The following is a 122,684-nucleotide window of genomic DNA, read 5'->3' as shown; positions in this document are numbered from 1 at the left end:
GGATGCCAGCAGGAGACAAAAATCCTGGGTCACAGACAAAGGACTTTATTACTCATGGCAATATCAGCATTTGTGCCAGTTCCCTGAGCCCTATTTTCCACAAAGAGGGCCAGGTGACACCTGCATTATCCTGATCGTAGGGAACCTGAAACCTTTTATGATTTCTATTCTTTTAAATTTGTTAGGTTTTTTAATCACCCCAAATGTGGTCTATCTTCACGAAAATTCCATGATAGCTTGAGAAGAATGTGTATTCTACTGTTGTTGGATAAAGTGTCCCATAAATGTCAATTAGATCAAGTCGATTGATGGTGCTGTTTGGGTCAACTATATTCTTACTGATTTTCTGCCTGCTTGACCTATAAATTACTGAAAGAAGAGTGTTGAAGTCTCCACCCAGACAGTGGATTGTCTGTTTCTCCTGGCAGTTCTATCAGTTTGTGCCTCGTGTATTGTGACACACTCTTGTCAAGCACGTACATATTAAGAATTGTTATCTCTTCTCTGAGAATTAAATCCTGTGTTGTCACATAATGCCCCTCTTTATCCTTGATAATTTTTGTTTTTCTAAAGTTTGCTTTGTCTGAAATTAAGATATGACTACAATTTTCTTTTGATTCATTAGTATGGAATAGCTTTCTCCATCCCTTCACTTTTAACGTATCTGAATCTTTATGTTTAAAGTGAGTTTCTCGTAGATAACTTAATAGTTGGATCTTGTTTCTTTATCCAGTCTGACCATCTCTGTCTTTTAATTAGTGTATTTAGACCATTCACATTTAAGTGTGTCACTGATATAGTTGGAGTAATAGTTACCATGTTTGTAACTGTTTTCTACTTATTACACTTGTTCTTTGTTTCTTTTGTTCCTCTCTTTTCCCGCCTTCTCTGGTTTTAATTGAGCATTTTGTGTGATTCCATTTGATCTTCTCTCTCGGCGTATCAAGTATACTTATTATCATTATTTTAGCAATTGATCTAGAGTTTGCAATGTACACTTTAATCTATATCTGCCTTCAAATAACACTACACTACTTCACATGTAGAGCATGCACCTCAAAACAGAGCTTTCCCAATTCCTTCCTCCTATCCCTTGAGACACTGCTGAAATAAATTTCACTATCCATAAGCCATAATCACACAATACAACTTTAAACAGCTATCTTTTAGACTAGCTAAGAATAAGAAAATTAAAATATTTTATTTGGGCCAGCCCGGTGGTTAAGTTCGCACATGCCGCTTCTCGGCGGCCCGGGGTTCGACAGTTCGGATCCCAGATGTGGACATGGCACCGCTTGGCAAGCCATGCTGTGGTAGGCGTCCCACATATAAAAAAGTAGAGGAAGATGGGCATGGATGTTAGCTCAGGGCCAGTCTTCCTCAGCAAAAAGAGGAGGATTAGCAGTAGTTAGCTCAGGGCTAATCTTCCTCAAAAAAAAAAAATTAAAAAATTTATTTTACCTTTATTTATTCCTTCTCCTTCCCTTTCTTTATGTAGATATGAATTTCTGATCTATATCATTTTCCTACTTCCTGAAGAACTTCTTTTAATGATTCTTGCAGAGCGTGTCTGCTGGTGACAAATTCCCTCAGTTTTTGTTTGTCTGAGAAAGTATTTCTCCTTCACCCAAATAATCTCACTGCATAGGAATTCTAGGTTGGTGGGTTTTTCTTTTAATCCTTTAAATATTTCACTCCACTCTCCTCTTCTGATAAGAAGTTCACTGTAATTTCTTATTTCTCTATTGGGAAGGTGGCTTTTTTGCCTCTGGCTTCTTTCAAGATTTTCTCTTTGTCTTTATTTTTCTGCAGTTTGAATATGATGATTATTTCTATTATACTGGACCATAAACAAATCTGCCCTTCACCACAGAGGGAAACATTATTTCTGTCTTCCAAGGTTGTTTATTATTCTAACATCCTTGAAAAGATAATCTGGAATAATCTGGATGTGCAGAAATATAAGAAATCCATGGAGGCCTGTCTCCCAACTGATGTATATCAAACACTGGAGGGGGCTGGCCCCGTGGCCGAGTGGTTAAGTTCACGCGCTCCGCTGCAGGCAGCCCAGTGTTTCGTTGGTTCGAATCCTGGGCGCAGACATGGCACTGCTCATCAAACCACGCTGAGGCAGCGTCCCCCATGCCGCAACTAGAAGGACCCACAACGAAGAATATACAACTATGTACTGGGGGGCTTTGGGGAGAAAAAGGAAAAAGTAAAATCTTAAAAAAAAAACATTGGAAAAATGGTGCTGGAAATTGGGTTTAAGACAATGGTCCTCAGCCTTGGCTGTCTATTAGCATCACCTGGGCAGGTTTTTATAAAACCCATGTCCAGAGATTCTGTTTTAATTGGTCTGGGATGGAACCCAAGCATCTGTATTTCGCAAAAGCCCCAGGTGATTCTAACCTATAGCCAGAATGGAGACCACCTGTCTAAGAGATGATGAGGAAAGGTATAATATAGATTTTTAGCTCAGTGCTTCCCAAACTCTGCTGGGCACATGAACTTCCTGAGAATCAGATTTAGTAGATCTGGAGTGATGCTAGAGATTCTGTTTCTGACAAGCTTCCTGGTACAGCCTGATGCTGTCATTTGACTTTGAGCGGAAAGTTTTTGCCTCACCGGGAATAAACTTCTCGTTATAATCTGTGCTTACTGCTAGACTTTCATACTTGAGGCTTTATATACATACATGTTCAGGAATTTATCATGTATGAAAGGAGAAGGCAGGCTGACTCTGGAAGATGGTTCTGGCAATAAGAGTGAGGTCTATCCCTTCCTAGGGCCACAGAAATACCCTGGGTGCTGACGTCATGAGAAATTTGAGAGACACTTCAGGGTGTTGAAAAAACAGAGATTTAGAGCACAGAGCCGTTAAATCCTAAGCAACAACTTTCCTCTAAACCTTACATTGCTCAAATATTGATAATGGTAGCAGTTGGGGAAGGGTCCACAAATTTGGATCTAAGGGTCAGAGAAATAAAAAATAAAATCCTGATATTGCTGGAGCAAGAGCTCCAACAGGTTTGAGCAACTCAGATAAAACATTGATCAACTTGTTATTATTTCTCCTTCTATTGAGAGTAACGGAAATCATCTCTGGCCCACCTCCTTCCAATCTCCTGGTTTAACTTCCAAAGGTCATGATATCATTGGCCTCTGAGATGACAGAGAGGGCCCCTGCACCCTTCCACTACCCCGCAGCACTGGTAAGGAGTGGGAGGGAAATAGTCTCTTCCAGGGCCAGTGCTACTCATTATCAGGCCTTCGCCAGTCTAGCAATTTGTCCACTTTCCAGCTTGAATGAATATCTTTCTGACTATACAAGTCTTTCACTTGTTTTCCAGAGTAAACAGAAGGCTCCTAGATGTTCTGCCAGGCACCAGGGAGCCCCGAGGACATAGAGAGACACGCCTGTTAAATATTGATCCTACTCACGGCCCTGGGGCAGGAGGGAGAGAATGAGGAAGATCTAGTGCCTTGTTCTTTGACCTGCCTCCTTAACAAGTTAAAACCTGCCCACCACCAAGCTGCCTCTGGAAGCAGTTTAGAAATACCACTTCACAATGATGCGATAGGCCAGCGTTCCTTTCCCACCAGGATTGGCCTTGTTGAGCTTTCCAGTACAGATTTGCTGAAATTGGAGCAGAAGGTCTTTGCTTTCCCTGACCTCTGCGTTTCTTACATCGATCAGAAAAGAACGTTGCCAGGGCAAGGTACTCAGAGCCAAGGAAGGGAAACTGCCTCAGCCAGTTAGCTAAGTGGAAGAAAGACAATGGGCTTCTCTTGGATCAGATGTGAAACTGACATGGCTGCAAGTATTCATTCAATGTCTTCCTGATGCACCATGACCATCCACCATTAGGTGCTGGGGATCCAAAATAAATCAAACCCTGGCTCTGCCCTTGAGGGAATTATAAGCCCAAAACCTGGGTTAAAGGTTTTCTAAGTTTAGGCCAAGTTGTTTAAACACTCCAACAGAATATATCTAGTTGCTTGTTGAGAGAAGAGGACATTTTGTTACACTAGGTTTCAAAAGGCTAATAGTGAAAGATGGGGGTAGGTGGTTCCATGGGTTGTCCAATCCCTATGAAAGGCATAAAGTCCTTAAAGGACAGAAACGGTGTCTTGGGTCCATTCTGGATGTTTTATAATAATTAAAACACTACTCCTGTATGACAGTCTCTGGCGCAGGCACAAGGTGGGCAGACCCATAGGAACTATGACACAATGCCCTCAATTGTGGTCATCATCAGCCAGCAACGGAAGCCAGAGAGGGAGACCTGGCTTCTGTTTCCCCCCTAAATTCCCTGTCATCAGTGCAAAACTGGAAGCTCAAAGGCTTCAGGACGAGGCACGTAATACAGGGCTGTGAGACCAGAGGGACTGAAGGAACTCTACGCATTTTAAAGGTGTCTAAATTCAAAAACAAAGTCAACAGAACAGTGTCCTCTTTGCTTTTGCAGCAACAATCTGTAGAGCTGGCCTTGAGGATCTGCTTCACCGTTTCCAACTGTGTGTGTTTGGACATGTTACTTCACTTCCTTAAGACTTCGATTCTTCATCAGTTTAACAGAGATAATAATCCCCAGTCCACATATATTACCAGGTGGTTGTAGTAACAATTATCCAATATCTATAAAAGCATTTTAAAACTATAAATCATTACAAAAATGCAAGTAATTTAACTAATATCAAGTCTTCCTTAGCTCTGAAGGTTTAATTTATACTCTGTCCCTCTTAGAACTTCGGGAAATACATTCCAATCTATTTTCCAGAATTCCACAGATAATATTGGTTGGAAAAAGTGCTCTTTTCCAGCTGCCCTAACTTGTTGAGAGTATGGCTTATGGATTTTTAACTTGCTGCCCTGCAGCAAATCAAATCAACAAATATTTACTGGCTGCTGAGCCTGGCCTTGTAGGAGATACAAAAAACTATGAGATTCACTTTCTGAATTAAAGGGACAAATTGCCCAGCTGCGCCACAGTCCCCATATATTCTCGAGGAGGAAAAAACTGCCTGTGCTCTCTGGATGCCCCAATACACCTGGAGCTTTACTTCAAATACAAGAAACAGCTGGTGTTCATGATTCAAGGCTCACTACAAATAGTAGAGAGAAGTTATTTTACAAGCTGTCCGGTTTGGCAAAATTCCAGAATTCATCAAACAGAAAGATAAGGATGATGATGATAATGATTAAAAAATGATTCTGCAGAGCTGGTCCTAACATAGTGATATAAAAGAAGTGCAGTCTACATAGGACATTCCATAGCTAGAACATCACTTCAACTTCACCCAAAATAGACATCTAGCAGGGCCTTCCCACACCTGTAGAAATCAAAGGTGACCCCATATACTTGACACAGTTGTGCTTGGAAGCTGGACCTGTGAAGGTTTCAGGCAATGATCCTTTGTATGCATCCAGTGAAAGGGCATCAGAGTATCTACTTAACACGGGAAAGCTCCCAGGGCAAGAATCCCAATACTAAATACCAAATACTAAAATAGCAAATACCAAAAATGACTTAACATCCAACTAGTGATTTTCTGTGAACTGCTGAGATCTTTTTCATTAACTCTCAAGAAAAGTCTAAAGAAAATAAGGCTCCCAATTAGGGAAAATGCCAATAACCTGATTTATAAATGAATTTCCACCACTTGTTGAGAATAATAATTCAAGCTAACACACTGTGTCTTTCTACTGCCAGGTAAGGTACAAAGTACTTTAATAAGTACTCTTGATAAGCCATTGTAAATACTATCATCATTCTCATTTTAAAGATGAGGAAACTAGGGCTCCCAGAGGTTACATCATGGCCCAAGGTCACATGGCTAAGTGAAGGAGTTGGCTATTCCACTGTTCCTCCCCATCCGTAACCCAGGAGACAGAGTGGCTATGGTCTGCTCTTCAGTCCCAGGTGGATGCAGTTCAATGAGAGGCTCTGGTTTCAAGTAGGCAGCACATAGGACAGTTAATCCCATCCACAGCATGGACTGTATCCCTCACCGTGTCAGCTACTTCACAAAGGTCTTCTTTCGGTCCCCAACAGGACTGGGTGTAAGACCTGGAGGTGGCTCAGCAAATCCCCTCCCCAATACTGCAAAAAAGAGAACTCAAAATACTTTTTTCCATTATCAATGGATCACCCCTTTGTCATCCTCACTGGTGTCCTTAATAGTGAAAAATGCCATGGAGATTGATTTGATGAGGTACAAAAGCCTTTTGAACTTAAATGTGTTTCAGAGATTTAAATCACATCCATGAATGTTTATGGCTCAGGTTTTCTCTTTTTCAGTGGGACCTTCACTTAGAGAACAAAACACCTTAATTATTTGTCTCAGGTGAGAAACATACTAATCTGAAGATTTTCAAGCCATAAAATGTGGATAATAACATCTAGTCCACCTTTTTCATGTGGATTGGGGGAGTATAAAAAGAATACAAAGAAGAAAGTTAAGAATAACAGAATATGAGCCCATATGCCATCTTCCCTAACTTTCTCAACCTAGAGGCCCTACCACCACCTATTGCTCTCCTTATAGCAGCCAATTTTCTTTTATTTATGGCAGCTCTCATCACCCAAATTAAATTTAATCTGTTTACTTGAGTACTTTCTGTCTCTCCAGCTACAATGAAACCCCATGCAGGAAGGGCTTTTGTCTTCTCATCTGCCATTGTATTGCCAGCATCTAAAACTGTTCCTGGCACACACAAGACAACCAATAAACGCACGTTGAACAGGAAAACCTTTTTGTGTTAAAGTCTGCATCTTTGTAAACATTTTTAAAATTGGATTTCAGGTCCACAGAAATAGATTAATCATAATCCTTGGCTAATGGCATGCTCATCGTTGATTCATGCATGGCCCACTTTTATTATTTACTTAGCTATTTAATTACGTTTTTTTAAAAATCATGTAATGAACACCTGAAAAAATAGAACCTAAAACAAAAGCTAGGGTCCTTCATCCAACCGCAGGGCCCTGGCATCCATCCAACCCGCTGCCTCTCCCCATCGGAAGTAATCATCATTCAGAATCCCAGGTTCTTCACTTCCTCTCGTCTTACGTCCATTTCCCTGGAAGCAGAGACTGAGACAGGATTCTTGTTTAAGGTGGTTTATTGAGGGAGTTCTCAGAAGGAGAGTTTGGGGAGCAGGGTCGGGCAGGGAAAAAAGCTAAGCAAGGACGTAGAATCAGCCGAAAACTGGACTCAGAGCTCTGGAACACACATTGCACCAAGTGTTGACCCCACCTTGAGGAAAAAGACTAGCTGTTTGTACCCCCAAGTCAGTCATCATTGGCTCACATTTGGGGAGGTGATATAGGAAAAGCAGGTGCATAGACTCCTGGGTGAGGCAGCACCCATTTGGCTAAGGGCAATTCTCCAGAGAGGGATGGAGCCTTGAGCTGTTGGCAGCCAACACTCATAGCAGCTAGGGATCAGTGCACTTAACCAGGAGAAGGGGATCTGGGCTTGTCTGCTGTATCTTGCTTCCATTTTTATACAGTTTTATCAAAGTTTGTATGTCTTCCTTAAATGTGTGTGTATATATATATATATATATATACACACATATATAAATGTGTATATACACACACACATATGTATATATGTATTTTCAGGTTATCTGGAACTTTCTAGAAATGAAATCATACTAAATTTTGTCTTGACAGTTGTATAATATTACAATGTGTGAAAATATCATACTTTATTTACCCATTCTCCCACTGGTGGACTTATGAATTGTTTTGAGGTTTTTGCTCTTATGAACAGTATTGCTGTGAACATTCTCATACACGTGTGCCGTTGTATAGGTATAAAAATTTCTTGGATTTATGCCTGAGGTGGAATAGCTGGATCATAAGGTGTGAACTTTAGAATATAATGCCAAATCATTTTCCAAAGCGGTTTTACTAATTCACACACCCACCAATAACGTATGAGATCCTATCACCCACCTCCTCTCCAGCTTTCTGATTTTTGTAAATTGAATGAGTATAAAATGGCATCTCACTGCACTCTTGATTTGGATGTCCGAGATCAGTAACCATCTCTTCATATGTTTATCAGATATACCTGTTTCCTCTTATGTGAAATGCTTGCTCATATCTTTTGTCCATTTTTCTATGTGGTTATTTGTCCTTTACTTATTTATCTGTAGGAGTTCTTTACATCTCCTTTGTCTGTTGTATTATGAATATTGTGAATATCTTCTCCTAGGTTGTAACTTGTTTTCTCATTTCCTTAGGGAGTCTTAAACTGAGTTCTTAATATTGTTATAGTCACAAGTATTCTTTTTATGGCTTTTTATGTCTCATTTAAGAAATCTTTCCCCTAAGGAATCTAAAGGACTATCTCAATCTTGGGTGGGGGTGGGGGAAGTCCACAAATAGAGCCAGGTTACAGGCGAGTCACAGAGGCAAGCACTGGCATGCCTACGGAGGCATTGTTTGGTCAAGGCAGCCCTGACTAGCCAGCACAAGTGACCAGCTGGCTGGCTGGTAGGTGTGTTCTGGTTATAGAATTGGATATATCATGCTATTAGAGCTGTATACCATTAAAAATTCTAATCATAGACTGTAATTAACTTTCCTTGCTCTGATGCCCCTCTCACTAAACAACCTTCTGATTATAATTTGGCTTCCCATGTTCCTTGCCTACAGGGAGAAAATGTACTGTTAGGGCCGACGTGAGGATCCAATCCACTAAACAGTTACATGCCATGATGTAAATTAATAAATTCGTATTCTGATTTTATCATCTGCCTCATCTGAGCTCTGTAGGCGTGAGTCAGCATCCCTGAGTCTAATCAACACGGACACTGAGAATATCAAGCTTCTGAAAAACTAAGCTGAAAAATGAAGAACTAGACCCAGGACCAGAGCACAGTCACCAAGGTAACACTGCCCTGGAGACCCCTGGGCCTGACGGAGAAGACCTTTCTACATGTCATGCAAAACAGACGGGGATTAAAATTGACTTTTGACATTACAAAGAGCTGCATATTCAAAACCATGGCTTGGTTCCCTTCAGGTGAAGAATAGAGATGATCATGAGACTCATATTGAATATTTATTGACTTATGAGCACACACCAGATGCTGCACAAATCCTAGGCAGAAGGATAAGATTTACAGACATGTTTGAAAAAAGAAAAAAAGAAAGGCAGATGGTGCATGCTGAGGAGGAATGAAACAAGAGGAGCCTGACTGATGAATCCTTGGTCCACCTTGGTACTCATGGTCCAAGTTGCAAAATAAAAGAAGGTGACTTTAAAGACCAAAAAAAAAACCAACCCAGGAGAATGAAACACAGGGTACAGCAGAGCACAGACAGGAATGTGCCTGGGCAGTGAGATTATCCAGGCTGGAGGAGTGATTTAGGACCTACAGGGCGAGGGCGAGATCTTTGAAGTAAGTTCAAAAGGCAAAGTGGAGGCGAGCCCATTAGGACAGATGGGGATAATTTAGCCATCCTGCTATTAGATCACCTCGTCATCCAGGGTTTCTGGGTGAGCAGTACCTACAGCGACACAGATGTCCTCTGGGATCCCAGTTACACTGAACAATACCGAGAAGAACGTGATCACAACTGTCGTATCTGGGAATTTTTGGCCCAGTGATGGGAGGTGATCCTCTACTGTGCATTCAGACCCAAAACAAACAGGAACGGAAAAAAAGGGGATGACCTATACTGATGACTCTACAGGATTTAAAAAACATATTTAAGAAGGAATGAGATCAATTAAAGGAAGTTCTGTGTTATCTTTGAGACCAATCTAAAAGATAAGCCTTGTCTCCCAGAGTGCCTCCCTCTGGACTCCACCAGAGCAAGGTCACTGGCTGGCTAGATTGGATGCAGCTAGAGAGCCATCTTAGGTGTCCTTTAGCTCTAAAAATGAGGTAGACACATGCTACCCAGTAAGGGTGATCCCAAATGTGGCCTGCCCAACCAGCTGTGCAAAAGGAAAGTATATAAAAGGCTTAGTGAAACAGCAGGACCAGAATGAAGCAGGGTGACAGAAGCGCTTCTCTCAGGTGCACCACACGAATGCATGAACTTCAGGGAGGGTGGCTGGAGAGGGGCTGCCCTGTGTTGGCTATAAAGCCAGAGGGCTCTAACTTACATGGGAAGGAACGAGCTCCCTTAATATGGCCTCAGTGTGTGTGCACAGACGGGATAAATAAATGTAGACAGAGTGGGTTTCCACCCCTAGTAGAGGTGGTCCCGCACATGCTCCATGATGGTCTTCAGCCCCAGCCAAGTCTCCTCTGCAGTAGGGATGATCTGGTTGGCTGGCAGGAGGAAGCCATAGTGCCCAGTATCTCTCAACTCAAAAGTGAATGCATACTTGATGCCATTATCATACGCCCAGTCAGTACTGCTCCCGCTAGCTGGATCTGTAAGTCAGAAGAGAAAACACCTTTGAAGCCCAGTTCCTTTCAGGATTAGATGGGAAAGAGCCAGAGCTCTGCCTGCCTGTGGGTTCCTTAGGGATCCAGAATTCTTTCTGAAAGTCATCAGGCCTACAATACACAAACATTGGCCTGATCCATATGTCTCAGGCTCTCCTGCACCATGAGGGTCTTCACTGGTCTCAAATCAAGAGATTTTAAATCCTCATTCCCACCTTGTCACTAACTCACTGTTTAGACTCCTGCAAGTCACTCAAGACCAATCTTTACAGAGATAGAGTGTAGGCAGCCTCTGAGACATCCCAATGATCTTTGTCTCCTGGGATTCATGTCCTTGTGTGGTGCCCCCCTACAGGAATAGGGCTGACCTGACCTGTGTAATAGAAGACTACAGAAATAAAGGTGTGTGACCTTCAAGGATAAGTCATAAAAGATACTGTGGCTTCTGCCTTTCTCTCTCTTGGATCACTTGCTCTGGGGAAAGACAGTTGTCATGACTTAAGGACACTCAAGTAGCCCTACAAAGAGGTCCACATGGTGAAGAACTGAGGCCTCCTGCCAATAAGCACTTGCCAAGCACCTGAGTGAGCCACCTTAAAAGCAGATCCCCCAGCCCAGTCCAGCCGTTAGATGACTGTAGCCCTGGAAGATATCCTGACTGCAACCTCATGAGAGACCCTGAGCCAGAGCCACCCAGCTAAGATGCTCCTAGATTCCTGACCCACAGAAACAGTGTAAGAAAATGAATGTTTCTTGTTTTAAGCTGCTAAATTTTAGGATAACATTTTACACAGCAAGAGATAACTGATACGCAGAGAGAAACAGTTTCAGCTTTTGGGACCGTGCTTTGCCAAAAGGCTGGGAAAAGGCAAGAAGCCTGTTTTCCTGCTTCTTCCAAGTCAAACTCTACTAGAGTAGAAATTGGCTTAAAGTGCAAAGTGTACATAATATTGAATAACAAAGTGATGTCAATAGCAGCTATCATTTATTGAACATCTACCCTGAGCCAGTCATTATACTAGAAACTTTACATTTATGATCTCAGTTAGTCTTTAAAAACCCAAGTAGGTATTATCGTTTTACAGATGAGGAAATCCAGGCTCAGAATGGGTCATTTATCTAAGGAACTATAAAATGGCAGAGCTAGAATTTAAACTTAGGTTCATCTAATGAGAAAGCCCATGCTTTCTTCAACCTACTTCCAGTCCATTTGGTATACGACATGTCTGTTAAATGAAAATATGGGTCGTTTTGTTTTTCCATTGTTCCTGAAGGTTGTTTCTCATGACACCACATGTGGTTTTTCTAGATATGCTGCTTCCACTGAGATTACACGCTCCCTGGGCATATGGAATAGTCTCTCCTATAGTCTCTGAAATCTTTGTGTGGTTCCCATAGCCTTTCTCCACCCTGAGAAAATGCTGACTGAAAAACAGACAACGCTACCAGAAGTTTCTCGAGGTTATTTATGTGGCCAGCTCAAGTATTTCAGAACATATTTAAAATTCAGGAAGGAGGCAAGAAGGCCTCTGCTGAGCAGTCAAAGTGGTCAAGTTCAAGGACCTCACTTTATCTGGGTCCCTGCTCAAAAAGCCTACCTACTTTTATTTATTTATTTATTTTTCAAACACAAATGGGAACATACTATTATGTTCTGCACCCTGTATTTTTCAATTAACATTTGAAGCTTATTGCCTATTAGCACATATAGATCCATCTCATTCATTTAAGTGCTGCAAACTGTTTCATTGTATGAATGTACCAAATGTGTTTTTATCCAGCACTCTCCTGGCGGACATTTAGGTGCTTACCAGTCTTTTGTGACTGTAAACAATACTGTCATGAACACTCTTCATACTCAGGAGCTATCCCTGAGCCAAACGAGCCCAAAGAACTTGTTTCAAGCCCTTAGTAGATCAGAATCAGTGAGGAGGAGGGGAAAGGCTGCTAGAGGCAGCCAGCCTGCAAGCTGTACTGACCCAGGGAAGGAGACATGAGAACTCTAAAAAGCAGATACAAGAAGTAAAGAAGCCAAACAGGCCGGGGCTGTTGAGCACAGGGATCAAAGAGTCCAATGTGGCACAGTAGACTTTCAGGGTATAACTACTGACATTCCGAAGGCCACTCAGTCATGAAGAAAGGAGCTTAAATCTCTTCTACATGCTCCGTTTAAGAAGGCAGGAAAGTGTGAAATCCATTTTAGAATGATTGTCATCTAAAATGGTCATCTAAGAAGGTCCAGCACTTGAAGGGATAAACGTTAACTATGACGTAGCACATGTCATAACCCACAGAGTTAGAGTGTTATTATACAAAAATCGATGATATTTTTGGAAAGCAAGGAGGGCAGTGAAGCCTATTAAAAACACAGAAGATGGGCTCGTGAAAGAGGTAGGAAATTTTATGTCTCCTGGACAACCCTCCAGAGAGCCTTCCTCCGCTCCTGTTGGAGGAATCTGATGAGTATCCCTTGCTTTTGGCACTGCTTATGCTGGGGAGAAAAATGTGTTTTATGTGGGAAGACAAGGCCATCCTTTAAACTGGTGTTTGACCCAAAATCCAGGACCCTGGTGATGCACAAAGATCTTCTGCGAGGTCCTCCTCAGAGGGCTCCTACCAAGCCTCTTTAACTCTCCTTGGCCCCAGACTCAGTTCTGACTAATGAAGCAGAGGGTGGAGAAACTCTCCTGATGTGTTTGTTCTCTGAGGAGTTCCCATTTAACCACACTACTAATAATAAACCATGAATAATTAATGGATTCTTGCTGCAATTAGCAACACAAACAGCAACATCCTGCTAACTACTTTATGCAGCACATGGCATATGAAACACAGACAAGGGTACTGAGATCAGGGTACAAAGGAGGATGCAAGATGTGGGATGGAGACTCTTCCCAGAAGAGGAAGGCTGAAGGGAACAGCTAGCTGAGGGCAAAGCAGGTGAGATGGGAAAGTCAGTTGCAGGGTGGAAGAGGAAGAAATATCAGAGGTTCGCAGGGGCTCTGAGGGTGGACCAACTGTTGGAAAACTATCTACAGAGGAGGCCCTAGAAGAGAAAAGAAGGGTACGAGACATGAAGAGGTCAGGACTGTGCTTCCCACGTTTGTATTGACATTTATTTCCCATCTGCACCGAGGGTCGTAGAGAATGATCATATTCTTCGGTATGATCTTTAAATTTAAAGATGAGACTCACAGAATAAGGGAACTAGAAAGATCTCAGCAGGAATAGAGTGAATTGCTTAGGTGAAACACTTCAGTGAGAAACCAAAACAAAAGTAGTTCCTCAAAATGAGGTTGAGGTTGTGGTAATGAGCCTCAAGATTATCTCCAGGTTTGGGGTTTTGGTTTGTTTTTGGTTTTTTTGGCTTGATGCTTACCACTGTTGGGAGGATCCCCTAACCCAGCTCCTGGCCTTGCTCCAACACTTGTTCATTTCTGATAAGGACTCTCCTCCACCCCCACTACCACCACTTCAATCTACCAATCCAAAGGTGGATTTCCTTTGAAAACGGAATGACAGACTGGAGGAATTTTTGATAGACTATATCAAGAGCATTAATGGAAGATAAGGATCACAGACTCCACCACACCAACAGGACTTAACTCATCATGGGCACATGATAGATAGCATGATAGTGGTGATGATGTTGATGAAGATGACTGCCTGAAACAACTACTATCACACAAAGCTTGACATAAACTCAGTCTATTACTAACAACAAAAACAATCAGACTACAGCATAGGAAGCCCAACATGCAGCTCTTCTCCTGCTCCGCTCCAAGTTCCCTCTCAAAGCACTCTCTAAATAACCAATAAACACAGCGAGTACTTACAGACAGTGGTGCAGATAGGACCCACTTGGTACTTAGTGCCCGACAGGGAGGCCAGAGCTTTGGCTGCACACCTTGCCACCTCGTCCTAGGAGGGGGAATCAGCGGAGTGAGAAAAAAACGGATGCTGCAGCCTGACCTTCCTCAGCTGTTTTGTACTGCAATGATTTGGAAGATTCTCCACCCCTCCTTCAATTTTCTCTTCCGGTCTCTTCTTCTTTCCCATCCAACCAGATCCAAGGCCTGACTATAATCTAAGAGAAATGTCATGGTTCCTCCAATTCCTTCCCCCACGACGTCCCTACTTCTTTACTTCCAGTCTGGGGAAGTGGGTAAAGAAAGAGTAGAAGAAGATGGAGAAGCACTCTGAAAGTGTGTGTATTATATACTCAGATTGGAGGAGCTGTATTCAAGCTCTCCAAAGATCCGAGGGCTGCTCACCAACTCATCAGGAATCTGATAAAGGCACCATCATCTTCACCTCTCCTGAAGAAAGGATATGTCATGTTCATAAACATGAGGGAAGGTCAAGTACATTCAAGAGAAAACCTTCTAAGAGTTGGGTGTTCCCAGAGTGGAGCTGGAGACAGGTCCACTATGTATGAATGTGCCCTGTGCAGAGTGCCTGCTTGAGACCAGAATCCAGTCCACACCTAGCCATGAGCCCTGCATCTGCTGGGAGGTTTATGGGCTAGCTGTGGCCCTGGGCAGAGGGGCACATTCAGGCCGACCAGCACAGAGGGAGAGGCCTATAGCCCCCCTGTAGATGCCAGCCCTGCTCCAATCTGTCCACCCTCAGTGCCTGTTCACGTCCTGGGGTGAGTCACTGTATGTGACACAGAGCACCCCTAGGCTATGCCCTACACCCTACTTAACCTCTACCTTAACCAGAGTGAGGAGCACCTCCCCCTTGCCCACCACCATGGCACCCACAGTTGTTGGCAAGGAGTGGGTCTGCAGTACGTTTTGGTCAGAAAAACAAGTGAGAAGGAAAGGCAAGGGTCAGGTGAGGTTCTTGGAACTCACCGTAAACAAAGAAATAAGGGGCACCACTTCTTCCTGTCCCCAGGAGGCCTGGTGGCACTTCCCAAAGGGCAGGGAGAAAAGCCTGGGCCCTTAATGAAACAAGCCCAGGCTCCTGGACTTTCCCTACAAAGCTATAGAACAACCGCCATGCCAGCACCTGAGGGTAAAGCAGGCCCAGGGCTGGGTGGAAGACAGCCCACACTCACCAGCTCCTCAGCATCTGGGGCCTTGTTGACTGTGTACCCATACGGATACATCAGCAGCTGTGAGTAGCTGTGCAGGTCGATGAAGCACTTGAAATTCCCGTGTTGTTGGATGAAATCTACCACAGATTTCACCTCCACTTCCGAATTGGCATGGGGTCCATGGTACACTTCAGAGCAAGGATTGTTACTGGTTCCCGCTCCTGTAGGGGGCGGCCCAAGCAGAAACATTAACCCATAGGCCAAGAAAACAGAAATGCAGGACACTCGACCCTGAGGAGGGGCAGAAGGTACTGACAATGGGCAGGCCACTGCTAGATGTCCCCCAGAACCTGGTCCTCGGGTGTATATATTGCAGGGAGGGCGTGGAAGTGGGAGGTCAGGCTGTTGGCTCTGCCACAGCTGAGGAGGAAAACTGGTAGGACTCCTTTAAACAGATAGAGTTGACCTTCTATTGTATCACCAACTGTTGTCATAAATAATTAATACCATACTTGACAATGAGTTGTAATTAATAAGTATTCTAGATAATTACGATGAGTACCAATTAATAATGAAAATGACTCCATTTATTCTGGTGTCAACTCATGCTCTTGGTTCAGATCTTAATGGCCAAGCACTGCCAGAAATAATCTATTGTTGTGACTAAAATCTCTTGATTATTTGACAGGTATTTAGAAATATTGCCTTCTGTATTACTTCACAATATAGCTCCCTGAGGTATCTGGTGTGTGTGTGAAACCACCCCAGTTGTGGAAATACCTGACTTAATTTTGATGCCCTCAGTTCCATGTTTGTATCAGCTCCTTTCCCACAGTCACATTATTTTTCCCCCAACGGTTTGTGGGGTAGTTCTATGCAAGTAAAAGAAGTACGTCAAAAATGAAATGTCAGTACAGCTGTGGAATAATGACAGAGAACTATTCAGATTTGGATTGGCAAGGTGAGTTTAGACCCTAACTCTGCTTTTTCTCCCCAAAGCCCCCCAGTACATAGTTGTATATTTTAGTCGTGGGTCCTTCTAGTTGTGGCATGTGGGACGCTGCCTCAGCATGGCCTGATGAGCGGTGCCATGTCCGCACCCAGGATTCAAACCAGCAAAACCCTGGGCTGCCAAAACAGAGCACAGGAACTTAACCTCTCGGCCACGGGGCCAGCCCCAGATCCTAACGCTTAACCATATGCTCTTGAGATTGTGTCTGAGCTTCAGTTGTCTCATTTCAGTTAACAAAATTCACTCACTAGGCCAGAAGAATAAATAAGATAATATATGGGAAAGTACCCGGCACACGGCTGGCACTATTGTGGGGATGACTTTTATGTAGCTAGAACTCAGCTTTAAATAGCTGGAACTCAGAACCCAGTGCTCCTGCTTCTCATTCTCCTTCCATGATATCAAAGGGCTGAGGTTCATATTCACACATCTCAGGGTAAACTGCTGGAGTTTGATCCTCACAACACGATCTCGTCTGGCAGGGTAACAGGGCGGATAGCTCTCTTCTGAGTTGCCACCAGGGGCCCTTTCACCCACCCAGTCACTCGCCCCAGAGACACTGGAGTAGCCAGGGTGTAAAGAAAAGCTGTGGATTTGTATACCTGAGACTAGAATGGTTTTTAAAATATTAGTGATCTCTCAGGAAGACAGGAACTGCAGAGTCATTCTCTTCCAAAATTTAAAAAAAAAAAATTTTTTTAATGAGACACAGAGAGTGTAAAGGATTCACCCAGGTCTTTCAGGGAATTAGCAATGGAGCCAGCCTGGAGAGCAGCTCCCTCGCTGCCAGCTCTGAGCCCTACGGACCAGGTTACCCAGGGGTAGCAGGATTTGAAAACCATCTTCCCCAACCTACCTGCAAAACTAGAGTTCCAATTTCTATTTGGATCAGCACCAATGCAGGGGCTTCTAGAATTTAGGGATCGTGTCTTCCTCCAAAGTCGGTTCTGAAAAATCCACCAAGGAAGGAACAAGCATCCAGAGATGCGTCATGGCACAGGAGAAGCGAAGGTTTTCTTTGGGGGCCCAAAAGGGAGATGGGCACCAGGGATGGGGCAAGCTGCTTGCGACTCTGCCTGGAGGATCATCGGGGCTCCAGTCCTCACTGACTGAGCAGCCTCCTCTCATCCCCCAGAGAGAGGAGGCTTAGCCCTTCTGGCTCTGAGAGAGGGACTCCTCAAAATGCCCAGATGAGAACTTTATAATGCAAGAACCAGACTGATGTCACCTGAACCCACTGAATAATTTTTGGCTCTGGTCTAAAGTGGGACAAACAAGCATTATGCGGCTGCATGTTCACTGATGTGATAGGAAGCGCACAGCAATGATTTTATTCTCGCCTAAAAAATTAACCTGAATCCAATCAAACCTCTAGATCTTACCACCAGTGAATAGGAAATACGAAGGATGAGGGAACAAATTAAATGGCACACAACCAAGAAGCCATCATCCAAATTCAGAATGTGAGACATTCTGTAGGACAATTACTTGGTTTCTCCAACAAACGTACGACATTTTAAAAAGAGATGGGGGTAGGGGGAGCAAATGTTGTAGAATAAAAAAGCCTGCAGAGCAAGAACAACCAAGTGTAAGTGCAGAATTTAAGTGGATCCTGATTTCGACAAATTGACGCAAATGACGTTTTAAAGATAACTGGCGGGGGGGCTGGCTCCGTGGCCGAGTGGTTAAGTTCGCGCGCTCCGCTGCAGGCGGCCCAGTGTTTCGTCGGTTCGAATCTTGGGCGCAGACATGGCACTGCTCGTCAGACCACGCTGAGGCAGCGTCCCACATGCCACAACTAGAGGAACCCACAACGAAGAATATACAACTATGTACCGGGGGGCTTTGGGGAGAAAAAGGAAAAAATAAAATCTTTAAAAAAAAAAAAAAAGATAACTGGGGGTATTAGACAATACTAAAGAACTTCCATTAATTATTTAAAGGTGATAGCGGTGTATTGTTTTTTTCTTTAATTATCATCAGGTAGAGATGCATACTAAAGAAGTTTGGGATGAAATAATTTGATGTCTGGGATTTGCTTTAATATATGTCAGGAAAAAATGTGTGGGAGGAAAAGAAATAAAAAGAAGATTGGTAAAGTGTTGATAATTGTTCAAGATCCATGATCGGGAGTTCATTAGACTATTCTCTCTAAGAAAAAATATTCCCTGGTGATTCTCAGCTCAGAGAATGACTGGAAAATGAGACCCCAAGGAAACTTATAACATGCACATTTGGGGAAGTTTTCTCCAAGGTCATACAACTATTTAGTGGCCAAGCGAGGAATTCAACAAACAAGTCTTAACTCCAAGCCCCACCCACTTGGTATTACTCACTTTAGTTTGTGTGTACACATATCCATCAGGATTGGCCACAGGCAACAAGAAAATATCCATTTTCTCCAAGATGGAGGTGATGGCTGGATCCTTCCCGTAATCGGATACAATCTAAGCAGAGACAACGAGTTTATCAACTCTGCCATCGCAGGCCGGGTTGCTAGGTCTAAGCCCATGTCTCTTCCCCAGAGGCCCAGCTCCTAGAACAGCAGCCACCGTCTACAGCCTCCCTGCCAGCCTCATAGACACTGCTCTCTGCAACCTCTCAGAGCACTTCCAAACCTGGGGGAACATGGCTGCATGATGTCAGCAACTGCAATGAGTCCTGGGCTGCCTGGTTTATTCATTCCTTCCAGGAGTGGAGCAGGGGAGGCAGACCCACACATCATGACAGTTATTAGGAATCTGAGCCCCCATGCTAAGGGTGAAAAAGATGGATCCTCCACACACACCACCCCTCCTCTCCCAGGGCTGGCTTAAAGCAGGCTTTCCAGAGGGACATGGAGACACCATGAGGTCCCTGAGGGCCTGGGGGGCTTGGAAGGGGCTGAAGGTAAACTCATCTGAGTTTTGCTGATGAGAAGGCTCTGCTCCCTCTCTGTGAGGCTAACTATGGGTCAGTGTTTCAGGGCCACCTCTGCAGCTCGTTAGTTTGCTCACTGCCATGAATGCACTTTGTCATTTAGCCACAGTGGCTTGACCAAGAGGCTCAGACCTTTTGCTTCTCTGATCTGAAAAGGACCCCAGCCTCCTATGTCCACACAGAGCACCTTCCCACCTCATCCCACGGCCTCATGGGACGCAGCAGGGGCACCTCAGGCCCACTAGAATTCTCAGTTAATACCAGGCGACATGACCTTCCTTGCGGTCCAGATCGCTGTAGCCTGTGAGATCCACTCCCGGGAATGGATGCCTGCATTCAGCCAAACGGCTGGCCGCCGCTTGCCTTCTGCAGTGCTGAACTGTGGAAGGAAAAAGAGGCCAGAATGTGACCCTACTGCCCATGTCTCTGCTCCCCTCGCGTCTCCCCAGCTCACCCCTATTCATTTAATCCATTTAAGATAATTCAGAGACCAAATGTTCCTGAGGGCACCATCTATTTATCTGGTTTATCCGTAACCAGGGAGCTTAATTGGTTGGCTGGCGGGGCCCAGCGGCAGCCTGGGCAGCTACAGCCGCTCCAGGGTTGGAAGTAAATGGGAAGGGGAAACAATTGCTATTGGGAATTATAATGCCAGCGTGATTAGAGATAATATTATGTCTCTTGAAAGACCTCAAATAGTATCCCAATAGAGAGACACAAGAGTGCACGAACCCAGTCTGTTCTAGTTGATGCAATAAATGAATCCAGTTTTAAAATGAGGAATGGGGCTCACTAGAGCCCTTTATAATTGGCATTAAACGAATTCTGGCTCCTGCCTTTTAGTGTGGGGCCTCCTTGGGTCAGAGCTTGGTGCTAAGAAGCCAGGGTCGCCATCAGATTGGCAAATAATCTAAATTTATGTAGATTATTCTAGAACAGCCAGCTCAGGGCAGTTTAACCGCTGGCAATTTAACCAGTGCTGTAAGTCTGGGCTCTGCAGGGCTTAGAGGAGGCTGAGGGCTTGACAAGTTCCTAGCACCATCAGTTGTTCCATGGCTCATATCTCCACATTCTTTTTTATTCATTCGGCTGGATTACTTATGTAATTTATGTCACTGCCGCGAATTCCCTACCGCCTTTGCCAATACAGACCTGAATCTGTTAGAAATATCTGGAAATTAGACTTTCTGCAGCCAAGGATTACAGGCTGGGCTTAAAATTACATCAGCCCTAAAATTAGCTTCTTAGATTGCTTTTCCAATAAGTACCCCTAGAAGCAGAATAGAATTCGTAGGCCTATCCTAGTTTGTCTTGCTTTTTACAGGAGGTGGGAATGAAGGCAAAAGACTGTGCCCCACTTAAGAGTTTTCTGGAATACTAACCACCTCCTCACCATCCTGCCTTTCAGTCAAAACTTGGAATGGAATGTGCTCCTTCTAACTCTCCCCATCTTAGGCAAAAGAGGGGGACTCTCCGTCAGACCAAATTCAAACCCGGGAGGATGTCTCCCCACCTCACTCTCCTCGCTGAAGTCAAGGACGTCCTAAAAAGCTGCCTCCTTGAGAGGTGTGAGGGCGGGGTCCTGGACACGAGGAACCAGGAGTCTGAGTCCAGGCAGGCCCTTTGAATAGCATGGGGCCTCACCTTCAGCACATACAGGGACCGGTTTTCAAACGAATGCCCGATCTTCAGCCTGCGTGCCAAGTCAGGAAACTCTCCGGCAATGTTGTCCATCTCATGGTAAATCTGAAGAGTGAAAAAGCGAACCCAGGGGCATTTTTTAAATTTGTTCACCTCTGGATGGGTATCTGTGAACTTTATCTTGTTGATCTTAATGATTTCTTCCAGCTCCCTAACCTTGGGATTGACAATATTATCGGCATGGAATGCTTATGCTGGAGGAACTAAGAGTGTGTTTCTAAAAATTTCATGTTTTATTTGTCCACAAAACTAGAGTCCATTAAACTAAAGTAGTTTAATGCTCCAACAGTGTGGCCCTGTGCACCATATCCCATTCAACCACCATTCTTGAAAGCATTGCTCCCCAAACTTTTTTGATCACTTTCTCCATGAGTAGAAAAAAGAAAAAAAATTTAGCAGGCATCATGTATATATACACTATCACACAAATATATTATGTACATTATTAAACAAAATATAGAAATAAAAATGATTACGTTAATGATAAATATTAAACATATGTAGAAATATAAACAGAAGTCGTAAGAGTGTCTTCCTCCATCCCAGGGGACCATCTTGCTTACACCCTGCACTGTAGGCGCCCCACTTGGGAGATGATTCCTCTAAAGGCTTTTAGAGAACAAGTGAAGAGCTGTAAAATCGTGCCTACAAAAGCTTCCATTTGCTTTCAGTTAAAAAAAAAAAAAAGTTTGACTTAAATAGATTTCATCCATCTTAGTTCCTCAAACTTTATGAGGGTCAAAAGAAGGAAATAAATTTATATTTAGACCTTAAAATTGAAAGGAGGAGCTTTACGGAGGAGGAAAATGTGCAATCAATATAGAATAAAATCAAGCTTAAAGGGTTTATCAGACTTGGAGTCAATACGGCCGATTGAGCAGAAGCAAGAAACCACCCCCAGACATACAGGCAAGCCAGATAAAATACAATGAAGATGATTCACAACCAAGTTTAAAAGCCAAAAAAGGGGAAATTGCAGGTGTCAGAAATAAAGAGGGAACTAGCTGGCAGAGTGGAGGGCAGAAGATAAAGCCCCAGGACCGGATACCGGCTGCCTGAGGTGCTGAGGATCTACAGCAAACCAGGAGTAGGAGTAGAGAGCACAGGACCCAGGGGAGGGCAAGAATCCAGAACCTGAGAGACGGGAATCAGCAATTCCAGCCACATAAAGGGGCCTGGAAACTCTACCCTCAGACCCTAGAAAGTGGAGCAAAAGCTGGAAGCCTGCCCTGAGCCATGAGGAAAAAGAGAGTCACCTAGGAAAAGTTCAAACACCAAGCTGTGTCCAGATGGGGGTGGGAGGGTCCAGATTCACACTGCTTATCAGGACAACACTCACCAGAGAAACTAACAGAAATAACAGCAACCACAACAACACACACAAAGGTCTGAAACTAGAAGTCCTAACAGAGACAAACAGGAAATTCCCACTAGAGACCTAAGAAGGCCTCAGTGGTTGTAGGATATGAGCTCTTAAAAGCCGTTTTTAGAAAGAACTGAATGTGATCAAGCCAGGAAGGAACACTAATTCACAGCAAAGTCCACGCAGGGGACAAGAGATAGCTGTAAACCACATGACAGTGGCACCTAGAGCCGGAGAACAGAAGCGAGTCGATGAGGAAGTGAGGCTCCTACAGCACGCAGGTGAGGGGATGGAGTTTCCGTGGGGGCTTCGGTGACATTTGCAACTGGTTAGCTCAGCTACAGAGTGCCCCGTGTTAGTGAGGCTAACGTCATGGGTTTGATCCCTGTGGGGGCCCTGAGCTCTGCTTTCGTCCACGGCCCTGAACTGAAATCCTAACAATCCAGCTGTTTTGCAGATGTATTCATTGGTCACAAGAGGGATCAAGGGGCAGTGTGGTTGGAAGTGTACACAATAAAGCTACTGACAATCACGGGAGAGAAGTGGAAATAGCTGGTCAACCTTTGAAATAATCCCTCATCCAGAAGAAAAACAACTCAAAGTATATGCCTCGTGAAAAGCATGTCAGGAACACCATCTCTGGATCTAAAGAACAACATGTACTCAGGTGTAGGAAAGAGAATACCAATTTAGATTTGGGGTGTGTGCCTGAGCTAGCAGAGAGTTTCCAGACTAATGAAGAAGACATTGTGGGACATATGAGACCTGCGTGGCACATGATGTTGTTCCATTCTATAGTTCCTCTTGATTCCTCAAGTTCCAATATCATATGAAATTATTCTGCTCCAAGTTTTTCATTTGCAGCGTTGGCTTACTTTGAAAGTCAGTCATCTGTATAATGTGGTTTCTAACTAAATACAGCACCAAAATGCATTATGGAAAAAATATACTTTATAAGTAGTCATGATAAATGAGTGGAAATACTTAGTTAACCTTGGAAATAACCACTGTTTACTTGCCTGGAATACGTAACATTTTAATCTGGGTGAATAAAATACAGGGATTATGGTGGGGTATAAGAAGGTTGAATTACAAGGACTGGAAATGATTGCAATTATTTCACGGTTTCCTTTAAGGGACTGCTTAAGAAAAGAAGGATCACGTGAGACAAAACGTTTAGTTTGCATTTCACTATGCTCTAGGGGCTGGTGGGAGTTAAACAACCCAAGAATTAGAAGTGTGCACACACATTTTACCCCTCAGTGAAGGGATATTGTGCCAAGGACTAACACCTCCTGGAAGTAAGGAAAGCAGTTACCAAACCCAGGAGGCCGACAACCTTGACCTTGACATGCTCTGAAACACTTACAGCTTCCAGGGAGTGGTATGCTCCATAGTTGAAGTTATTATTGCTCCGTTCTTGCCCTTCATTGTGTTGCATTTCTTCATCTTCCTTATCTAAAAGGGCCTAAAACAGACGTGACAACATTGTGAAGTGATCCACTGGAGATAGAGGGCATGCTATTTCCACCATATCTTGACACGGGCTGGCCAAGATGGCAGCAGGATGGGCACACTTATCAAGCAGCACAAATGGCAAGGTGTAAAAGGGGATAAGATTTCTTCCCCATATCTATAAAATCTTATTTCTTGGCACCCAGCATACATCACCCCATTCAAAACCTACTTACTCCCTGGAAAAAACATATGTGCTATTTGGTTATTCTATACTATGAATTCTCTAGACATCAGCCCGCATCTGGTATCCAGTGCCTCTGAAATACACAGCTTGGGAAACCATTCAGAAACAAAGAAATTCTTATAACCACTCATACTTTGAAGGTTCCTGGCAGATGTCTGTGACATGTGAGGATGATTAATAAGCTCACAGCTGCTCACGCCATCAGGAAACTCCCGGGCCAAATCACCAATTAGTCCATAACCCACCTCGGTAAAGGAGAGAACACGAGCCAGACACTGTCCTGCTGTTCAGATACAGGACGTGAGGCTGGTGTTTGGCTTGGGTGATGATGTTCCCTCTGCTGGGGGCTGTTGGTGACATTCTCCCGTTCTCAAAGGATGCTTTTTATGACTGGTCCCCAGCACCCTCCACCTCCCTGCCCAGTCCGTTCTTCCCTCCAGACTTCAAATAAGAAAAAGGAAAGAGACTTAATATTTGTGGGGCATCTATGACGTACCAAGCAGTTAGACATTTTACATACAGTTAGTCATTTACCCTTCTCAATAAATCTTATGAAACAGGTACCACTATTACATTTTACCAATGAAGAAACAGAGGTTCAAGAGGTTAATAGCTTCTCCAAAGTCACAGAGCTAGTAGTTAGCAAAATCAGGATTTGGATCCAGATCTGTCTGGTTCCCTAATCTATGGATGCCCTTTCCGCTACAACATGTTCCTCTAACAGGTCACTGCTCTTCACTTCCATATACCTCAGTGTCTTCATCTGTAAAATGGAGAAGGATAAGACCAGAACTTGCAAATGTCTCAGGTCCCCTCTGGCTACTTGGTCCTATGCAAGACCAGTGAGGGGCCTTGGCCTACCCACCTGCAGATCTTCAATTGTCACTGAGTACTGTAAGGCCTGGGACTTCAGGAAGGATTTGACTGGCTGCAAACTGACAGATGGGACCAGGACATCCACGGGATGACTGAAGGTAGAGGGAGATTTCCAGACATCGAGCTGAAGAGAACAGAAATAAAACCAGGTTAAAGGACAGCTCAGGTAAAAGGCACAAAGAGCTCATTCTTCAGAACCACTGCCAAAAGCCAGGGTGATCCCTAGGGGCTGGGATCTGCTCAAGGGCAAACTTTGCCCATTTAACAACTGTACCTGAAAAAAAAAAAAAAAAAAACAATTGTATCTGGTGAGGCTGGCCCAGCAGGCAATACCTCGCAAAGTCCAAGAAGTATTAAGTCAATGGCAGACAGAAACACGGAGTCCAGGGCTGAGGCCTGCCATCTCCCAGGACAGTGCTGCTGTTATCCACAGCACTTCTCCCCCATCAACCCTCCCAATCATATAAAGGCATGTGGACTGATACATGGTTAGACACAGAAACTCTTCAGGAATAATAATGCTGGTGGTGTAAGAATCTTCTCCCACCAAAGTTAGAGATACCCAAGGGGACAAAGAAGGACCAGGTACCTTAAAGTTGTCTGAATTCAATAGCTGACTTAATTTGCTGATCTCATCTCCACCTCTGACGTTAATCCTAAAAACCTGGTCCCTAGAGAAAAAAAATTCAAAGGATAATGGTGAGCTTTCAGCTGGCAAATAAACCCTCAGCCTACTATCCCAGACATAACTGGGCTGAATGAGAGGAAATGGTCTAGTCTTTGGTTATAATGTATAGCCATTAAAAATAAGGCTACATGGCAACTATGAAAAAGTGCTTATGGTATAACTTTAAGGGAAATATTAAGTGAAAGAGCAGGACACAAAATTGTATGTATGCCATGATTACAAGTATGGAAAAAGCAGATGCATTGGAAGAAAAACAGACAACGGAAATACAGCAAATGCTGACAATGCTTATGTTCGGGTCGTGGGATTATGGATGACTTACTTTTTTTTCCTCTTGTATCTGTTTTCTGTAATGTGGTCATATTACTTTATAATGAAAAACATATATATTTTGCAGAAAGGAATGTTCCTTAGTTACACGCAAAGCTAACTCATGACATAAAGGAGCACTTCTTCACTGTCAGGGGCTAGGACTAAAACTCTGGCCGAATATGCTGGAAAGAGTTGGAAAATAGAACAGACCTTCCATCCTTGGAGGGTTAGCTATTTTCCTCTTAGCAAAAAAGGGAGGGTCTGGGTGCCCTGTCAATCCTTTCCGGTTCCAGAACCCTGTACAAATGCAAACTGCAATCCAGACCAGGGTGCTGGGGCTGCACTTGGGATTCAGTCCTCCCAGGGGGCCCCGAGAGGGCCCAGAAGGGAGCCGGCCATCCTGAGCCCCCTTTGTTGTTTGTTCTGCATTTGTTTCATATACACCATTTAGTTGGAAGCGGCTGCGGCAGGGGTAGAGGCCCCCGAAGTCCTGTGTGTGGGTGGGAGAAGGCTGAGCCTGAAAAGCTGCCTTTGTGCTCTCAGCCGGCTCAGGGAGCCAGGGGAGCCATTAGGCCGTTGCTAGGTGACGGCCCAAATGAATCTGCACTCGACGCTGTCACATGCGTCATCCCTTTGACACAATGAATGTGAGAAGAGCTGCTGGAGAGGGCTGTGGGCTGAAGGACCTGTTGACAGAGAAAATGGTTCTGTCACAGGGAGCTAAACGTGCAGCCTCACGTGGCAGATCAGCATCTCATCAGAAAACCGGCTCAATCCGGATGGACGCTCAGGGTTTAACTTTGTTCTGGGAGCTTCTGGAGGATCTGTGGAGGTCTAGCCTGGCCCCAAGGAGGCCAGGGTCACCGCAGAGTTGCTTCCATTGCAGGTGGCAGCTCTGAAGGAAATGCCAGTGACCAAGGCTCCCTTTCTCCCAACTCTTCCGTCTCCGCGGCGTTGGGGAAGGTGGGCTGCTAACTGCATCCCACGGGAGCTGCTGAGGCCGTAGTGGAGAAGCCGCCAACTGGGCAGGTCTCAGTCTGAATCCAACGGGCTTGCTAGGAGTTAGACTGCAGCCCTGGGAAGACGGACAGTCAAATCACCATTTCCCTGACCCTGGGCAGGGAGCCTCACAAAAAAGGGGCAGGTTAAAAACAGAAGAGAAATCCTTACTCCTGGCTGATGACCAGGGCCCATCTGCCAAACTCATGCTCTGTCACAACCCATCCTCAACACTCCAGAACAAGGGATGTCTTAAAAATGGGTGTTCTAGAAAGCACGGACATCTCTATTGGCAAAATTAGGTATTTGTAAAATACAGTACTGATTAGGGCAATCACAAAAAAGGAGGGGAGGGAGAAGGAACAGGAAGAGAAAAAAGCGGAACATAGGAATAAGGAGCTCTTAAGAGTCTGAAAATCATGTTACACATTCACCCAGAGCATGTGTTTTACTTTTCCCAAAGTGGTAACTTCACAACCAAACTTCCATACTCCTGGGCACAGTGCACAATAATGGAACACAGTGAATCTAACTGGCCCTGATGATGATTAAACCCACAGCCCACCTCATCACGCCTTAACAAGCCCAGCTACAGAGGTTAAAGACACATCTGTAGTGTGCAGAGAGACAGGGTGGAAGGGCTGGTAAAGAGCGGGGCCCTTCCCCATCTCTCTCTCCTACACCTTCTTGGCTCCAGCCTCACTGAAATCCTAAATTCACCATGTACTTTGCCCGTCTGTGCCTTTGCACATGCTGTTCCTTCTACCTGGACATCCAGCCCTTTTCCTTATCTGCCTGGCAATCTCCCACCCAGGCTTTAGGACCAACTCCCAGCACCCACAAGGTTTTCCCTAACCAGAGGAGGCAAAGTTAGAAACAGTCTTCAGATGGTGCTAAAAATTAGGGGTGAGGGGGCTGTCTAACATTATTGTCATGAACATAAGTCCATCAATACCTGGAAGCAGAGAGAACGTAAGTGGGTGCCAGGTGAAGGGCAGCCTTCTTCTTGCCCTTGTTGTCCTTGTTTCTACTTGGAAAATGCCTTCTGCAGGCCCTGAGAGTGTGAGTGGCTGAACACAACCTATCTCCACCATCCGGAAATCTGTTCAAAGGCTTTAAGCTCTTCCTGAAGATGGAAGATTGGCCTGGGAGGGGGGATATGGTGGGATTTGCAGGCTGCCATGTTCACCCTCCTACTCAGCACAGTTGTTCTTACAGCTCTTCCTAAGTCTGGCCCTCTCCAATACCCAGGGCTGTCCAGCTGCTGTGAACGCAACGATTGTGATCCTCTCTCACTCACTCCCACGTTTGTCCCACGTTCTAGACAGTCAATAGTCACCTTGGTGCTGAGCTTCTATCCCTCCCACTTTGGCCATGTGGGCAGCCAGGTGGCCTGTTCTTTGTGCCTATCTCACCTGCCTTTCCACTCAGGCTTAGCAACTACCATGAGTACTGGGAGATGGTTTCACAGACTCTTAAATGCCTGCCAGCTACTGCTGAGGCTACAACCAGTTCTGCAACTACTTCCTGTCCTCTGCCTGCCCCACACCTCTAGGCATCCTGGCCACTGTCCCATCCTTAAGATGACTAAAGACCAGAGCAGAAGACACCAGCAGAGTGAGACAGGGGAAGTAGATGACTTGGGTGGGAGGAACGGAGACTGAGGTGGGGAGGGGAGGGACGATCATCACCTTCATCTCCATCAGCCCTGTATCGCCTCCAAGCCAACTTGTCTCCTAGCTTCCTGGCCATTTGAATGCTCAAAGGCCAGCTTCCCCTTACTCTACCTGTTCACCAAGATGGATGTTTGGGACGTGTCTATGTACCCCAGAAAGGAGTCCACCACCTTTGCTGGGTTCCCTACTACGGGGTAAGAACAAATTTGGTGATGAGGATGACACTACTGGTTAAAACCATCTGCAGTTAGCTCAGGCACACACCCCTTTCTGTGCCAGCCCCTGAGACAAGCACTCCAGGGTCCATCCCAGCTGTCTCAACCCAGGTGTCCACTGCGTTGTAAGAGAAGTCTGTACTCCGAGAAATAAAGATTTTTCAGCCATGTGAATAGCTGCAGTGGGAGCCTGACAGCTCCATGTGTCAGCCCACACGGCAGTGAGCATAGTTATTACACACCTACTGCTGAGCTGCCTGTGGCAACATCTCCTTCCCAGGCCACCTGCTACACCGAACCCCCCTGAGCTATTTGGCAGTAGAGACCAGGTGTGAACAGAAGCCATCACCATAAAAATTACTCAATCTCATATAAGTAATTACCTCAATAAACAACTCCAAAGTCCCTTTAGCCAGGTAGTATAAGAGAGAGTAAACTAACAGATATAGATAGATCAGGGAGATACAGGATTCTATCTGGAGATTAACTTGTGTTATAGCAAAAGGGATGGGTGTTGTAGCCAGAGTTCCAGCTCCCCTGCTTACCAGCTAAGTGGCCTTGAGCAGCTTCTTTAACCTTTCCAAGGCTGAGTTTCTTCATGTTTAAATTGAGGAAAATAACACCCCTGCCTGGCAGAATTGTTGTGTGCTCCAAAAGATAATGCACATGAAAGCGCTTTGCAAATAGCAAAGTATTATGCAATAATGAGTTATTAGAATTCAACCTTCTAGCAGGGTACCATGGCATCCTTTCATCTCTCCCACCTCCCAAATGTCCTTTCCTTTGCAAACCTCAAAGCATTCAGTGTGGAGGGGGTTGAGCATGCGCGCACGCAAGCACGCACGCGCGCGCACACACACACACACACACACACAGAGTTTACAGGTGTGTCCTTGCATGTCAATTTTCATAGCTGTAGCTAGGCAAGACCTATCAAATCTCCATGTCCTAGACGGTGACGAGAAAGCACCAGCTCAACTAAGCCTTCACCGTTAACAGAGAGGTGAAACCAGAAAGCCTAAGACTCAGGTTTTCCCTTAAGCATGGCAGAAATTAGAAAGAATTTCTGGTCATTCTTGGTAATTCACAATATAGGAATAAGAAAGTAGGCAGTGCCTGGAACTGACCCTACAAATAAGAACTAGGAAGAAAAAGTATTGGCAGGAGATTAGGGAGCTGGGGAGGGACTGTGGAGACCATTTAGTCCTGATTCCACAGGTAAAACTAGCCCAAGAAAGAAGTAACTGATCCAGGGGCCGGGCAGGTGGTGCAGCAGTTAAGTTCGCACGTTTCACTTCTCCGCAGCCTGCGGTTCACCGGTTCGGATCCCCGGTGTGGACATGGGACCGCTTGGTAAAAGCCATGCTGCGGTAGGGGTCCTACGTATAAAGTAGAGGAAGATGGGCATGGATGTTAGCTCAGGGCCAGGCTTCCTCAGCAAAAAGAGGAGGACTGGCAGTAGTTAGCTCAGGGCTAATCTTCCTTGAGGGGAAAAAAAAAAAAACAGAAGTAACTGGTCCAAGATGACATGGGCAGAGCTGGCACAGGAGCTGGGTATTCTTTCCCAGGGCCATATGGGTTGAGGTATAATCAGTCACTCATTTCCAGATTCATTTGGAGCCCATATCTCTGAACTAACCAAGTAAAAATAATAATAAGTCCAAAAGGAACTTACCCAAAAAACTTTTCTCGGCCACAGATGCTGGGCCCAATCAGGGCCCCAAAGAACAGTATCCACTTCATGTCCCAAGGGTCTCAGCCACAGAGCAGCTGAGTCAAGCTGTATTTATAAGGACTCTGAGGTAGACTCATGTCCTGAAAAATGCTAATGTGATTCCCAAGCACCCTTGCAACTCTGACGCTACGTCAGGCGTGCGCCTACCCATGCCTCTTCCATTCCTTTTGAGTGATAAAGGCCAAGCCTCTTGACTTACAAGATCAGAACTTGCTCCTCAGGCTGGAAAAGGCTGTGCCAAGGGTGCCACATTGCTCATCGCTTGGTATTTAAATAGTGTTTTTTGAGTAAATAGGAAAGTCCCAGGACAGGAGAAGCCAGATTAGAAACATGGGATGGAGTTAGCTGTAGATTAAAGAAAAGTGAAGACCATCAAAGGAACCACAAGCCAGCTCCAAGACCACACGCTTAACAAGCCTCATCAGAGAATTTCACCAGAGCAGGTCACCATGATGAAAGTTTGTGGCCTCTGTTTTGAATTTGACACCCAATTCCTATGATCCCACTAAGAAAGTAGACATATATGAGGTAAATGGTATAGGAAGATTGTGTTGGTCTGAATAAATTACCAGTTTTCCTTGGGGTCTGAGCTAAAGGGAAGGCTTAATGATATTATTAGTAATAATACTTTCTTATATTTGCTAGACTCTGAGTCTGGTATCTTTTCCACTAAGTCACAGCAGAGTAAATGGAAGACACTCATGACCTCCACAACTTCTTCAGGGACTTTGAGGCCTTGAGTCTGTCTTGGGAGCCCCATATCCACAAGCCTCCCGCATCCCGCTGTCCTATGGTCTACCTTCTTTCTGCACTTGCTCAAGGGAAGTGGATACAACCAAGAGGCATGGTTGGGTGTGTCAAAGAAAAATTATCCTGACACTTGTTAAAACCATAAGGAAGACTTTATTCAAAATTATTGCAATAGGGGTCATGCAACAGGAGAGAGTACATAATTGTGTTCAACTCTGACTACAGTAAAGACAGAAGAGTGAGGGGTCAGTAGATGGAAAATTGCTAAGAGGAGACATCAAGAGTAGGGGGACAGCCAGCCCATGGCACAGCAGTTAAGTTCACACGTTCTGATTTGGCAGCCCAGGGTTCACCGGCTCACATCCCAGGTGTGGACCTAGTACTGCTTGTCAGGCCATGCTGTGGTAGGTGTCCCACATACAAAGTAGAAGAAAACGGGCACAGATGTGAGCTCAGGGCCAGTCTTCCTCAGCAAAAAGAGGAGGATTGGTGGCAGATGTTAGCTCAGGGCTAATCTTCCTCAAGAAAAAAAAAGAGTAGGGGGATTCTTGCTTAACTAGCCTAACAGGATTCTTGCTAAAGGCAGGCCAAAGATGTACACATAAAAAGTGGAGGATGAGGAACTTGATCAGATGTCAAGAATTGGGGGATGACTTAGCAGAATTCTCTGCTAAGACTGATTTAGGGCCAAAAGACAAGGCCTAGTCAAAAAGAAGACTCAGAGAGCCTGTCTAAGTTTTGGTCAAGGAAAGTCTTTGTCAGGAGTTGTGGAGCCAGTGGACTCTATCAGAGCTCTTTCGTCCTTCCAACACTGAAACTGAACTCCTGTGCCCACTCCGGTCCATCACAAAGGTTGGGCTCTACTTCACCAAAATAGATTTCAGCTCTGAAATTAGTAACAAGAGAAGCTGAGACTGGAATCTGCAAGCAATGTGAACTAAAGAATCAAATACCCAGAATTCTAGACAAGCTGGAATTCACTTCCCATCTTTTTCTCCCAGGGAAATCCATCAACAAAATCTAAGTCCTTCTTGGAAGTGAATGTCTAAAGAGAAATTATATGGAATCTGAGACCCAGACTGGATGGGGCAGCCAGCAGGAAGGCATGTCGCTGGTTTGGGTCCCCACCAATGTTTATAATGCAGCATACCAGAAATGGAAAAGCAGAAGCCAACAATGGAGCCAAAGGGCACAGCACCTAGCACAATGCTTGGCACAACGCAGTGGCTTAATCAGTATTTACTGAATAAGCTAACTCAGAAGTCCACTACCATCTCTAAATGCTATTCTACTAAGGTGAAGGAGCTGACACATGCCACAACACGGATGAACCTTGAAAACATCATGCTAAATAAAATAAGTCAGTCACAAAAGGACAAGTACTATTTGATTCCATTTGTACGTGGCACCTAGAACAGGCAAATGCATAGAGGCAGAAAGCAGCATAGAGGCTACCAGGGGCTGGATTGAAGGAGTATGGGGAGTTATTGCTTAATGGGTACAGAGCTTCAGTTTGGGATGAAGAAAAAGTTCTGGAGATGGATGGTGGTGATGATTGCACAGCACTGTGAAAGTACTTAAAGCCACTGAATTATACACTTAAAAATAGTTAAAATGGGGGCCTGCCCTGTGGCCGAGTGGTTAAGTTTGCGCACTCTGCTTTGGCGGCCCAGGATTTCACCAGTTCAGATCCTAGGCAAGGACATGGCACTGCTCACCAGGCCACGCTGAGGCAGCATCCCACACAGCGGAGCCAGAAGGATCTATGACTAGAAGACACACCTATGTATTGGGGGGCTTTGGAGAGAAGAAGGAAAAAAAGAAAAAAGAAGATTGGCAACAGATGTTAGCTCAGGTACCCATCTTTAAAAAAAAAAAAAGTTAAGGGGCCAGCCCAGTGGCCCAGCAGTTAAGTTTGCACGTTCCGCTTCGGCAGCCCGGGGTTTGCCAGTTCGGATCCCGGGTGCGGACATGGCACCACTCAGAAGGCCATGCTGTGGTAGGCATCCCACATATAAAGTAGAGGAAGATGATCACGGATGTTAGCTCTGGGCCAGTCTTCCTCAGCAAAAAGAGGAGGATTGGCAGCAGATGTTAGCTCAGGGCTAATCTTCCTCCAAAAACATAAAATAAAATAAAAAATAAATAAAATTTTTAAAAAGTTAAAACATTAAATTCTATGATATGTGTATTTTACTATAATTTTAAAAAATAAATTTTAAAGACTGTTGGGAGCATTTTGCTCAGGATGGATTTAAAAAACGATGAAGGGGTACACCTCAGTGGCTTGCCGTTTTTAGGGCAGCATAAATTGAAGACATAATGCTCCTAGATCAAAATTCGAAAAAGTAATAATCACAACCCAACTTTGCTTCAAACAAAATAGCTTTTAATGGTATTTCTTTCTCAGAGCCCTAATAGGGGTGGTCTCGCACATGCTCCAGGATTGTCTTCAAACCAAGCCAGGTTTCTTTGGCTGTGGGCAAGATCTGATCGGCAGGCAGGAGGAAGCCATAGCAACCCGTGTCTCTCAGTTCAAAGGCAAATGAGTATTTGATGCCAAAGTCACAGGCCCAGTCGATGCTTCCTCCACTGGCTTGGTCTGAAGGATAAAAGTGAAAAAAGTCTGGTTATGCTATTCCCACTGGCCCCTCACAGCTATAGGACCTCTAGATTAAGTTCCACCATTATCAAAGGTAAGTCAGGCCCATATCTGCATGGACCTTGAGAGCAGGGACAGCTTAGTAGGGCGTTGTGCGTATGAAAAAATGCAGATTAATGTGAAAAGCAAAAGGTGTTATTCAAATGGACACTAAGCTTGCCTTCCTTTGGCGTCCTTAGGAGCCTCTGGCTTCACTCATCCATTTGGAATCCTGCCTGATCTCCTAATTGCCATCTTCTACACCTTAGGGAGGCCACATCACTTCCTTCTTTAGACAAGGGCTAGACGTAGACATTGTTTTCTCTAGTGGGAGAGGAAGGATTACAAACAGAGTAAAAGATTTGGTCCCTGCCCTCAGGGAACTTTCAGCTAAGTGTGGAGCAGGCTTTGTTCTGATGTCAAATAACATGCCCAGCACCTGTATGTGTTGGGTTAAACCAACAGAGTAATGTGCACCTGTATAACGTGTGGCCACTGACGTGACAGATGATGAAAGAAAGAAGCATTAGCCTACAAAGACTTGCAGGCAATCATGACTCAGAAGAGCTGAGCAATGGACCAGCTCTGAGGCCCCTCCCAGGGAGGTCAGGTAGTGGTCAGATGGGCAGAGATGGATGTCACCTAGTTCCTAAGAACGGAGTTGTGCAAAGGGGAAGACCAGGGAAGCCGTACCAGGGAGGAATCAGACTAGTGGTTAATACTGTGAGTTAACACCACGAACTCCTGTGACTTGTGTCTTTGCCTTCGCCCACAGCACTAGGGCAGTGCCCAGTAAATAACAAACACCAAACGGTTGCTGACTTAAACTGAATCTTCCCGAGTACCAAAATTACTAAGTTATACCTTTGGTGTGGCTACGCAACACAGCCGATCCACTAAGAGGTCCATAGTAGACAGAATACTTCAGATTGAATCCTGGTTCTGCAGATCATTAGCTAGGTGACCTAAGGCAGGTCGCTTACCTCTCTGAGTCCAAATGCTTCATCCACCTAATAGGGATAATACTACTACTTATTTCATAGAGTACTGAGAATTAAATAGGATAATATAATGTTTATGATTCCAATATTTGTTGAGTGCTTACTAAATGTATTAGGCTGTATGCTAAATTGGTTCATTTAATCCCCACCTGGGTCATGAGGTAGATACTAGTATTATTCCCATTTTACAGATGAGAAAACTGAGGTTCAGAGAGGTTAAGCGAAGGAACTGGGATAATGAATGTAGAACAGACATTCAAAATGTGTCAGTTGTGATTATACCTATCATTATCAACACATGATAGGATCCTATCAAAGAGCTGGACCACATTAAGGATCAGAGGCATCTGGAGGAGAGTAGTTCACTAGGAAACTAATGAGCAACATTTACAAGTGCCTTAGAGTTACTAACACTTTCATTCTACATTTTATCTTCTGAGCCTCTGGACAACCCAATTCACAGACGAAGAAATCAAGGGAGGATGAGTGACCTGCCCAAGGTTACTTGGTTCCAAAGTGGCAGAGCTGTAACTCAAACCCAGGCCTCTGTCCCCAAGGTCTGTGTTTTTCCCCCTACACCTCTCTGAGAACTCACGTAACAACTTCTCCTGGACCAACCACCTATTGTAGTGCAGCTCCTCATAGCCCTTTCCAGATGAGAAACTGCCCAGGAAATGTCTCACCCAGCACAGAAGTCCAGCCACCTCTCGGGTGGAGTGAAGCAGGTGTTCAGCCCACAGCTGCATACCAATCTCGGGCAGGAGACAAAAAGTACTTAATTGTGACTAGCTTTTAGAGGCAGTGCTTGTCCATGCTGGAATGAGGCCAGGATCAAGGATAACAGAGTCAGCTCTGGGCAGAGATGCAGCCAGAACTTGCTTGACCATTAATGGTCAGGTTCCAAAATATTAGACAGCAAACGCTATACTTGCCTGATATTAGCTTATTAGAAATATCTTCAATATCTGTGATCTTATCAAGAAAAGCATACTAAACCTTAGCCTTCCAAGGTCTCCTCAGATAAAGAGAGTGAAAAACTAGATTCCTCTAATAAAATGGTTGAGACCCCATGTAGGGGTCTCAGGAGCAAATGATGCCATTCTGTTGACAATCTGAACTCCAGCCTCCATGCAGAGGCTGCCAACCAGAGGACATAGGCATTCCTCAGCCTTAAGTGGCCATTATGGCTTTCCTCCCCATCACCACCACTCAAAGGGCCCTCTGCCCTGGACGTTCCCCCAACAAAGCGGGGGACGATCCTGTGAAACCATAAGCAGATCAGTCTTCCCTGAGACTAGCCTAAAAGATACGTAACAAAAGCTCCAAAGCTGTTGATTCCATTTTACTTAGTAATCTGGACTTGGGAACATCCACCAAAGAGATCATCTAAAAGAAAAAGGAGTTTGTACCAACATGTTCATAGCAGCACTATTTAGCAAAAAGCTGAACTAATCCAAAGGCCCAATAACTGGGATATAGCAATATAATGGAACAACAAACACCAAGAGTGGAAACACGTAAAACTACACATGAAATGATGTTAACTGAAAAAAGCTGGACACAAGAAAGAACAAAGACATTGATTATAACTAGGTAAATATATTTGTGTTCATTAACAAAATCATGAATGAACTTGAAACTGATAATAAAATATGATTATTGAATTCTTTTTTCTATAAAGTTTTTAAAATGCATCGTAATAGGAAAAGAGAAAAGAAAAAAAATCCCATAATCTGGAAAAAAAGAAACTTTCGTGATTTGAAATATTACCAGATCAGAGTTTCTGGATTTCCATTGTGTTCTAGACATGGTGAGTAAACTATTACTCCTTTCCTCTCCAAAGAAAAACATGGCTGACATGTTTTTATCTGTGTGCACTCCCTCAGATTCCCGCCACCACCCTCCTACAGATGCACCCACATCAGTGCCTGCAGCATGTGTGCAGACTCACTCCTCTCGGCCAGGCCTAATCTGCCCACCTCTGCTTGTCCCCTTTTTGCCACTCTTCTCCCCTACTCTGGATCAGTACTGCCTTGCTCATTTCTTCTCTCTCCTGCACCTTCCACCTCTCCCTCTCTATTGGTCCTTTTCCTACAATCAGTAAATAAGTCCATTATCTCAAAAACAAAACCCTCCCTTCCTCTCTCTCCTTCCTTCTCATCCAGGCTCCTACAAAGAGCAGTCCACTCACCCAACTTCCCCTCTCCTTCGTTCCATATACTCCCCAGTTACTCTTACCGCTCTTCGGAAACTGCTCTGGTTAAGGTCACCAGTAAGCTAGTGATGAAAATCCAATGCTAAATGTCATATTTGACCTCTTTGTGGCCTTCTTGTGATTGTCAACCACTGCCTCCTTTTCAACAATTGCTCCTTCCCTGGTTTCTGAAATGTAGGGTTCTCGGCCTCTCTGCCTAGGCCTGCTGTGTGTCCCTCCCTCACTGCTAACCCCTTCTGTTGTCTAACATCTTGCTCCCCTCCTCCACCAGGGCTCTTCCCACTCCAAATGCTCTTTTTGATCTCCTGTTTCAACCACCCTCTCTGTGTCAACTACCCCTAATACCTCTCTCCACAGAACCCCAGGGCCATGTAGCCCAAAGCCTGTAGGACATCTCCACTTGAACACACACCAATTATCTCAACCTCACTATGTCCAGAACTGAACTGATTATTTTTCAGCCCCACCCCTCTTTCACCTTCCTGGATTGCTCCCTCAGTTAATGGCACCATTCAATGACCCACAGGAAGAAACTCTTTACATCCAATAAATGACAAAAGGCTTTTGGTTTTACCTCTGAGATGCCTCACTTCCATCCTCATTGGCACTGCTCTAGTTTGGGCCATCATCTCTCACCTGAACTCTTCCTTCTCTTCCTGTGGGATGTTCCTACTTCCAGTCCATCATCACTCCATCCTGCTAATGCGTTTTATCTAAAATACCGTATGCCTCGATGTACTCACTGCTCTGCCGAACACTCTCCAGTGGCTTCCAGAATCCTTTGGGTTAAAATCCAAACTCCCTAACGTGGCACATAAAAACCTGAACTCCCCCACTCCCCTTCTTACCGTTTTCATTCCAGTAGTCCAAAACCTCCTTGAAGTTCCCAGAGCCCATCATGTAGTTTCATATTCCTAGGTCTTTGCATGTGCTGTTAACTAACCAGAATGCCCTATTTTCCCCTTCTCTAGCTTTCTGGTGGTCAGCCTTCAAAATCTCACCCTTCTCCTATATGAAGCTTTTCCTGACTCTGCCACTGTCAAATCCCCCCAACTTTCTAATACTTCTATACCACTGCACATATCATACCAGCATTCATTTGTCTTTCTCTTCTTCTTCCATATTAAACTGTGAGTTCTCTGTGGAATTCATTATGTCTCCAGTACTTGGCATAATGATCAGCACATAGTAGATGCTTAATAAAAGTGTGCTGGACAGAGTGGCTGCCTATAAGAGGCATTTGTTTCCAAAGGATCGTCAGGCATGGAACACTAGGGATCCTGGGCAGTTTCTGGCTTTGTCCATAAAGTGAGGGGATTCCTCTGAGGGACTCAGAATCTGCATGAAGGTGCACCAGGATTTCCCACAGCACTGAAGTCATTTCTTCTTTTCATCCCTATCCACTGTGGGAGAGGGGAGTCTCAGAAAGTCTGACAGCAGACTACCCAGACTTATTCCTGACACTGTCAGTATTCCTGATCTGTCTTCCTCTTTGTCTCCCCCAAACTCTGCACGGAGAAGTGACTGCAAAAGAGTCTATCCACTGAGTCATCTGGGTCCTCTTAAAGAGTCGCATCCATTCTGTCCCCATGCACAGTCCATGGGATTACTCAGAGTGAGAGCCATCCTTAGCTAGGAAAGGGGAAATTAATAAAAGTGCCTGACTGAGGACCAGATCTTGATAAAGGCCCATTCTCAGGCAAAGAAATTCCACATAATGAAAGTGACCATAAGGATCCGGACAAGCAGGGGGAGAGAACACAATACAAATCTTTAGGAAATTCTTTGCTCTAGATATCACATGGTAGGTATCTCATGGAGGATACTCAGCCTTACTGAGGGGATCTGGTTATGGCTGGGTTCCCTGTGTGAAGGTTCCATGCCTTTCACATCAGGGCACTTAAAGGCTTTGGCCCAAAGTCACATGGTGCCTGTCATCTTAGTGGGTCATTTGTAAAAACACATCGGATACTTACAGACAATTGAGCACATAGGTCCCACTTTATACGGTGCCATTCAGGCTTCTCAAAGATGGGCAGCCTTTGGGGCCACTTCATTCTAGAATGAGAGAACCAACGAAAGGTGGATGGATAACATTTGTCTCTTAGGAGAACAGGTATAGAATGACACAGTCTGATTAACCGGACTCTCTGGTTAGTTGAGGCTTGAGCACAACACCCTTCTTGTTTTAACCATTTTCACTGAGAAGTAAGCACAAGTTCACTTCTGTTGGCTTTGAAAATACAACAGGAAGACCCTTACTGTTTATTTGACCATGCAGGTATTTGCAATAAATACACCAGGGTCATTATTTTGCCACCAGCTCTCCTTGTTCAGGGGTGTGGATGGAAATAAGGTAGGAGTAAGGGGCTAAAGAGAATGTGTACTGACCCCAGGATGTACCCGGGAAATTGATTTTTTTTTTACTGGATCCCTACATTGGCTTATTTCCCTATGATTGTCTCTTTTTCCAAGAAGTAGAGCTCAGCAAAATATTTTCCATTATTTGAGGGTTCCAATTTTGACTGATTGAGGCTTTACTGTCCTTGCTAGGGATAAATGTAAGGTCTTGAACTTGGGTCCAGGAAAACAACTGTACAATTACCAGATGGGGGAAACCTGGCTCGCTGGAATCCTCAGAGAGCCTGGGGGTTTCAGTTGTCAATGAGCCCAACATGAGTCAACGGCACGGTGCGACTGCCAAAAAACTAATGTGACCCTCAACTGCATAAGCAGAAGTGCACAGTCTGGATGAGGGCAGTTATGGTCACGCTCTGCTCTGGGCTGGTTAACCCGCCAACACAAGTTTTACATTCATTCTGGGAGCTCCCCTTGAAGAACATGGACAAACCAAAGCGTGTTCAGAAAAGAGCAACAACCAGAATGGTAAGGGAACTTGGGACCATATTACGAGTGCTTGAAGGAACTGGGGGCGTTTAGTGGGGACAAGGAAAAACCTAGGAGAAGCAGGGTACTGGTCTTCAAGTAATTAATGGATTTTCCCTCTCAAAGGGAAATAAACTTGCTCTATGAAGTAAGACAATAAACCGGAACTGGTCGGTAAAAACCATAGGAGAAAGTTCTCACTCTCTATAAGGAAGAACTCAAACAAGTCAAATCTGCCCCAACATGGAATAGGCTCCCTTGGAGGCAAGAAGCTGTCCCATCATAGGTTGGATGACTACCTGGCAGAGATCTGAGCACCAGAGTACATAATTGAAGGTTAGCTAGCCTTCTAAAAGTACCTGTTAGGTTCTTTCAACCCTGCCATTCTTTCTCCCCCAATTCGACCTTGAGAGGTAAGACTCACCAACAAAACCCTGGAAACTGCCTTACAGGGCTAAAATCCGACTGCTAAGGTGCAAGATACACCTGCATTGGAATAATCTATTCCATTTCTGCTAGGGGCTGCTGAAAACCATCTATTTGAAAGTAAACTGACTGAAAGGTCCCATCTCAAGGCTTATCTCTAACATATGGGTCTTAAAAACAAAGCCTAAAAGCCAAGTTGGAAATAAATGCACATTCCTTTCAGCTGGGATAGCTCTTGTTCAATTGTAAGCAGCCCCCTGAGATGTCACCGTCTGACTTAAGGCTGCCACCAGTTTGCTTAGTCCTAAAACAGGAAAGATGATGGAAGGTATCAAGTCAAGGAAGTGAGTGTTTCACACCCAACATCGTACACGAGTGCATCGTGACAGAAGCTCGTAGAGCTGAAGGCACCAGGAGGGTATCAGGTAAGGAGCTGGGAGACAGCATTGCTTAGCATAGAGCATCTGACTACAGAACCAAGAGCCTCAGGTCCAAATCCAAGTGGTTATTTCCTAAGCAACAGAAAGCAGAGCCAGGGAATTTATGGTCGAATCAAGGTCCTGCTCATGTAGATTAGGGCAATAATAATTTCATGAATTCTGTTTCCGAAGGAAACAATTTAGGAAAGTCCATAACCCGTCTTTCAAACATTTGCCTGAATCACAGTCTTTCCCGTGGATGGACGTACTATGTCTCATTCATCTTTGTAAACTGTCACTAGTACATAACATCTCAGTACCTAACTTTATGACTGAAACTTTCTTGTCCACACAATGGATGCTGTGGCTGAGCTAAAACGAAGTTTCAGAAACTCACCAGCTCATTAAAGTTATCTGGCCTGCTACATGTATACCCATAGGGGAACACCAGCAGCTGGGAATAGCTGTGGAGGGTAATGAAGGCCTTGAAGTTTCCATGCCTCTTGATGAGATCCACTATGGATTTCACTTCAACTTCAGAGTTGGCACTGGGTCCGTGGTATCCATGAGAGCAGGGGTCATTGCTGGCTCCAGGTCCTGATGGGAGGCAGAAGAACCCCAGAGAGAACAGGGAGCTTTAAGAAGACACTGTATGGGGGCGGTTACAGTACATCACTAAGTTCCCCCTCTGGAAATCAGAGCAAGATTGTCACTGTGTTAGATGGAGTCATTATTTAAGGGCATAGTTGGAAAGCCCAACTGCAGTGATTCTGGTCACATCTCTCTTCTTTAAAAATATGGTTCCTCGGGGGACCAGTCTGGTGGTATAGTGGTTAAGTTCATGCACTCTGCTTCAGCAGCCCTGGGTTCACAGGTTCAGATCCCAGGTGTGGACCTACATACGGCTCATCAAGCCATGCTGCAGTGGCACCCCACATACAAAGTAGAGGAAGACTGGCACAGATGTTAGCTCAGTGGCTATCTTCTTCACCAAAAAAATAAATAACTAAGTATGGTTCCTCTATATGGCAGAAAGAGCTATCAAATTAGATCATCTCCTCTCTGTGGGAGATATTGGAAGAAAAGCTAGATTTAATATTATAGATGGAATTCCTGCATTGGGTGGGAGTTGAGCAAGCTTATTTTCTGGGATCTCTTCCAATTCTTAGAGCCCAAGAGTAGAAGACTCTATGCATCTGTACTTCTAAGCCACAAAGCTACAAATGCAAGGAACCTCTGACACCCTTTCTGCAGTGAGAAAATCACAACTACGTTTGACAATAAGGACATCTTTGGCCTTTATTTTCATAGCAACTAGAATTACTCATGACCACTGAGTTGGTTCTTCAGTGGCCTGACCAGGGATGTGAATGCTGAAGGAACTCTGAGGGGACAGCTGGGACATTGGACCCTCCCCCCAGGGTCTCTAAATGATATATACAAAGTCTAAATACAACCTGTCACCTTATTTTAAGATTATTTAATAAGAACAATATTTCAGGAAAAAAACTGACGTAGAATTGCTGGGCATTGTTCAATATTTTGGATCTGATACTTTAATTTTTTTTCCCTACACTAAAAAAAAAAATTATTGTAAAAGGGATGAATGAAGTTGCCACTCATCCATATCTTATCACAATTCCCAAGTGTGTCCTTTCTTGACTCAATAACTCTCATTAATTCATTTGTCTTACAAATATTTAGTGATTACCTTCTACGTTCCAGATACTGTGCGGGGTGTTAGGAATACTACAGTGAAAAAGACAGCTTCTAACCTCACTGTTATCACACCTAATGAGGAAAAAAACAAACAAATTCCAATTCTGTGATTAGAGAAACATACGAGGTTTTAACTGGTGCCTGAAAGTATTAAGGAGCCCCCCCAACCAGCCTGCTACTGACTCTGAAAAATTAGAGCTCTAAGTCAACAAAGCCAGAGTAGCAAGCTAATATTTTCTCTTTGACTCTATTTTGAAAATCAGTTTCTTAATCCTATTTGTACTTCTTTTTAGTTTTCTTTCTCGAAGCATCCATAGATGATGTAATGCTTCTTCTCTGAATAGATCCTAACCCCCTCTAGTGGTTAGTTCAGGGCTTCCTGAGGCCTCCCTCCATTGCAGGCAATCTTGCTCTGGAAGCTCAGAAGCCGAGCTGGGTTACAGCCTGTGGGAAAACCAAGATGTGAGACAAAATATATTAAATGCTGTTCAGAGCTCTGTGACAGCACTGCGCGCCTGTGAAGGGAATTTAGTTAAGTGTTTTTCAAATGGGTTTTTAAATGGCTTCAATCCTGAATGGGCTTAGCAGGCTGACAGCACCGCAGCAGAGCCATGCAAAATAGCTAGTTGGCCAGACAACATCTGAGCATCTCAGGGGCAAGTGTCCGCAGTCACCTCCAAAATGTGCGTCCCAGTTCCGGTTAAGATCGACACCAACACAGTCTCTGTCAGGTATCTAGGACCAGGTCTTCTACCACATACGATTCTTTAAAATTCAAATAAGAGAGAACATAGAAAAAAGAAAGATGGTTATTCAGGCTGATGAGAGGGTCCCTTTAGAATTCTGTTAATTTCCCTTGCTCTCTCCCAGGAAGGCCCCTTCGGAATTGCACTAATTTCCCTTGCCCGCAGAGGTGTCGAAGAGTCCTTATGTGGGGTTCTGTTTGGAGCTTTATGGTTGTCTCACCGGGGCCAGAGGTAGATATTCAACCCTCTCCTCATATGAATACCTGCCAAACTGTGTTCCTTAGAACACCAGTTCTGTTAAACGTTGACAACAAAAAAAACAAAAACAACAATAAAAAACAAAAACAAAAGAAAAGTGGGGAGAGAGCAACGGTTCTGTGATAGAAAATTTGGGGAAAATATAGGGCTAAATTGGCTAATTTACTTCAGAACTTCTAAGAGTTTTTTAACGCTTTAATGTTTTTTTATGAACCTCCAAGAAAGGAATGCAGTGATTTGTATTCCTTTTTATTGTATGGTTTGATATTTCCCAAACTTGATCACGGAACCCTTTATTCATAGGGTACCTCACAAGATGAGTACTAGTATTTGTACGAGTTCCTTTTGAACACACGTTGAAAAACACTATCATAGTCAGCTGTCTCCAAAAATAAACTTGATGCTCTGATTCATTTTGAATCTACATGGGGTCACAGTTGCCACAATAGTGTTTCGTGGTGAAATTTTAAAGAAAAAACCCGACATCGCTCCTTTTAGTAATATGACAGAGGATTTCTTCTACAGGTTGTAAGTAAAATGCTAGATGCAATGTACTGCCTACCTAAATCCTACCACAATCTAATTGCCAGCAGGTAACATCCACCTCCTCTTTTCTATCAATCCTACCACATAAACACGGAGATAATTGGAACAAATCTCCTAGGTAACTGATGGCGAACATTGAGCTCTAATAGCCCAGCCTAACAGCGGAAATGGGCTCTGACCGAGGCAATAGATACAGACATCTTGTGTTGGAACAAGAAGTGATTATAAACTCCACTATATGCCTCAATTCAGGGCTGCTACTGAGAGATTAGGCATTCTGTATAGGGTGAATCAAGAACAGAAAGATCTATTTTATTTTGTTTTTGAAGTTCCCACACATCTTCTTAGATTCTTGTTGAAGAAAAGAAAAAGTCCAGGCTTACTTTGGTTTGAGAGAACACATATCCATCAGGGTTTGCGACCGGCAGCAGGAAGATATCCACTGCGTCCAAAATGGAAGTAAGAGATGGATCATTTCCATAATCAGAGGCAATCTGAGCAGAGACAACAACATATATGTCAAGTTCACAGTCCCCTTTCACTGGGGAACAGGGGATAGAATCTTAAGGCAATATGTTTTTTCTAAACATGAACCAGGTATCCCTGGGGGTCAGTGAGAGTCTCCGAGGACTACTGTCCCATCTCCCGCAGTGTTAATGGGTTGAAGATGCCAGGGTCTACACCTTATTTCCAGTCAGAATAATTTACTTATATCTTTTTAAAAAACAGATATCACTTATCCCTTCCCTCTAAAAAGGAGAAATCTTTTTATTAATTCTGGTCAGGCATTTTGCAATGGTGGGCAATGACATATGTGGCTTACACGCATCTATGAACCAAAGAAATTTTTTCAGTTTTCCTTAATCACCACACAGGCTAGCTCTCCAAAAGTAGTCATGACCAACATCCGATTACTTAAATACTCAGAGACTTTTCTAAAGATACAGAGAACCAGTTAAACTCCATTTGGGAAATTAAATTTCTACTTGTGATCAATTGCAGTAGAGTTGAAGTTTCTGGTGGATTAAAATTTATTCATTTCCTGTGCTCAGCCATCCTAAGGCATTATTATTCAACTGTTAAATATCCATTTCATAATACCCTAAAGGTAACCGCATTTTAATTGAACGGAAAAATGTATCAGTTGGTATGCACGTGGCTGCATATGCTTGAATGATCTGATGTGGATTGATTTCCTTTGCTCATGAATTAACATTCTGATTTATAGCGTGTCATTTTTGAATTACTTAAGAAATACCACACTAGGTCACACCCAGCCCAGTGTCCTGACTTTAATTCCAACAAACATGTGGAAGAGAGGTATTGCTTCACCCCGACTTGCAAATCAGATTTGGAAAATTTTCAGAACAACCCAAAACCCTTAACTAATTCCACTTTGGATCTGTAGGTTAAAGTAAGCTCTTCTAGCACCTGTTTATATTTTCCATCTGAGCCTCCTTCAAGATTTTACAGATTTTTATAGATTTCTAGCCCTCAGAGTTTCAGGCTCCAAAGCAATTTTTCTCTAGTCTGTTCTTATGTTGAAATCTGTCTCCCAGGGTCCAAACTTGCCACCCGCTCAATTTCTTCTAGCTCACTGTGTCTTTTAACAGAGCACACAGTGGCTGGCCTGGGGGAGAGTGCCAGGATGCTGGGTGGGGCAATACCAGAAAAAGGTTGAATGGGTCCGTTTCCTGCCTGTGTGCCAAGAGAAGGTCTCGGGCTGACAGTGTCAGTCGTTAGGACCACGTGGACTGTTCTTAGGTGTGACCTGACCCCAGAAAGACAAAATAATTGAGGAATTTTAGCCAAAATGACCTGATTTGCTGTCCACAATGCAGTAGCTTGAGTAATCCACTCTCGACCATGGATTCTGGCATTTATCCAGAAGGCCCGCTTGTGTCCTCCGGTGCTGAACTGCAAAACAAGCATGGAAATGGGATTGGCTCCACTGCTGCGGGACCCTCCTCCCCTCTCTTTAGTGGGGGAGTCTTATCTGTCCCTTTTTCTGTACTTGATGTGATTGAGAGAGAAGGAGGAGGTATAGACAGTGATGCCGTTGATTAACTCTTCTCATTTAATGTGACGTTTTTCGTCCCTTCTTTTAATGTAAGCTTAAATGCAGGCTACCAAGAGGGATATAGACTTTTTCTCCTTTGAAGTTGGTAAAAACTTGTTGTGGATAATGTAAAAAAGTGAAAATAAGTTTATCATATGCTGTAAATTTCTAAAAACAGGTTACAGAATAGTATGATGCCATTTTAATTTTTTAAAAAGGCTAGTCGGGGGGCCAGCCCAGTGGCGCATCGGTTAAGTGAGCACGTTCCACTTCAGCAGCCTGGGGTTCGAGGTTTGGATCCCGGGTGGAGATATGGCACCACTTGGCACGCCATGCTATGGCAGGCGTCCCACATATAAACTAGAGGAAGATGGGCACAGATGTTAGCTGAGGGCCAGTCTTCCTCAGCAAAAAGAGGAGGATTGGCGGCAGATGTTAGCTCAGGGCTAATCTTCCTCAAATAAATAAATAAAAAGGCTAGTCCGTGTGTGTGTGTATATATATGTACATACACACAAACATACGAAAAAAAGGTAGAGGGGGAGGAAGAGAGAAAAGAAGAGAGAAAGAAATAGATATACAACAAATTGTGGAATTAGAATTACAGAGATGTTTTTCCTTTTTCTTTCTTTTTCAGTTTCTTTTTCCAATTTTGTGCAATGATTGTCTTATTTTTGCAATAAAAAATGCTTGTGATAACATTTTGAGTCCTTCATAAAAAAGGATGAGGCTCTGGAAGTGCTCTCCAGAGTTTAAATTTTATGATCTGGGGCCAGCCCCCTGGCCAAGTGATTAACTTAGTGTGCTCTGCTTCGGTGGCCCAGGTTTGGATGGTTCAGATTCTGGGTGCAGACCTACACACAGCTCATCAAGCCATGCTGTGGCAGTGTCCCACATAGAAGAGCCAGAATGACCTACAACTAGGATAGACAACTGTGTACTAAGGCTTTGGGGAGGAAAGGGGAAAGAAAAAAAAAAAGGAAGATTGGCAACAGATGTTAGCTGAGGGCCAAATTTTCTCATCAAAAAAAAAAAAAAAAGCATACCTAAAAAAAAATTTATGATCTAAGTGACTCAGTTTTATTTGGAACATTGGCTTTGCCAATTGGATCAGTAAATGGGGAGGAAAGGATTATTTTTGCACCATCAACTTCTATCTCTGTGCAGCATTCTAAACATAGCGGATAAGGTAAATGAGAAATGCAACTCCTTGCTCAAAACTACATTTCACAGGATTTTGAAAGTTTTAGTTGAAAACGTTTCATGCCTTTTCCTCCAAAAAGCTCAAATGTAAAAAGCAGGGATCTTTCAAAAACACATAACATTCTCAACCACAGAACCACCCTAGAGGAGGGAAGGCCAGGAAAATCCAAGGGGGAGGAGAATCTGGGGTTTCCTGACCCAGTTGTAGGAGAAACAGGGAAGAGGAAATTTTTTTAAAAAACAAAAAAAGAAAGACAAGGTAGTAAATATTAGCAAATGTACCCTAGTGTCATAAAGCAGGCAAACCACTCCTCTCAGGCCTGCTTTGGGAAAAACGCTCTGGAGAACTCCATCTGTCCCAGTGAGTCTGCTGGTTCTCAGCCATAACGTTTCCAAATTTAGCAGGGAGTTGTGACATTATCGCTCCTTCTTTTTTTTTTTTTTCTTAAACTCTTTCTAGGAAATCTGAGGAAATAATTTTCACTCTTTTTTTTTCAGAGCAAGGTGAAAAAGCTTGAAATTATCAGCACTACGACTGTTAGACATTACCGGTTGAAATAAAACCCTAACCTTTTTCAGCGAGCACCTAAAAACTGCCTGCCTTTCTGGGCATTTGCCTTTGCGGTTTAATTTAGTTGCCCGGCTTCCTCCTTCACACTGCGGGAACTCTTCTTTTTTTAAGTGAAGCTCAGGCAAGTACTTGGAGCTTTTATTATTATTATTATTATTCTCTTGTTTAAAAAAAAAAGAGGAAGAAAAAGAGAACTTCTACCTTGATTAATTACAGAACACCTCCCCCCTCGTCCCCCAACTCTGGGGTCGGCACCACCTCCCCCTTCCTCTGTTCCCATTGGCGCGTTCGCATCCGGTTCCCTGAGAGCGAATCTATCAAGATGAGAGTATTAATTCACTTCTGCAGACCTGCGTCAGATTGCGCAGGAAAGAGAAAAAGAACAAGAAAGGGGCGGGGGGGCTGTGGGGAGGTGGATGGTGAAAACCAGCAAAGACCGGTTAGGAAGGGGGAAAAAAGGACTCGCTCTTCACGCAGAGCCGGGACTGACGGCCCGCCTGGGAGGCGCGGGATTCTAGAAGCATCGGGAGGAAAAACAACAGCTGCACCTGTGTATCTTGAGCACGCTCAGGGGCCGCTTTTCGAAAGAATAGCCAATATTCACTTTGCTCAGTAGACCAGGGTGCTCAGCAACGAGGTTATCCAATTCTTCGGAAATCTGAAATGTTTACAAAGAATAAATAGACATCTGCAAATGAATAATCTGATGCATCCATTAGTGACTTTCTTTCTCCTCCATTTCCATTCCCTCAGGACAAAGTGGAGAGGCCCGTGTGGCAGATGCTGCACGATTGGGGACGTTTGAATGAAAGCTGAGAGACGATGAGTCACTGGGCATCTGCAGGGGCTGGAAAAGGGGAAGCCATTTTGCATCAGTGCAGCCTGCTCTTTCCAGTTTTGTGCTTAAAACAAAATGGCACTTCTCTGGCTTGCCTGTGGCTTCCCTCAGTGCTGCTCTAAGGTGGAACTTCCCCAGCTAGAAAGCTGCTCGCCCTCACTAGCAAAGGAATACAAGGGGTAGTGACACCAAAAAAAAAAAAAAAAAGTGGATTTAGAGGCAGACGCTACAAAACGCAGCAGGGCTAGTTCAGGCCGGGGGCTGCCTCAGATGCACTTCCATCGGCAGCTACTCCGGTTCTTTTTTGCAAGGCTGATCGAAATTCTGTGCAGCTGGGGCACCCAAGCTGTGTCCATTGCTGGGATTGAGGCATGTCTGGGCGTGTCTTGGAGAGTGAACGGCATGAAACAGCCTCTCCAGCCGTTGCCAACGTTTGCTCTCCCTAGGACGCAGACACCAATTTGTGAGGCCCAGCAAAGGAGAGAGCGCGCATCTTATTTTCTTTGCTCCCTTTTCTCCCTCATCCTCTATACTGGTCTACAGTCCCTTATCTGAAACCCTTAGGGGCCATACATATTTAAAATTAAGGGTTTTTTGTGTGTGTAATTTTAGAAAGGCAGGAAGCATTTATTGTATATTACACATGTGGCATTGCTCCATATTCGAATACATTAATAATTCTGGCAGTGAGACAAATGAGTAGCAACTCGGTTCAGGTCAGATTTTTGCCCCTAAATGAGTTTAGGTCAGGTCAGGTTTTGCCACCAAATAAATTGGGGGGTGGGGGAGGGATCGTTTTCAGAGTTCTTTGCATTTTAGGATTGCTGATAAGGGGAATCAGTTCCTACCAGATACCTCTTTTCTGGCCTTTTCCTTCTCTTCCACCTCTCACCTTAACACCCCAAACCCCAAATCCTCTCCAGTCCAGCCTCCACCCCCGAATCAGTTAGTGCAGATGGACCCCTGTGGGCCCCAAGAAAAGCTCTCTGTCAGGAAGACGCAAATGCAGCACTGCCCAGGTGCCCAGATGGCAGCGTGCGACCCAGCTGGAGGAAGGGGGCATTCTTCACACCAACAGAACCCAGGAAAGAGAGCAAAGACTTCACTACCATGAGGTCTGAGAGCACTCAGCAGGTTGGGAGACCCCACCCTTGGCTAGAAGTCAGAGGTGTCAAGGTGTCCCCTGGTTTCATTATCAGTGGCTTCCATGAAGCACGGCTCACAAATGGCTCTGTGGGCAGCACAGGTCAGAAATCAGCAAGGGGGCCTTGAGCAGAGATCATGAGTGTGGCAGGCTGCTTGTGTGCTCACTTAAGACACACCTGGACACTTCCAAATAACATGATGGCTGCTGGGATGAGCAGGTGGGAGGTCCTGCCTCGAGGCAGTGACACTGATACTGGTTGTGAAATCCTGGGGAAACTTGGAGAAGTTAGGAAATAATATGAGAATAATTTCCATTAAATCACCAAGTGGAAGTATAGGCCTTGTCATCAGAGGAGAGAATGGCCCATTTCTCTAATGTTCATTTTGAAACACCTACCTCTTTGAAGGTATGATAAGCCTCAAAGTTGAAGTTACCATTCCGTTCTCTTGTCTTAAGATTAAATAACATTTCTTCATTCTCTTTGACCAAGAGAGCCTCAGATAAAACCAGTTATATCTATGATTAGTTTACAATGCATTTGAATCTACAATTGTGAAGGAAATGATAGGTCCCCAGTCCCCAGTGGTCCTCTTGCAGTCCCATAGGCTTTGGGGTCATCCCTTTCCCTAATTCTGGCAGCACTGTGAAAGGGGATGGGACATTAACGGGACTTCCGGCCAGGCAGATGCTGCAAAAAGAGCATGACAGTCAGTCCTCTGATTGTCTTATGGCTCATCCTTTCTTTCTGGGAGCCCAGGGCCTGAGGTAACTGCTAATAAAAAACTAAATAATAACATCTTACTTTTACCTACTTTGACTAACACCCTTTGGTTTGTACGTTATATTTCATGCCAGAGACTCTCTTTTTGCCATTTCCCTTAAATTTTTTATTACCGTATCCCACTTGTGCCAAATGCAAAAGGGAGAGGGACAGCGCCTCCCTACCCTCTCTGCAGAGATGGCAGGAAGATTCTAGTGACGCCCACAGGTCCCTTCGCTGGTAGAGGGTCCCCAAAGGTAAAAGAGGATGGACCTTCAGTTCATGTTGACCAGCAAGCCTCTGGAAGGACGGGTCTGTGGGAAAATTACCTGAACATCTTCAATCGTGACAGAATAAGGCATTTCTTGGGACTCCAAGAAACTTTTGACTGCCTGGATGCTGGAAAAGGGAACTCGGACATGGGCTATCTCCCCTGGGATGGTGGGTGACTTTCAGAAGTCAAGCTGAAAGGGATAAAAGGTCAAAGCAATGAGTGGGTCATTCCAGGGAAACGGACAGCTCAGCGCAGACAGATTTCCAGAAATCAATTCATATCTATTGTACCTCAAGCCCATCAGACTGGAACCATTGTGGAGTCCCTATGATATTGCAAGAAGAATTTTTAAATATCCGAGCATTGGTATGTCTTATTTGTTTTCCCTCCCTATGGTTAGATATTAAAACTGGCAGAAGGTAAAGATTATTTTAAATTATGGCAGTTTGTTTTTAACAGTTGGCATTCAAGTGATCCAATTCATTTCATAACAGACTATTAATATTATAAATTATTTTAGGAGGAAAATAATGCATTAAAGGTGTTCAGTGATTTCTCAAAGTAACTTTCACATTCAATCTCTCTTTTCATTCTTACAATAAACCCGTGAGATAGAAGAATGGTATATTTATCCTTATTATACTAAATGGGAAAATGAGACACAGGGAAGGTAGGTGACTGGCCCAATGTCACATCGTTGGTACTAGAGCACAAGTTTTCTGCATTCCAGCTCCATGAATTAGCATTCCACACTATGTCAGGGAGATGAGATACAGTCCAAAATAAGAGATCTCAATCATTGTGTGTAACAGTGGAGAAGTCACTCTGGGAGACAGAAACCCTCCCTGGGACAGATCCCTGAAGATGTTCTTCAGCCTCCAGTTCCGTCAGATTTTTTATTTGTTCTTCATTCCTTGGTATCATCTCAAGAATTTGGTGTCTAGAGAATATTAACCACATACGTGACCTTAAAAGCAAAACCTGGACAGTGTTTCCTGTTGCTTCCTGCTCGTTAGTCTTTGCATGTAAGAGGTTAATGCGGCAGTCAATAATCTCTTTGACAATGGAGAAACTAATAAATAATATACTGACCCACATCCCCAGACAGAGCAGTTGATAGAATGGCTTTACTTCCCCCAAGGCAGTGTTATCTCCATAATTAAGAGGTGTACCTGCTCCTAGCAGGAAGCTTGACATTAGAGTTACCTTTTCTTTAGTTAATGATTATCAAATAACATCTGCTGCTCATAAAGCATTGGCTTTTAAAACTTGTCTGTTCCTGTTTTTCAGAAATAAGTAAAAAAAAAAAAAAGGAATAATTAGTTTGGTGCTTGTAAGTACTTGTAAGAGAAATCGAATCCACATCTGGGTAGACCTAGGATGTTTTTCTATGGTTGTTAACTGAAATATATCAGAGTTCCATCTCCAAACCCCATTCATAGGGCCCAAACCTGGCATACAGCTAGGGAATTGAGGCCCAGAAAAATCATGGTGTGCCTTTCTCTCTCCACACACACACACACACACACACACACACACACACACACACACTGAGAAATAAAGGGTATCGAGGGGCCGGCCCGGTCGCACAGCGGTTAAGGGCGCACGTTCCTCTTCGGCAGCCCGGGGTTCGCCGGTTTGGATCCCAGGTACGGACATGGCACCATTGGCAAGCCATGCTGTGGAAGGCATCCCACATACAAAGTAGAGGAAGATGGGCATGAATGTTAGGTCAGGGCGAGTCTTCCTCAGAAAAAAGAGGAGGATTGGCAGCAGTTAGCTCAGGGCTAATCCTCCTCAAAAAAAAAAAAAAAATAGGGTATCAAGGACACCTGGGCAGGAAAGAGAAGTCACAAAACAAGCAAACACATATCCTTAGAAAAAAGTTGGGTAGTACACCTGGGTTCTTATAGCCTTTCCTTGGTGACAGAGGATCCTGCTCTATCCCTTTTCTCCAGGTAGGCTCACTTCCCAAGTCACTGTCCTGCCCGTGTGTGCAGTGAGGAAGGGATTGGTATAAAGACCCAAACCCGGGTCTTCTGAAACCAGCTGTGCAATTTCCAGTGATCTCTAGTGGAAAACATAAGTGAAAGTATGTGAGATCTTCAAGGCTCTCCTGCTTCCACCTGCCACAGAAGATCTGAAAAATCTTCCATTTGAGTCTCATGCCTTTTGGTTAATGCGTGAACTCCCAGGAGTCCTCCTTTAAAACGGGAAGCCGTGGATAAGAATAATATGTGACACTAATATTTCCTAGTGTGTGTTCTTGGGAATAGTAGCCCTTTGAGTTGCTTAGCAAAAAGTAAAGAAGGAAAGAAAGATGAGAGGAGTTTGATGGTCAAAAAATTGGGTAGGTGCAGCCATCTTGATCCCCTCTTGTAGATTTACAGTGCACACTAATTTAGTAAAAGCACCTAGAAATCCTATAGTTGTTTAGCCCTCTGATTCCCAAAATTTTTGAACCACAGTAAATAAATTTGACCACCCATTTTTTGGGGGACAAATTTGTTTGACCACTTTGTAGTTCCCTGGAACACTGTTCAAGAAATGCTGCCTAATGCCCTTCATAGAATCTTGGAACCAAACTGCTTTGGAGCAACGATGAATCCTACAAAACCGTGAGAGTTAAAGTTGGGCTGAAATCTGCAGCCCTGGTCCACCCACTTCATGAGGCTCCACTGCATGGCACTAGATCTAAAGATGGGGAGGACAAGAGCTGACAGGGAGGATGGAGCCCAGAAAGGTAGGGAGGAGGTGGTGGGAGGGTAACTGAGACGCTTACTGAGATGGACTGAGACAAATAGCCACACAGCTTTATTTTCACTGATGTCTACCATCCCTACATTCTGATCGTCGGAAGGGAAGATGGCTAAGGACAGAGAGAAATAGAGTATATGTGTTCAGTTTTCATTTTTTCCTTCGTGGCATTGATCTCTCTTTTTGATCACTTCTTCCTATGATTCCCACTATCCCCTCTCCAAATCTAAGAGAACTTCTCTGAAAATGCTGAACAGTTACATCCCTTACCCTGCAACGGTCCAGTGAGAGACTCTGTAAATCAGATAAGCAAAATTCAAACAGGAACCAGAACACGGAACTTACCCCACAAATGTCTGTCGACAGTAGGTATACCCAAAAAGGGCACCAAAAAACAGGATCAACCTCATGGTCAAGGGTCTTCCCAGAGTCCAGAATTCAGTGTCACTCCTGAACTTTATTTGTAGGAACCACGGCTGAGGCTGATCCATTTAAGAACTCAAGTGAGGGGCTGGCCCCGTGGCCGAGTGGTTAAGTTCGCGCGCGCTCCGCTGCAGGCGGCCCAGTGTTTCGTTGGTTCGAGTCCTGGGCGCGGACATGGCACTGCTCATCAGACCACGCTGAGGAGGCATCCCACATGCCACAACTAGAAGGACCCACAACGAAATATACAACTATGTACCGGGGGGCTTTGGGGAGAAAAAGGAGAAAAATAAAATCTTAAAAAAAAAAAAAAAAAAAGAACTCAAGTGAATTCCCACATGGAAAATTCCTACCTGCATGTCACATTCTTCAGGTTGTAGACACCCACCTGTGTGATATCACCAGCCCGTACATTTTCCATTCCTACAATGAGATAACAAACTTTGATGGAAAGAAAACAAAATTGCTAGCGCATACCAAGGGCAAATCATGTATTTATGATTTGGAACATAAAGTGCCACTAACTCTGATCAGTGATAGAAGCCAAATTAATAGACCTAGAGGTTAAAGTCCTTTCTGGGTCTCTGACGAAAAAAAGGACACAGCATTTATAGTAATTACTCAGGCATCCTGTCTATCACATTCCATTAGTTTGCCCATTTGTTTATTTTTATAATGTTTACCCTGAAATACTGCAATCACTTCATCCACATCTGCTGAATCTCCCTGTAGATATGGCCCATTCCAGTCCTCACTCTATATTAAACAAAACAGAAGGCCTTTTAATAGTCAATTTTGGACTGTTTCTGAAGTGATCCATCTGCATTTATATCAAATTGATGTCCCTGTTTCTGTGCTGTTTCCCAAAATGAAAACGTCTTTCTGATTATGACAATGAAATTACTTGTTATAGAAAGTTCAGATAAAAAGGAAGTGTTTTATTTAATCAGCAATAATTCCTCCACCCAAAGAAAACTATTTGGTGTGTATCTTTCCAAACTTCTATATTTTAGAGATTTTTCTTAAACAAAGATTAGACCATATCCTATATTCTGTTTTTTAAACAAAGATTTTCCTAAACAAAGGTGATCTTTCCTTGTCTGTCAACATAGATCTACATTAATCTTTGTTCTTCATTGCATAAAAAGAAAATACACTGGGACTGGCCCCGTGGCAGAGTGGTTAAGTTTGCATGCTCCACTCCGGTGGCCCAGGGTTTCGCTGGTTCGGATCCTGGGTGCGGACATGGCGCCACTCAACAGGCCACAGTGAGGCGGCGTCCCACATGCCACAACTAGAAGGACCCACAACTGAAATATACAACTATGTACTGAGGGGACTTGGGGAGAAAAAGTAGAAAAAAAAAAAAAGAAGATTGGCAACAGTTGTTAGCTCAGGTGCCAATCTTTAAAAAAAAGAAAAAGAAAACACACCTACCTATTTTCAGGAATCATACTTTATTGCATTTTAGTCATTCACACACATTATTTTCAGCCTAGCAAGAATCAACCACAAACAGACACAAGGAAATTTTCATCTGTCCCCTGTGTGTCAAATTCTTCATCTGTGCACGCTTTAAATCCCTGGGTTAGAATTCTCAAGTACCTACTTGAAGGGGAAAGGTGTGTGTACGTACATATGTGTGTGTGTGCAGATCTATGTTGACAGACAAGGAAAGATCACCTTTGTTTAAAAAAACCTTTGTTTAGAAAATATATATGGTGTTTAAGAAACTCCCAGATTAACTTGGTTTTTCATTCTCTTGGGCATCAGGGAGAAGACAGAAACCAAGGGCCAGAGGCCATAATTCATCCTCACATCCTCAGCACCTATCGAGTAAATGGCCATCATATAAATTGAAATGAATGTTCTTGGATGATCAGTCAAAGCTTCTTGGAAAAGATGGGGCCTGAGCTGAGTCTCAGAACACATAGGAATGCTGAGGAGGGCCTGCATTTCTGGTTGTTGGGAAACATGAGAAAGGTAGAGAACTGGGAAAACGCATGGTTGGATTGGGGAGGAAAGGGGCCCCACTCGGGCGGACTGGACCCTGGACGTAGTAGGAAAGATAAAATATGAGAAGGTGGGGCAAGATGGTAGAGGCCCTCACAGTCCAAGCAGAGGAGTTTTTGCTGGTGAAAGGGAGCCATGGAGAGCCCTGGAAGTTCCTGAGCTGGTGAGTGGTTGAAGAAGGCAGCATTGAGAATGAGGAATCTTGCAGGATGGGCGGCAGGGCAGAGAGACTCTAAGCAGGGAGCCAAGTAAGGAGCTTCCTGAAGAAAGCCAGGTTTAAAATGATGCGTCTGGACTAGGTGGTGGGAGAGGGAATGCATGAGATGGGCTCACAGAGCTATTTCAGTGGAATAATCATGAGTCCGTAGTGATGATGGTGCCTGAGATGGTGTAGAAGGAGGAGCCGGAGAAAGGGTACTTTCCAGTGGGTGTTAAAGGAGGGTAGACAGCCATCCCCATGGCAGCATCCCAACGTTTCCTCACTCAATTGTCACACTGTGTGAAGATCCACTGTGAGAATTTGTTTCATGTCCCATACAGTATGCTTTCAAAAAGGAATTTTTGCTGAGAAATACTACCCAGTGAACTGAATTCACTCTCAGTGTTAGGGACATGATGACTCTTTTTTTCTTCCTGAAGAGAACAGTGAGGATGAGCCTAGAGATGAAACAGGGATCCAAGAGAAGCTTGGACCCCTCACTCCTAAGCCTAGGGCAGTCCAAAGAATAGGGAGGACTTGAGGATGATGCCTGAGATGAAGGAAAAGAACATTCTCTGGAGTGGATGAAAATAATTTTAAAAAATAGATAGAAGAAGTTGAAGGAGGAGAAAGCACAAGCCTTAGTAGGAGGTTGCAAAGAGAACTCCAGAAAGCACTGTTGTTTCTCCGTCACCGACAATACAGTAGTACCCCCTCGACTTTGGGGGGTATTTTCCAAGAGCCTCAGTGGATGCCTGAAACCACAGATAGTACCAAACCCTATATATACTATGTTTTTTCTTATACGTATATACCCATGATAAAGTTTAGTTTATAAATTAGGCACAGTAAGAGATTAACAGCAACAAGAAATAATAGGCCACTTATAACAATATACTGTAATAAAAGTTATGGTAGATCCTAGCCATCTTTTTGTATTAAGTCAAAAACTTTTACCTTTTCACATGAAGGAAGCACTTTATGGCTTCTCTTTGGCATGTCCGAATTGCCAGCATCACTGCTCTTGCACTTTGGGCCGTTATTAAGTAAAATAAGAGTTACTTGAACACAAGCACTGCGATACCACCGCAGTTGACTGGATAACCAAGATGGCTACTAGGTGACTAACAGGTGGGTAGCGTATACAGTGTGGATACACTGGATAAAGGGATGATTCATGTCCTGGGCAGGATGAAGCACAGGGGTGCAGAGATTTCATCAAGCTACTCAGAATGGCGGCACACAACTTAAACCTATGAATTATTTCTGGGATTTTCGATTTAATATTTTTGGACCTCCATTGACCACAGGTAACCAAAACCATGGGAAGCAAAACCGTGGATAAAGGGGGACAACGGTATAAACAGATCCTCATTAGAATGGAGCTTCGTCCTTCTCCCACCTCATCGTTCTGGATAAATCTGGTTTTTTTAGATAGCAGTGTTGGGTATACACGACATACAATAAACTGCATATATTTAAAAGATGCTGGGCCAGCCTGGTGGTGCAGTGGTTAAGTTTGCACATAATGCTCTGGTGGCCTGAGGTTCACCGGTTCAGATCCCGGGTATGGACCTACACACCACATGTCAAGCCATGCCGTGGCAAGCATCCCACATAAAATAGAGGAAGATGGGCACGGATGTTCGCTCAGGGTCAGTCTTCCTCAGCAGAAAAGAGGAGGATTGGTGGCAGATGCTAGCTCAGGGCTAATCTTCCTAAAAAGAAAATATGCCATTTGATAAATTTTGACATACACCCAAGAAACCATCACAACAGTCAACATCGTGAACATATCCATCATCTCCAATAAAACTTGTTTTTGAGAATCATGGAGGAAATCCCAGCCAGAAAGAGATCATTGAAGCCCCCCTGCTTTGCAGATGAGGAAATGAGGCCTCGAGGGGAGAAGGGACTCCCACAAAGCTCCAGGACTGATGAGGGGTGGAGCAGAGACAAAGAGCTCCATCCTCAGATCCTGGCCACTGCCCTGACACTCTGGACTGTCCAGTTATCCAAGGTAATTCTACTCAGCTCTAGGAAAAGACCGTTTCAAACCAAACACTTCTATAGCAACCTATCCCTCAGGCAGCTGTAATTCAGAAGAGAAAGATGATAGCTCTCTTTAGAAAAGTGCTCAAATGGCAAGTTACTTCCTATTAAGGATGATGTTAGGCACACGTCTCACTTTTGCCCTTTAACCCAAGAAAGTGAGTAGCCTAATCACAGGGAAGGAAGCCACTGAAGGGAACCGTAGGAGACACGACTTCAAATTAAACAGTTCAGCAGAGTTACCAGGCTCCAAAGCACTTCAGAATCAAACTCTGAACGCCTTTGCGTGTAGAATTATTATTATTCATAGTAAAACGAGTTCTGCAGCTGTTAGTGAACCATTAATGATATATTTCAGAATATTATGGATTCAATAGACTTCTGTGCTCTCATTGGAAAATAAATACAGTCGTAGCATCTGTGAAAAAAAAGTGCTCCAAATTTCAATCCACCAAACTTTAAACCAAATTTCCCATGACAGGAAGGTGAAGATTGTATCAGAGTTGCTTGGTTCTCTGCCACACATGAACAAGGCAACTTCAAAATCTTATGGGGTTGCTTTGTTTTGACGGATATACCATGGTCATGTAAGACGTTAACATTAGGACAAGCTGGGTGACAGGTATGCAGAACTCTCCATGCTATCTTGGCAACTATTCTGTAAATCAAAATGACTTCAAAAACTACTCCAAAATAGAAAGTTTATTAAAAAATAAAACCTTCTGGGAAGCCACATGCAAAAACAATAAAAAGGCAAATGATGTACAGTGGGAAATATTTGCAGCTTACAAAGGGTTAATATCCTTACGATGTACACAGCACTCACAAATCCCTACAAGGAAATATCTTGTAGAAAATGGACAATAACAAAAATAGACAGCTCAAACAAACACACAAAATATGGCCAAATAAAAAATGTTCAACATCTCTATCAAAGAAATGTTATTTTTGAAAATGAGATGCCACTCTTTTCACCAATCAGGTTAGTAAAGTTGTTGGGTTTCTTGGTTGTGGTGGATGTTTGTGTATTTGTTTGTGTGCTTAATATTACCCAGAATTGGTGAAGGTTTGGGAATATGGGCACTCATGGAAGAATATACACTGTTACAGCCTTCCAAGGTAGGGAATTGGCAAAACTTACAGATATGGACCTCCACACCTACCATTCTACTTTGAGGAATTTATTCTGAGGAGATCATCATGGATACACACAAAAATTTACCCAGTACTTGTATTGTTTAAAATGGTGAAAAATTAGAAAAATTCTAGTGTCTTCTAATTGGCAGTTGGTTAAACCAAGCAGAGCAAATCCACACCAACCAAAGATGAGATGACTGTTAAAAGCGATGCTGTATAAGAATGCTAAGAATATTTCAAAACATAGGAAGATGTTTACAGAATGTTAAGTTTAAAAAAAAAAAAATACAGCTTACCAAACAGAACGTGCATTCAAAATAATGATTATTTAGGAAGGAAACACACCAAAAATTTAACCAGTGATTTGGCTACACAAATTGCCAAAACTTCTGTGTGGTTATGAGTACCTTTAATTTTCTTCATTTTGCTTATAATTTAAATAGAAAGAAAGAAAGAAGAGACCAAATCTCCCTCTGAGATGGGAGGGGAAACCACAGATTCTGGCATCTTTCCGTATACCTTGGTCCCAACCTGGCTTGGCATCCCTCTTGATACTGTGCTTTCTGGCCTGGCTTTCTTTTTGGTCTGTGAGTTCCTGATTTGGGTTCACCCTAATACTCCATTTTCCCACCTACCCATCCTTTGGGGCTCCCCAGAGCTCACCACCCTGGCAGCCCTCTGCTGCCCCCTCCTGCCACCAGCAGACAACCACTGTGTCAATCCAGGGGGACCCAGTTTACACTGAACCCCCGCCTTCTCTTCCCAAAGATAGCCTTCGCAATTGCTTGAGTCTAAAAGTCCATTGCACAAACCCTTTTTATATTAAGTCAACTGGGAAGAACAAACAGACTCTGTAGATCGTTTGCTGTTTGCAACACCAAGCTCAAAAGACCTCTAAGTACAATAACTGGCCACCCAACACCATATTGTGAGGATCTATCTTCTCATCCTTCTCTTCCTGGATCAGTTTCCCATTCATGATCCCTCCAGTTCAGGATCCGTGCACGGATTCCTCATTTGTGGAAACCTACTACATGACAGACACTGTTAAGTTGTAGGGCTCCAAAGATGAATAAGACAGATTTTATCTGCCAAGAGCTCAATGTCTAGACCAGTACTGTCCAATAGAACTTTCTGTGATGATGGAAATGTTCTATATCTGCACTGTCCAACATAGGAGCCACCAACCACATGTGGCTATTAACCATTTGAAATGTGGCTAGTGTGACTGGGGAACTGAATTTTTTATTTATTTTTTTATTTTTATTTTTATTTTTTAAGATTTTATTTTTCTCCCCAAAGCCCCCTGGTACATAGTTGTATATTTTTAGTTGCAGGTCCTTCTAGTCGTGGCATGTGGGACGCCGCCTCACCGTGGCCTGATGAGTGGTGCCATCTCTTCGCCCAGGATCCTAACCGGCGAAACCCTGGGCCACCAGAGTGGAGCGCGCAAACTTATCCACTTGGCCACAGGGTCGGCCCCTGAATTTTTTATTTTATTTATTTAATTTTAACTTAAATTTAAAAACTGAAGCAGTATAAAATATTTTTCTTTTGAACAAATTTTATTGTTTTTGTAGGACATTTTAACTGTTGAAAATTTAACAGCCAAATTGAGATGTACAGTAAGTGTAAAATACACACCAGATTTCAAAGACTTTGAATGACAATTAGAATGTAAAATATCTCATTAATAATTTTTATATTTATGACATGTCAAAATGGTAGTATTTTGGATACATTGGGTTAATAAAATATATTATTAAAATTAATTACACCTATTTCCTTTTACCTTTTTTCGAGATAGTTACTGGAAAATTTTAAATTACCTATGTGTTTTGCATTAAATTTCTATTGGATAGCACTGGTCTAGGAAAAAAAGAAGTGATGTCTAAACAAACAATTTCCTACTAAAGTACCTTATAGGTTCCTGGAAATGTATACAAGTTTGATGCATAACAGTTAAGCTATAGGAGCCAGCCCCATGGCATAGTGGTTAAGTTTGATGTGCTCTGCTTTGGCAGCCTGGGTTCACAGGTTTGGATCCCGAGCGCAGACCTACACCACTCATCAGCCATGCTGTGGTGGCAACTCACATATAAAGTGGAGGAAGATGGGCACAGATTTTAGCTCAGAGCTAATCTTCCTCAAGCAAAAACTAAACTAAAATAAATAAAATAAACTATAGACTTACCTGATATAACAAGGTAGGATAGTTAATTCTCAAGAGCTAAAAAACATCATAAAGTCCCTAATTTCAACCTGCATTAAATAATAGCCTTTTATCCTAATTTCAAATGTAATTCATGCTGCTTATTAAGAATTGAAGCATTAGAGAAATAACTCAGTGGGCCAGCCTGGTGAACAGGGATTAAGTGCACATGTTCCGCTTCGGCAGCCCGGAGTTCGCCAGTTCGGATCCTGGGTGCAGATATGGCACTGCTTGGCAAGCCATGCTGTGGTTGGCGTCCCATATATAAGTAGAGAAAGATGGGCACAGATGTTAGCTCAGGGCCAGTCTTCCTCAGCAAAAAGAGGAGGATTGGCAGCAGGCGTTAGCTCAGGGCTAATCTTGCTCAAAAAAATTAATTAATTAATTTAATTTAAAAAATTTTAAAAAAAGAAATAACTCAGAAAGTTAAGCTATTACTAGAGATAATTAACAGTTTGAGCTACATAAAAACATACTGTTGTTATTAGTTATTTTTATAAGTGTGAGGTTATACTGTATTTGGGGGAGAGGTAAATTGTATTTCACTATGTGGATATACTATAATTTATTTAACCAATCTTATTTATGGCATCCAATTTTTCACTATTTCCAAGCATATTACAAAGAACATTTGTAATTTTCATAGTAAAAAATTCAATTACTGAAAACTATAACACAGAAAAGTTACTACCTCTCATGTTGCCCCCCAACCATTGTCCCAATCTGTACCTCTGATGATTGTTACCAGTTAGGTGTATATTCCATCAGAATTTTTTTTCTGTGTCTATGTTAACCAGCTTATTTTCTCCTTTTACAAAATTTTAGACAGACTGTACATATTCTCCAACTTACTTTTTTTTTGAAGAAGAAGATTGTCCCTGAGCTAACATCTGTCACCAATCCTCCTCTTTTTGCTTGAACAAGATTGTCCCTGAGCTAACATCTATGCCAATCTTCCTGTATTTTGTATGTGGGATGCCACCACAGCATGGCTTGATGAGCAGTGTGTAGGTCTGTGCCTGGGATCTGAACCCACAAACCTGGGCTGCCAAAGCAGAGTGAACTTAACCACTACACCACTGAACCGACCCCTCCAACTTACTTTTGAACTTAAAAAATATTATTTGGACACCTTTATATATCAGTAAATATGCTTAGTTTACAGAGAAATGCTCATCAATAAGAAACTTGTTTAATAAATTATGATATAGCTATAGAATGGAATATTATACAGCCATTAAAACAAAATGAGGTAGATCTTTATGAGCTAACATGGAATGATGTCAAAAATATATCTATAAGCAAAAAAGGCAAGTTGTTGAATAGTGTATATTACAATTCAACTTTTGTAAGAGAAAAAATACTTGTACAACTATCGCTGGCTGTCCAAATTTATTTGCTTCCAAATTCAAACAGCAAGAGTTAAAGTTTGAGCAGTAAATTCAGATAGTGAAGGATATTAAGTTTTCCAAATGTATTCAGCTGCTAAGTTTTGGATAGCGACTAGCAAGAATTGAGACGAGGAGAAATATACCGCAAAATATTTATCTGAATCTATTCAGTTCCTAGGTTTGGAAAGCAGCAGTTTAGCTTATTACATGTGTTTTTGCACAAAAATGGTCTGGAAATAATATGCATTGAACCGTTAGCAGTAATCATCTTTGGGGTAGAATTTTTCTTCTATTTTAACATAACTGTGTTATTTGAATTTCTTACAAAGCACATAAGTACTTCTAATCAGAAAACAACACAATAAAAATGTCATTTTTAAAAAGCAGATTCTGGGAACCTGGCAACCTAAGCAGATACAATACTTCGGTGATTATCCTTAAGTGTGTATCTATAATTTCTTTGTACATCTGAAAGAACATTTCTGTTGAACCAATTCTGAATAATGGAATTGCTAAGTCACAGAGTGCGAGCATTTTTCATATTTCCAGGTTGGCCTCCAAGAAAATTATAGCAATTTTCTTTCCCACCCACATTGCCTTGAGAGCGCCTGCTCCCCACAGCTTCTCAATACTCGTATCTTCAAACATTGGGCCTATACCAATCTAAAATAAGGAAAACTATTTCATTGTTTTATTTTGTATTGCTTCAACGATTTGTGAAGTTGAGCATCTTTTTATGTGTTTATTGGTCATTTGTAACTTCTCTTCTGTGAACTTTCTATTCATATATTTCAGCCATTTTTCTGCTAACTTCTTTGGCTTTATCATATTTTAAAAACTCTTTATATATTGGGGAGTTTAGGGCTTGCCCTGATTTTGTGTTCCAAAATTTTTCCCAGTCTGTCTTTTCACTTTATTTACTGAGTTGTTTGTTTGTTTGTTCATTTTTCTCTCAATCTCTCTCCAGAAGTGGAAATATTGTAATGCAGTCCAAGCATCACTGTTTTCCTTTAAGGCTTCTGGATTTTATTTATATTCTGCTTGGAAAGGCCTTCCCTACTTTGAGATCAGGAAACTTTTTACTAGTGCTTTTTTCTAGTACTTTTATGGTTGCCTTGTTTCATCTTCCAATTCTGTTCCATCTGGAGTTAATTTTTATGTAAGGGATTAGTGTGCATCACTGTTCAGATATGTTCTTCAGGAATATATTTTTCAGCATTTTATACGTGTTCTTTAATTTTGATCTTTTTCTTTTTCCACAAATGAACACAGTCAACAGGCTTAAGTCCAAATGTGTAATTGATGCTAAAACGCCCCCCTTCCAGCCTGTCTAATGATTTCCAGTGATGTCTCAACTGAACTAAATTCATAAAATCTACTCTTCTTATCACTAACATCGACATTATCAGGTATAAATGTCAAGGACTAAATATTCAAATAGATGTGCAAACACTGATGTACAAAGCTATTGATGCATTGAAAGTAAACAATGCCATCATTTGAAATGTTCATTCATGAGCTCACATACAAAAATCCAAGTTCTGAGAGTTTAGGAGTGTCAATGCATAATGTCCAAAAATTCCAATTATTTCAACATCAAACATATGAGAGTCAGGATTTGGCTTCATTACAATAAGATATGATCAAGGCTACAACAGGGGTCTCCACTGTGAGAACCCAGCTTTCCTGGGAGGGCCACAGAAAATGTTACAGAGAGGTGAGCTTTGAGATTGGTCTTACAATTGTGGAGGGGTTCAACATTTGAAGATTTGGTGACTGGCGTTTCAGGCAGAGGAATCCAGTGAGAGAAGGTGGCTAGGGCAGAAGGGCTTCTTAAAGTCCTGATAGTATCTTTCTCCACCTCTCCCAGTTTCTCCTCATCAAAGGAGGTAAGGCTCTGATGCCAGACTTACTCTCACCGATTGTTTATTTGGCCTCATTCACAATAAAAGTATTTCTCCAACCCTGCAGATGCCTTTTATACCTTCTTATCTTTGTGTAATAAAAGGCTTTTCCCTCTTCAAAGGAACTTCAGACGAAAGCAAAGCAGGTCAGAAGATTTTACGGGAGATGGCCGAATGACCTAATTTACTCCTTTATTGGTGTGGTGGCCTGGGGTACCAGGCAGCCTTGCCTTCTCACCCCCAGAATGCCCCTGCTCACCTGGAGAGGTTGATACTCTCCTTTTTTCAAGGCCTAGACCCTCCCACAGGTCACCTTCTTCCACACCTCCCCAGTCACACTCCCAGCCTCTTTGCCTCCCTCAGTCCAAGCCCCCTACTTCCCTACTATTCCCAACACACACATGTGTTATTGTACTGAAAAAAGAATTTTCTTCAATGTTATTTAAAACTTTAATCCTACTTCCTGTACTTTCGAAGCCCCAAGACTCTGCACATTTGAAATTAATTAAAAGATTTTAAGGGGCTGACCCAGTGGCATAGTGGTTAAGTTTGCGTGCTCTGCTTCAGAGGCCCAGGATTCACAGTTTCGGATCCCGGGTGTGGACCTACACATCACTCATCAAGCCATGCTGTGGTGGCATCCCACATAGAAGGTTCATTGAGGAAGACTGGCACAGTTGTTAGCTCAGGGCCAATCTTCCTCACCAAAAAAAAGAAAGAAAAAAAGATTTTAATACCAGAATTCCCAACTTAGTAGCCATCAGAATAGATCCCTGGATCTCCTATGTAACTTAAGGATTTTTTGAGAAGCATGCTGCATGTTGTATTCTTTAGGCAGTGGTGTGCTGGAGCTGCTCAGAATGGCTCAGCAGAGCCCTCTATCTAACTCAGTGTTCAGTGATGTCACTTTGGTAGCTTGAAATGAGCAGTTCTGGGAGTATTTATATCATGGAAACCAGCAAGTGCTACAAAATCAGGGCTTTTTAAAAATGAGAGCTGATTGTTAAACATATACCAGCTGTACAGAGTTCATTGACCTCCTTGCCTTGCAAGGACACTGGGCCTGGGCCCTACGTGAAGGAATGTGTCTGGGCTTGGGGCCAAAGATGGCCACTTCAGCCCTGACTCTAAGGCACAAGTTACAAAGAATATGTCCTGTGTCATGTTCCTTGTCTGGGCTGACCACCCCGACGGGCACCTGACCGGACTTTAGAAACATCCCATCCGTGGGAACAAAAAAGATAGAAGCAGCCCATCCGTGGGAACAAGAAGAAATAACTTAAAGTATCCAAACGTCTGAAACCCTGAGTCAGAACCCAGAGAAACCTTAGGATAAAAGGGAGTCACAGGCACAGAACAATTGGGAGTCTCACTGAGGAAAGGACGCTTTGCCTCAGACACGGACAATAGGCACTCCCACCCGTCATACAAAATATTGGGACTTCCCTGGCTGATTGTGGCGTGGATGTTGTAAGGACCGATTTGTTGTTCCCCTTTATCCCTGCTCCTCGTTCTTTTTCCCTTTATCAATAAACTGTGATTGCTTAAACAACCAAGTAGCCTTGGTGGTACCTGTCATTCCTTGCCCTTTGTGGCTGCGGGCAACACCAGCACACCACTGTTTTAAGGATTCTTTTGGTTTCCAGTAATAGAAACCCGCTTAAGCTAGCATAAGCAAAAGGGGAATTTATTAAAAGAATCTGCTGTGAAGTGTCATGACACCTATGAGTGGGTAAACAGATGGGCCTTAGGAATTAGCTGGAACCAGGAACTTGAAAACCAGCAGGACTTTCCTTCTCATTTCTCTGTCCTTTTCTGTTTGTTTCATTTGTTTCTTTCAGTTACAATTTGCTTTCTCTGGTTCCCAGTCTATACAGAGGGAAATGTGGACCCTGAAAACCTGATTTAAGTCCAGTCACCTAGAGAGACCAATCTCTTTCCTGGTCTCAATTCCAAATTCTCAGGAAGAGGCTCCGATTGGAGTAAAGTCCTACTGAAATCGATGCCTGGATGGGGTGAGGTAGGGTGGGGGCAGGCAGGATCACACTGTACCAACATTCATGAGAATCTGGGGGAGAAGAGGCTCCTGGAAAAGAAAAGGCATGAGGCAGTCAACCCAAAGCGTCCATAACATTTATAAAGACCTTTTCTCAGCTATTAATAGTTCTCACCGTCATCAACACAGGCAAAGCCACAGACCTCATCAAAGGCATACAGGCATCTTATTCAATATTTGTTTAACACCTGAGGCATTATAGAGCACGTTCTAGGTAAAAGGAACTGCTCTAAAAAGTATAGAGGATAAGAAGATGACTAAGACCCTGTATTGGCTGCAAAAAACAGAAAGCCAACTTAAAGTGCTTAATAAGGGAAATTTTCTTGGCCAATGACAAGTCCCAAAGTAGGATGGTTCCAGAATTTGTTAATTCCGCAGCTCAGAACCTAGTCTTTTGCATAGTCTCACTCTGACATGTTCAGACTAATGCCCTTATGGACACAGATAGTGGTCCTCGTTGCAGTCATCATGTTCAGATTTGACATCATCCACCAAACAAAAAGGGACCATTTCTTTCCTGTGCCAGTCTTTTTTAAAACTGAAGAAACTTTTCTCAGCATGTGCCCACCAGCAAACTTCCCTTTCCAGAATTAGATCACAGGCCCATGCATGAACCACTCAGTGACAGGGGAGGAGCACCAGCACCAGCACGGTTGGCTGAGACCAAGTGAGGTCTAACTCTGAGTCTTGAAAAGGAAGGAGAACAATGGAACAGAATGGGGATCTGCTAGAATGGAAGGAAAACAATCCAAGGAGGCTACCACAGACCCTTTCTGCATCTGTAGGGATGCAATCAGAGGAAAGAGACAAAAAGACTCTGGCCCGAAGCGGCATTTCTCCAAGCCCTTTTGTCTCCGACTCAACTCTCTGACCTGCCAGTCAGTCTTATGAACCCTGGCTGCAGACCCTTCCCCTGGGATCTGGTTTTTATTTCTCCACTTCCCACTTTTGAGTTATACTAATTAGTAGCAGAGTTGGCTCCCTGCCTGATGCTCTCACTGCTAAATCAAGATTTTGAACACATGCAACTCCTAGTGAGAGAGGGCCCTGATAAAGACAGTTACAGACAACAGGCCCCTGCAATAAGGCAGCTTGAGGAACTGCCTGTGAAAGAGGCCAAGCTCAGAAGATAAAAGATGAGAACTAGAAGACAGTATTGCCCAGGATTATAACATTTTTGTTTTTTTAAAAAAGTATTTCATGCATTTCCTTTTTTGCATGGAGTGGAAATCTGCAATGAAAAGTGAGTTGTTCAAAAAAGAACGAGTATAACTTTTTTCGTGATACATCTTTCCTCTGCCAACTTCTTGAGACCTCTCTAATAACTTCCAGTCTACATACAGCAAAGCTCAGTTTTCTGTTTTCATCTGTAGCTTTGTGAAATTTAAAGTGCAGCTCTTCTTTACACCAAAAAGTGTCTATAATCTAATATTCAGTTGATATGTGACACTAAAAAAATAAAAAGCATTTTCTCCCTTTGTCTCCCCTACGTGTTGGTGCCTGACTTGTGTTTCCCTAACCCTCCCATGCACTTCTGTGAGCACATGTTCCTGACAGATAGAGAATATCCAGGTGGCCTGGTACTTGGAAACTTGTCAGATATTATTCAAAGCAATAAAGAACACATCATACAAGTCTTTGGTATATTGTTACAGGGAAACCCTGTTTAGAATTCACTAATTGGGAATTTGTGATAATTTGAGGAAGGGCTGGCTGAAGTTAACCTTTGTACTATCTATGGAAAAAAAAGAATTCACTGAAGTTCTGAATAGTGTAAACAAGATTGGAAGGGGAATAATTATCTACTTAAAAGAACCAGTTGTTTTGAAAAGCTTTAGAAGTATCCTTTTACATACAAACAGGATAATCATGATTTAAACAAAGGCTGGCCTGTTTCTAAGGCCCCTTTGAAATGTCAATTACAAATTACTCTTGTCTATTCACCAAGGCAAAACCCACCCCTGTGTACCAGGCAACAGTTGGTTAGCTTGCTTCCACTTACTCTATTTGAAAATAATAAACCTAAAGTTCTTTTAAAGTAGTATAATTCAATTCAAGCTTTTGGCTAATCTAGACAGTGCAGATTTACAATGTGGGTAAGGATTTACTAATTACTAATTACTAGCATTCATAACAATCAGGAATGCGTGGAGTGACAACTCCCTTTACTAACTTAGTGGAATAGCTAGCTAATTCAGAAAATCTACAAAGAAAACTACTCCAGAGCAGTGGCTTTTATTTTTTGTCTTACCATAGTAAGAAACACATTTTACATTGCAATCCAGTAGACACACACCGAAACAAAAACAATACTTACCCTTATTATGTGCGATACTCTGTTATTTTCTATTTATTTTTTAATAAATGCTAGTCACAACCCACTAAATTGATTCCACAGTCTGTTAATGGGTTGCTGTTTTGAAAACACTACTCTAGAATCTGTAGGGAGACAGTATGCCTTCATGAGAGAAAGGGTGGCAGTGGAGAAGAGCTGTAGATGCTATCTGATTTTCTTCATGGTGTCCTCTCCCCATTCTCCTGCTCTCAAACCCTTGGCCATCAATCTCACTGCTCTAGTAACTACGGCCTCTTGTTCCTCAACGCTCAGCAGGAAGTTCATTCCTACTCTCACCAACTCTTCCCTAAGTTTCCATTTACCCCCTTTTCTTCAAAAGACCCCCCGGAGTTTCTGCCTGATTCACCAGGGAGCTGGCCAGGCTTCACCACTGCAGATGGGGCAAGCGGATGCCACTAGGCCTCTCCACTCAATAGTGCAAACCCTCTCCAGCTTTACTTAACTGCTCCCATCTCTGCACTGTTTCTGACTCTTGGCACCATTTTCCACTAATAGTCCTTCTCTGGTCTCTCTGGACTCAGTTTGGTATTTGCTATTTGGTCTCCCAAGTTCTTATCTAATTGCTCTCCATTAAGAACATGGATAATATATTATCACATCATCATGGTAAAAACAGAATCTTTGTGGTCAGACAAGACCAAGACCCAGCACCCCCACATTCATCAGCTGTATGACCTTGGGTATGTCATTGAATTTCCCTAAGCCTCAGTTTCATCATCCATAAAATTAGGGAGATACCTATTTTGCAGGCTTATGAAAGGTAAATAATCCTTATAAAATGCTCACTTCAGTGCTTGGTGATGAGGATCAAGCCTGCTCCTGCCCCAAAAAGAAGCCCAAGGTGTCCTGGCCTACGTGCTGATCTACATGACCCGATGGATTTTATGGTGTGGATCAGGGCTGCCCCAGGGAGAGAAGCCCAGGGCATCCTGGCCTACATGCCGATCTGTGTGACCCAATTCATATCTAAAGTTATACGACCACACAGCTACCAGACCCCACCTGCACTGATACCATCTAATGACTTTTTACATTATCTTTCCTTTATCTAGTAAAAATAAGTCACGTACCCATGCCTTATAAATTTAGCCCTAACCCTCAACACATTGCAGCTCTTTACTGCCCACGGGTCCTGTCCCCATGCTACTCCACGCTATTCTCTGAATAAAGGAGCACAACTGCCAGACCTTGAGAGGCCAAGAAATCTTTCTTTCGAGTTCTTGGCTCACCGAGCCTACATCACCTGGCATATGGCAAGCACTCTCTAAATGTTACCTATTATCAGTATTATTATTGTTGCTGTTATTATTATTGGTTTAGATTTAATCTACTGGTTCATCTCTTCTCCCACTAAAACCACACCACCCAGTCCTCGAAGGCAGTTACTGGTTTAGAGTTTGAGACTGTCTACCCTGTAGCCATAGTTCCCAGCTCCCCCATTCCCCAACCCTTCTCCAAACACCTCATATGTATATATTCTCATTCTTTGCCACATCCATCTCATTTGGACCCTTCCCTGCATCCCATAGTTCCCTGCATCCCATTTCCTGACAACATTTGTGATGCTTGATATAGGTGGACATTGCCACAAGATCAGTTCTAATCATTTAGCTGCATGCATGGGCCACAGATAGGAGGTAAGCCCAAGAATTCCATGCCTCCCTTCAAGCAAGCCACCCAAACAGGTGTCGACAAAAATAATCCGTAACCAATCTATAAATGAAAATTTGAGTGAGTTTATTCTGAGCTAAAATGTGAGGACCATGGCCCAGGGCCTTTCTTCCCGAAGGAAGAAAGGGCACCAAAGAAGTGGGGTGTACAGAGTGGTTATATACCCTCAAAGAGGATGTTTCACATATGATTGAAATGTCCCTTTTACAATAGTCATGAGACTGCTCTGTCAGCACAGCGATTGAAGGACACAGCAGGGTAGCAGGTCTGTTGTCTCAAGCTGGGTGGTCACAAGTGAGCTGGGTGGTCAAAGGTGAGCACAGCAATTAGTTCCTAGCCTAAGGAAAGATGCCTATCCTTAAGGAAATGCCAATGTGGGGGGAAGTTGCACCTTTTTCCTAAGGCCATTTGTTCTTGCCACAGTAAATGTTTAAAGCGGATATACAATGCATGCTCAATGGCCGCATCAAGCCCTTTTGGAAAAACAAAGTCAGGCCAAATTGGGTTTACACCAAATGTCTTCCTCATATACTCCAATATATCCTACTGCTTGCCATTTCTATTCATCACAGGTTACAACCTTCTACCCTAAAAACCAGAGGAAACCTAATTTATCCCATTTAGCAAGGACAGACTGAAGGGGGTACTGTTATGAAGCTCAGGAACCCTTACCCTGATGGCTCACACCAGGTTCTGCACAAAAGCAACATCTAGGGGCTGGCCTTGTGGCCTAGTGGTTAAATTTGTGAGCTCCGCTTCAGTGGCCCAGGGTTTCACTGGTTCAGATCCTGGGCACAGACATGGCACCACTCATCAAGCCATGTTGAGGCAGCATCCCACACAGCACAGCCAGAAGTACCTACAACTAGAATATGCAACTAAGTACTAGGGGACTTTGGGGAGAAGAAGGAGAGAGAGAAAAAAAAAAAGAAGATTGGCAAGAGATGTTACCTTAGGAGCCAATCTTTAAAAAAAAAAAAAAGCAACATCCAGCCATGACTAGTGTTTGCAGCCCCAGTTTCATGAACTCTCTCCCACCTCACTGGTTCTGCACCTAGCTCATTGACGCAGTTCCAACGGGCCTGGCCATGCTTTTGCTCTTCATTCTACCATGTCCTTGCCTTAGATTCAGTGTGTTTCTCTCCTTGGGTGTGGATATCCTCCCAGCTGTGTTTGGCTCTGTTTGGGTTCAAAATACTTAGAGATTACCCTGTTTAATCCCCTCATATTTATAGCCCCTGGTTCCTTCTTCCTATAGGCGGCTATCTCCCACTTCCCAATTCTGATCTGTTCTAGCCCCATGGATGAGACCATGAAAAGTAGCCTTCTTTGATGTAAATCACTCTTCGGATAATAGTGTCACTGGTTTATATTCTAGATCCACAAGCAAAACATTTGGGGCATGGGCCCTTACTCTAATATCTGGAAAATAGTCATTGTCCCTTTTCCTGGTGAGATCACGTCTACTTGGACAGTACTTATGGCCATGTCGGGGGTGGTGATTAACTTATCTTGAAATCAGGATGTTTCATCTTCAGAGACTAATGGCTAAGATCATAGCAATTAAGAGCCCAAACTCTGAAGCCAGACAACTTGGGTCTAAATCCTGCCTCTGCAACTTAATACCATATTTTGAGCTTGTTTTTTGTTTGTTTGTTTTTTGGGTTTCTGTTTGACATCCACTTAGATAAACAAGATAACTTAAGCATCTGGATGATATCAAGCTAGAAATATCAGACTCATTCACTAAGTTTTAGATATAGGCCCCTGCCCTGCTTTCTCTGCCTCTGCTTTCCCCAGCTCCTCCCCTTTGCTTTCATGAATCCCTTTATACATTGATTCCACTGCATTATGTATCTATCGTGTTGTCTGGCACTGTGCTGGGTCATAGAGATGCAAAGATGACAAATAATGGACTCTACCTTTGAGTGCATAAATATATAGGTCACAGAGAGAAGTGCAAACCAATACATTCACTAACATGTTAAGGGTGCTGGATGGAGGACTTTTCAAGGTACACTGGAGCATCAGGGAGGGCACAGTGAGTTTGCCTGAGGGAACAAAGTAAAAGAGTGTCAAGGAGTGTCAAGAAGTCTTCATGGAAAAGGTTGATGCTTGAGCTAAATCTTGAAGTTGTCCTGCTTTTCACTTGTTCCAACCCTGAGGAACAGACCGCTTTCCAATCCTGAGGCAATCTGAGCCACAAATAGGCTCAGAAATGTTACCCCATGTCCTGGATTTTAGTGGCTTCGTTCCAATGGTTGGGGATCCCACATTGCCTCCTAAGTCTCTTTGCAATCAGTTAAGGAAACTGCTATTATCAGGAGTGACTCCTGAGATCAAAATCACAGATCTGTGGTCTCATTCCCAGCCCCATGGAAGGCTCAGTCTTTATTATATGTAGTACCTAAGTCCTTCCTCAAGACGTAAGCCCTTCTTTGAACTCTAGCCCAGTGACCAGAGTCCCTGCTACTTATTTTGTCCTTGCCAGCTCTCTCTTCTGGGATCTGGGCTTTGTTTTATATCCCAGTTGGAATTTTGCCGTTTATCTGGAGAATGATCTCCAGACTGTCCACTCATGTACCTAGGCCTGCCTGAATTCCTCATTACTAAGGTCCCCACTTAACTGGAAAATCTAGCCCCAACTATGTCTAGATTGAGGCTAACTTGCAGCAAAGACTTTCTCTTTGACCAAACTTTAGTCAGGCTCCTCTGAGCCCTCTTCTTGACCAAATCTCGACTTTGGTGCCTGTCCTGTCTTTGGCCTGCCCAGCCCAGTTTTAGCAAGAATCCTGCTAAATAGGTTTAGTGAGAGTCCCCCAGCCTTGGTATCTGATCACCTTTGATATCTGATCAAGTGCCTCATCCTCCACCTTTGACCTGTAAATCCTTGGTCTGCCTTTAGCAAGAATCCTGTTAGGTCAGTTTAGCAGGAATCTCCCTACCCTTGATGTCTCCTCTTAGTAATTTCCCATCCACTGGCCCCCTCACCCGGCTCCTTGGGTATAAATCTCCACTTGTTCTTGAGTATTCAGAGTTGAGCTCTATTTCTCTTCCCTATTGCAATAGATTTAACCCATATTACAATAGTCTTGAATAAAGTCTTCTTTACCATTTTAACAGGTGTCAGAATAATTTTTTCTTTAACATTTGCCATGCCCTTTGGACAACGACCACAACGCAGCTGCCCCTCAGGGTCATGCTGCCTCGGCTCCTTGGTCTATTCTAGAACCAGATCTTATTTCAGGCTCTTGAGCTCCTCTTCCTCACTAGACTCTAGCTGATGCCTGTGCAGCAATACAGCTCAGGTAGTCACCTGAAAATATGGACCTGGAGAATATGGCCAATTCTATTCCAACCAACTTCACCTAATTCATTTAGTCAGTCAGACAATCAAAACATATGAATAAATGTAAATGGTTTCTGAACATAAATATATTTTCAAAGAGCTTCCTTATTTGTATTACAGACATAAACAAAATACACACACTCAAGGCATAAAATATGTCCTGTGCTCTTTTGAATAAAAAACCATAGTGGATGCAGATCTTTGATCTTCCAGTTGTGCCATAAACAAATTCACTGGCCTGTTTTTGGACAACGTATTATCTGAACATTTACCTCTTGGGTTCCAAGTATGTTTTTGTTGGTAGTAGAGAGACTTTATCATAAAAGCCTCCTCACCTAGAATTCTAGTGATTTTTCTTGTTTCATTCATCTCTTTCATTTGGCTTCAAGTAAGGTAAGGACTTGATAAAACTCAAAATTTACTGAACTTTGTGTTAATGTCAGGTGAAGAATTTTCCTCTTGAATATCTCCCTTCATTGGGGTTGTTACTGAGGTGTTTTGAAGGAAATGGCGTGTCAACCATTCATTGGTTCTCAAGGCTTTGCAGTGGAGGCAGGGCCTTTCCTTGATCTGGTAACTTCCCACATTCTTTTGCCTCTGAGCTATTTTTCTCTTCTTAATACTGGCTGGTGATGGGTGGTGTTCACTTTCACTCTCCTTCCATGAGGAAGCTCCCGAGTTAGATTCTTCACTGTCACACTCCGTAGTATCACTGTCATGTTGGGTCTGAGTCATCTGGCTGAACTGAGGATGAAGCCTGATTCGTCTCTGTTCAAGATAGGCGTTGACCAAAGCCACTTCTGATTCAGTTACAGGAGCAAATTGGCTCTGCTTTGGTTTTTTCATCATTTGTAAAGAGTCCCAGGTACCATCTTTGCTTTGCCGCTTATAGGAAGTATCTTTGCTTGCTAACAACCAATGAAACAAATCAACAAGTTAGGCACATTGTTGGTTAATATAATTTCGTATTACCTAAGGAAGCCTATGGCATGCGAGGGCTCACTTTCAGTTGCCATTTGCCAAGCCACCACTTTTCCTCACACATTGCGCAATTGTTGGCAGCTGACTGCATTTTTCAGTACCATATCAAACCTCCTAAAGACCAAAAGGGTCAAACAGATGCTTGACATGTTACTTTAGAAGTTTTGTGGACCCCTGATATAAGATCAAGGGAGGGACTGGCTCCGTGGCTGAGTGGTTAAGTTCGCACGCTCTGCTGCAGCGGCCCAGAATTCAGATCCTGTGCGCAGACATGGCACCGCTTGTCAGGCCACATTGAGGCAGCGTCCTACATCCCACAACTAGAAAGACCTGCAACTAAGATATACAACTATGTACGGGGGGTTTGGGAAGATAAGCAGAAAAAAAAAAAGAAGATTGGCAACAGTTGTTAGCTCAGGTGTCAATCTTTAAAAGAAAAAAAAAAGATCAAGGGAAAGTTTTCTAAACTTTTCCAGAAAAGGACTCTTTTTTTCCTTTGCCTTGAAGCCTTAAAGGTTCGAGTGTGTATATGAATGTGATTTGGGTAGCAGGAAACAAAGGGGATCTTTTCTTTATATAGTGGTGTGCTGGAGTCGGCTCATAGCAGCCAGCTTGCAGGACCTGTTTGTTAAACTTTCAAGAATTTTGCGAGATGGTTGTTAAACACAGCAATTAGTAAAAATTAAATTATACAAACATGATTAAATCAAATTATTATAAATAAATGTAATAAACACTCAAAACCTATCACTTCCTAGTTATTTTACTACATTATGATGTATGCTCTTAAAGCTATTTATGTCTGTGGTATCTAGATATTGGAAATACTATGTAACAATGTGCATCTCTTCTCAACTCCATATTCAGTGATATCATGTTGGTCACTTGAAATAGTTTTGGTGGGATAAAAATCAACAAACACTAAAAATCAGGGCTTGGTTTATGTTTTTTCTGATTGTCTAGGCTGAAAAAAGTGATGGAGAACATGTTACTAACATAGATTGCATTTAAAAGTTTCATGTCTGTAGCCACTATATTGTGAATAGCACCCAAAAATGAGGAAATATTCTTCCAGACAATTCTAAAACTATTATCCAATTCAGCAAAGAAGTCACTCATATCACTTACAACCAAGTTAAGTTCCAACACACATCTTCCTGTTTTACTTTCAATTACTCCTTAACTTAAAAGAAAGTAACACTCATCTTGGAACCACACTTGTTCATCAGTTGCTGCTACAGGTTGACTAAGGATGCAAAGGTCTGGCAAAAATCAAGGAAAGTACTTTGTAAGAATCAGCAGTCTATATGGAATTTACCAGAAAGAGTATTATCTAGTTTATTATTTGTAAATTGCAAGGTATACATCCTTTATATCAGTAACATTTTTTCAAAAAAACATGTATATGCACATACACACATATTTTTGGAGAGCCAGTTGTTAAACATTTACCAGCACACCACTGCTTATAGGTCATTGAAAAAGATGTGATATACAGCTCATAATCCTGTAGTAACACCAACAAGATGTGTGAAAGGCAAGCTGTGTAAAGCGAGAATGCTGAAGAATGAAAAGAAAACTTGAGCTTACCTATCAGTAATTTTTGGCCTCTAGTGTCTCTGCTAAAGCAGCTAAGCTGTCTCCTGCACTAAAGCAAGGAGTTAATCCAATGGGCCACCAGATGTCTGTGGAGGCCCTAAAAGACTCTTGGTGTCCACCTCAGTAGTCTGCTTTCCATGCTCAATACATATTTATCTTAACATAGTCCAATATCGAAAATGCGCTGGCTCTCACCTTTACTTATTGAAATGTTTGTCCCACTGTCTTCATCCTTTTTCTTCTCAGACATCTGTTTCAGAAATATAGATTAGAACTAATGATCTCAGTTATTTTTCACTCATATTTACTCGTTAAGAAACTCTATTGCCCTAGGCCCTTTGACAAAGTTGAATTTTAAATATCCAATGCAGTTCAATAAATACTCAATGAGCTCCCATTATGGTGATCCTACTTCAGCTGTCCATTAGGAAGACCAGGCTCTGATAGCAGAATCTACCAAAATGTTTTAAAGCAAGCAAAATGGAAAAAAGACTTGCAAGAAAATAATACTAATAAGGAGCTATAGGTTATAAAGTTTTCCTGTACTCACAATATAGAGTAATAATCATTTAAATATCGTTTAAAAACAGATTTGATAGTACTAGGATTACTTTTAATTACTTTTTAAAAGACATTTTGTCAGGTCACGTTATTGATAATTCTTTAAGATCTTTACCTGAATTCATAGACATAATATCTCCCAAATCCTTCAGAAACTTTCCTCTAAAATGCAATCATGATATACTATCTGTGAATATGGCAACCAGAAGGAACAGATTTCTTTGAATGGTTCCAATTTCAAATATTCTGCCCCACTATTCCATAAATATATTTGTCCCACTTTTCAGATCCGTGTCCCACTTTTTGATGCTGAAAGGGTTTTTGCCAAAAGACACAAAGATAAAGCAACTCTTTCAGAATGTATCAAAAAGTTTTGAAACACAACACAACACTTTTGGCACAATAATTCTTCTATTGGGAACCTAATACCAGGAAATAATCCCCAAAAGAGAGAAAGCTATGTGTACAGAAATATTCATCATAGTGAAATTAGGATAACATAAAATACAAAATTCAAAAGTAGGCAATGGTTAAATAAATTATGGTACAATCATATAATATATAGTTGTAAAAATTGTTATAAGAGAGGGAATAAATATGTTATAATATTAAGTATAATAAAAATCACAATGCAAATTCATATATGCTGTATTATCACAAGTTAGCTAAAAATGTGAAAACAAAAAAGACTTTAAGAGACGTACACAAGTGTTAGCAATTGTTGGCTTTGAGTCGTGAAATTGATTTTTTTCCTTCCAATTTTTCAAATTCTCTACAACTAGGGAAAAATGAATTTATGTAGAAAATCAAACTTCCTTTGAGTTGAAAATTGCCATACTTGGGTATTCATAACTGCAATCTAAGATCCTTGGCCCATTCCTTTCTCTTTTTTTTTGGTAAGGAAGATTGGCCCTGAGCTAACATCTATTGCCAATCTTCTTCCTTTTTCTTTCTTCTCCCCAAAGCCCCAGTACATAGTTGTATATCCTAGTTGTATGTCCTTCTAGTTCTTCTATGTGGGACGCCACCACAGCCTGGCTTGATGAGTGGTGTGTAGGTCCATGCCCAGGGTTCAAACTGGTGAACTCTGGGCAAGCAAAGCAGAGCACACAAACTTAACCACTATGCCACCGGCTGGCCCCCCCCATTCCTTTCTTAATATCTGATCTCTACAATGGTAGGAAAGTTTCTCCAAAAAGGTACCTGTTTGCTTTTTGGGTTACTGCAACCATTCTCTGAAAACATTGAGTAGAATCTTCTTTTAAGATACCTTTTTTAAAAGAAGTTTTTAGAGGACCTTATTTTAAATTTAATATGTATAGAGATGATTATTAAAAGATTAGAAGTTTATAAACCTAAAAGTTAATAGTAGTTGGCTATTTCTATGTGATTTGGAGTAGTTTTTATTTCATTTTTTTCTACTTTCCTATAATTTCCACATTTTTTATAATGGGTACTTTTGTAATGGAGAGGGGAAAGTGTTTAAAAACACTTATTAGGTTTATACCATTTTCATGAAAAAGGTTCCATATTTGACTTGATGTCAAATCAAAATATAAACACAAAATCAAAAGAAAGATTCTGCATCAAGCTAAGTGGAATCATATGAACTGTGCTTAAAAAGCATCTTATTAACTGCCTTTGTGTGTGCCTCAGTGAGTGCAAAAAGCAGTGCTTGCCCCAGAGGGTAGGGTGGAACACAGCGGCTGGGCTATGCCTCTGCCTTTCAAAATTCCACTAATTGTGAGATTTTTATCAAGCCACTTAACACCTGCTCAGCTCAGTCTCCACATATGCAAAATGAGGAGCTCGGACTGGTTTTTTTATTTTATTTTATTTTATTTATTTATTTTTGAGGAAGATTAGCCCTGAGCTAACATCTGCCACCAATCCTCCTCTTTTTGCTGAGGAAGACTGGCCCTGAGCTAACATCCATGCCCATCCCCCTCTACTTTATATGTGAGATGACTGCCACAGCATGGCTTGTCAAACGGTGCCATGTCCGCACCTGGGATCCAAACCGGCAAACCCTGGGCCACCGAAGCGGAATGTGGGAACTTAACCACTGTGCCACCTAGTACTGGTTTTATTTGGAAAAATTCCAGCACAAGCAATCTGAATAAACACGAAACAAATACATAAACTAAATATAGTATATATAGTCTCTGAAAGGAAAAGGGTAAATGCATCTTCCAAAGTGGCAAGTCCAAAGGAAACCAGTGTGCTTCATGTTTGAGGATAATTACCACCACATTTCCATCGTGCTTTCACCATTACTTCAAGGTTTGTAAATAAAGGCTCATAGTTTAGCAAAGAAAATGAAGTTCAAAGTGAAGGAAAACTTCCATCTTCCTTGACTAGCTCTCATATGGTTCTCAGATTTCAAATCTGTGACCCTTCAGAAGAAGCAGTTCAACTGATTGTAGCTTCTATAAGGGTACAAAGTGAAAGACGAAACCTCTAAGATAATTAAGGTTTTAATCAGCAGTGAATAGATTTAATTCAACATTTCAACTATGCTTTGAAGCAAACAAATGATATGGCAGGAAACCTGGGTCTATTCCCCCCTCTGTCACTAACCACTTATATGATATTGGACAAGTCACTTAATTTCTTTGGGCCTTATCCATAAAAAAATAGGAGAGAGACTGATATCTTACTTGCCTACAAATAGGAGGCTGGACCATACACTCTCTTGAGGTCCTTGAAGCTCAGGGTTCTATGACTCCAAACAGCTGATGCAAGCAAGGGAGCAGAGGAATCGCTTAGACCTCTTAAGAGGTATTCATGATGAAATTGCCAGGAATCAATTTCAATTTTTTGTTAATTTTCTAAAGTAGCTTTTCTTGCCAGGCCAGACAAATTCAATATACTCAGCTAGAGAATCTAAGACATGTATAAGCTATCATTATTCTAAATTTCCTTTTGGCAAAGTGTCTACCTTAAGAAGCGTTTAGACTTTAGATGAAACTTCTTCTTAAGGAGGAGGAGGTGGTGAGAGAAGAGTCTTTGATTATTATAATGGAATCCAGCTGGCATAGACATAACAAACCTCCTCCTCTCCATCTAGAGCTGATATAGCAGTCAGTCCAGCTGACCACTGCCAGCCCAGCACTCTGGCTGTAATGCTAAATGATGGTGGTTTGATTAATAATCAGCCTGGTATTAATGGCCAGCAAGGATTCCATGTCAGCGATTTATAAGAGCTCAGTTACTCATAACATGTTGGAGCATCACAGTGCTGATAAAGTGGGCTATCTCCTTTCCTAAGAGGATGGCATTTTCTTCTGCTAGTAGGTGGTCTAGAACGAGGACTTTAGTTCTGTTTAGTTTAGCTTAGTTCCACATCTTTTTCTATACAGAGAGTGTATTGCTTCAATCTAAAACCCCCCAAATCCTACGACATGTATCCTATAAATACGACAACTTCTGTATCTTGATTAGAATTACATGGGGCAGGCCTCGTGGCCGAGTGGTTAAGTTCGCGAGCTCCGCTTCGGTGGCCCAGGGTTTCGCCGGTTCGGATCCTGGGTGCGGACATGGCACTGCTCATCAAGCCATGCTGAGGTGGCATCCCACATGCCACAACTTGAAGGACCCACAACTAAAAAATGTGCAATGATGTACCGGGGAGCTTTGGGGAGAAAAAGGAAAAATTAAAAATCTTAAAAAAAAAAATTCTTTGGGGAAAAAAAAGAATTACAAAAGGAACTTGGAGGTCATTAACCAGTAGGGAAATTTATTCCAGTATTACATAGCATATGGACAAACTGCAAACAACCTAAATGTCTCAAAATTGCAGATTTGTTATGGTGCAACCACAAGACAAAACTAGACAGTCAATAAGTGTGTTGCTTTGTCAATATAATTTGAGGAAGTGTTAAAATATAATATTAAGTTTTAAAAAAAGCAGAATATGAAAATTTATACACTATAATGCCAACCATGTAAGATTAAAGATAGATGGAGAGATGGAGAGAGAAAAAGAAAAACCTATAAGAATATATTCCAAAATGTTAACAGTGGTTATCTCTAGGAACTAAGATTACAGTAGTTTAAATTTTCTTCCTCATCCTTTTCTATATTCTTGGACTCTCCAGAATGAGATTGCATTATTTTTAAAACTAGAAAACAAACTTTTAAAAAGTCATTTCATCAAAGTAAAGTGAATTTATTTTATGGAACATCCCCTAGTCTACAGTAAATATATTACTTAAAATGAAAAAGGATATCCTACCCAGACAGAAGCCCGAGAGAAGAACACCAGGACCAATATAATGACAAAATACCAAAGCAGGAAGCTCCCTATCGTCCCGCAAGAGTCATCCCTCCGGCACTCATAATCTTGATTTGGAATGGTAAAGCTTAAAGGCATGGGGGGAGGATCCACCTCCCAAAATAAGGAAAAAAGGTCTCCCATGATGGCTTCTTGTTTCGAAAATAAAACATGCTCAAGGGGATGAAGGTGACTGGGAAGAACTTCACCTGATGTGTGTGACAACTTCCTTGGCAACCTATTATGACATACACGTTAGTAACTGCGACAGGAACTGACAAACGCTGGCTGTCTAAGTTTTTGGACGTTTTATCTAAATTACTTCTATGAAAGTTTACAGTATTTCCTCCATACCTTAACAGATTAATGCCATAGTGCATTTTGCTTTAATCTTTTTTTGTGAAACTTGTATATACTGTATTTTCTTCCCATACAATATTTTAATGTTGTTACAATCTAAGTCTTTGAGCTATCCATTCATCTTTTTTGTCTCTTTTACATGTATCATATCATTGTAAATTAACATACACAGTTCTAATGTGTTATAGATTGAATTGTGTTCCCCATAATTCATATTTTCAAGCCCTAACCCCCAATTTGACTATAATTGGAGATAAGGCCTTTAAAGAGGTAGTTAAGGTTAAATGAGGTCATAAGAATGGGACCCTAATCCAACATGACCCGTGTCCTTATAAGAAGAGCAAGAGACATCAGGGATGTGGGAGCACAGAAAAAAAGGCCACGGGAGCACACAGAGAGCCATCTGCAAGCCAAGGGAGGCAAGCCCCAGGAGAACCCAATCCTGCTGCCACCTTGATCTTAGGACCTCCAACCTCCAAAACTGTTTAAAAATTACTTTCTGTTGTTTAAACCACGCAGTCTGCGGTATTTTGTTATGGCAACTCTAGCAAACTAATACCTAATGCCAACGATATATCTAATTTGGGCAGGAGTGGTGGTCCTTTTTAAGCCTTTAATAAATGCACAGTAATTTACAGATTATATTAAGAGGGAAAATATAGATGTGTCTGTTGTGAATTACATCCGATGTATACAGTATCTTTGTAGGAAAGAGTCAGATACGGTGGGGAGGAACCCTGTGTTCTAATTTTGACTGTACATCGAACCCTTTCACTTCGAACAATTTTCGAGTTAGTTTCTCTCTAAATCTAAAACTAGAGCAAAACACCCTTGCTGCTAAGGCAATTTAAAGATTCTAAAAATCCCACTTTAAAAAAAAACCTGTTAGATCTTTAAGAGCATAGCATACCTGCAGATTTTCATTATTATGCAATACTGATGTGGATTAAGGCTGCCCCAGCTAGAGAAGCCCAAGGTGACCTGGCCTACATTCCAAACTATATGACCCAGTGGACTTTTTTTTATGGTATGAGTTAGGACTGCCCCAAGGAGAGAAGCCCAGGTCACCCTCACCTACATGCCGATCTATATGGCCAGATTCGTATCTAAAGTTATATGACTGCCCAATAACCAGACCCCATCTGCACTGAAATCATTTAGTGACTTTTTACATCATCTTTTCTTTTTCCAGTAAAAATAAGTCACGTACCCATGCCTTATAAAATTAGCCCTAACCCTCAACTCAGGGCAGCAGGAGCTCTGACTGCCCATGGGTCCTGTCCCCATGCCTACAGCTCTTCACTGCCCATGGGTCCTGTCCCCATGCAGCAGCAGCAGAAGCTCTGACTGCCCATGGGTCCTGTCCCCATGCTATTCCACACTATTCTCTAAATAAAAGAGCACTACTGCCAGATCTTGAGAGTTCAAGAAATCTTTCTTTCGACTTCTCGGCTCACCGACCCCGCATCAATACTACAAAGAAATTTCATTTTCTTCTACTTTACCTTAGGAGCTTTTTAGGAAACATTTTGGTCATTGGGATGCACATGATGTAACAACTCACTAGCTTATTATGACACAGCAGATGTTTTTATTAGGGGCACACTTCTCCGCATCCCCAAGGGCAAGTCCCCAGGCCCTGCGCATCCTGGCCCTTGGCCCTCTGCCTTAGGCTCGCGTCGCCTCCTCCAGGAAGCTCGCGGGGAGGCCGGGCTGGCCCCTCGTGCACCTGCAGGCCGCCCGGGCTGATCCTCCAGGCAGCGGCCTGGGAGGTCTACTTTTTTTTTTTTTTTTTAAAGATTTTATTTTTTCCTTTTTCTCCCCAAAGACCCCCGGTACATAGTTGTGTATTCTTCATTGTGGGTTCTTCTAGTTGTGGCATGTGGGACGCTGCCTCAGCGTGGTCTGATGAGCAGTGCCATGTCCGCGCCCAGGATTCGAACTAACGAAACACTGGGCCGCCTGCAGCGGAGCGCGCGAACTTAACCACTCGGCCACGGGGCCAGCCCCCTGGGAGGTCTACTTTTACACCCCCGCGTGAGGCTCAGTGACACATCATGGCGTTTGTATTTGTTCAATAAAACCAGACTGAACTCCCTGATGAACCTTTTTCTCCAGGATAAGGAGTTCTTCCAAAGAATATGCAGGAAAAGTAAAAAAAGGGTATTTTTTTTTTAACCTCAAAACCACTAGCAACTTTAACGAGACACATTTCGGTTTTTCTTGTTACTGCTGCACCCTTATTACGAGGATATTTAAGAATTTTCATCGAGTCAGGATCGTTGGTTTTCTGTTATTGTTTTGTTTACCACAGAGGTGTGAGAAATGCTTTGTCATTGCTGACGGTATCTGGACACGTTACCTCGTACTGTGTCCTACAATCAGCCACCCTACTCAATCAAATCTGCTTAAAAATGAGTCCATAAATGCCCTAAGAAAGCTAAAATTATATTAATATACAGAAATTCAGTTTGTTATAATTATTACTTTTTACTGCGGGTTCAGAACCTCGTCTGAATTTTTGCTGCTCAGCCTTCTCCACGCAGCTGAGGGGGTAGCCACAAATCCGAGAGCTGTTTCCTTGGTAACGCTCCAAGACTCCGGCCCTTCCCCCACCCCCTTTTTCTCGCGAGAGGAGACAGTCCCGTTCTTCCGGTAACTGTAACCCCGCAAGCCAAATGCCTTCGACTTAGCGCTCGGCTTTGCGCATGTGCAGTAAAGAGTGGCGCGAGCAGGCGGCTTCCGGCTGAAGAACATGGTGCGTTTTCGGGGTCATCTTTGTGCTTCCTGGACGCGGCGTTCACGCGTGTCGTGGGAGTTTCGCGCCTGCGGATCCGCAAAGGGTTCAGACACAGGGGGATGTGGGCACGCATCCCACCACCCCTAGTGAGGGAGGAAAGAAGCAATAGGGCTTGCTAAAGTTTGTGCCGGGAGAGCCAGGGAGGGAAGCTGTCCAGACTTGGGAGTTTGGAGTCGCGGGCTGGGTGCCGGGAAGGGTACTGCACTGTTCTCTGTGGGATACAGCTCCATATGGCTGGAACAGGTCTTACCCTTGTCTGCAAGAGATGAGGCTTAGCAAAACAAAGGAAATAGAAATCCCAGGGTGGACGGAAGCTGAATGCACATTGTTCCCACTCGCCCTCATCCCCTTCACACCATGAGTACTGGCCCTTCTAAAACTTAAATCCCTATCCTTCCTCAGCAACACAAAACAGTGCAGACTTCTTTAAGATCCTAGGCAGTTAATGGCTTCCGAGGATGTGGGAGGAGTCTTTACTGGCTTTTAGCTTATATGGAATATTTTCTCCCATAATTTGGCATTTTGAGTTTGTTAAGTTAGCGTTTGGGCTAGTCCTTGGGACAGTCTCCAAAAACGCAATGCAGAGTAACCGCGGACATTATCACCCACCCTTAGATTACAAAATAAGACATTTTTATTTATTGGAAGTATTAAATTGTTCTCTGGAGTGACCAGCCAGTTTTCTCTTGCTTAGAGGAGGGTGCCAATGAAGTGATAATTTAGGGTTCCCTTTTCATATGCTAATAGTAAAATGTAGACAGTTTTGGAAAGACATTTTAAAGATGAGGAAAATGTGCAATTGTTAGTTACCGTTATAAAGGACACAAGTTTGATTTCTTAAATGGAGAAGTAGTTTCTTTTGATTAATTCTTGTGCTTTTTGTTTTTTGAATAGATGCAAGGGGAGCCAAACCCTAGTGCTTCCCTTATTGACAGAACCATCAAGATGAGAAAAGAAACAGAAGCTAGGAAAGTGGTTTTAGCCTGGGGACTCCTAAATGTATCTATGGCTGGAATGATATATACTGAAATGTAAGTTAATCAGCCAAAAAAATAAATAAAACTTGAAGAGGCCAATGGTTGGTGGTTCCACAGGTTTTTGTGTGTGTTTGATTTTTGGTGTTTTTTTTTTTTTTTAAGATATTGAAAGCCTTTTTAATTTTTTTAGGACTGGAAAATTGATTAGTTCATATTATAATGTGACATACTGGCCTCTCTGGTATATTGGTAAGTAATTAATTTTCACGGTGATTTAGATTTACTACCAATGCAAACCTGCATTTACGTTTAATTCAACTTAGTATTCACTCCTTCATTCAACAAATATTTGAGTGCTTGCTATGTTCTAAAAACTGGGAATGCAGCAGTAAGGGAACAAGGTCCCTGCTCTCATGGAAGGAACGTTCTAGTAGGGGAGACCATCAAATTAATAAATAAAATTCTGGATAGTTATGAGTTCTGTGAAGAAAAATAAAGTTTGAGGGTGGTGAGATTTATATTTGTTACTCTCCCTGAAATGCCTTCCCTACTCTACCTTTTCACCATCAAGACCAATCAGGTTACTCCACTGATGCCTCCCTCAGTTTCCTGGTTCCTTCCTCTTCTCTGTCTACTGCTGTCTGCTCTTCAGTAGTCCTTGGGTGTAAAGAGTCCTTATGGCTGTTAAAGTGAATTCCATAGTGTAATACACATTAATCTAAAGGCTGTGATAGGGACGTGGTGTGGAAGTGGAAGAGCAAGAGTTTTGGAATCTGCATACCTCAGAATTGTGGCTTCAATACCTAGCTGTGTGCTCTTGCAAAAGTCACTTGACTTCTCTACAGTTGTTGACTGATCTTTTTAACATGACGGTGAAAACGTTTATTCTACAAGGTGGTAAGGATTAGTGATAATATTTTGAAACTCACTATTAAATGCCGTACACATAACAGACATTCATTACTTGGTAACTGTTACGAGGAATAAGAAGATAGTTTTCAGTTTTGTTGTTAATTTGCTAAAGGAGGAAGAGTTTTGTTTTCCCTCTTTAAATGTTTAAATAAAAAAAAATTATTCTCTTCCAGAGCTTGCCCTTGCATCTCTCTTCAGCCTAAACGCCTTATTTGATTTTTGGAGATATTTCAAATATACTGTGGCACCAACAAGTCTGGTTGTTAGCCCTGGACAGCAAACACTTTTAGGTTTGAAAACAGCTGGTAAGTGTTTTACATCTTTTGCAAAAGTAAGCGAAAGGTTGGTGATAAATCTTTTTCAATTTAATTTTCCCTTTTCATAGACTCAGCTGGAAGGGACTTCTAAGGCCATCTGGCTGAACTATATTAAACAAGTCTACAGTAAATTGTCTGAAGACCAATGATTATCATTCCTATTTATATAAATTGAATGGAACTAACTGTTCAACAGCTTTCTGAAAGTTTGTTCCGTGGTTTAATTACAATTAAAATTAAATGTCGAACTCTTGGCTGTGCTGAAGCTAATTTCTTATTTTGAACTCTATGGAAATGGTAAACAACTTATTTGTGTGCTTTGGTAATTTAATAACCAAGTCACTTTATTACTTACTTTTTTCTCGAAGAAAAAGGTTGGGTTCATTAAATCTGTTTTCATAGAAATTTTACTTATCCGTAGACATAAGTTATTTATTTACTTATATTTATTTATTTCTTCCTTCTAGTTGTGCAGACTACTCCTCCACATGATCTGGCGGCAACCCAGATCCCTCCCTGCCCACCTTCTCCTTCAATTCAGGGTCAGAGTGTGTTGAGTTACAGCCCATCCCGCTCACCCAGTACCAGCCCCAAGTTCACCACCAGCTGTATAACTGGATACAGCCCTCAGCTGCAAGGTCTGTCATCAGGTGGCCGTGGTTCTTACAGTCCTGGAGTGACCTACTCGCCTGTCGGTGGTTATAATAAGGTAATGACTCTTTTCTCTTGGCCAGTCACTTTATTTTAGAATCGGGAGGTACCTTGAAAATCACGTTGTGAGTTAGAACTCCTCATTTTATCAGTGAGGGAACCGAGGAACAGTGGGTAACTGACTTGCCCAAATCACCCATTTAAGAGCCAAGAATAGAACCCAGATTTCCTGACACCTGTTCAGAAGTTCTTTATACCACATCTTAACATGAAAGAAAAGGGGCTGGCCCCGTGGCCAAGTGGTTAAGTTCACGCACTCCGCTGCAGGCGGCCCAGTGTTTCGTTGGTTCGAATCCTGGACACGGACATGGCACTGCTCATCAAACCACGCTGAGGCAGCGTCCCACATGCTACAACTAGAAGGACCCACAACAAAGAATATACAACTATGTACTGGGGGTCTTTGGGGAGAAAAAGGAAAAAATAAAATCTTTAAAAAAAAAATGAAAGAAAAAATTTAGCTTTTGCGAAGATAATGAACTGAGGTTCACCATCTAGGATTTTTTCTGCAGGGTCTGTAAAACAAGTTGAAACTATGATCATTTTTTTCTTTCGTTTCTTTACTCATGTTTTCCCTCTTTCCTTGCTTGTTTATGTGAAACTTTTATATATCCTTATAGAATTTTCATGTTTTTCATCATGTTGGAGTATCTTCTAAGCTAAAAACTGGGATTGTCATGGTTTGACTCTTGAGTGTGAACACTCTTCATGGGATGATTAGAAACCTGCATTCCCACTCCCACAGTAAAGTGGGCATTTGTTCTGATTTTTAGGCTTGATAGAAGCAAAATTGACAAATTTGAAATTATGACTCCTGCCTGAAGCATAAGACTATAAGAAGGGCCTTAAGAGGGGGATGATCACATTTTCAGCTGCTCTCACTAGTTAGATGAACATCTCTATAGTTACTAGTTAATGAGGAATGTCTGGCAGTGAAATTAATGCACTGTCCACCCTTACCTTACCCTTTTACGTAATCTTTCTTTGTAATGCAATTCTGTACCACTGGTTACCCAATAATAATTTTGGCAAGTAACAGAATTTAGAAAATTTTGTACAAGTTGAGGATGTGAATATGTAGTGATAATTCATAACCTATAGGTAAATATGACTTTTGAAAATAGTTTGTTTTCGTGAGAAAGAAAGGAAAAAAAGTAGAAGAAAAATCACTCATAGTCTAATGGCTACTTAGTACTCATCTAGCGGATATACTGTAGTTTACTCTTGAATATTTACTTTCATTTATTAAAAACTGTTGTTAGTCTGCACTAAATAGCTCTGTAGATAAAGTTGATAACATTGCTTATCTTTTTTCTACTGGACTGTAACCTCCTTGAACACAAGATTATATGTTTTTATTCACCTTAGTTTCCTTAGCACAGTGTATGGAATATAGATGCTATGTAAGTCTTTGTTGAACCAAACTAATACCTTGGAAAAGTTAATGAAATGAATAATTATTTTTCTGGGGAAAATTGCTAAAATCAACTAGGAAGTAGAAAACCTAAATAAGGAAGAAAATTTGAAAACTATTAATCAAATATATCTGCAGAATACATTAAGGCCCTAAAGTGTTACCATTGAGTTCTTTTAAATTTTCAAAAAGTAGTTACTTTCTAGACTTTTGGTTATGGGAATTTTCAAACATACACAAAAATGAAGGGATTAGTACAGTGAACTCCTGTGTATCTATTACCCGTCTTCAACAGTTGTCAGCATTTTGCTAGTGTATGAACAGCTAATTCTGATCTGATAAAACAAGTTAAAGGCTTAAACTCTAGAGTTAAAAACAGGATTGAAATCTTGGCACTAGGGGCCTGCCCGGTGGCGCAGCGGTTAAGTGCACACATTCTGCTTTGGCAGCCTGGGGTTCACTGGTTCGGATCCCGGGTGCGGTCATGGCACCGCTTCTCAAGCCATGCTGTGGTAGGTGTCCCATGTATAAAGTAGAGGAAGATGGGCATGGATGTTAGCTCAGGGCCAGTCTTCTTCAGCAAAAAGAGGAGGATTGGCAGCAGTTAGCTCAGGGCTAATCTTCCTTAAAAAAAAAAATCTTGTATATCAAATAAACGTATTTTAAAATAGTAATGCTGATGGACACACACCAAAATAGGTACTCCTATCTTTTCTCTTCAGATAGGAGTATAACTTAGTATAACATTTTCATTTAATAGAATGGGAATATGTATTAAAAATGTTCATATGCTTTGATCAAATCATTTCAGTTCTAGGAATCTCCTAAAGAAATCGTCAGAAATTCACCAAGATTTGTGTACAAAGATGTAAATCATAACATTGTTTACAGTAGCCAAAAGTTGTAGCTAATCCAAATGTCTAGAATAAGAGAATGTAAAAGCAAATTATGGCATATTTGTACAGTGAAATACTATACAGCCCAAGGAGCATGATTGCTAAGTCATATGGTAAGAGTATGTTTAGTTTTGTAAGAAGCTGCCAAGCTGTCTTCCAAAGTGGCTGTACCATTCTGCATTCCCACCAGCAATGAAGGAGAGTTCCTGTTGCTCCACATCCTGCCAGCATTTGGTGTTGTCACTGTTCTGGATTTTGGCCTTTCTAATTGGTGTGTTCCTTTTTGAGAGTCAAAAACAAAAACAAAGATAAATTTCAATTAAAAATAAAATAAAATTCCTTTATTTTGTATAGTTGGCAAGCTACAGTCCTTCTCCTCCTTCTGCATACCCTACCACTGTTGGACCGGTGGAGAGCAGTGGATTGCGATCTCGCTATCGTTCTTCACCCACGGTGTATAACTCCCCTACCGACAAGGAGGACTACATGACAGACCTACGAACTTTGGATACTTTTCTTAGAAGTGAAGAAGAGAAACAGCATAGAGTTAAGCTGGGTGCATATTTTTTTAAATTTACGTCTAATGTACATATTTTTGGTGTCACTTTACAGTATCCTTAACCCATTTATTTTCACTACTTTGATACCGTACATAAAATGTTTGCCTCTTTCTCTGACATGACTTGTGTAGCTTAGGAGAGAATCACATTTTTTTTTTATATTTTATGCATTTAGAATTAAGTTCACCAAATTTAAGAAGTAAAATATAGCTGAACTAACTGAGACATCTTGAACCTTTCGTCTACATTAAGATTGAAAGCTTTTTCATATGATGTAATTTATAATTTCTCTTTAAAAATTGAGGCTTTCAGATGTTTGTGAAGCGGTGCATAGCAAGGCTTATTGAAGTGCTAGTTGTCTCTCTCAGCTGGTCCTTGAGAAGGCTGGGGTGGCGGGAAGGACGAGGGAGAGAGCATGGCTTTAGTAGAAGTGCTACTGTTTTTCAGAACATTTTTGAACTTTCTTTAGTTTACCTTGGGAAACAATGTTAGCAACTCTTAATCTATTTGGGGTGGATTTGATTATTACAAAGTCAATTATTTGAAACCAAATTAGGTTATTGAGCGGAGTAATGATTTTTCCCCCTGAGGAACGTTTGCAGAAAGCACATTAGGTGCTAAAGTGTGGCCACAGTGAGGAAACCAGTTATTGGACCATGGCTCTTTGTGTCACTTGAAATCTCTCCATTGATTTTTAATTTAATTTTGCCTGAAAATGCCACACATGTCAAAGAAACAAATCAGTATTATCTTGTTATTTGTTGATACATGCTTTTCCTTCTTTTTAAATTTTGAAATATTTCAAGTATACTGAAAATTGTGGAGTATAATACAAAGAACAACCTGTCTACCCTCTACATATTGTTGTCATATCTAGATATTTTCTAACTTCCATTTTGATTTTTTCTTTGACCTATAGGAGTTATTTAGATGTATTGTTATCATTGCTTGGAAGTATTATTGGTGATTGGTGGTGCTTTTAATTTTCAAACCTGTGAAATGAAAGACTTGGTTATCTTTTTGTTTTTCCCTCCAAGTTAATTGTACTGTGGCTAGAGATTCTGATCTGTACCCTATTAATTTTTTGGTGTTTTTCGAGACTTAGTTTAGGCCTGCTATATGATCACTTTTTATAAATGGTTTGGTGTATTCAAAAGAATGTGTAGTCTAAGTATTGGGCTCCATATTTGTTTATTGAGTCAAGCTTCTTGACAGTGTTCTTAAATTCTTTATCTTACTAATTTTTATCTGCTCGATGTTAGTTACTGAGAAAGTATGTTAAAAGCTCCCACTGATTATCTCCCATTAAATATCTCCTCATAATTCTGTCAAATTTTCTCCATATATATGAGATTATGTTAAGTGCATGTAAATTCAGGATTTGTACTATCATTCTGGTCAATTATTCCTTTTATCTTTATCTCTTAGGCTTTTTGCCTTGGAGTCTGTTTTGTCTGACATTAAGACAGCTGTACGAATTTCCTTTTGGTTAGTATTTGCCTGCTATATCTGTGTCCATCCCTATACTTTTAACCCTTCTGTGTCTGTAGGTTTTAGGTAATTAAGTGTTTTGAACAAATTAATGAGTCTTTTCAAAATTAATGCTACATTGGTTGTCATAGTGGCTTTCTAATTCCATCATTCCTTCTATATTTATCCCTGTTATATTTTTTAAACTTTTTTTATTGTAAAATATAGCTAAAATTTACCATTTTAACCATTTTTAAGTGTATAACTCAGTGGTATTAAGTACATTCACATTGTCGTGCAGCCACCTTTTACATTTATTTGTTGGCATTCTACTGTAAGATAGAGCTTTTTCTTCTTCCCTTCTTATATCATTTATTTTGGTGGTTTGATTCTCTCAGATTTGGCTATGGGATCCTCTGGCTTCTGTGTTCTTTTGACATGATGCTATCATTCTTTGAGCACTTTTTTTTTTTTTCCACTTTCTAGCACCATAAGATATTCCAGGCTCCTCTTGTACTTTCCCTGGCTAACTAGCTCTGGAGTCAGTCTGTTTCTCCAAGGGACGATGATTGCTTTTAGTGGAGAATGGTATTTATAAGTTAATGTCTGGGCATTGGATATGCCGTTGTTAATGGGGTATCATTACTGTAGGTCCTCTCAGCAAACAGCTAGGAAATATATGTGTATACATACATACAAACACACATCTATATGTCTACATGTATAAGACATCGATGTGTACTTCCACATCCATCCATTTATATATATTAAAAACCATGAGTTCATACTGACACCTCCAGTTCCAATCCAACTGTATTGGGTTTATTCCAGCCTCCTCCCTGTCCATATTTGTAACTCCTTTCTCCAATAGTGAGAGACCAGGCACTCACATATATTCCTTTTCACACACACACTTTTTTGCTGATTGGCCACATCATCCTTAAATATTTCACATGCACCTCGTAAGAACAAGGAGATTTTCCTTTCTAACTGCAATGTGATTATCATGCTTAAGATGCTGCTATTAGTCCTTTTTGCGTTTCCTCCAGTTGACCCAATAATGACCTTTGTAGCTTTTTTTTCTTTTGCCGATCCAGGATCCAGTCAAGGATCATGTATTGCATTGGGTTCTTATACTTCTTTTGTCTTCTTTAATCTAGAACATTTGTTTGTTTTTTGTTTTTTATGATATTTACATTTTGAAGAGATCAAGCTGGTTGTTATGCAAATTTGGATTTGTGTGACCATTTTCTCATTATTAGATTCAGTTTAAATGTTATTTCTTGGCAAAAATACAATAGGTGGTGGTGTGTTCCTTTCAGTGTATCACCTTGAGAGACTCCTGGTATCATTTTGTCGCTTTATTGGAAACATTACATTGGATCACTTGGTCAAGGTGCTAGCAACCTGATTTCTTCCCAATAGCTTTTCCCTTTTGTAATTAACAAATAATCTAGGGACCAGCCTGGTGGCGTACTGGTTAAGTTCATGCACTCCTCTTTGGTGACCCAGGGTTCGTGGGTTCAGATCTTGTGTGCGGACCTACACACTGCTCATCAAGCCATGCTGTGGTGGCGTCCCAAATACAAAATAGAGGAAGATTGGCACAGATCTTAGCTCAGGACCACTCTTCTTCAGGCAAAAAGAGAAAGATTGGGTATGGATGTTAGCTCAGGGCCAATCTCCCTCACCAAAAAAAATAATAAATTAAAAATAAATAAATAATGTATAGTGTAATCCTTCAAGTGTGTGAATTTCCTGTTCCCCCAACAGCCTTTCACCCAATGATTTTAGCATCCATTGATGATCCTTTCCTGAATGAGTACATGCAGTGGTGGTTGCAAAATGGAGACGTTCTAATACTTTCATTTCTTCTACATTTAGTAGTTTGCATTGCTCTGTAAAGAAGCGCTTTCTGTTTTACCCCCACCCCACAGTTTGTTTGTTTTAGCCAGTTTGGACTGATGGTTGATTCTTTCTTTAGCAGTCTCTAAACTGCTGTTTAACGAGCTCATTGAGTTTTTAAATTTGTCGGGGTTTTTTTCAGTTTTCAAAGTTTTGTTTGGTTCTGTTTCAAATATGCCTGATTTACTTTAGGTTATCTTATGTTGTTCTTATGTTTTCAGTTCTTTTTCTTATCACAGTCACTTAAAACATACTTTTTAGAAGTCTCTGTCCAGCAGTTCGGTTATCTAAAGTTCTTGGAGATTAAATACTAACATTTTTGTCTTGTTGACTCTTTTGCTGGGAGGCTTATTTTCTTGTGATTTATGTGTGTTTTGTCTGTTTGTGGTAGACTTGTCTTCAGTAGTGTTTTATCGATGCTTTTTCTGTCCTGGGTAGGCTAAGTGGAAGCCTTGTCTCCTCCTAGCAGTTTTGTATTTGTCTCTGCCAGGTGCCTCAGGAGTATCACTGACCTCAAACTAACTTAAGTAATTTCTGAGCTTGGAGGTTCCTGGACTTCACGGGTAGTGTAAATGGGTGCTCTAAATGTGAAGGTGGATCTGTGATTTTTAAATCTCAGAGGTTTTTTTAAATTTCCCAACAGCCTGACTAACACAGACAAGCTTCCTTGTTACTACCTCCTAGTGCCAGTAGACAGATCTTTTTTGTTATTCACTGAGAATGCAGTCCTCTGAGATCCCTGGCCCTGTGCTGGGTGAGGGGATGGAGGTAGGAGGAAGGCCTGAATCCAGCTTTCCACCTCTGCTGGGCCTACATCCTCTTTTCCCATTTGGCCCCTGAAATCCAAGCTACCAGGTTTCCCAAAGCCTGCAAAATTCTCCGTAGCAGCCACACATCAGCTCGCACACAGGCCACTCTGATTTTCAATTCCCTTTTCATTTTTAGCCACTGGCTATTCCTCTTACTTTTTGTAAGTTCCATTATTCATTTAAATAATGTGTTTTATTTAATGAACATTTTTAGATCTATGTAGTGGGAGATCTTTCAGGCTGCCTAGTTTGTTATGTTGTCAGAATTCCGAATCTCTACGTGCTTCAATTCTTAGGTCCTTTGGGCTCTCCAGGTCCAGATCTTGTGCTGTTTTGTTGGTGGCAGTGGTCATCAGAGACAGGCCCTATTTTGTCACTGCTTACTATATATATTTGCTTTTGCTTTGGCTAATATACAACAGATACTAAACCTTCTCATTTGTATCATCTGTATAAAACTTCTTTTGTATCTAAAGCCAGTCTTTATCAAAATTTTTCTCATGTTCACATTTCTGTCTCAGAAATCTTGATTATCATTTTTAAAATTAGTAGTCAAAATGATTAATCAAAATAGGATAACTTTGTCCTCTATCATGACCATGTCTCTTACCTTCATTTTTTATTCCCTATTTATTAAATCAGTTGTGTTGGTTTAAAACTTCTTTTCTTGACATTAATTCATTCCTGTAAGTCAATTTTGCCAGAAGTCCTACTTGAAAATTTAACTTTACACCAAGTGTGATATTCCTTGACTGTGCATAATTATTTATTTTTATGCTGTCATGAAACATACTACTATTCACCAAAGCTACCAGCACAGGACTGGCTAACCTTCAAGGTTTTGATGCTATGGGGTGAAATACTGCAACATATTCCTTTCATGATTGCTCATCCTTTGTGCCTGTAAACATCACAAGAAAACCAGTTCTATTATTTTCTAGTCACTTCTTTTAGAAATTCTGTGGAGATTGGGGCTGGCCCCGTGGCCGAGTGGTTAAGTTCGCGCGCTCCGCTGCAGGCGGCCCAGTGTTTCGTTGGTTCGAATCCTGGGCGCGGACATGGCACTGCTCATCAGACCACGCTGAGGCAGCGTCCCACATACCACAACTAGAAGAACCCACAACGAAGAATATACAACTATGTACCGGGGGGCTTTGGGGAGAAAAAGGAAATAATAAAATCTTTAAAAAAAAAAAAAGAAATTCTGTGGAGATTAAAAAAAACTAATTTCTACTCGTGATTTTTTTTGTGTGGGTATGAAGTATCAACTGATATTTTTGATATCAGTTAAACTCTGAAAATAAGCCGCTTCATAAGTATCATAAGCCCGTCATCGAAAATTTGCGATTTGTTCAGGTACTGTGCTCCATGCTGGGGAAAACACCCCCTGCTCTCAAGGAGCTCAGATTCTGTCTGGGGAAAGAGACAGACTGTAACCTTGAAGTGTGATGAGTTCTCTGGTCGAGGCCTCTACAGGACTAAGTTCCTAAATATGACTGTTTACATTTCCTAAAAGTAAATTTGTAAATCTAGAGGTGTAATCAGCAGATAGTCTCTTTTACTACCACACAGGAATTACTACAGGCCGTAAATGGAACCCAGCATAGTGCAGGGAAGAATGGGTTTAGCTGCTAGCCCTCAGAGCAGTTTCCTAATAGGAAGCTCTCGTTATGCCATTCAGAAAGAGCTTCTAAAAATTCAAGCAGGTAACTTCCTTAGCCTGTTTTTTCCCTGAAGAAATTTGTCTTTTGTTTGTTTCTCACTGAAGCATTTAAAAGTCTTAGATAATGAAATAAGCTTAATTTTACAACAAAAATAAACAGACACTTTCATCCACTTAGGGTTTTTATGGCTCTTAAATTGATACTTCTCAGAAAATGTTCTTTCTAATTTTTAGCACAAGCAGGCCATGTTCTCTAAACAAAAGGTAGCGTTGGGGAGGAGGGGGGAGAGGAGCTCCTAGAGGCTCCGTCTTCCTGGATTGCCAGTACCTGGGTGCCCAGATGCCCGGGGTTCGTGTGCTGACTCTAGATGTCAGGATTACTCCTGCACGCTGACGCTCTGTGATCATTGTAGGGAGCCCGGACTCCACCTCGCCATCCACTAGTCCCACTTTCTGGAACTACAATCGTTCTGTGGGGGATTATGCGCAAACCTTAAAGAAGTTTCAGTACCAGCTGGCCTGTAGGTCTCAGGCCCCATGTGCCAACAAAGATGAAGCTGATCTCAGTTCTAAACAAGCTGCAGAGGAGGTAAATGGAAAATAAAAATGACTTAATATTTCTGATTTACAGATTATTAGAAAGGCTTCTCTTCTACTTCTAGAACGTTTTTTTTTCTGTAACCTCCACTTTTAATGCCTAGAAACATAAGTCTGGCAAACATTAAACAGTGGAAAGACTCCTATCTAACTTTGTGTGCGTGAAACTGAATTATATTTTACGTGTTATTCTTTATGACACATAGTTGACATTAGTGTCCTCCTAAAACTTTTTTCTGCATTCATTTATAAAAAGGTATCTCAAGTATCTCTTTGTACTCAACATATGCAAGACATTTTAATACATTTGGATTAGAACATTTGACAGTCTGTAAATTCATCAGTTTAATACTAAGTATAAGATTTTTATTTTGTTCTTAAAAGCAAAAAGAATGTCCTTTAAACATACTAATGTAAGGAATTTTAGAGATATATCTGTGCATGAATAGCAACCAAGTGAGTAATAAGACAATTACGGCATATTAATTAGATCAGTATTGATGTTTGTGAAGACTTTTTTCAAATCATTCCAAATATTTTTGAGGGTAGGGGAGAGAATGACTGATTTCTGGCAAGATTTTTCCTCACTGATTATTCATTTTAAACATATTTTTAATAGGTTTGGGCAAGAGTGACAATGAATAGACAACTTCTTGATCATATGGATTCATGGACAGCTAAGTTCAGAAATGTAAGTTCTGACATTGCTCTCTGGACGATATTAGTGTCTTAATATGCAAAGTATGTTCTTGGAATATCAGAGATGTTAATTATTAATCAGAATATCAGACTTAATTATTATTAAAAGTGCAGTATGGATGGCATGTGTATAAGGATAAACATGACATTTACCTTATGGCATCCATTTTCATGGGATTTTTTTTCTCCTCCATATTTAGTAAGTCAGTGTATTTTGAGTGGATAAGGGAATAATACATTTAGTTATTAAGGTCTTTCCTTTCCCAGCATCTCAATTTTATTTTTCGGAGAGCTTTTCTATGAGCTATTAGGTGTCTAGAAATATGAGGGAAACAAAAATGAGATCCTTGCCCTCAGAAGACTTCAGAGTTAGAGAGAGAAGACAGTATATGCTTGAAGCTACTTCAGTCAATTTCTTTGATTTTTCTACAGAAGAACCCTCTAATCTTTGACCTGGAGGTTGGGAAGGCCAGCTCTTCCATATGGAGCATGAATTAGTTTCCTTATTTCAGCGCTGCCTCTTCCTGTCACTCTCGGGAGTCCCTCTGTGTCCCAAGTTCTGTTGGGCAGATTGGCCCCTGGTCCACTGCAGGTAGCTCCACTTAGATTCTGTAGAGGCTGCTGCTGCTTCTGCTGTTTCGTCCTTCAGCACTCATCCATCCACTCTCTATCTTCTAGAAATATCTTGAAATCACTTGTACTCCTTTTTTATTGTTTTACTATAATTTAAATAGGGTATCAATAGGGAGTGGGGGAAAACAGCAGCCTGCTTTCTTGACCCAGAAGTCTGGATGGCTTGTTAAAAAAAAAATTCCTGAGCCCAACCTAGAACTACTGACTTTTTGGGGATGAGGTCTGGATCTCTCTTCTGGACCCCTTAGATAATTTTGTTGCAGCCAAAGAGTGTCTGACAAGTAGGATGCATTTAATAAATGTTAGAAGAATGAGTGAAGTGATGTCCTAAAACTATACTCTCTTTTTTTCCACTTATAGGCTTGTTTAAAAATGCTAATGTATTTAAAATATAAAGTCTTGGTCAGGAGTACTAGCTTGGGAGAAATACAAACACAATCCCTTATCCAAATTCCTTAGGCTACAGTGTTCTAAATTTAGTGGTTTTTGGATTTTTTTAAAAAACTATATGCATATACCATATATTTTGTAATACCGCTAATGGAGTCTGGTTAGCACTAGGTAATCAACCACATGAATATTTCTGCAGCAAAGCATTTGAATAGTCACGCTAAGTGGGATGAAGTCTGTAAATAGCTTCATGGGAATTCAGTTCAGGTCCTGCTAATATATCAAATTTGCTTGCTAAATGGATTCCAAAAAAACTTGCAATTTTCAGAGATTTTTTTTACTTCAAAATTTTTATAAGGAATTATAGACCTGTATTTCACCTGCACTTTTTTCATCCTTCAATTTTATGGTTAAACAGAAGCATTGAAACAGAAATGGTGGTTGAAGTTGCTACAGACACACACAAAACATGTAACACAGACAAACCAGATGGCGTGATCCCTTGGACAGTCTTTTCACATCCCGGAGTTAGTTTGATATTAGCCATGCAAAGTGGCATTTGAAATTCCTTGTCCTAAAGTGCTATTGTAATAGTCACAAACCAGTTTCAAATGTAATAAATCTGTTTTCCACGTGGCTAGGGAATTGGGTGAGCCTGCTGAGAGTTAATCTCTTGTGTTAGTTTCAAAAACTATCTTACTAATCTCAAACCAATATAAACACTACTTGAATAAATGTATGAATAATTACCCTAGACATGTAAACTGAAAGTTATCCTTTTAGCTAAGTATAATAGTCATAGAAAAATTTAAGAAAAATTTAACATATAACAAAGTTTTATATTTTCTTCAGGAAAAAAAACAGACGTGATTTAAGAATATAACTTAGCAACTTACATTCCAATAGCATGTTTGCTTAACTCTCTCTAGACTTCAGGTACTTGCTGCTTCCGTTCTCTCCACTGTACTCTTAACCTTCTAGTACAAGATGGTAAAAAAATTCTTAGTTTTATGAAAACAGTTATTTGAGAAATGCTTTAGAATTATGTGTGTAAAGTCTTTACCTCATTTCTTCCTAGTGGATCAATGAGACAATATTAGTGCCACTTGTACAGGAGGTTGAGTCTGTCAGCACACAGATGAGACGGATGGGTTGTCCAGAGCTGCAGATAGGAGGTATGTGAAAACAGAGCCCAGCGTTTGATGTACCTGCAATGAATCTGCCAGGTGGAAAATTTCTTCTTGTAATGGGCTGTTTAGCACCTTCTTTTGTTATGTTGAGGTGAAGAAAAATACTAAATGTCTGTAATAGTGTTTTTTTAATATAACAGTTTTATTGAGATATAATTTACTTACCATACAGTTCACCCATTTGAAGTCTACAGTTCAAAGGTTTGGGTTGTATAACCATCACCATAATCAATTTTAGAGTATCTCATCACACAAAAAAGAAACCCCATGTACACACACACACACACACACACACACACCCCCACCCCCACCCCACCCACCCCCTTTCCCACCACCACCTATTCCCCAACCCTAGGCAACTACCAGCCTGTCTCTATAGATAGGCCTGTTGTGGATATTTCATATAAATGAGATCATACAATATGTTGTCTTTTGTGACTGGCTTCTTTCGCTTGACGTAATGTTTTCAAGGTTCATCTGTGTTGTATCGCCTATCAGAACTTCATTTCCTTTTATTGCCAAATAATATCGCATTGTAAAGATCTACCACATTTTGTTTGCCCATTCATCAATTGATTGCCATTTAGGTTGTTTTCACTTTTGGGCTATTATGAACAATGCTGCTCTGAACAGTTGTGTAAAAGTATTTGTGTGGATGTGTATTTTAATTTCTCTTGGGTGTTACCTAGGAATGGAATTGCTGAGCCATATAGTAAACTCCTTGTTTATTTGGGAAGTACAGAAATACACAAAGGAGAATATTACCCATAGTTCTGCTTCTAGAGATAACCATTATCAATTTTAAGTCACAACCAATTATTATTTTTGGAGAAAAATACTATGATGCTAACTATATATATCAATTGTAAATTATACATAATTTAAGAACATTAAAATATGAAGAGTATATATTTAGGAGTCGAGAAAATACAGTACCTATGTATGTATATATTTTTAATGAAATTGCGGTCATACCATTTTGTTATCTGCTTTTCCCCCCACTATTTCTCTTTTGTTGAATATTCTCCAGTACTATTTTTATGGCTAGATTGTATTTCTTTTTTATATATACAATGTGTTGTACTTTTAACTGATCTTTATTATCTAAAATTTAGGGTTTTTTCCCTTTGCTGTTATTAATAATGCTGTGAGTCAGTATCCTTTTATCTAAATATTTGTGTACATTTATAATTATTTCTTTAGGATAATTTCTTAGAAATGGAGTTGGGCCAGTAGCATAGTGGTTAAGTCTGCCACATTCCACTTCAGTGGCCTGGGGTTCACAGGTTTGGATCCTGGGCATGGACCTACACCACTCATGAGAAGGCCATGCTGTGGTGGTGACCCACATACAAAAAATAGAGGCAGATTGGCACAGATGTTAGCCCAGGCCTAATCTTCCTCACCAAAAAAAAAGAAGTGGAGTTGTCAGTTCAATAGGTATAAACGTATTAAGTCTTTTGATGTGCATAACCTTTCAAAAACCTTATATCAGTGTATATACTCTAGCAACCATGTCACATGTAAGCATGGCTTTTTCCCAACATTGGATATTACTAGTAAGGTTGGACATTTTGTGGAATTTCTGGTGGTTTATTAATTTCTTTGGATAGTTGTCTTTCATGATATGAGGAAAGAAATCGCTGTCATAAAAAGTTTCTGTGGGGCTGGCCCCATGGCTGAGTGGTTAAATTCACTCACTCTGCCTTGGCGGCCCGGGGTTCAACAGTTTGGATCCTAGGCGTGGGCCTACACGCTACTCATTAAACCATGCTGTGGCAGCATCCCACATAGAAGAACTAGAATAAGCTACAAGTAGGATATACAACTATGTGCTGGGGATTTGGGGAAAAAGAAAAAAAAGAGGAAGATTGGCAACAGACGTTAGCTCAGAGCCGATCTTCCTTACCAAAAAGCTTTAAAAAAAAGTTTCTGCTTGTCACTTCCATAGCAGGCAACTTTTAATTCAACCTGATTTTGAAAGCTGTCATATATCTTTTTATACATACCCCACAAAAATCTTCTGTGCAGAGCCAGCCCTGGTGGCCTAGTGCTCCACTTCAGTGGTGCAGGTTTGGTTCCCAGGTGTGGAACCACACAACTCATCTGTCAGTAGCCATGCTGTGACAGCAGCTCATGTAGAAAAACTAGAAGGACTTACAACAAGTATGTACAACTGTGTACTGGGGCTTTGGTGAGGGAAAAAAAGAAGAGAGGAAGATTGGCAATAGATATTAGGGTGAATCTTTCCCAGCAAAAAAAAAGAGAGAAAAATCTTCTCTGTATTAGTTGTCCATAGATCTGCCGATATGGATTTGGCTGCCCCTTTTGTAATGTGTGTGTGTGTGTGTAAACCTGGCTACCTTGCCAGAAATGATGAAATAAATTGTAGGTAAAGTAGATAATGGCCAGCCCTGGTGGTCTAGTGGTTAAGTATCAGCACTCAACCGCTGCAGCCTGGATTCGTTTCCTGATCATGGACCCACACTACCTGTCTGTCGGTTGTCATATTGTGGCAGCTGCGTGTTACTATGATGCTGAAAGGTGTGCCACTGGTATTTCAAATACCAGCAGGATCACCCATGGTGGACAGGTTTCAATGGAGCTTCCAGACTAAGACAGACTAGGATGAAGGACCTGACCACCTACTTCCGAAAAAATCGGCCATGAAAACCCTGTGAGTAGCAGCAAAGCATTGTCTGATACAGTGCTGGAAGGTGAGAGGATGGCGCAAAAAGACCAGGCAGGTTCTGTTCTCCTCCACACAGGGGCCCTAGGGATCAGAATCGACTGGATGGCACTAACAACAAAAAGTAGATCATGCAAATTGTTAGGACTATTATTGCTTTCATTTATTCCTTCAACATCTATTGAGGGAAGAGCATTTTAAGTTCTTTTAGAGACCCACATGAAGAATAATCTGTGTTGTGTATGTTTTATTTTTGACAGAGGCTAGTATTACTAGTTTGAAGCAAGCTGCTCTGGTCAAAGCTCCTCTCATTCCAACTCTGAATACAATCGTGCAGTATCTAGACCTTACACCAAATCAGGAATACTTGTTTGAGAGGATCAAAGGTAACTGTTGATTTGAAAAAGAAAAAAACAAGAGCTTTTTCACTAGTACTTTGAGATGTTATAATAAAATAAAGGTAACAAAGAAAAGCACTTTTTGAAAAAAGGAAAAGTATCCCTAAGTATTATCTGATATTTTATAAATATATATAATTATGGCTTAATTAAGGCTTATACTTGAACAACTTTTGTGTTTTATATTTTATATGCTTAAGAATTGTCAAAATAATGTAGTTAGCCTTGAATATGTTAATTAATGATTTTATTGTATTTAGGGAGACTTAAATATGAGCTAAATGGGCTCAAGTGAATATTTCACTAATTTTCTACTGGGAGTAGAAACTACCAAGCATGGGTGCCACTGTGACATTCTTTATAATTTTAGCATGCTGATACTTATTTCTTTGAGTTTTTATAATTTGTATTTAATATATTGCTTCTTTATATTTATGTTATATTTTGATTATTTGAGGGGGCAATTCTGGTTCTTTGGGGGATCTTCTGAGGAACCTGACTTGAGAGTCAGGGAAGTACCCTTCCTGAGCCTCCGCACGCCCTCTTTATGCCTCCCTACTTTTATTTGGATAAATTCTGTAAAATGTTCTCATCACTAAGCAAGTTTTAGAAATAATATTTCACTCTTCAGATTCATCATAAATGTTAATGTAAAAATGTTATGGTGCCCGCTCTCTCCCCTAGGTTGGCACTGGGGTTCAGGAATAAGCATTTATCATGACTTTTAAAAACTTTCTATATAAGGAAAATTCAAACATGCGTAAAACTAGATGCAAGAGTATGCTCAGCCCTCTTGTACTCAGCACCCGTCCCAACAGCCGTCAGTCCCTGGGCAACCCCTGCATGAGCCGTGTCCCGTCTAGCCCCTCCCTTCCTGTGTTATTGGAGACAAATCCTCCACACTGACATCACCTCATCTGTAAATATCTCCATATGTATCTCTAAAATAGAAGGCTTTTAAAAAACCACAGTACAATTATCACACCTAATTTTTGAAACAGTTTCTTTATATCTTGAAATACACAGCCTGTGTACAAATTTCCAGCTATCTCATAAAATGTATAATTACTTTGTTTGGTATTGTTTGTTTAAATTGGGATTTAAATATTATCACATATTGTGATTGGTAGATGCATTTAAGTTTCTTTTAGGCTGCAGGTTTCCCATCCATCCTTTTTGCTTTGCAGCTTATTTGTTGAAAGAACTGGATTGTGTGTCCTATTGAGTTTCCCGTGGTGTGGATTTTGCTGAACATGTCCCCATATTGTAGTTTGACATGACCCTCTGTCCTCTGTATTTCCTGTGAATTCAGGTTGCAATTTTTTGGCAAGATTGCTTCATAGGTGTGTGTGTGTGTGCGCGCGCGTGTGCATATATACAAAGTATATATAAAGTACTATTGTATATCAAATATGCAAAAAAGTTTACAAAATACAGTGAACACAGTATGGGCCTTCTAGATTGAACAGTTACCAACATTTTGCCATTTTTGGCACGTCTCTCTCTTTCTCTTTCTGTGTGTGTACATACACACACACACACACTTTTTTTTGCTCTACTATTTGAAAGTACATTACAGACATTATTACTTTTCAGCACAAGAATTCCTGAAAATTACATTCTCCTGCATAACCACAATACACTTATCAGACCTTTAAAATTAACTATATTTGTATAATATCTAATATACAGTTCATATTCAGATTTCCCAATTGTCCAAAGAATGCTATATATTCTTTTTTTATCCCTAACCAAGATGGAGTCTAGGTTTACACATTACATTGTATTGTTTTATCTTTTTTTTTAGTCTCTTTGTCTAGAACAGTTCTGCCACCATTTTTTTCCCACATGACATTGACTTTTTTAAGAATCCAGAGTAGTAGTCTTGTCCCACATTGTGGATTTACCTGATTCTTTCCTCATGGTGATGTTTGAGTTAATCTTTTATATCTTATATTTCTTTATGTTTGGGTGTTTTGATCAGGTTTTTAAGATGATTTGCTTCCCTTGTTATAACCTCTTAGGCTTTTTCTTATTTTTTTGCATATTCTTAGCTTTTTAAATTTCACCTTTGTTTTACAGAACTATCTCAAGGAGGCTGTATGAGCTCGTTTCGATGGAATAGAGGTGGAGACTTCAAAGGACGCAAGTGGGACACAGACCTGCCCACTGATTCTGCTGTAAGTTCCTAGTTTTGTTTTCTCAGGTTAACGTTTTTCTTTTTTTTTTTTGAGGAAAATTAGTCCTGAGCTAACGTCTGCCACCAATCCTCCTCTTTTTACTGAGGAAGACTGGCCCTAAGCTAACATCCATGCCCATCTTCATCTACTTTATATGTGGGATGCCTGCACAGCATGGCTTGATGAGCAGTGCTAGGTCCGCACCAGGGATCCAAACAGGCAAACCCTGGGCCCCTGAAGTGGAATGTGCAAACTAAACCACTGTGCCACTAGGCTGGCCCCTTAGTTTAACATTTTTGTTATTGGATTTATGTGTTTTTATTTTTCCATTATAAAAATAAGTACTAAAAAGAACTTAGAAACTAAGGTAGAAATAAAAAATAAAATTGTACAAGTGTCTTAACCCAACCACTGTTAATATTTTGGTGTATTTTTTTCCCTTTATTTAGGTTGTGCTATTTTTTAGTTTTTATCATAGCTGTAATCATGCCATATGTAAAATTTTGTATCCTGCTTTTTTCACTTTTGCAATGTTTAACTATTTTTTCATTATTACACACTATCATCTAACTGTTCTCCTATATTGGGCCTAAAAGTTTGAGAAACGTGGAATGGGGAGAGATTTCTGTTTTTCTATCTCAAATAATGTTACAAGGACTATCATGATGCATATTTCTTTCTTATTTGGGATTATGACTTTAAGAAAGATTGCTAGAATTAGATTTATGAGATCACAGAATATAAAATTTTTGAACATTTAAGAGTTTTTCAAAATCATGTTCTTTATCTTTTTAGAGTGACTGTTATGTGTGAAAATGAAATTTTAAATGTTAATATTCAAATTGAGTATTGAATGTATGTGTATTTTATCTTGGTTTTGCTGTTACTTAACTCTGGGTGTGAAGGATTCACTTAACGGAAAACTTAAGATTGTCTTGCTTTTATCTTTTCATTGTATAGATTTCATCTTAGAACCTCTTGAAAACATTTTTGCTAATTTTCTCTTTAGGGGAAAATTTAAAAGTTGGAGTCATTATAAACACACACGTTTTTAGAAGGCTGTATCCATGATAGATTTCATGCTGACTTTGAAACACTGTCCCTCCTCTTCAGATCATCATGCATGTATTCTGCACCTACCTTGATTCCCGGTTACCTCCGCACCCAAAGTACCCCGACGGAAAAACATTTACCTCTCAGCACTTCGTTCAGACACCAAATAAACCAGGTATAAACCTTTCCTGAAAGAATGAGTTGAGCTTTTCACATGAAATATATCCAGTGGTTTGGTTTTATTTTTTAACGTAGCGTGTTTCCTTTACAGATGTGACCAATGAGAATGTCTTTTGCATTTATCAAAGTGCTATCAACCCTCCCCACTATGAACTGATCTACCAGCGTCATGTCTACAATCTTCCAAAGGTACTTCTGAATGTAGAAGTTGCTGTTACAGAATGTCGAGGATGACTTGCTTTGATATATTTTTTTTTTTTTTGAGGAAGATTAGCCCTGAGCTAACATCCACCACCACTCCTCCTCTTTTTTATTGCTGAGGAAGACGCCCTGAGCTAACATCCATGCCCATCTTCCTCTACTTTATATGTGGGACGCCTGCCACAGCATGGCTTGATAAGTAGTGCATAGCTCTGCACCTGGAATCTGAACTGGTGAACCCTGGGCCACCAAAGCTTAGTGTATGACCTTAACCACTATGCCACTGGGCTGGCCCGCTTTGATAATATATTTTTTTTAATTTATTTATTTTTATTTATTTATTTTTATTGAGTTAATGATAGGTTACAATCTTGTGAAATTTCAGTTGTACATTAATGTTTGTCATTCGTGTTGTAGGTGCACCACTTCACCCTTTGTGCCCACCCCCCACCCCACCTTTCCCCTGGTATCCACTAAACTGTTCTTAGTCCATAAATTTAAATTCCTCTTATGAGTGGAGTCATACACAGATTATCCTTCTCTCGCTGGCTTATTTCACTTAACATAATTCTCTCAAGGTCCATCCATGTTATTGCAAATGGAATGATTTTGTTCTGTTTTGCAGCTGAGTAGTATTCCATTGTATATATGTACCACATCTTCTGTATCCATTCGTCTGTTGATGGGCACTTAGGTTGCTTCCACGTCTTGGCTATTGTAAACAGTGCTGCAATAAACATTGGGGTGCATAGGACTTTTGGGATTGCTGACTTCAAGCTCTTTGGATAAATACCCAGTAGTGGGATGGCTGGATCGTATGGTAGTTCTATTTTTAATTTTTTGAGGAATCTCCATACTGTTTTCCATAGTGGCTGCACCAGTTTGCATTCCCACCAGCAGTGTATGAAGGTTCTTTTTTCTCCACAACCTCTCCAACATTTGTTACTATTAGTTTTAGATATTTTTGTCATTCTAATGGGTGTAAGGTGATATCTTAGTGTAGTTTTGATTTGCATTTCCCTGATGATCAGCGATGATGAGCATCTTTTCATGTGCCTATTGGCCATCTGTATATCTTCTTTGGAGAAATGTCTGTTCATGTCTCCAGCCCATTTTTTGATTGGGTTGTTTGATGTTTTGTTGTTGAGTTGTGAGAGTTCTTTGCTTTGATAATATTTTTAAAATACGATTCTCTTTTTTATGGAGTAGGTAAACTTTTAAATTAGGGAAAATTTATTTCTTGTATATCCTTTTTTTCTTTTTTTTTTTTTTTTACTATAAAGCTAATATATATTTAATTTGGAAAAGTATAAAGAAAAGAAAAATCATTCATTATTCCATTACTTAGAGGCAGCTCCTTATTAACATGTTGGTGTGCTGCCTTTTGGTAAATTTTATTTTGGTCTTTGTACTTTTTTACAGGTTGAAATCATATTATTTACATAGTTTTATATCCTTTTAAAAATTAACTTTATAACATAATTTTCTAGTGCCATTAAAAATCTTCAGGAAAATACTTTTTAATGGCTATAAAAAACTTCATCATAAGATTGTAACATAATTTATTCAACCATTCCCCTACTGTTGGACATTTTGGATGCTTCTAATTCTTCATTATCATAAGTACAGCTGAATATTCAACTTTATGCATATAACTATCTTCATTTGGGGTAATTTCTTTAGCCCAAAGTCCGAAAGTGGAATTCTAAGGTACAGAATATTATCAAGGCTTTTAAAACATATTATCAAATTACTTTATAAAAAAGATTATTGTACCAGTTTACACTTCTTTCAAGGTATTTTACTCTCGATTGCAAACAGATTGTTTGCAGTTGTGTTGGTGACCTTTTCTCATATTTTTCTACCGGCATTGTTAGTAAGAAATTTTACATTTACTATAATCGTAAATCATGCTCTCCATCAGATTCCCAGGAGAGAATATTAATTTCATTTTTTTCAAGTTTAGTATTTCAACTTTGTAAGTGTAAATATTTTGGGCCATTGATATTCCTGTGGGTACACATGCAAATCCTTTTTTACTTTTTGTTTGTTTTTTTTTTTTTAAGATTTTTTTTTCCTTTTTCCCCCCAAAGTATATTCTTCGTTGTGGGTCCTTCTAGTTGTGGCGTGTGGGACGCCGCCTCAGCATGGTTGGCTAAGCAGTGCCATGTCTGCGCCCAGGATTCGAACCAACGAAACACTGGGCCGCCTGCAGTGGAGTGCGTGAACTTAACCGCTCAGCCATGGGGCCAACCCCACAAATCCTTTTTTACTTTTTAAAGAAATACTGTCTTTTAAAAATTATACATCCTTAGATTCTTAAGTAAAAACAATAAATCAGAGTAAGCAGGTACAAGTTAATCAGTAAGTTGAAAATCTCACTTAGGAGCTATTTTACAGACCAGGAATTACATATAACAGTTTGAGTTTAAGGGCTAGCAAAATGCTGCCTCGTAGTTCCTGGTAGCTAAAATAAATGTATATTTAACTTGTTAATTATATTGTTATTAACATATACTGTAATGTATTTTGAAGTGTGATTAAAAGTTTTTTAATCCCATCATTTTTGTTTTTGCTGTTGATTTTGGAGATAGAACAGTTTTTGTGTGTCGTATACAGGGTCACCAGCCTCAGAACAGCTCTCTTTCAAGCTTTCATAAATACTGCTGCTCACGTGTGGAAACTTCCCAATGTGTTTACTTTCCGCTCATCTTTCAGGTCTCAACTTAAAAATCCTTCCCTTGGGGAGGCATTCCCTGCCTCCCAGTCGGGGTCAGATGCCCGCACCTGTTGCCCTGACGCTTTGCACCTCCTCTCTCATGACAGTCATCATACTGTCTTTTAATTCTCACTTTACTGTCTGCCTTTCGTACTAGACTTTAAGCCCCTTGATTACATGGATTCTGTCTGTCTGATTCACCACAATGTTCTGTCTTCCTAGCACAAAGTAGGCACTTTGTTTAATGAATGAAAGTCTGAATTATGTACATGGAATTCTGAGTATTAGAATGTGAAGGATCTGCATTTACCTATCATACTGAATCTTTGGTTTGGTTTGGTTTAGTTTAAATCTTGCTCTCTTTTTCTCTTTATTCCAGGGCCGAAATAATATGTTTCACACCTTGTTAATGTTCCTCTACATTATAAAGACCAAAGAGTCAGGAATGCTTGGGTAGGTGTGGTAGGTGTTTGTGCTTTAAAAACACAAGTATTTAATTTGTTTACTGTTTTTCTTCTTATGGTAAGATTCTGCAAAGGGCAGCTTCATATACTGAAAGGATTTGTGGAGCAAACAAGAGATATGGCTTCTAGTACTAGCTCAGCCTTGTCACTCACCAGCTCTGCTATCTTGGGCAAGTCCATTAATTCCTCAGAACTGCCATTTATTTCCCTGTTGGTAAAAAGGCAGTTGGACCATCATTGGCTTTACACTTGTGTTCCCCAGAGGAACAACTCCGAGATATATATCAGGCTCTTGCCACTTTGAAATTTATAAAAATAATAAAAAACTGGAGTCTATTTGTATTCACACCATCCCATTTCAGACACAAAGCCTTCTGCAAAATGTTTACACTTCCACAGAGTCTGAGTCAGCACCCATTCCATAATATTGTTAACTGGGATGGAAAAATGGTCAGTTGAAATTGTTTATTCTAAATACTTAGTAATGAAGCTCACATACTGTTACAATAAATTCACAGTTGCTATATTGTCATTTTGATGATCCAGCATTTTAGTGTGTGAGTAACGTTGGAAGTAAGTGGACACAGGCTAAAGCTGGGGAAGTCTGGCACTGCACGGTCTGAGGGCCCTAAACCTGGGTTCTGGGTCCAGCTCTGCCAGCAGTAAGCACACTGAGGCTAAGAAAATGTAAAGAGAAGGCCTTGGAGTAGAAAACCTCTGGGCTCCATTACAGTTCTGACATGCGTGCGTCTTTTCTAAGTTTTGTGTAGGTGCCCTCTTTTATACGTATTCTAGAACTGCATTGTCTGATAAAGCAGCCATCAACCACATGTGGCATTGAGCATTTGAAACATGACTGGTCCAAATTGAGGTGTGTTATAAGTGTGAAATACATAGACTAGAATTCCAAGACCTAGTACCAAAAATATATACCTATATCTCATTAATAATTTTGTATATTGTTCACTTGTGTTGAAATAATATGTTGGATATATTGGGTTAAATGAAATCTATTAAAATTAATTTTACCTGTTTCTTCTTTTTTTTTTAACTTTATTTTTTTTTGAGGAAGATTAGCCCTGAGCTAACATCTGCCACCAATCCTCTTTTTGCTGAGAAGACTTGCCCTGAACTAACGTAATGAATTTTTAGTTCAATTGAAAATTTATCTTTTCCTTCAAAAGATCCACATTGATATTTTGATGCATAAATGATTTGTCATGATAGCATGAAGCTTGGATTGAGTGCCATATACAGTTTGTCATATGCATAAAAATGTAAAAACTTTACATTTGCATTTTACATATCATATGCATAAAAACTTTAAAAGTACTTAATGGGGCAGTAATTTACTCAGACGCCGAAAAGAATTGATTTAATTTTCAAAGTGCTTATTTTCTCTTAAGAATCAGCTTTTATGTGGAAAATGAAACATTTTAAACTAAAATTAATATATGTTTTATTTCTTAGGTTTTTTTTTAACCAAGGCAAAAAACAACTTTGAAATTATTAACTTTTAAAATATGATTGATTAATCTTTTTAATACATTCTAAAACAATCAAATGGTTAAAAGACACTATCCTGTAACTTAAAGGAAATAGAGTGGTTCAAATGTAGTCCATTTGGAATCCTGACCGTAAAGCAGTAGATTGATCCAAATACATTATCAATTCAGTGCCACATATTTGTGCAGTTACTGGAATGAGATGAATGTTTTACTTCCAAAAGGGAGAAAGAAATCTAGATAGAATTAACTGCACAGTAACTTAAGTGTCCTGTTTAGCAGAAGACACCGTAAATAAAGTTTGAAGCTAAATGACAAAGTGAGACAAAGCGTGAGAGTTGCAACACATATATCAAGTCCAAGTTAATGTTTGTCATCTATGAAGAGCATATATACGTTAATTAGAAAAGAGAAATATAGAAAATGGTCAAAGACACAAAAGATTTTTTCATAGAAAAGTGTCGTGCAAATGGTTAATAAAACACAAAAAGTGCTTAACTAGCCTCATATACAAACAAGCCAAAATGAAAACATTTTTTCTATCAAATGGAGATTTAGCATTTGCAGTGTTGGTGAGAGTATGAAGGAGTTACTGTCTGGAGTAGTAGATTTTTCTTATTATATGCAATATCCTTTAGTTTAAGCTATATTAATAGTACCCATATGCAGATTCACTGAAGCATTTCTTGGTTTTTTTGTTTTGTTTTTTGGTTTTGGGTGGGTTTTTTGGGGAGGAAGATTATCCCTGAGCTAACATCTGTGCCAGTCTTCCTCTGATTTGTATTTGGGATGCTGCCACAGCATGGCTTGACGAGTGGTGTGTAGGTCCGTGCCCAGGATCAGAACCCACAAACCCGAGGCCACCAAAGTGGAGCATGCAAACTTAACCACTATGCCACCAGGCTGGCCCCCTAAAGCATTTCTAATAATTAGAAAATTCCTAATTTAAGTCAAATAGGTAAAATTCTCTGAAAGGCCTGGCATCTCTATCATCTCTGTTTTTGAAATTTAATTGACACTTTAGGGGCTGGCCCAGTGGTGTAGTGGTTAAGTTTGGTGTGCTCCACCTTGGCAGCCTGGAGTTTGTAAGTTCGGATCAGTTTGTAACTTCGGATCCTGGGCGCAGACCTGCATTGTGCAGACCTATTCCACTCATGAAGCCATGCTGTGGTGGCAACTCACATAAAACAGAGGAAGATGAGCACAGCTGTTAGCTCAGGGCCACTCTTCCTCACAGAAAAAAATTAAATAAATAAATTTAATTGACACTTTAATCTTACTTGCTAAAACTGCCCTGTAACTCTATCTGATGTAATAGTTCTTAAGGTCCACTGAAAAATTAATTTTTAACTCCATAAATCAATTTGTTCTAAAATTGAGTTTTAAGCACAGTTAAGAATTATTATTACTAGAGTTCACCTGATAAACCATGTGTGCCATAACTTATTGCAGAATAGCGTTAAATGTCATCGGTTAAACGTGTATTCCTTGTGAAGACTCTTGTTTTAGTTATTTGAAAAAAGACCTTCAATGCTTGGCAGTCCAGTCTGCTCAAACTGTTTTTTCTCTTTCTTAGGAGAGTTAATCTTGGTCTGTCCGGTGTGAATATATTGTGGATTTTTGGCGAGTAGTGGGTCGTTGAATTCCAAACATTTGGACTTTGATTTGGCTGAATCAGAAGGTGAATCTCAGCATCCGTGAGTCACTGCCACTTTTGAAAGAAGATACATATGAACGCTACAGACTCTTTAGATTTAACGAAAGTTTAGCTATTATGAAACTTGCTGTATCTTCTACACCAAGAGATAGTACCCTCGGTTTTTTACCGCATTTCAGATTTTTCAGTTGCCTACAAAACTGTGATCCTTCAGATTTTTGTTGACCCCAACAGTGTAGGTCCCCCTTAATTAAATAAGTTTGAGTCTCTTTTCATTGTAAACCCCAAATAAGAATCATCCACCTGATTCTTCCCTACAAAAATTTTCTTCAATCACATTATTTAGTATAAATACTTAAAAAGAAACAAGTTATAATTTATTTTTTATCTCTGTATTTCCACAGTGTTCAGCAAATAAGCCTATGTCCCACATTTAAAGAAATGAGATAAACTTCTAAGTAAGGTAGTAGTTCATGTGTATTTTTAAAATATTATTGAAAGAGATTTGACAGTATTAGTGTTTAAAAATTCAACTCTTGAATTAAATTTAGTTGATAGAATTAAACTTTTGGGTCTTAGTTAAGAGGCTGAGGACATCAAGAAAATTACTGCTTTGGTTTAATAACTCAATTTCACTATTCCATAGTATTGTATTTTAAGAGTTCCCTTCCTTAAGATCATATGATACCTTGTCTGTTTAAATTTTTTAGATATGTTCAAAATGATCTGGAGAGTAAGAAGTTACCACGTTTGTAAGTTTTACTTGACTCTCCATCCTTATTTTCTTATGTGTATATGCAGTATCTCTAAGGCTAGCTGGCATTTGTGTGTGTTTTCCAGATTGACATATTATTAGAGACTGCTTCCGTCACCTGGAAACAAGTGAAGCCAGTATCTTCTGAGCCACTCATGTCATTATTGTATATGCAGCCCATTTTGTATCATTTGTAAATTCCATTTTTCAAAAAGTTGTTCCTGTTTTTTAAAAGTTAAATGTCCAAAGGAAAGGAAGTTTCTATCTTTTGATTGCTTTTGATGTGTTTTAAATGTTTGCTATGATATTTTAGAAGAAAATATCAATTAAATGTGTTAAGTATAAAAGCATGTTAGAATCTATTTCAAAAGTTATTGAAGGTGTCATGGAATAACAATTGTTAACGTTGTTAAACTATTCATTTGCATATTCTTTATTAAAAGTAATAAGGAGAAAAATTTTAACAATACTTAAGACAAATTTTTTTTTCTTTATAGGACTTACGGCAGCTTTTAGTCCAAAAATTCAAAGCTATAATATTTTATTTTTTAAGTGCCTGTCAAAAAATACAATATGCAATATAAATATACATGTCAAAAGAGTTGGGAGATGTACGAAGAAAGAAAAGGTGTTTTGTTTGCACACTGAATCTAGTATGGGTTCCTGTACTCGGGGGAGCTATCCTATATTAACTTGTCCTCACAAATGTTTGAGCCAGTTTATACTTTAATATGGCTTTTATTAAAAATACTTTGTGAATTAGTTTGAATTTATACTTCGGGAAGACAGTGCACTGCAAATATGGTAAATTTTTTGGTCCTTGTGTTAAAATGAGTAAATATCAACTTTTCTCTAATTAAATGTTATTTATAGTATATTTTTCACAGGTTTTTCTTTTCATTGCTTGACTCATTCTTGTGGGATCAAATCCACTAATCTAGATTATTTTCACTGTATCATTTATCCTTTTCTTCTCTGTGAATATCAGCCTTTACTTCAGCCAAATTCGTCTTAGGGGCATACTTAGGAGTCTAAACTTTAGTTCTTACTGAGACGCAAAAAATGCTATGTTGCTTGGCTTCCTCAAACTGATAGGCACTAAGAACTGATATTTTAATGGTGAAGACACGCACATGGGGGTGGCACTTCTCGTCTCAGCCGTGTACCATAAATCCTTCAGTGCGGGCATCCTCACAGGTCAGGCTGTGGTCCCCTGTGTCACTGTCTGTGCTTTTCCTCACAGATCCCCTTCATTCCGTGGTTTCAGTCATCACCACTCTGCGTTTGACCCCCAAGTTCATCACCAACCGTAATGTCTCTCCTGTGCTCTAGTGTTACATTTACTGTGACCTGTCAGACATTGCCACTTGGATGTCCTGCAGACTCTCTGTGCCTGGAACTAAATTCCCATTTGCTGAAACCAGCTCCCTCTTCTAACATCCCTTTTTCTGTTCATTGTGCTACCGGTTGCCCACGCTCAAAACTCCGGTGTCATCTTTGATTCCTTGAGCTCCCTGGGTCCCCAATCCAATCAGGCAGCAAACCTCATCCATTCTTTCTTAACAATGTCTCTTGCAGCTGTCCCTTTCCAATTCTGCTGCCACCGTGCTCATTTACACCCTTATCAGCTCACACAGGACTACTACCACAGCCTGATTAATCTCACAGCTTCCTGATGGTTGCGGTGCTTCCAGATTTTCCACATTCTCTCCAAATTCATCTTCCTAAAACACCTGTTTGATCATTTCATTGCCCTGATACATTCCTTAGCCTGACATTTAAAGTCCTGCACAATCTGGCCGCAGGCTAGCCTCTCCACCCAGAGCCCAGCCTCCACTCGGTGCAGGCTGCTCCTTGCTGGGCTCTCTGCACGCTACCTCCTGCTCACCCTGCTCACACTCTGGGGACGCCCTCCCCCCTACAGTCTACCCCTGCCTTAAGACTTCACTCTAATTAAACCTGCTAGTTTTTGGAGCTGATCCTGACCACTCCAGCTGGGGTTCTCCCCCAGGGACATTAGCTCGGTGCCCCGTTTTTGGCACTCAGCAACCATATGAATGGATTCAGAAGTGACATTTAGTCTCTCTGACAGTGTGTCCTCATATCTTGTCTCATCTCATATAAGAACTGCGGTTTCTACTAGTCTGAACTGTGCTGCTGTTCAGGAAGACTTGATGATGGCTACAGCTACCTTTTGGGAAAGGCTTGCATTCTGCTCTTTGAGTGATACCTTTTGAGCAGCCAAGCACCCTGGCTTTCCTTTTGTGGCTAGGCCCAAGGAGGAGGAAGCACTCCCAGAACTGGACAGCCACAGCAGGGGGACTGCCTGAAAAGTCAAGGGGTTAGGAAAATGCTGCAGCCAATTCCATGTGCTCTTGGTCCTGGGCGTCTTAGTGAGCTGGGGTAAGGCTGTTGCACTTAGCGGTACATCGGCCCAGCTGCTCCAGGGTCCACTATGACAGACCGGGAGAGGCCCTGCTCCACCCATCCCTCCAGGTGGCTTCAGTCACAGCTGCCCCCTGGCTGTGGGTAGGAGCAAAAGTGCATGAGGACAAGCAGCAGAGGACTGGGCTCTCTGGCAGGAATGCTTTCGGGGAGGATCTGGGTGGGGTGGGGGCCTTTTCTGCCCAGTTAGAATGAGAGGGGTTTGCACAATCAGCACCTGTGCTTTCTTGGGCCCCAGTGACATTGCCACACCTCACTGGGTACGCCAGTAGCTTTCTGCTCGGTCTTCAGGATCGTTAGGCAGTAGCTCTGAGCCACATCTCTAATTTGATCCCTGGACAGTCATCAGTAATTCCATTTCTACACTGAATGAACTGCACTGACCTGGGGGGCAGCTTATGGATTCTACAGAGGGTGCCCCTCAGGCAGGGTTAGGAAGGTCCAGTACAGCAGCTGCGGATGGAGAACAGCCTCCCGTGCACCCAGCACCCTGTCCCCCTCGCACAGCATAGACCCCAAAGATATTTCGTAGCAAAGCCACATGCAAGCACTCCTAGGCACTGCTGTCGATGAAATTTAAAGCTGTAAGTAAATGCTTTCATGCCCCCATACAAAGTGAATTTTCCAAAGTCAACCTGGCTGGAAGAGCCACTGGCCTGAATGGGCCGAGACTTGGGAGGACTGAGCTCTGTCGCTGATTGGGGCAGGGCAATTAACCTTTTACACTGTGATTTTTGATTATAAGATAAAGATACTCTTCATACCTCAGAGATCATTGAGAAGCTAAAACTGAAAATAACGGGTGACAGTGCTCTTAGGTAAGGAAAATATGGCTTTAAAAAGTCTTTGCAAAATAACCTGTTAGTGTAGGGCTGGCCCAGTGGCGCAGTGGTGAAGTCTACACGCTCCACTTCAGCAGCCCAGGGTTCACTGGTTCGGACCCCCAGTGCGGACCTATGCACTGGTTAGCAAGCCATGCTGTGGCAGGCGTCCCACGTATAAAATAGAAGAAGATGGACACAGATGTTAGCTCAGGGCCAATCTTTCTCAAAAAAAAAAAAAAGAAAAAGAAACCGTGTTAGTGTAAAACTAAGAAATGGCCCCTTGGGCATTGTAAAGCAACTATCCCATTCTTGGATCATGCTGAGACACAGATCTTCATGGCCTTGACACACTCACACCGCACCCCAACCGTCCTAGCCCAGCTGTATCTGCCTTCTGCTCCCTCCTTCCCCAGCCCCAGACCTGGCCATCACCCAGTCGTAGACAGTACCACCCTTGTATCCTCAAGGCTGGGCTTCCGGTCTACCAAGAAAACACTGTCTCCTTCCTTTCTCATTTCTCAACCAGAAGGAAAAAATAACAGCCCTGAATCAGACTCTGCTTTCATGAACTGTATCCCATAGGAGGAAAGTCAGAAGGTGATGATCTGCTCTGTTGGGGGCAAAACTTGTTTTTTCAGGAGCAGCAGCCAGGCGTGATTCTTCCTCAAACACACGGTGTGTAGACTGGAGTCAGGCAGCTCTGTGGTAGTTTTGGCCCAGAGTACAGGCATTAGCTTACTGGGCTCCAGCTCCAAAGAAAGGCCCCTTGTACTCCTCAGGGGGAGGAGTGTCGTCCACGGGACACCCTGAGGGGCAGAGGAGGAGTCCAGCTGACTCGTGAAAGTGAGACTTGGCAGAAGGAAGTCTGAACTGAAGCCACCAGCCCCCAAACCTGGTGGTTTGAAAAGGTGTTATATGGCTTCTATCTCAAGTTAGTCAACCACCCTTAAAAACAAATTCAGTACAATGCTCTGCTTCCGGTTAAGTGTCCTGCACGAGTTCTTTCAGGTGTTTTTTATGCCATATTGAAAATTCCTGGAGTTAACTACTGTAAAGTGGTGGTTAGATTCCACTTAGACCAAGTGCCTTGGATAGAACTTGAGGGCAAAGTGCACATCCTAGAATACAGCGTCTCTTAAATATGACACCAGATATTTTCTCTGTAGACAGAGAAATGATCTTTCGTTTAAACTACCGTATCTGTCCGAGTAAATTTCTACTTCTTCCCACCTCACACCTCTATTTCCCCACACATACCCTCTCCCCACTCACCCTCCCCCATGGTTTCTGTTGGTGAGGGATCTGCAGCTGCTGTGGGCTTACCCTCCTGACCCTGTCCTGGCAGGTGCAGTGGTGGGACAATGCTAGAATGAATCCCCAAGGAAGGCTGCAGGTCTCTCAGGGACGGGACTCCGGTAAAGGACGGAGTTCCATTAGACTGTGCTTCCTCCAGGTCCCTGAGGGCAGGTGCATGTTAGGTGCTCAGTAGATATTTGTTGCATTAATAATTAGGGTAAGTAGACACAATTCACTTGAAAGGCAATCCTTTTCTTTTTTGGCCTGGAATTTGGGGTAGGTGTGTGTTCCATGCTGAAGACCATGGAGAGCTCTCTGGCTGGCATGTAGAGGTGTGGCAGAGGAAGAGCAGCAAGGAGCCGGCAGTTGGCAGTTGGATCTAAACTTGTAGAAGTGAAGACCAGAGAGCCCACTCTCTACTTCCATGCATTCCTCTTTGGTGGGCTCTATGAGAATTGATTCAATAGGAAAGAGTACATATATGCCTGGGGCAGAGAAGCCCTCCAGCTACATCTTTGCCAGTAGTTTCTCAGTAGATGCAAAATTGGTCACATCTTATAAACCCTCAGAGCTGGAGCTGTATTGGGGGGGATGCAAGGTGCGAGGGCTGGGAACACCCTGATACAGTCACGGGATGCCATTATCTTCTTCCCTGAAACACTAGAGTTTTGGGGTGCTCTTCACCCAGCCATCTGTAACAGCTCCTTCCTGTCTTAAGATCTCTGCTCAAATATCACCTCCTTGGACCCGTTCTTGCCACCCTAAAATGGCGCCCCCATCACTCACTACCCCCCTTACCCTGCTCAGCTCTTCTTCTTGCCCAATCTGAGATTTTGCTTACCATCTGCTCCCCACACCAGCATCCTCTCTAGAGATGGGATACTAGTCTCCTCTTCCTGTTTGAAGAACTGAACATTAAAGGGCAACTATGTGCCAAGTGACTCTTACATAAATTTCTGTTGTAAAATGATAACAAATAGCTTGGTTTTCTGACTCCTTCAGATCTTCGTCTAAAGGTTGAAAACTTCTGCTATGTTACAGATTAAAAATACAACTCAGAAGAAGGGACACACACCAACTGTTTCTTAGGGAAGGCTCCTGGATGGTGGCAGACACTTCCAGGTACATTCCATTAGCCAGCACTTAATCACATGGACACAGCTAGCTGCAAAGGAATCTGGGAAATGTAGTTTTTCTTGGCCATGGCCATGTCAAGCTAGCTAATAATCCTAGCACTATGGAAGAAGGGGAGGATGGGTATTAGACAACAGCAGCAGTCCCCTTGAACAACTTAACTCTCACCCAGCGCTTCCTTATTAATTGGCCCACTCTCTCTCCTTCCTGAGGTGCTGAAAATGAGGAAATGTTCAACATTTTTGTAGTCCAGATACCAAAATCCTGTAGAGCACAATGTTGCAGACACATCCACACGGCTTCTCCTTGACCAACCTTCTAAGTATTTTTAGTCAGCACCGGCTATATAATTTGCAGGACCAGTGCAAAATGAAAAAGCGGGGCCCCTTGTTGCAAAGTTATTAGGAATTTCAAGACAGCCACAGCGGAGCATTAAACCAAGCACAGGGCCCTTCTAAGCGCAGGCTCCTGTATGACTACCTGGGTCGCCGGCCTGTGACCACTGTTCTGTATTTACTCACAAAAGGAAGGAGCTGTTCATATTGTGAAACACCACATGCAAGTAGTGTTGTCTTTTCAGGCTGTTCCAGCTTTTAGGTGAGATTTTTTCCCTTGTCATGGCTCAGACAACTCACAAGTGGTCTTGGGGATCAAACGGCTTGATTGTCTCATTCTACAAACACCCAGAGAGGGCCTACGAGTACCCAGGGTCCTGCTTGGTGCTGGTGTCAGAGCCTGCTCTAGAAGTCCAGTCTCCAGACTCTGCGGCACCTGGAGCCTGGCTGCACTGCAGCCAGGATGGAAGTGATCATTTGTCTCCATCAGGCTGGCACTGTGAGGCCAGGTCAAGGGCATCGTTGACACTCCTTGGACCTCCCATTGCCTGCTTGGGCTAGACTCTTCTTCCGGCCTCTGGTCAAAGCAGAGGCAAAACCAGTAGCTGCCCAGTTCTTGTCTCCCTTTAGGACAGGTAGCACTGGTCATGGAAGGGCTGAATGGTGGCCTGAGAAGGGAGAGCTTGGCCACTACGCTCTGACACTCCCTCTCCACAGACACCTCCAGGCTGGGGGTCTGTGCCTCTCCGTGTGGAGGTGGGCAGAGAGGTTATAGGAGGACTGCTGGACACACAGCCTGCCTGCCAGGTGCCAAGGGCTCACTCTGACGGCGCTGGATGGGGTGGGGGACAGGCACTCGTCCTGGTGGAGGTTGGAGCCGGAGGCGGCAGCTGGGGAGGGCTCTGTGGGGGCGCGTAGAGCAGGAGCAGCGGCAGGTTCAGATGAGTGCGTCACGGGGAGCAGGTGGGCCAAGGTGTCAGATGGGCACACTTTTCTCCAGGGAAAGGAAGGCGCTGCAAGATGCGAGGCGGAGGAGAGGAGAGTGATTAGCAAGCCTGGAGTGAGTCACGCATCCAGTCCCCTGGGCAGCCGTGTGCGCAGCGAGCTCTCCTGGGTGCTGACTTGGTGCCAGGCTGCACAGCTGGTGCCGGGAAAGGTGCCAGGTTTCCTGCGGGGGCCTCACGAGGTAGGGCCAGGAGCCTGGAATCTGATGGCCACCTGCTCCTGGCTTGAATCCAGAGTCTGCTGGCATCTCTGCCTCTGAGCCCTGCTCGCCTCAGAACGCTTCTTCGCAGGCCGGCTCCTCCCCAGGGCCCACGCCCCCTAGCCCTCAGTCCTTTGCCCCTCCCAGGCCTCTCCTTGCCTGCCCCCCACCACACTGAAGAGTACGGGGATTCTAAAGAGCTTCGAGCTGTGAGCGAAGTAGAAGCAACCAGGGTATGCCCTCTCTCCCTGTGTCCCTCGCCCTGCCCTGGCCTGGGGGCAGCCCCTAGTGGGAAGACAAAACCTGGGCCCCAGTGGGGACAGAAATCCAGGCAGTAGCACAAGGTCATGCCCCACACCCCGGAGGTGCTCTCAATCACGGCCACACCAACACGGGCTGTCCCTGCTTCTCCATCACTCCTAGGCTGGTGACCACTAGTTTTTGGGTGACATGGGGGATTGTGAGCAAAAGAAACCCAACTGGTTTTCATCCCTTACAGTAGGCTTGAGAGCTGTGAGTAGCTTGTCAAGTCACCAGGCTCCCCATCCTGCAGGCTCCTGGATCCCCCTAGCCTTGGGAATATGCACACTCTGTGGCCCATGTTTCTAGAAGACTCTTCAGTCGACTGCCTCTCTTTCTTCCTGTCCGACGTGGAACCTCAGTCGGCACCTCTCTGCTGAGCTGTGGTTCTTGGTGAAGCATCAGAGGGCCCTGAGAGGGGTGGGGTGGCACCGGGTGGCTGTTGGCAGAGGGCAGAGGCTGTGGGTGAGAGGGAGCTGGCCTCCAGGAGGGACTGATTAGAAAACACAGGACTCAGCGGCGCTTTTCTGGAGCCCTCGGCGACCCCATTGGGGCCCTGGGAGAAGCTTCTACCTGAGTTCCTGACTTCTGCCCCCCACAGAGGCTGTTGCTGGCACCCACCTGGCCCCGAGCAGGGAGAGCGAGGGAGAGCGAGTAAGGGAAACAATGGCCTCTCCTCCCTCCTGGGCCCTGTTGTTAGCTATTCAAGCACCAGCTCCACTGGCTTTTCTGAACTTCTTTCTGGATCCAGGAGTACTCAGGGTGCCCCGTGCTGGGTGGTAGTCTTTCCACAGCTGTGCCACCGGCTCCTGGAGATGATGGAGTTTTTTACCCTGTGGTGGTCACTTGTGTTTGCCCTTCTGCCAGAAGCTTCTCTGCCTTAGCTGGGGAGGGGCGGGGAGGGGAGGACACCAGCAAGTGTCCAGGAGACTGGAGGCCACTCCTCTGCTTGGCCAGCCCGAGGAGGGGGAAGAGCCAG

General features: G+C 41.9%; 4 protein-coding genes across 14 annotated transcripts; 1 reads left to right on the top strand and 3 right to left on the bottom strand.

The window, feature by feature from the left end:
* Positions 1–8,898: 8,898 nt before the first annotated feature.
* CPA4 (carboxypeptidase A4) lies at positions 8,899–30,739 on the bottom strand. The gene is made up of 11 exons (XM_014854367.3): positions 30,609–30,739; positions 25,633–25,714; positions 25,033–25,167; positions 23,835–23,933; positions 21,046–21,147; positions 19,676–19,780; positions 18,819–18,929; positions 17,339–17,429; positions 15,492–15,691; positions 14,263–14,347; positions 8,899–10,411 (listed from the first exon to the last, which is right to left on the bottom strand). Exons 1-11 carry the CDS (start codon positions 30,674–30,676, stop codon positions 10,224–10,226), a joined length of 1,266 nt encoding a protein of 421 aa, XP_014709853.1. The 5' UTR covers positions 30,677–30,739; the 3' UTR covers positions 8,899–10,223.
* A 3,093-nt stretch (positions 30,740–33,832) lies between these two features.
* Positions 33,833–54,294, bottom strand: CPA2 (carboxypeptidase A2). Its single transcript, XM_070506004.1, is given in 11 exon segments — positions 33,833–34,020; positions 39,252–39,333; positions 41,404–41,603; positions 43,400–43,490; positions 44,659–44,769; positions 46,094–46,187; positions 48,657–48,766; positions 50,490–50,588; positions 51,183–51,317; positions 51,980–52,067; positions 54,230–54,294. Coding segments are annotated over 11 exon segments (1,263 nt in total).
* Positions 54,295–75,058: 20,764 nt separating this feature from the next.
* Positions 75,059–82,208, bottom strand: SSMEM1 (serine rich single-pass membrane protein 1). The gene is made up of 3 exons (XM_014854381.3): positions 82,026–82,208; positions 77,423–77,477; positions 75,059–75,555 (listed from the first exon to the last, which is right to left on the bottom strand). Exons 1-3 carry the CDS (start codon positions 82,206–82,208, stop codon positions 75,059–75,061), a joined length of 735 nt encoding a protein of 244 aa, XP_014709867.3.
* A 2,874-nt stretch (positions 82,209–85,082) lies between these two features.
* TMEM209 (transmembrane protein 209) lies at positions 85,083–115,042 on the top strand. Of its 11 annotated transcripts, none has more exons than XM_070513341.1 (16): positions 85,083–85,182; positions 86,119–86,255; positions 86,392–86,450; positions 87,287–87,418; positions 87,898–88,139; positions 90,806–91,007; positions 92,440–92,499; positions 97,272–97,447; positions 98,075–98,146; positions 100,256–100,352; positions 103,317–103,442; positions 105,537–105,634; positions 106,748–106,862; positions 106,959–107,056; positions 110,167–110,240; positions 113,333–115,042. In XM_070513341.1, the coding sequence occupies exons 1-16, from the start codon at positions 85,180–85,182 to the stop codon at positions 113,385–113,387; spliced, it is 1,746 nt and encodes a 581-aa protein (XP_070369442.1). In that variant the 5' UTR covers positions 85,083–85,179; the 3' UTR covers positions 113,388–115,042. The 11 variants fall into 11 exon arrangements, 9 of the variants coding, with proteins under 9 accessions (XP_070369442.1, XP_014709847.1, XP_070369467.1 ...); XM_070513343.1 differs by having other exon boundaries at positions 85,175–85,267; XR_011504515.1 differs by lacking the exon at positions 85,083–85,182 and adding an exon at positions 85,287–85,310 and having other exon boundaries at positions 106,644–106,862.
* The last annotated feature ends 7,642 nt before the right edge of the window (positions 115,043–122,684 follow it).

This window comes from Equus asinus, chromosome 1 (assembly GCF_041296235.1).
Source record: "Equus asinus isolate D_3611 breed Donkey chromosome 1, EquAss-T2T_v2, whole genome shotgun sequence".
In the NCBI taxonomy this organism is placed as follows: Eukaryota; Metazoa; Chordata; class Mammalia; order Perissodactyla; family Equidae; genus Equus; species Equus asinus.
The sequence above is the reverse complement of the archived record's forward strand: the minus strand, read 5'-3'. Positions and strand labels throughout refer to the sequence as shown.

What these genes read in the sequence shown, in the direction of transcription:
- CPA4 (XM_014854367.3), bottom strand. Translation starts at nt 30,676, where the DNA reads ATGAAGTGGATACTGTTCTTTGGGGCCCTGATTGGGCCCAGCATCTGT. An exon ending in TGAATTCAGACAACTTTAAG is followed by an intron (nt 25,168 to 25,632) that starts GTACCTGGTCCT and finishes TGTTCTCTTCAG; the next exon opens with CTCGATGTCTGGAAATCTCC. An exon ending in TTGGAACTCTAGTTTTGCAG is followed by an intron (nt 15,692 to 17,338) that starts GTAGGTTGGGGA and finishes CGCCCCCTACAG; the next exon opens with GAGCGGGAACCAGTAACAAT.
- SSMEM1 (XM_014854381.3), bottom strand. Translation starts at nt 82,208, where the DNA reads ATGGGAGACCTTTTTTCCTTATTTTGGGAGGTGGATCCTCCCCCCATG. An exon ending in TCTCTCGGGCTTCTGTCTGG is followed by an intron (nt 77,478 to 82,025) that starts GTAGGATATCCT and finishes TTTCTGAAACAG; the next exon opens with ATGTCTGAGAAGAAAAAGGA. An exon ending in AAACATTTCAATAAGTAAAG is followed by an intron (nt 75,556 to 77,422) that starts GTGAGAGCCAGC and finishes ATTGGTTGTTAG; the next exon opens with CAAGCAAAGATACTTCCTAT.
- TMEM209 (XM_070513341.1), top strand. An exon ending in CTGTCGGTGGTTATAATAAG is followed by an intron (nt 88,140 to 90,805) that starts GTAATGACTCTT and finishes TATTTTGTATAG; the next exon opens with TTGGCAAGCTACAGTCCTTC. An exon ending in GGACAGCTAAGTTCAGAAAT is followed by an intron (nt 98,147 to 100,255) that starts GTAAGTTCTGAC and finishes ATTTCTTCCTAG; the next exon opens with TGGATCAATGAGACAATATT.